This window comes from Esox lucius, chromosome 16 (assembly GCF_011004845.1).
Source record: "Esox lucius isolate fEsoLuc1 chromosome 16, fEsoLuc1.pri, whole genome shotgun sequence".
Classification (NCBI taxonomy): domain Eukaryota; kingdom Metazoa; phylum Chordata; class Actinopteri; order Esociformes; family Esocidae; genus Esox; species Esox lucius.
This window is the reverse complement of record NC_047584.1, coordinates 17,075,745-17,218,840: the sequence shown is the minus strand read 5'-3', so window position 1 is coordinate 17,218,840 and position 143,096 is coordinate 17,075,745. Positions and strand designations below refer to the sequence as shown.

General features: G+C 42.0%; 6 protein-coding genes across 20 annotated transcripts; 5 read left to right on the top strand and 1 right to left on the bottom strand.

Moving 5' to 3' along the window:
- Positions 1-14,755: 14,755 nt before the first annotated feature.
- itga6a (integrin, alpha 6a) lies at positions 14,756-30,292 on the top strand. Of its 4 annotated transcripts, none has more exons than XM_020054519.2 (26): positions 14,756-15,129; positions 21,943-22,070; positions 22,202-22,281; positions 22,490-22,751; positions 23,245-23,361; positions 23,662-23,875; positions 24,365-24,558; positions 24,685-24,779; positions 24,892-25,019; positions 25,105-25,194; positions 25,312-25,373; positions 25,476-25,645; positions 25,745-25,888; positions 26,048-26,163; positions 26,289-26,448; positions 26,536-26,622; positions 26,720-26,799; positions 26,892-26,969; positions 27,098-27,200; positions 27,423-27,599; positions 27,693-27,788; positions 27,877-27,993; positions 28,097-28,195; positions 28,301-28,426; positions 28,611-28,750; positions 29,079-29,166. In XM_020054519.2, the coding sequence occupies exons 1-25, from the start codon at positions 14,948-14,950 to the stop codon at positions 28,716-28,718; spliced, it is 3,213 nt and encodes a 1,070-aa protein (XP_019910078.2). In that variant the 5' UTR covers positions 14,756-14,947; the 3' UTR covers positions 28,719-28,750; positions 29,079-29,166. The 4 variants fall into 4 exon arrangements, with proteins under 4 accessions (XP_019910078.2, XP_019910077.1, XP_010878170.1 ...); XM_020054518.3 differs by lacking the exon at positions 23,245-23,361 and adding an exon at positions 23,059-23,190 and having other exon boundaries at positions 14,758-15,129; positions 28,611-28,727; positions 29,079-29,170; XM_010879868.3 differs by lacking the exon at positions 23,245-23,361 and adding an exon at positions 23,059-23,190 and having other exon boundaries at positions 14,758-15,129.
- Positions 30,293-31,506: 1,214 nt separating this feature from the next.
- pdk1 (pyruvate dehydrogenase kinase, isozyme 1) lies at positions 31,507-37,900 on the top strand. Its single transcript, XM_010879874.4, has 11 exons — positions 31,507-32,280; positions 32,420-32,564; positions 33,611-33,682; positions 33,790-33,974; positions 34,219-34,314; positions 35,114-35,191; positions 35,320-35,396; positions 35,489-35,587; positions 35,678-35,785; positions 35,877-35,990; positions 36,111-37,900. Exons 1-11 carry the CDS (start codon positions 32,169-32,171, stop codon positions 36,249-36,251), a joined length of 1,227 nt encoding a protein of 408 aa, XP_010878176.1. The 5' UTR covers positions 31,507-32,168; the 3' UTR covers positions 36,252-37,900.
- Positions 37,901-37,963: 63 nt separating this feature from the next.
- ppp1r9ala (protein phosphatase 1 regulatory subunit 9A-like A) lies at positions 37,964-68,675 on the bottom strand. 4 transcript variants are annotated; one of them, XM_020054856.3, is made up of 20 exons: positions 68,529-68,675; positions 64,646-66,618; positions 50,735-50,867; positions 50,480-50,600; positions 49,938-50,042; positions 49,358-49,490; positions 48,220-48,378; positions 48,077-48,130; positions 47,659-47,888; positions 47,327-47,423; positions 47,086-47,230; positions 46,536-46,675; positions 46,064-46,358; positions 44,244-44,295; positions 44,086-44,157; positions 43,105-43,300; positions 41,984-42,028; positions 41,181-41,297; positions 40,275-40,463; positions 37,964-39,393 (listed from the first exon to the last, which is right to left on the bottom strand). In XM_020054856.3, the coding sequence occupies exons 2-20, from the start codon at positions 66,464-66,466 to the stop codon at positions 39,235-39,237; spliced, it is 4,263 nt and encodes a 1,420-aa protein (XP_019910415.1). In that variant the 5' UTR covers positions 66,467-66,618; positions 68,529-68,675; the 3' UTR covers positions 37,964-39,234. The 4 variants fall into 4 exon arrangements, with proteins under 4 accessions (XP_019910415.1, XP_019910414.1, XP_010878171.1 ...); XM_020054855.3 differs by lacking the exon at positions 68,529-68,675 and adding an exon at positions 67,157-67,348; XM_010879869.5 differs by lacking the exons at positions 41,984-42,028; positions 68,529-68,675 and adding an exon at positions 67,157-67,348.
- Positions 68,676-74,268: 5,593 nt separating this feature from the next.
- Positions 74,269-111,113, top strand: rapgef4 (Rap guanine nucleotide exchange factor (GEF) 4). Of its 6 annotated transcripts, XM_010879875.4 has the most exons (31): positions 74,269-74,437; positions 78,715-78,857; positions 78,933-79,021; positions 80,219-80,365; positions 92,892-92,967; positions 93,434-93,498; positions 95,104-95,154; positions 95,237-95,343; positions 95,447-95,568; positions 96,153-96,336; positions 96,503-96,587; positions 96,678-96,738; positions 98,232-98,308; positions 99,324-99,470; positions 100,504-100,637; positions 102,365-102,450; positions 102,958-103,036; positions 103,586-103,736; positions 104,086-104,174; positions 105,630-105,660; positions 105,804-105,882; positions 106,284-106,430; positions 107,311-107,408; positions 107,779-107,904; positions 108,110-108,288; positions 108,992-109,082; positions 109,217-109,267; positions 109,499-109,586; positions 109,981-110,045; positions 110,136-110,190; positions 110,298-111,113. In XM_010879875.4, the coding sequence occupies exons 1-31, from the start codon at positions 74,355-74,357 to the stop codon at positions 110,423-110,425; spliced, it is 3,114 nt and encodes a 1,037-aa protein (XP_010878177.3). In that variant the 5' UTR covers positions 74,269-74,354; the 3' UTR covers positions 110,426-111,113. The 6 variants fall into 6 exon arrangements, with proteins under 6 accessions (XP_010878177.3, XP_010878178.3, XP_019910094.2 ...); XM_010879876.4 differs by lacking the exon at positions 80,219-80,365 and having other exon boundaries at positions 74,270-74,437; XM_020054535.3 differs by lacking the exon at positions 95,104-95,154 and having other exon boundaries at positions 74,270-74,437.
- Positions 111,114-111,411: 298 nt separating this feature from the next.
- On the top strand, positions 111,412-137,456 carry zak (sterile alpha motif and leucine zipper containing kinase AZK). Of its 3 annotated transcripts, none has more exons than XM_010879881.4 (20): positions 111,412-111,565; positions 114,796-115,000; positions 115,540-115,627; positions 118,847-118,948; positions 119,324-119,389; positions 119,533-119,561; positions 119,650-119,787; positions 121,220-121,306; positions 121,595-121,669; positions 121,850-121,956; positions 123,362-123,497; positions 128,830-128,874; positions 128,977-129,007; positions 129,094-129,233; positions 129,409-129,471; positions 129,739-129,834; positions 131,885-132,001; positions 132,589-132,663; positions 132,984-133,137; positions 133,279-137,456. In XM_010879881.4, exons 2-20 carry the CDS (start codon positions 114,842-114,844, stop codon positions 133,947-133,949), a joined length of 2,379 nt encoding a protein of 792 aa, XP_010878183.1. In that variant the 5' UTR covers positions 111,412-111,565; positions 114,796-114,841; the 3' UTR covers positions 133,950-137,456. The 3 variants fall into 3 exon arrangements, with proteins under 3 accessions (XP_010878183.1, XP_019910579.1, XP_019910580.2); XM_020055020.3 differs by lacking the exon at positions 111,412-111,565 and adding an exon at positions 114,327-114,599; XM_020055021.3 differs by lacking the exons at positions 111,412-111,565; positions 128,830-128,874; positions 128,977-129,007; ... (5 more) ...; positions 132,984-133,137; positions 133,279-137,456 and adding exons at positions 114,474-114,599; positions 124,811-126,609.
- A 139-nt stretch (positions 137,457-137,595) lies between these two features.
- Positions 137,596-140,815, top strand: cdca7a (cell division cycle associated 7a). Of its 2 annotated transcripts, none has more exons than XM_020054667.2 (10): positions 137,596-137,702; positions 138,206-138,349; positions 138,762-138,884; positions 138,983-139,216; positions 139,309-139,383; positions 139,490-139,681; positions 139,798-139,929; positions 140,030-140,179; positions 140,290-140,426; positions 140,509-140,815. In XM_020054667.2, the coding sequence occupies exons 1-10, from the start codon at positions 137,682-137,684 to the stop codon at positions 140,537-140,539; spliced, it is 1,239 nt and encodes a 412-aa protein (XP_019910226.2). In that variant the 5' UTR covers positions 137,596-137,681; the 3' UTR covers positions 140,540-140,815. The 2 variants fall into 2 exon arrangements, with proteins under 2 accessions (XP_019910226.2, XP_010878185.2); XM_010879883.4 differs by having other exon boundaries at positions 139,795-139,929.
- Positions 140,816-143,096: the final 2,281 nt, after the last annotated feature.

The window sequence follows — 143,096 nt, the reverse complement described above, 5'->3', positions numbered from 1 at the left end:
TTCATGCAAAGATTACCTCTGTGTTTCTCAGATTTTTCAAGAAATCTAAGTAATGCAAAAGGATGTCTTCTCTCCCGGAGAACATCTGATGAAATTAACGTTCATCTTGGTCCTCTATAAGGAGACACCTACTCAGTCCTCTGAACTTCCCAGAACTAGTTATCCCCTACCCTTGACGGACGTTGGACGGTGAGACAGTGTGACACGGTGCTAAGTGACATTCATTCACCTTTATCTTGGTATAGGAAGCAGAGCCTAAGGGTAACACCCCAGGGATGGAAGGAGTGGTTGGTACATTACAAATCAATAAAGTCTTGAGGGTACTGGAACCAGATCTTAGAAGATCCTAAGTTCTTTCAAAGACAACAACACCTGCCCCCCCCCCCCCCCAGGCGTTAACTCTTGCAGCAGTTACAGTAGCAAGCAACTCAAAATACTATATTAAACTTCTCCTATTTAGAATTAATGCATAAAGACATGATGGAATTTGTTGTATTTGAATTTAATTGTTCAAATTCAACCCAGTCATCAGCCCATTACATGTATTTTATTAAGCAATCTTTAGATACATCTCACAAAGTGCTGATACTTATACCCAGCCCAAAACCCTGCTGAGCAAGCAATGCTAGAAGCAACGAGCAAACCTAGAAGCAACGACTGCAAAGCAAGAAATAACACTGTCAGTAATTTCTCTCTGTATTTTTATGGTTGTTCAGAGTGGCTCGCGCATGCCCCCTAGAGGTCAGCATCCTCTCATTTATCAAACAGAAGAAACAATGTGTTCTTCTGTTTCACTGCAGCCAAGCAGAGATGCAAATTCCAGTGGGCCCTGTTAAAATGAATATTCCATCTTATAAAATGTAATTTGAATATAAGACAGCAATTGCATATCATCGTAACAGAAAGCCTATGGCTATGCATGGTATAAGTTTTGAGGTTCTAAACTATTGCCACTCCTCTACAATATTCCTCCTGATATGCAGACCCAGAGAGATGTGGTTATGGAGAATACTGTAAACAACAGTTGTCGGCACACACATACCCTTTGTCACTCATGCTTTTTGTCAGATCTTGCCCGATTGGCAGCTGGTTTGGGCTACACCTGTACCAACAGCTCCCCGACACGAAACACAATGCATTTGTCTACAATCCTAGGTATGTTGGAAGAGCATGACACCTGCCAGGCCTGGGGGTGGGATGGATTCCCACAGGTGGGCTGGTCTGAAAACCTATTTAAAAAGGCTAGAATACCTAAAAATTCATTTCAGGAAGCACTTTACATTGAAAATAGCCACATGTATGATATAGCGTTTGCACTGTAAATAAGAGAATCTGTTGATTTTATTAAACAGAAGAAAAGTTGCTGAGATCATAATAAAACATGCATACCGTTCCTATAACCATTACTAATAATGACAATAATGATTCTAAAGCCATACATATACATGGCCTTCTATTGCCAGGTTATCTCTGACCTGGCCATCTGTTGTGGTCGACAGGGTCAGTTGGAGTTTTCCTGGTCTAGTAGAGCCAGGCTGGTCTAGTAGAGCCAGGCTGGTCTAGTAGAGCCAGGCTGCTTGGAATCCCTCTTCCACACATAATGAGTGGGATATATCTACCCATTGTTTCTAGGGACCCGGCGCTCAGTTCCCAGGCTGGACCGCTGGGGACTGCCTGTCACAGCCCATTAAGGATGGCCACAGTCTTACTGTGCTCAGCCAGCGACAACCTCATAGTCCAACCACGGCCAAAATAATCTGCTCCCATGCAGTTAACGAAGGAGCACTGACCTTGATCCGTTTCTGTATCACTTGTTATCTTTGGGATACGCTCTGAGCTTGTAAAATAAGCAGATATCTACAAACAAACTATTAAGACCTTTAAACCACGGTTAGGAGTAGTTTTCTTGAGTTTCTTTGAGATCCATTCCATTCGGTTGTTGATATGCTAGTGGTTGAGGCTTGACAAACAGCCAGAGGCAGACAATTTGTTTTGTAGCCAGGACATTCATCGTACAGTCTTTCAGAGTAACAGTGAAAGATCGCAGTGATCACTGCTCTACTGATTGGCTCTGTGCGGAGGTGCGAGCCATGCTTGTGTGCCACCAGAGTGCCCCCTGGAGTAGATTGGCCCACTGGCCCAACATCGGTTTGGCTCAGGAGGCTGGTTAACAAGGACAAGTGCCCAAATACTTGGCATGGGAAATGTGAGTACTGTCAGAAACAGTTTACAGGCAGATAACCACTGGGAATGCATGAGTCATTGTTTTCAGTCTTTGGAATGGTGGTATTTCACACTGATGTGACACTCTCTCAGTGAGGTTTTACCCGGTGGGTCTCAGATGGATGACAACACTGTTAGTATTCTCACTTGTACATTAAAGAGGTGGGGAGGTGGGGAACCAACTCTACGGATAATGTTTTGCTCAACATTTAGCACCCAGATTGGTGATGCACATAGTTTATTGCACATCAATAGTTCTGCACTGTAATGTCCTGGCTGTATTGAGTTCATTGATTTTGCTGTTGGTCTGTGTTCTTTCGTTCATTGGCGATGTTCTCCGGGCATAGTGCGTTATCGTAGATCTGCGCAGGGTTTACTGAAATTAGGATGATGTCGGAAGACGAAAAGCAGGTGCCGGGGGCTTTTAGTGCAAATGTGACTCAGCACTCCCTGACCCCAGCAGGAGACCGCAGTCTGTTCTGAACGTCTGTTATCTGGCGTCTTGGTCATAACTGCAGGAGTTCCGGTGGTTGAAGTGGATGCAGTCTGTGGTCAGGGTCCTTCTTGCTACGGACTCTCCAGTCTGCTGTGGCAAACGGTGTTATAATTTGTCGACATAACGAGACTATTAAGAGGAATGTGTGAAAATCTGCTGCTGGTCATTAGAACCACTGATACCTGCACACAGCTTTCAACTGACAGGGGTTTTCCAGTGGTTTCTTTTTTGAATGAGGGAGGATTCTCTTGACTGGGTGTTTTTTTTGTGTGCGGCCGGTTCCCACACTGTACTGACATCCTGCTGAATATGTTGCTACATTAGAAATGATTTAATGCTTATTGAAATGCTCATCAATTATGCATTATCGTGGACAATCATAGGGAATGTTAACAAAATGATATTTAAACGTTTTGTACTCAATGTCTTGTATTAGATGTGCTTGGTATTTTACATTTAGAAATGTATTTGTTTGGAACAGGTGTGTGCCATTATTTTGTCATACAGTATTTATTTTGACTTGGTTCTTCTTTCCTCAGTCCTGCCAAAGACATAACAAGTCCAAACAAGATTGCTGTGCCCTGTTATTGTCTATTTTCATGGCTAGATTGATAACATGGTGGCATTACTGTGCTTCTCTATCTCTCTGTATGTCCTTTATATTAATACACCCTGCACACAATCTTTATCAACAAGGTAAAATCAAGGTTTCACATGCTTCCCTACAAGTGGATATATTTAATCCCCATAGAGTTAGTCTATTTGTTAGCTCAATGCCAACCCGCTCATATCCTCCTTCTCTGGCTTCACATAGCTCTTACTGGCCACAGAAAAAAGATTCCAAACCTATATTCAATCAGCTACTTAGCCATTGAGTCTTATTAAAAAGCCAAGCGCATCTTGCCATTTCTGGTTTTTATCTTATGCAAAATTGTCTCAGACATGTTTCAGTAAAGGTTCAATATCAGCTGCCATGGATACGACAGCTGGATATCAGGGGGACCGATAACCATTCTGATGAGTTGGTCTGTGTATTCTGCTTGACTGTTCATATCCCATGTTACTATGCCTCAAGTGGAGATGCAGCAACTTGTTTTAAACCAGCTCCACCTGAGAAACATTGGCTTGGCATGATTTTACAGCATCCCACTTGGCCCAGGGTTGATTTGAGCACTGCAAGCTGTGAGCACTGCACATGTGATCACACCTTAGACAGCAGACGGAATTCATTCTCCTGAGGGCTAATTGTACTGCAGGGGAATGCAGTTCTTTATGCTAACGCGTAGCCACAAATCCATCATGATAACACCTAGCCACAAATCGATCTCAGCTGTCCTTCATCCCGTTCTAGCAAGCTAGTGCTAACATGAGACCTGAGACTATAATGTGAGGATGTATAGCAGAGTAACAGCATCTCAGAATAATGTGCCCTTTTTTCAGCCCCTCACTTTAATGCTATATTTGACCTGAAGCCAGATGCCACTTCTGGAATAATAAAGATATACTTAAGCTCCATCTATTGGAATGGCCGTTAAGGAGCTCATGTCTGTTTCATAAAACAGGCAAAGGAAGCTCAGGTCTGTTTCATAAAATGTTGTCTGGCAGAAGGAGAACACAATGGTTCAGGATTCATCTGGAAACGTCTTCATGTTTTGCCGTGTTGAAACTGACCAGAAGGATGAACGCTGGTGTTCCAGTGGAAATATGTAGTATTGTGAAAACATACACAATGTTTTTCTTGGATGACTGGATCGAAGGCAGTGTGTAGATTTGAGCAAATGAAGTAAAGTAGAAGAAGAGACACCACATATGTCTCACCTGTGATCATTTTGCATGGTTGAGTGGTTTCAAATTATTGATTGAATCCAAGCAGCAGGCTCAGCAGTCGGGAGGGGGAAGGGTGACCGTCCAACCGCTCATTAAAGCAGCAAAGTGCAGAGAGGCTTAAACATGGGCAATCAGTCACCAACACTGAATCGTGACACACAATTAATGAGGTTTCTGACGAACGGAGAAGGTCAAATGATGCAACAGTGCTCGTCGGTGATCCAGATTTGATCAGGGGGATAACTGAAAATCCCAATGTCTTAACGGACCAGGACAACGGTCACACGGTCGTACATCAGAATATCTCTCTTGGGATTGTATTAATGTACTACTATAGTTAATAAACCGTGGGACTCAGGGCCTTGGACACCTGTTGTCATCCACCCTGTTCCCTGTTTGGAATTCCAGGTATCCAGGGTGACAAATACTGTTTGCTCTTCTAACATCCTTCACAAAAGTAACCATTCCTCTCTTCATGCAGAGGTTGGCTATGGGGGAGGGGGGGGGGGCTCCAAAAACCTGCTGGGTTAGGGTTACTTGTCGTTGTCCTTTGAATTCTTGTGAAGTTGGGCAGCACAACTGCTAATGACTTTTGCCTAGAGGTCAGGGTTATTCCGCTAAAGAGAAATCTGTTACTGTTCACACTTTCAACATGGGCGAGCGTCCACACTACACATGGTGGCATTGGGAGTACTTCAGCGGCTAAGATCTCTCCATGTACCTCATAATATTACAGGAGAAAGTGGAGGATGTGACTTCCATTGTGGTACATTGTGAGGCTAATCGTGTGTGGGCAGGGTGTTAGCGGCTCTGAACACACCCTCACGGTCCTAAGACGTTTAAATCGACCCAGCCGGCTCGATGCTGCAAGACTCTCTCGTATTTGGATGCAACAATCTACCACAGACTGAAGCATTCTGTATAAGAAATGAAGTACATTCACATCCATAAGGGCATTCAGTTTAGGTTGAGTGAACTCAAGGGACTTCACTTACTGAAAGACAGGCAGCTGGCCAATTCCAGCAACAGTGCCTTAGTTAACCCTTAGTTCAGTTTAAACATTGTTGTTTACCTGGTGAATGTCTAGTAGTGACTTATTTTTGCTGTTGTTATAAGACACAAAATTAATTACCCGAAACATCACGTATTGATTTACTTGATTGTCAACATTAATGTATGCCAAGACAGAGGTATTATCCTTAATGTACCTGATATACTTCTTATATAATGTCCTCAACTGAACTCCGTAAGTTTATTTCCCGGGGCCATTAAAGTAGCTCTTTCGCTGATGCCAGAATGCACAGAAGTTTATACTGGCCATGTTCTTATGACTGAGTGTGTTTACGCTGAATTAATCATGCTGGCTTTTTCCAGATGACAATGTATTTTTAACCACAATAGCCTCAATGGGCAAATGGCAGTATACAATAAACTACGGGAAGGAAGTGTTCACTTTGAAACTATTCATTTGATTAAAATCGGATGAGAAAAAGACACGCTCGGCTTCATCAGAAGACACTGTCACAAAATAAAAAAATATTTTTCTCGTTTATTTAATTTCAAATTAGATGTATTTACATGTTGCACTCATTTACATTTCAATATTAAACTAAACTTTGCCATAGACAGCATATCCTTATGTTATACACTGTGGGACAATTAGCACTTATGACCATCAGCACTTTTTTGTGATATGAATAAACCAACTTACCTATTAAAAGGGTTAAGATGCCAGAACAACCTGAGAGGCATATTGTATCAAGGGGAACTCAACCCTGCAGTTTGCAGACAGACAATTCAGGGGAGTCTACCAGAATTCCCAGTGTCATCTGCTGGACCTGCTTGAGAAAGAATGCAGAGAGGTCTGTGAGGTCCCACTCCCCTTATTGTTTATTCAGAGGCAACCCCCCCCAACCAGGAGTCATAAATGGAGGCAGTCCTTTGTGAGGGGGGCTGGAGCAGATTTACTGCCAGGGGTTTCTCCACAAAGGGCTGTGCCACTGTCACAACAGGAGCAGATCAGGGGCTCTCCCTTTCACGCAGTGGGATTTAACAGCACATATCACACAGCCACTGCTACAGACAAAACATTCAGTGACCATAGCCATTTCATTTAAGCTTTCAGCATCTCCCTCACTCAACTTACCAGGCATTCACGCACTTTCAGTGTAAACCAGAACAAGCTCTGTGCGCTCCAGTTTTAATAGTCGTGACTGCTTGTGTTTTTCCTACTACCTTTGCTAAAATGGATAACTGAGAAAGCAAGTTAATTTAAAGTTTTCTCTGGATATTTGCATACATTTTATTAGATGTGAAAACTGATTGTTTTGAAGTGTTGCAGCGAGATCTGAGCTGTACAGTCATTTGGTCTTAGATGAGCCTTGATTTCCCTCATTGGATATATTACGGTGAATTTAAATGCATATACAAACAGAAGCATAATACGTCTGTCCGGAGTGGTAATGACAAAATGCAAAACAATCTAATATGCACATGCCCCAAATATCTCTCCAAACAAAGATGTAACAAAACCCTGTGTGAAATCCTTCTGACATGAAATCATGTGACCGTATATTGCAATGGGCGGAGGGCGATTTAACAGAGCTACTCGAGGTGCATTATAAAAGCATCCAAGTTAAAATTGATTCCTTTTACATTGTACGTTCTAGTCATTTAGCAGACACTCTTTCCATTCTTAAAATGTATACTAGTCCTGTGTGGGCATCTAACCAACAACCAAGCCATTGAAAGCAACTTGCTCTGCCAACTGAAGGCAAACAGGTCATGAATGACAATACATCAAAATCTCTTTGTGTTACACCACATTCCCACTTCCTTAATGTTGAGAACTGAATTACAGTATGACAATAGGCTAGTGTGTAATAAATGAGAGGGACAGATGGAGTGGTAATGACTAAGCAGTTCTGTACTCCCTAATGGCCTAACGGTGCATCTGTCACTGCATTGCATTGCAGTGACCAGTCTGGGATTGTCAGATGGGGTGTAACAGCAGTTGTCTACATGCCTTGATGAGTGCTGTGCCCGCTGTGCTCTTCGGACACAGTCGGATAACTTGTGAGTTTGGTTTCTTCAGCCGGCCAGCTTTGATTTCACCTCAGTGTAACTTTAGCAGCCAACCCTCCAATCTGAACAGCAGCATAGATTACAGGTCAGCCAAGACCAAACGGCAGTGTTATAATGGTGTCCTGACAAAGTTATAAAGTCCAGTCACAGAACTTCAAACTTACATTTAAAGTTATAAATCATTGTCATTTAAATAATAAAAAAAGAATATGTAGATGGATCTCAGTGAATATCACATGTCTTTAATGAACATTATGGAAAACAAATGACAATGACATTCTCACATGTCAGTCCTTTTGGCCATTTACGTCAAATGGGCCCTTATCAGTCTAAGATGTCCTTCCTCTCTTCAGCATTGGGAAAAAAATGAAAAACATTGCCTCTGAATGATAGCAACAGTTGAGGCTCGGCATGCATTCTTGCATTAATATGCCATTGAGATGTACCAGCCATACTGATACCAATGTAACGTCAGTTTATGTGCAAAGTTTACACCTATGGTTTCAGAACCAATAGTTTTAACATACAGAGTTAACAAACCACCAATAAAGCAAACACTTCAGTCCTGCTTAGCATGGGATTTTATGGTATCTACCTTGTTTTTCCTTTACTCATTTTACTCAAAATTCCACTCAGTGAATCAAATGGAAAAAGTCAATCACAGAAGAAAGACTCTCTCACTTGTGGAGAACCACCTGGGTCTGTCCTCAATATGGAACGTCTCTCAGGTTACCTGTGCCACTGGCCTGAGACAATCTGGCATAGCAAACTGACCTCTTCTAAGAGGTTGTATTACACAACCACCCAGGGCTATGGTGGACATGAAAGCTCTGGATGGCCCAGGATTTTCTGTGCACCCAGTTATATGGGAACTTTTCTACAATGCAGGAATTGCAAAACATTTGAATTTAATTATGTTTAAAAAGGCTTTTGAAATATGTGATTTCAAATTCGATATTTCAAATGTGATTTTCCTTTACAAAAAACATTGCAACTAAATTATATTAATAATCCACATAATAATTTCCTGTTTCTGTAGTTTTTTTCCCCACTGTAGTAAACTGACTCATATTAAGATCCTACATCTGTATTTAGCTTCTTTTAGTTTTCCATACTCGTTTCATAATGGCAAGATACACTTCACACCATGTGATGCTGACTTCATGACCCTTCTTTAAACATTAATTTAACCAATCAAAATGCTGGACACTGACACAGAAGAACAAGCTGAATTGTTCTTAATAATTTCCCCAGGAATGCTATGTGACTGCCATACTAACTGTCAGACAGCTGTTAAAGCTGCAAAAGCACAATTTATATCAAACCTTGTTTTCAACAATAATCATAGGCCTCAGGTTCTCTTCAACTCTTTTACTCTCTGATAAACCCCAGTGGCGTGGCTTGTATTGTTCCATCAGCCAAACTGTGTGAGTATTTTAAAACCTTTTTTATTGGAAAGACTGCTGCTCTAAAAAAAGTACTGACTTCCTCCGTCCTAAATCCTTCTGCTCCCTACTGAACCCTGGATACCATTCCCTCTCGTCTTTTAAAATATGTTTTTGATACGGTTGAGCCCAGTATTCTTATTCTGATTAATACTTGCCTTATTTCTGGGTGTGTTCCAGCTGCTTTCAAACATGCTGTAGTACAGCCTCTTATTAGAAGAAATAAATCTGGATCCAAATGTTCTTTCAAATTTTAGGCCCATCTCTAAGCTATCTATTCTCTCTAAAGTACTAGAGAGAGTAGTTCTTAACCAATTGACAATGTTTTTAGAAAATCATGATATCCAGGAAAGGTTTCAGTCTGGCTTCAAGCCAAGTCATAGTACTGAAACGGCACTCTTAAGAGTTTTTAATGATCTCCTTGAAACTGTTGGCTTGTGCTTCTGGACCTGTCTGCTGCCTTTGACACAGTGGATCATAGGATTCTCTTGAAACGCCTTGAACAGTCCATTGGCATCAAAGGAACTGTCCTGAAATGGTTCGAGTCATACCTGACTGATAGGAGTTTTTCGGTCCACCTAGCCGAATTTTCATCAACCACGGCACCTCTCACTTGTGGCGTCCCCCAAAGCTCCATTTTAAGCCCCATCATTTTTTCACTATATATGTTGCCCTTGGGGTCCATTTTTGAGAAACACCTTTCCATTTTTTAAATATCTCCTTTCATTGGTTTGCCGACAATGTACAAATTTACTTGCCGATAAAAAAAAACATCTAAAGACTGTACAGCCTATCATAGACTGCTTAAAGGACATCAAAATCTGGTTGGCGCTAAACATTCTTACTTTAAATGAAAGTAAGACAGAGATTCTTATGTGTGGACGAGGTATCTTGCTGGATGATCCTCTTGGTACCCTAGGCCAGTGGTTCCCAACTACAGTCCTCAAGTACCCCCAACAGTACACATTTTCATTGTAGCCCAAGACAAGCACCGCTGATTCAACTTGTCAACTAATTATCAGGCTCTCATTGAGTTGAATTGGGTGTGCTTGTCCAGGGCTACAACAAAAATGTGTGCTGTTGGGGGTACTCGAGGATCGGAGTTGGGAACCACTGCCCAAGGCCCTCTAGCCTCTTATAGTAGACCGTTTGTTAAGAGTCTTGGTTTAATCTTTGATAGCTCCTTCAAACTCGATAAGCAAATTAGTCTATTAGGGAAATCTAGCTTCTTTCAGCTAAGACTTTTGGCAAAGGTTAAGGTCTACTTTCCTCTGAGGGATTTTGAGAAAGTTGTTCATGCATTTATTACGTCTGGATTACTGTAATTCCTTGTACCTGGGGGTAGATCAGAAAACACTAAATCGGCTCCAGTTAGTACAAAATGCAGTGGCTCGAATTTTAACCGGTATAAGAAAACAGGGGCACGTAATACCAATTTTGGCATCCCTCCACTGGCTTCCTGTTCATATCAGGATTGATTTTAAGATTTGAATGATTGTCTTTAAGGTTTTAAATGGATTGGCCCCTTAATATCTGTCTGAAGTAAAAGACACAATTTTAAGTCAGTGCTAAAGACGCGCCTTTTTACTCTGGCTTTCAATCTTAGCCGAGCTGGCATTACATGTCTGTGCTGCTATTTTGTCTGTGTCTTGTTATGTGTATCTATGTAATTTCTTACCTGTAAATTTCATATATGTTTTTATATTTTTATATTCTGTCCTGTATAGGCACTTTGGTCAACGACAGTTGTTTTAAATGTGCTTTATAAATAAAGTTGACACTGACATTCATAATAATACAAACATTCAACACCATCACTCACCTTGATTTCCAACATGTTAAAAAGATATTCTGGGGTATGTTGATGCCCCTCTCCGACCGCACCTCCCTATGGGAAGCCTGGGACGATAGGACTAAATGCAGTCCTCTAGACAGATGACGTACTGAGACTCCTTCTCCTTATGAATGCCTCCTCAACCTTAACGGATACGACAGGGGAAATAGTGGAGACACGCCTACCTGTGTTTACCGGGCTGGTCCAGTAGAAGCGTCTGCTACCCTTTGAGACTACTAAATATGAATCGGCTAACCGCAGAATATTATCACCACTAAGTTGTCTTAAAGTTTTCCATCGTAATAAATCCTAATGCTTTGCCGGCTGTGACAAAGTCACCAAGTGTAGGGAGCTTGAATAAATAAACAACGAGAAGCCATTCTCGTGACAATACATTCATTTGTCTTCACAGAATTTGAGTTTTAATTCTTCTGAGAATTTGAGTTTTAACTTGCATTTTTGTATGCGGCGACGTACCGTGTTCACAAATAATGGCTTTCGGAAGTGTTTCCACAACAGAATCTTGTCTGTTTTTAATGCAGTGCCACCTGAGGGCCCGCAGATCATTGCCATCCAATACTGGTTTTCGGCCTTGTCCCTTGCGTACAGAGATTTTTATAGATCCTCTGAATCTTTTAATGATACTATGTACCGTAAATTACGAGATCTCCAAACCCTTTGCAAATTTACGTTGAGAAACATTATTCTAAAATTATTTGCCTACACAATGAACCCCTCCCCAGCTTTTCTTCTGAAAGACTCATCCTCTCTGGAATGTTCTTTTTACACCCAATCATGTTACTGACATGAATATCAGATGATTGGTTGATAGATGTGTTATATAAATGCCACAGGTATGTCAGTACATCATTTTTTACTGATCAAAATATGTTGGTAACACATTTATAATAACAATATGGCACCTTGGGGTTTGTACAATCAAAGAACAGCCCTTTCAGAACTGTTAGTAATGGTACTGGTTTCACACTAATATTCTTATCTGGGATCACAGCAGTTTCCTGTATGTTTTTTAAACCATGTCTCAGTTAAACTAGCTTTTACCGCAAGTTGCTTTTATTTAAAGAAGCCATGTTTTCTTTTTTGTTGGGAAATGGGGACATTCTCTATTGATTGGATTTTTTGGGTTTTGTACCACCAAAACCCTACAAGAGAAGAGAGAAGGGGGACATTGGGAGAATAGAATAACATCACGAAGCTCACTAAGTTAAATATTAGTCTTAACCTAGAAGTTTACAGAATGCTGCACACCATTAGTAATATTAAGAGTGTCACTTTAATGTCCGTCACATACCTGTACGTTTGAAAGGAGTTAGGATAACATGACTCAGTTGCCATTTTTGTGTTTGTCAAGATTGTCGTTATAGAACTTAACATCCATCATACATTGACTTTAATTGACTTTTAGAACTAAACAATTATATATCATGCATTGACTTTTAATCGTTTGCTTGAGTAAATTGTGAGCATAATGCTACCAACAAACATGAACTGTACTTTTCTTTCATCCTAATGACATAACTGGATTACATTTAGAGACCTCCTCCTTGTCCTATGCCTTTGGTCTTGTGATCTCCATAACCCCAAACCTTGTGTTCTCACACATCTTTACTGAAGCCAGTAATGCTGCCATTAAAATGACCTGGCATTGGCACCTAGTAACCTTTTGGTCGTATGCAGAAAGCAGGGAGAAAATAAATCCATTAGCCTCTCTCTTTCTGTTCCTCCCTCGCTCTTTCTCTCCTTCTTCTATAATCTTTGAACAGTTAAAATGGGGGCAGACTTATCTTTGAGGTCTCTACAATGCCCACATTGTCTTATTTCTGCAATGAGAATAAGGCTCAGGCCAGTTTAAGCTGTAAAACGTCTTAAAGGCATGATGAAAATAAAATATTTTGTGAATGAGAAATACCATTGCATTTCAGCATGTAATAACCATTTGTTTTCATAAGTGAGTTTTAAAGAGTAGAGTAGGTTTAAAGACCATTGCAATGCGTTCTCAACAACCTGTTTGTGTGATAAATGTGATAGACTTGTTAATATCATGTGTGGAAATGCAATTTACAATGTGTTCAAACCAAGTGTGTTAAATATGGTATCTGAAGATAAATTTCAAATAAGTATTCCGTGTAAAATATACTCATAAATACTCTTTTGTTGTGTGGCATGCCCACAAATTGTAGTCATGCCTTTGAAATCCCCCATTTTGAATCAGCAGTGACCTAACAAGAGTGTTATTCACAGTTTTGCCCTCCAGTTTATCAGCCAAGGCCGTGGGCAGCATGCCCCTTTGGATGCCCTCAGTGAGTCAGTCACTTTCTACTGCTCTGTCCCCACAGTGGCTCTGACTCATTCAATTGTTTTATGTTCCCAATGTGTCTTGGGGAAGATAGCAGGGTATAGCTGTCTCCGTTTGGTTCTGCTTGTTAGAAAAGAGATGGGTGTCATTTGTTCAATCCCTTGCCCACATTTGAGACATGCTGTGAATGTAGAGACCTTTTCATTTAAGAGTCATTAGTGATTTATGAACATTGCATCCACCAGGTGTTGTCAGGCTGAATGGTCATTCATATTTCAGAAGCCACATTTTACGTATGAACGGTCAGGAGCCTATCCTATTGATCATTGTCTATCAAAAACATTAATTTTTTCAAAGAAGCTTTTCAAATGAAAGAAAACGTGGCAAACTCTTGTGACACAACTCATTCTCTGACCCTGTTTTTTCAGGAGAAGCTCCATTCCTTGCAGCTTAATGAACACAAAAGGCTTGAGGCAGAGACGGGATGAGTCTGAGTGCCAAAATCCTACCTACGTCTTCGTCTGCCCGGATTTGGGAGGTTCATAATGTCCAACTGATTAACCCCTTAGCAGTTATTACGTTTAAACCAGTTCTCATTGCAGTATTTGGAAATAAGCTTGGGTGAGCTGAAGATTGGGACCTGCATCCTACTATACTCATCCCAGTAAGCCATGCTGCTTCCAATCACACTGCTTGCTTGACCAAGAAGTTATCAGAATCAGTGTTGTGCGAGGAGTCGCTAACAAGCATGATGAGTCAAGGAAATCCCTGCATGTGATGCCTCTCCTACCAGGGCAGTGCTGGCTGAATATGCACCGCCCTTATGGGACTCCCAGCCTACTGCAGTTACTGCACAACCAAGGCTTAAATGTAGACTAGTGAATGCATTAACCGCTGTGTCATTCCCCATATAGCAATTCCAGGTCAGTATTGGCTGCACTGTGTGGATACATTGAGTGTATAAGCTGTCAAACTGTTGTGAGCATTGAAGCAAAATGTTGAATGTCTGTAGCATAAGCAGAAACAGAAAGTTGCAAGTAGAAAACAGGAAATCTTATTTAGGCTGTTGCTGGGGAGAGAGAGCAGAATTGAGCTTGTGTGTCAGATTATGAATAGACAAGACAGAAACAACAAAGGGCAAGATGACTTGTACTGCATTTACACATATAAGGTATAGAGCATAAACTGGACCAATGGCACACATGCTTGGCTACCTCAACCCCCCACTTTTAGGCGTGTTTGAAGTATAAATAATGCTGATGTGACTGCTGAATTTCAGACATTTTCAGACATTTTCAGACTCTTGTCTCCAAAAGCTTTTGTAATAAACGGAATATACGGTATGGTAATTGACCTTACTCCTGGTGTGTTATTCTCCTTTCCAACAAACCAACTCGGGGAAGTGTTAGACTTCAATAACTGTATTTTGAATAAAATGTAATCACACTACGCATATTTTATGGAGAGAAAATAATAGAAACAATAAAAATGGCCTCTAATGGAAACTGGAATGAACGACGACCCCTGAATGGGAATTGCACGTCAACGCAAGCGTATGGTGACGTTTCAGAGACGAGGAGGGGCGTGGAGAGGCGCTATAGTAATCCGTAACCCCGGGAAACAACAGCAGCAGTCAGCCGAGAATTTTGAGATAGGGGCTGTGGAACGTACAGCCACCCGCACAACTTTGGAATATAGTGATACCATTACATCTTATCACAATGGTGCTTCGGTGTAGATATTTGCTAATTCGTGTGGCCCTTATTTGTTTGCTAGAATGGACCCATATATATGCCTTCAACTTGGATACCATAAATGTTCTGAGGAAAGACGGAGAACCGGGCAGTTTATTTGGATTTTCTATAGCCATGCATCGGCAACTTAATCCTTCAGATAAGCGAATGTAAGTTTTTTGTTTCATTTTGTCGAAATTGTAGATTCAGTAGTTTAACATGTACTACACTGTTTTGAGTCGTTTGCATTTACATTGTTGGAGCGTGCATCACTTGACACATGTTAGCAGGTTCTTTGCCCAAATTCCTATGGGACAGTTTTCTTGACTCCAGAGAGAATGTTGTACCATTAAAAGGAGCGCGTTTTATTGAAGATGTTTCCGTACAACAATCTACTTTTTCCGATCATTTCATTATTGTGATGTATTATACTTTTGCTGATCACTCTTGGGAACTTTGAAGGGATTCGATGTCCGTTCGCTTTTCTGACAACGTTTTCTAGATCTACGTGTTAAATGCTTGTTGAAGGCGCACAATAAGAATTGATATTCAGTAGTGCGTGGGGCCAGTCATTGTTTGTTTCAGAATGCCCTTTGACAGGAACTTACTACAAGTTAACAATGGCAAACCAGAGGTAACAAGCTTTGTCCCTGGAGAAATCATGCATGTTAATTGAATTTGTTCAAAAGAAAGTAAATCTATCCCCCAGTGAGAGGTTTAGTTGGGGGCCTCAGAATATGAATAGGAAAATTGTAATGACAGTAACAAGTGAAAACACTAGGGTTATAATAAGCATTTATCCTGATAGTAGACCTATTTGACCCTTTAATTCAAACCTTTATGTAATTTAGAAGGTTTAATAATACTTTTATCTTCTGTTGTCGCCTTTTGTCAGTGCCAAGTTTTCTTTTTTTCCATTTTAGTCATTTAGCTGAAAATCCTTTCCAGAGCAATGAACATATATATAGTACATATTATACTTTTAGTATAATATAATAAAATGTTTTTTAATTGAGGGAGACAAAAATAATGAGCGAACTTGATGATTAGGTGGCCATGATAATATTTTGGAAATGTTTGACTCTTACATTAAATGGCATGGGATCTTTAGAGATACTCCTACTGGCCCCTTAACACCACTTTCAACAGCATCTGGTATCCCATCCAGGGACCGATCAGGACTGACCCTTCTAAGCTTGCTGTGCTCCTGATCTTAAAATGTTTCTAGCCAAACATGCCAAACTTTTTTTCTCTTAAACTACATTGACTTATTATCATTGCCCGCAGAATTCGGTTGCAACGTCTCAAGTCACTATTTATTGAAAACAACTACTGACTTTTCCTCAAAAGAATATCACCTTATGTGGCAACGCTGCTACATCTCCAAATACTCATTCTCCAATCAAATCACACATTCAACAGACAAGGTTTTGTCGAGCAATCAAATTGTATAGGTCATCAAAGGTGGATGTGTCGAGTTCAGTCCCCCAAAAAATTTTGTATTCAATATACGTCTTTATTCACTGTATGAATTGTAGCACATGCCTGAACGACCACAGTTGGAACATAAATATATACATTTAAGCAATTTCAGATTTGAGTGTATCATATGATGGTGAATTAATGCTGTTGGTAGCAAATCTCAAACAAGCAGAGCTGCTTAGCTTGCAACACTGTGGGCATGATTTTATGTACAGCTATAATGTAATCCATTCTCTGATAGTTGAGATTAGTTCAGGTGAAAAGAAGAATGATCTGTGACCTGATGTTTTCCCAACAACAGTGAGAGGAGATGAATGTGACGTGAGTTGAGGTGAATCATTGTTTTAGCCTGGGAGTGCTGAGGGCAGTGGTCCAAACAGAACATTTCAAGATTCATATACTGTCACACAGCACTATGGGTAATTTAAACAGATTGCAGCCACAAGACATATAGTTAAGGGACAAACTATAAAGTCTGATTAAATCAAATGCAATCTGCGTTCAGCGTTTTTTGTATTAATGTTTAGGAATTAAATGAATGACTAACAGATGATAGATTGGATGGGCACTATCCATTCACAGCCTGTGTTTCGTTTCTAACCCTGAGGTGCCAGAAAGGTTATAGGGGTTAGGATGAACAGGTGGACCAAACCACGCCTCACAGGTGTGTGTTCCAGATACCTGCCAGGGTTCAGCATGGGGATTTGTCTCTGCTGCATGTCAAAGCCCAGTCCCATCCACAGTCACCTCAAAGCCAGGCTGAGATCCCATAATGAAGCCCGAATGTAATGGCAGCCAGAGGGCACTGGACACTTGCTGCAGCACGTTGAAGATACAAAGGCTGAGTCTGAAGTGCCCTGATGCCAACATTTAGGACAGGGTTCATTAAATCACTCAGGCTATCCCTTCTTTCACTGAGGATTCTCAATTAGGTCCTTTGTGGAACTTAATGTGGACTTTTTTGTTATTGGTGTTGATATTAACACCTTTAAGAAATGTGTGTCACCTTCAACTCCATTGATTTGTAGGTGGAGCAATATCGACTGACTCAAATATGAATGATAATGGCGTGTACAGTATTTACGAGATGTGAGAAGATTATGCTTAACAATGGTTGCAATTTAGAGAACAGGCTTAACGTACTTAGATTTTTGGTAGGAATGTGTATCAGTGAAAAAATTACGTATTTGTAAAATGGATATGTAGTGGAATTTGTGGATATGTAGCTAAAGATCTCTCTCTCTCTCTCTCTCTCTCTCTCTCTCTCTCTCTCTCCCTCTCTCTCTCTCTCTCTCTCTCTCTCTCTCTCTATATATATATATATATATATATATATATATATATATATAAATAAATGTGTATTTTACTAAAATGTGTCTATCTCTACTTGATTGACAAAAGAAGCATAAGAGAACATTGCTGATGTTTGTCTTTGAAATAAATAGTTGTTTTCATTATGTATGTAGGACAAACAATAGCTTCGTATTTCTCAGGGGTCTGACAGTTGGCTGTCCCAGTAAAGCTCAAATGGAGATTAGAAATCCTTGGTTGGGAAGAGAAACGCTGATTTATTAGCAGTGATAGAGGAGCTCCAACCCTGCTGTTTTTAGGCCACACACTTTGAGATCAGCTTTACTTAGTAAAGTTAACACCTGTTAACACTTTAACATCAGACTTACTGAGTAAAGATACCAAATGTTCACACTTTAACATCAGATTTACTAAGTCAAGTTAACACCTGTTAGTTTCAGAAGAGTAACAACATTTTACATTTGGTAATTTAGCTGATGCCCTTATCCAGGGTGACTTAATGTAGTGAGTGCATACATCTGGAACCCCGTGTGAACAATAAAATAAGTAGAACAATTTGGACGATTACTAAACAGCAGTTTAGTAAACCTGGCCATAATTCTCTGACGCCTAACAAGACCTTAAGATGACCTCAATTAGAATCTGAATAACCTGTTACGTGTTTGGTTCTTCTCCTTAGTTTGTTTGTAAAAAATGCTTTCATTAAAACATTGTATCCTTTTCATTGCCTTTAAGCGTAGCAGGGAAACAAAGTGTCTCGTAAACACTAACTGTAATTTCCAAAATAAATAATCCTGTGACCTTAGATAATGAGAAAACTAAGTGAAAGCTGAGCTGAGCACACATATAGTTAATGTGCAGCCCTGGCTAACATTAAGCTGTGGCGCTGATTAACCAGCTAGCTCATTACAGGAAACAAAATGTGTCAGTCCGAATATTTGTTAAACAAATTAACATGTCACTATTTATGGCACCGCAAATCTGCCATGATTATACTTATTTGGCTACTTTCTTGGACAGAGTGACCACATACTTTATATAACATTGTGACCTGGAACCTCTGTTCTTTATAGATGATAGTACATTTTTAGGATAAGCTGGACAAATAGCTGCTTATAGGAAAAGCAAGTATGGCTATATTAAAAACTAATATACTCACTATCAGATCTTAACTCAAGTCAAAGTCATTACTTTCTTCCCCCTTCCCCCCCTAGTTAGTTAAATATCTGAAACCTATTTTACCTCAGACAAATACCAAACAATTTGGTGTTATTGCCAATTATCTTACATGGATGTTACGATTTGGGTGTTAACTTAAGCCCATCTAACTTGAAAAAGGTGAACAACAGTTGTGTAAACTGCATCTTTGCAACTCCCAAATGGATGCATTGTAAGCACAATTTAGTTTTGAGTCAGGCACACTGCAGTCCTTTCCTTCCTACTATTGACATAGTTTCCTGTGTAGTGGAAGGGATAATCAGAGATCCACCTTTTTCCATGTGAGATGTTGAACATCTTAATGCATTCTCTTGAAAACAATGAATTGGACACCTCCTTGAATAGCTCTGCAGGTCGATGATGTGGTTAGGATATCCCCACAGTGAAACCAGAGAAAAGGCCATTTTATTGTACATGTCAGCCCCATCTGGGCCAACGTAACATGATATATCCCTTGCAGCATTTCTGCCTCAGCCTAGACCCAACTAGAAATCTGTTTTTTTCTAGTGTCAAACATTACTATTTGAACCATACATAACAAGGGCTTTGTTCCTATCTGAGCTTTCAGCAGAGCAGGATCTATGAGTAAATCCAGCCTGTCTAAATCTTATAGGCAGCGGCTGCCGATCAGCCCACTGATTCTCGTAAAGGCTTGGCTGCTATAGCAGGCCAACTCCAGGCCGGTGTCCAGTGTTGGTGTGGGTAAACTGACCCAGTTGGAACAGCTGCAGGTAGTTCGGGGACTCTCAGTGTACAGCTGTGGGGGGGGGGGGGGGGGGGGGGGCAGGGGGGGGCAGCATCACACAACATCTGTGGCCAAAGGTCAGCGGGGCGGCAGGATGCTCCAGCATTTACGCCGCTTCTGCATTCAGTCTTCACATTTAGTCTTTAAACCAATATGGTGTTGTTTGATCTGCCTTGCATTTACACAGTCTCCGTTTTGTCTTTTGTTGCTGTTCCTTTAGTCTTCTAGACTTGCTGACAGTGACAGGAATATGTTGTCCTTTTATGAACCCCACACTTAATATTACAGCTGCCTTCATGGTACACAGGTGGGTTTCTGTTTTATAGGTGGTGTGTTTGTTTTTTTAGGATGTGTCCTAAAAAGTGTATTCTCCTGCCAGTTTGGTCAAAGTTCTTATTGACTGATAGTGGTTTTACTTTTACCTCGTGGGCTCCAAGCGAAAAAGTTACCGCAGTGTCTAATTGTTTAGTTCCATATTAATGTGTATAGATAAGAATCTGCGTGGTAATCAGTACTGCAGGAGAATAGGTGCTTATCCATAACCCAAAAGATAATGTGTTTCCTACTTTAGAAATGAGCAGCTTGTTTTCATGTGTGCACCAGACTTCGAACATAAAGCCCGGAGTGTTGCGTGTAAATGTCAATGTTAACCTTCAGTGACTTGTCAAATTTTACAACTATATGTGTCCTGCTGAAAAACCCTTACTGCAGATACAGATTCTCCTCTTGGTGTATCTATGCAGATATGTTGCTATTTTCTTCAGAGTTAAGCGAGAGTGTAGTGTAACACTGAATGATTAGAGATTTGTTTTTTACATTGTATCTTAAACTGTGCTTTGAAGTCACTGAGCCACACTGTGAGAGAACAGTTTGTATTGACTGAGGCTGAACTCCTATTTGCATTTGACTGGCTACCGATAATGTGGGTGGGACAGAATTTGGGCTTCGATCTTCCTTTATCCTATCAAACTTCCTCAGGATGTCCTTGTTTGAAAAAGGAAGGTCTGTGACACTCCAAGGAATCAGTAGGCTTAAGGAAGAGCTTGTGGAATCATGTAGAATGGAGTAAGAGGTTGGAGAGGATTCCCTTTGTGGAAATTCCTACAAAGATTCCAAAGTGTTCACACTGGAGTTCACTATTACCCATAAACAGTACATATCTGTTCTCCACTGGCTCCCTGGGCGTTTAAACATAGCACTTTGAACTGGATAGACAATCATCACATACATTTTCCAGATATATTTCCCTAATAGAATTACTTAATCTATATAACATAAGAAACGTGCTGTTTCTTATGTTATATAAGTACGCCTTATTGTCACCCAGAATAAGCCATTCTCAGACTGATACATCTTATCCTGTTTTTCTGTGTTCCTTTGCCTAGGCCGTGGCTCTGAAGGTCCAGGCTGGAAAGTTTGACCCAGAGATGTCCTGCTTTAGCGTTTCTCTCACTGTGGTAGTTCAACTGGGCATGTCTGTTCCCTTCTATATTGTAGTCTAACAGGAACACATTTCCATTTACTGAAGGCCAGCCCATTACAGAAAGCCCTCCTAAGATATTACTTTCAATATTTCATTTCAATATAAGTCAATCTTGTGTATTGTAGTGCATAAATATCAACCGAGAAGATGTGCAAATTATTTCAACGCTGTAAAATATTCCCAACACGTCTCTAAGCGCCAGAGTGATATAGATTTGTTTGTCAGTTGGCTGATGTGGTACAGCTGCATTACAATATTAAATATAATTCTAATTAGATTGTCCGCTCTACTGTTTCTGTGCCTACTGCTCAGTGTACTGCACTACCAAAACCTATAATCAAATGTTCTGGTTCTCTCTAAGCACCCCAAAATATTTTATTTAGAGCACAAGTACTGGCAGCCATTTTAAATACTAAACATGCTTTCTTCTAGTAAACCATAAATGTTATGTTTAGAGTTTCTTAAAGAATCTGAAACAATGGTGTGATTTCTTGCAGGCTGAGGAATAAATGCCAAGTAATGGACAGTTTGCCATGGTCTCTGTTATTCAGTGCAGTCCTGGTTACTAACCTACTGCATGAAATCCCATGTCTGAAATGTTCAGTATGAATTATTAAATATGACAGCTGCAGTAGCCTATATGATTACAAGCTACTTCTGACATCTGCTACGGTAACGGTACATTCATCTATAGACAGTAAATATCTGTAAAGATGATCATTGGATTATTATAATTTTTTTAAGACTGTTGATTGGAGCACCGAGGGCCAGAGCGCTGGCCAATCAGAGGGCCAACATAACCGGAGGCCTGTACAGTTGTGACATCACCACTGAATCTGATGACTGTGAACGCGTTGAGTTTGACAATGAAGGTGAGGTGTTACCCACGCCCGTTCCATTTCTCTCCCCTCGTGAGTTATCCTTTGTCTATAAACCGCCATTGTTGGGATTCACTCCGAAGGAGGAATGAACGTAACGTCCTGATCTTGATGACTTTCCACAGAGGATGTGAGAGTTGAAAACAAGGAGAATCAGTGGATGGGTGTGACCGTTAACAGCCAGGGACCCGGAGGGAAGATTGTGGTAAGATGGCGTCGGAGGACGTACTCTATGGATGTGCTACTGGCCAGGTTCATTGTGATTCATCATGTACCCGGCATGTGAAGCTTTACAACAGTTCTACAGAATGCAGTTGTTGAAGAGGAACAGAGTTTGACCTCATTGATACAACCTATTCTGTCTGCTTTGTTTGGCGGATTAAGTCCTGATTCCCCCTGGCTTGTCATTGCAGACGTGTGCTCATCGCTACCAGAGACGTTTGTTTGTGGACACTGCTCAGGAGTCCCGTGACATCACAGGCCGCTGCTATGTCCTGAGTCAGGACCTGACTATCGATACATCGTCTGATGAAGACGGCGGGAACTGGAAGTTCTGTGAGGGCAGAGCCAGAGGCCATGAGAGGTTTGGCTCCTGCCAGCAGGGTCTGTCTGCCACATTTACCAAGGACTACCATTATGTGGTGTTTGGAGCGCCTGGCGCATACAACTGGAAAGGTAGCTTCACGTTAAGAGATTCAATTAAGTTGCTTGTTATCAAAAACAAATTACATATTTTTTTCAATTGTGGTACAATATGCACGGTACATAGATTTAATATCTGAAAAACGACCATATTGTAAATCCAATTCTAAAGTAAAGAAATGGTTTGGGAACTGCTTCATGCTTACAGTATAATTAATTGACTTTTCTTCATTTAGCTTGTGTCATCTTTGTTAAAGGTTTAATGTTGTAATGTTCGGGTTATTTTTAAAGCAGCCCCATTTCATTTCACACATTCATCTCTCCCTCTCCACCCCACTAGGCATTGTACGTGTAGAGCAAAAGAACAACACTTTGCTGGAAAAGGGATTTTATGATGACGGGCCTTATGAAGTTGGTGATGAGAACCGACTGGATCCGGATCTGGTGCCTGTACCTGCTAACAGCTACTTAGGTGGGCACAGTAGGTCTGAACCTTGACTGTGGGAACTGTCTTTTGTGTGCTCAGGTATCCTGTTTATGACCGGCTGGTCGGCAGCCAACCCTGATCAGTTTGTGTATAAGTCCCCTCCTCTGCAGGCCACTCTTGACAGAACTCTTGATGTGACCACCAATAGTTACTTAGGTTTGTGACCTCCGAGGTGCCTGAAACGTCTTAACCATTCCATCTCCATGGTGGCTAACTTGTGAATGGTTTGGCATGTCTTTATTTCTACATAATGCTTGAAAAGCACTTTAATAAATATTGGTATCATTATATCTGCCTCAACATGATTTACTTTGTTTGTTTGAGATGACATGAATTCCATGTTGCACAGCTTATTTTCTTTACATTGCAAATTTGCTCATTCATTCATAAAAAATGTAAATGTAAAATGGTAATAAAATGAAGATATACCTTTAATCTTCTTGTTTCATCTTGTAGGATTTTCCCTTGATTCTGGCCACAGTATCACCAAGGGGCGTGGCCTGACTATTGTGTCCGGTGCACCGCGAGCCAATCATTGTGGTGCTGTGGTCCTACTGAGAAAAGAGAATGACGCATCGGCAAGACTCTCCCCAGAGTACATTCTGGAAGGCCCTGGACTGGCGTCTTCTTTTGGATATGATGTAGCTGTGGTTGATCTGAATGGAGATGGGTATGTGACACCACTCCTACTCTTCCAGTTTGGGCTTATCCATACCAAACCTAAACGGATATTTCAAAGAAAATTCCCAAAACAAAATTGACATCAGACTGGCAAATAAATCTATCTGAAAAACAATCTTCTGATTTAAATGACAAAATAAACAGATTTGTCCCTTTGCTGATTTACAATGTTTTTGAGGAATATTTTCAATGAATTTTTTTTAAAACCAGTACCTGACTGTACATGCAATGTAACAAGATTTGTATATATAATTTATCTATTTAACAAAAATATGCAATACTCAATGCCATCGTTATATCTGGTTGACTGCAACCAAATAGCCTCTCACATTGCTGTAGAATTGTGTTGTCCCACTATTCCATGACAAAATGGTTTTTGAGCATTAATCTCAAATAAGTAGACAATTTCACTTGTATTGAATGTGTAATTTTTTTGTCATTCCGATGTAAACCTGTGTTTTATCATTTTGTATTGTAGGTGGCAGGATATTGTTGTAGGAGCCCCTCAATTCTTCATGAAAGAGGGAGATGTTGGAGGAGCTGTTTATATCTACATCAACCAAGCTGGAAAGTGGGACAAGATCAACCCAATCCGCCTTAATGGAACCAAAGATTCCATGTTTGGCCTGGCAGTGGAGAACATTGGAGACATCAATCAAGACTCTTATCAAGGTGCTAACCTGGTCTCTGCACTGGTTTCTGCCTTATATGCCAATTTGTTTCTGCCCATAAACATTTCTGCATTCATTTCTGTTGTTATATTAAGAAGGCTAACTGAAATATTATTTTCCATCACAGACATTGCTGTTGGAGCTCCTTATGATGACTCTGGAGCAGGAAAGGTATACATTTATCACGGTTCTGCTGATGGAATCAACACCAAGCCTGCACAGGTTAGTTTCAGAGTGTTTTATTGGAGTATCATTCCAGTTTATTATTCCAGTAACAAACTGGAATGAAATCAGTGCTGTTTACACCTGGATATATATTTTCTTGTAATTCCAGATCCTTGAAGGAAAGCCCAACAACATCAGATTATTTGGATATTCTCTAGCTGGGAACATGGATTTAGATAAGAATTCATACCCAGATATAGCCATTGGTTCCCTCTCAGATGTAGTTCTTGTTTACAGGTAGTGATCTTGTCAATAGATACACTTATGACATTATGTATTCATTTCAAAATAATCCATAACAACTCACCTGACTCTTTTTTAGGGCAAAGCCAATTATTAGCATAAAAAAGGATGTCAAAATTACTCCAAAGGAAATTGACTTGACAAAGAAAACCTGTGGCAACAATATCTGGTAAGATGTTAATGGGAACACCTTTAAATGTGACTGATATATTTGTACTCCTGTAAATGTATTTCTCAATTGCAATAGAATAATAGCCATTTAATAATAACCATTTGTGCTCTACAGCTTGACCGTGGAAGCATGCTTCACCTATAAAGCAAACCCTGCTTCATACAGCCCAAAACTAAGTATGTGATATCCTCTCATGCCACGTGACATAGTGACTAAGTCCTGAATCCCTTTGTCCTCATGTAATACATTATCTGGTTCTTCATAATGTTTCCCTACAGCTATCAGCTATACATTTGAGTCTGAGGCAGAACGCAGGAAGCAAGGTCTGCCCTCTCGGGTTATTTTCCTAAATAAGTCTCACACTGACCAGGACTTCCAGTCCTCTGGAACTCTGGACCTCCGAGGACAAAACAAAAGAATGTGCACCAAAACCAAAATCAGACTGCAGGTGCAATATATGGTCTTTGTCAAATTTAGGATTTTAGAAAAATACCTAGAATGTTGGAGGTAGATGGTAGTGGATGATGGTTTTTCCCTCTGTCTGTAGGATAACATTAGGGATAAGCTGCGTGCCATTCCCATTGAGGTGACAGTGGGAATCCAGGGTACAAAGCGTCAGAAAAGGCAGAATGGTCTCCCCCAGCTTGTGCCTGTTCTTGACAACTCCCAGCCAAGCAAGGTTGTCACTGAGGTAACGATGCTTCTTTAGAGCTGAAAGAGGATCTCCATTTCCTCACTATTTCTCATGTTTCATGATGCCATTTAATGATATTGAAATTCAGTATGTTTAGAATGGATGGTGAGATCCATTGAAAATAAGCTTGATTGTATGTATTGTGATTTATTACAGGTGAATTTCTTGAAAGAGGGATGTGGAAATGATAACATTTGCCAGAGTAATGTACAACTGGAGTACAGGTTCTGCTCTAAAGAGTCCAACCAAGACATATTCCTACCACTACCTATGTGAGTGTGAGAAAACCATTTGAGTATACATGCATGTACATTCTTTGGTTTTTGTGATAATATTTTGAAAAAGAAAACCATGAATCTGAGGAAGAGGTTAAAGTCAATGTTTTGTTTTTCTCCAGGGAGAATGGGCTACCAGTGATCTCCCTCAGCGATCAGAAGGACATAGCTCTGGAGGTCCTGGTGAGGAACAGGAACGGTGATGACGCCCATGAGGCTAAGCTGGTGGGGACGTTCCCCAATGCACTCTCATACTCCGGCTTCCGCTCTCAGAAAACCACGGCAAGTCAAGTGTCTTAAATCTGTTTCAGCAAATGAAGGTTTACTGTCTGTTAAGTAATAACATTGTTGTAATGGACGGCTCAACAGAGGGATAAACCTGTGCTATGTTTAGCCAATCAGAATGGCTCCCAAACAGAGTGTGAACTGGGAAATCCATTCAAAAGAGATTCAGAGGTATATTAAAGAACTGGTTTTCTTTACATATTTTTCATTAATCTGTCATTCATTCATGGTGAATTATCTTTAATATTTGCATGCAATGTGTCTCCAGGTTACTTTCTACATAATCCTGAGCACTGCTGGTATCTCTCTCAATACCACAGAAATCCATATTGATCTGGAGCTTCAAACGTAACTAGTCCTTCTGTTTTTCCACAAACATGACTGTCAACTGACTTGGTGGCTTTATACACCAGTGTTATACATTATTTTCTTCTTTTCAGGACCAGTACACAGGACAAAATGGGAAGAGTGAAAGCAAAGGCCAAAGTAGTGATAGAACTGTTACTTTCTGTTGCAGGGTAAATTAGGTTTTTCTAACATTTCCTATTTTATACCACTGCATCTATTAGATTTTCTACAGTGTTTGATGTGATTATTTAAAAGCTGTGGTGTGTATTATTGTAATGTGTGTTTTGTTTGTCATTAGAGTTGCCAGACCATCCCAAGTGTATTTTGGGGGCGATGTAAAAGGAGAGAGTGCAATTAAGACGGAAGAGGAGATTGGCAGTTTGATTGATTATGAATTTAAGGTAATTATCATTGTATGCTTTTAACAATAATACTACTCATAATATATTTGTTTCATTAAAAAGGTGATTTTCATTCAACAGGAATAATCTCAAAGTGCATAACAAAATGATATAATTTACTGTACTTAACATTAATTGCTTCTGTAAATTGGTCTGGATAAGAGATTCTGCTAAATGACTAAAATGTCAGTGTGATATGCAATGTTGATATTATACCTCCAGATAATCAATTTGGGTAAGCCATTGAAATCCTTTGGCACAGCCTCGTTGAACATCCATTGGCCCAAAGAGAATGTGGATGGGAAATGGCTTTTATATCTGGTTAGGATCAGCACAACTGGCCTGGAAGAGATCCCCTGCTCTCCTGAGACTGAGATCAACTCCCTTAAGCACATTCAGGTAACACTTTCTGGCTGTAGTTTAATTTTACTTTAAAGATTTGTGGGCCAAAGAGGATGTGTTAAGACACAACTTGTGTTAATATTCTTTTAGGAGTCCAGCACATCTAGGACAAAGCGTGAACTTGGAGGCCAAAAATCTGCAGGAAAAATCTATTTGTTATCAGATCAAAGAAAGCACAAGATTTTGGTGAACACCCTTTAATTTGCTTAGAAGAAAATGAAGATCAATAATAATGAAAGCTAGGTTTTCTGACTAAAGGTTATTTTCCTCTCAGACCTGTGGCAGTGGCTACGACGCTAGATGTGTGATAGTCAAGTGCCCTCTACAGGGTTTGGACAGTAATGCAGTGATTGTTCTAAGATCCCGTCTGTGGAACGCTACCTTCCTTGAGGTGAGAAACAAAACGTCTGTTGCTGTTTGTTTTCATTGAATTTAAATTAATTAAGAATTATTTCTGATTTTCTCTAACATTGAAAACTATTGTTTTGAAACAGAATTACGCGTCTTTGAACTACCTTGAAATAATTGTGAAAGCTTCCATCAGCCTTGATACTCCTGCAAAGAATATGGTTCTCAGGAATGCTGAGACCCAGGTGGGTAGGGCAGAACCCTTTATACGCTCACACACAATGACTCCCTCAAAATGAATAATTTAGTTATACAAGTTTAACTATATTGTTCTTCCTCTGCCAATGCAGGTGAGACTCACAGTGTTTCCGGAGAAGGCTGTTGCGCAGTATGGTGGAGTTCCCTGGTGGATCATTCTTGTGGCTGTCCTGGCTGGGATACTGATGTTGGCGTTGCTAGTGTTTCTTCTCTGGAAGGTGGGCTTAGTGTTAAGCTCCTGAACATTTACCCAAATATTCATTTTATTATACTGTGAGCATTATCAGACAAGTAACATTGAATCAGAAAGGAATATACTTGATTCTATTCACACGCACAAAAGAGAAATATTTCCATTCTCATACTGTTCCCCAATGAATCATCCCCCTTGCTCCTCTTTAGTGTGGTTTCTTCAAGAGAGCCCCACAGGACCAGTATAATGCAGCGTATCACAAGGCTCAAATCCATGTTCAGCCCTCAGACAAAGAAAAGCTCACTACTGAGGCCTAGTGCCCTACTGTACGTCTGCAGTCAGGCCTGGGGTAAAATGGACATTGGAGTCAGCATGGACTGTGGGCTTAACAAAGACTAATAACTCACTCTTGCTTTGAAAGAACTACATCCTTCCAAATCTAGATCTGTATGTTACCATTATTGTGCTTGAAGTGTTTCTAGTAAAATAAATTGCCAGCTTGGCTGTTTGATTTTTTTTTTTTTAAACACAGCTGTTACCATGCAAGGCATGCGCTCTAACCATACACTATCTTTACATTGCCTTCATCTGCTTGAGTATTATCTTTGTGTGTTGTGTTTGTAAAGTTAGAGGAAAGTCTAATTTAGAATTATGTATATTTGCTTTTCTCTTGCCAGTGTGGATTTTTCCAGCGCTCAAAACATGATGACAGCGTTCCAAGATACCATGCTGTACGGATAAGTAAAGAGGCTCGTCAGTTTAAAGATGGAAAAGCTAAACTGGATTCCTTTGAGAAAAAGCAATGGATGACAAGTTGGAATGAGAATGAGAGCTACTCATAAGACACTTGACTGTTGGAATGCTGCCATGATCAGGATTCTTTTTTAAACACTGAAAGTGACAAATCCGTTTATCTTGTTTCTTGATTTTACACAGTCTAATGCCAATGACTGCATTTGGAAAGAGTCCATTTCTATTCTTTCCATGGATTCCCAGGTGAAAAATGTATTCCTATCTGAGCAAATAGCAAGCATCACATCTTAATTTAAGAAGAAAGCAAAAAAGTACTATATTTTTTTCTAAATCAGGACTTTTTAAATTAACTGCGTTTTAATCTGTAATGTTTAGTTGTTGATAATCTTTTGTTGTTTCTTTGAAATAATTGTCATCCAATCTCTATTGTACAAATTACAATGTTTAGATTGAGACAATTTGTATGTTTTGTATATATTTAAATACTTTAGCACACTGTATATTTATTTGTGTCATCAACTGTAAAAAAAGTGAAATGCATTGACCAAATACTTTTTTATAGTTTACGTCAATACAATAAGTCAGGAAAAGGGTACTACTGATGAAGTACATTCTCAAAAGTATTACTTTATGTGAATAATATTGTTAATGGGACTCACTTTATTCAAGTTATGAATATAAAAAAGGTATTTAATTTCCACAAGTCATAGTTTGTGCAATGTTTTTTTATATTATTCAAAACAATTCAACAAAACTGCACTGTTAAGCATGTTTTACACCAACAACCAAGAGAGCTTATCAGTTATGAGTTGTAACAATTCAAACCAAAGCATTTTGCCCTTATCAAAGTCTTCCTATTATGTCTGAATTCAATCTGGGAGATATTTAAATTTGCAGTCTGGGACTTAGCGAATAATAAACAATTATTTTTAAACCTCCCATTTTGGGCAGGATCTGTAATGTTTTTTAAATGTGCATAATCTATACTGTACGTAGAATCACTGTCATACCTCAGTTAGTAAAGACATTTGAAGTGTGAAACCAGTGTTTTTGATTATATGCATTGTGTCCAATATCACATGATGTTCACTCAATCAGAAATAACCTTTCAATATTAAAAACTCTACGAGCACCTGAAGGGCGCATGCAGCGTGAATCCCTGCCTCGCAGTCAGACGCGTCATTATGGAGCTGGGATTCGAATCCTGCTCAAGCATTAGCTCAGAGGTCCTATGGGGGGCAGTTCAGTTATGCGCCATCATCCGGATTTGGGGTGTAAGAGAGACTCTTTGTGCTCTACCAACTCCTTTTGGCGGGCGGCATTGATGCCTCATAGCTCAATCGATGTACAGAAGAGTGCCTTCCTACAACTATTCCGATCTAAACTTCCCGGTTGAGCCAGAACACTTGATGTGGTTTGGAAGACACATCTTTGACAGACACACATCGTCTGTCCTGAGTCCGCATGAAGTTGCTGCGATGGAGCACGGTTTTAAACACAAATTATCTAAAGAAATTAAAGAGAAATGGGATACAAGTAAAAATACATAAAATGTATAGCCCTATAACTCGTTAATGCTACGGATTGAATGGAGCCCTTGTGCAGTTTGAAGAACTGAAGCCGAGAAGCCAAAAACTTTGACTGCAGATTATATACACACGATTAAAGTTTATTTCAGCCTAGACTTTGGACATTCATAATGTCTCTTACGTTTTGAAACACTTCAATAAAAAGTACACCTTCAATTATCGCGTTTCCATAATCTTGATTTCTAAAACACGGATACATTCTGGGTTTTTTCTTCTCCGGAAGTGTGCGGTAGGGACCGGTAGGGAAACGTAACTGGGGTAAGCAACAGACTATCTAATCAGAGAAATAGGAGGGAGATCCGCATGCCCACTGTCATTTAACGACAGAAGTTATAACATTTCCGCCAAGTAGATGTTCGACCAATCACTTTCAGGTTGTCCCCCTGCGTCACGCGGTTGCTAAACTAATCGTCACAAAATCCGTTGTAGTAGGGTCAAGAAACTGCAGATTTTCTATAAAGATACATATATCATAATTTATATTTATAAATTATATTACAAATTAAAATTAAAATATCTCTGAATGTGAAAAATATGTATAATTGTGAACTAGTAATTAACGTAATTTTGACAAAGCGTTGGGTTTTTTCGTTTATGACCTAGCTCCCAATAGACTTACATTCACGCCTTGAATAAGGCACTCATTGTCTCAATATTACCTACAATGCAATGCGCGGCCAATTGACAACGTAACGTAGCCAATAGAAGATCACAGTAATGTTTCCAATCTACTGAAATCTATCTCTGACCAAATTGACAGGCACCTCTCGCGGTCATGGACCATGGACCAATGAGGACGCTATTGCTGCGTCTTGTGTCTCCGGTTTGTTTTGACTGCTAGCATCTTTGCTAGAAGCATGCAAGCTAACACGTTTTGTACAATTTATTATCTCTATATTATGGTTTAATATTAAAGTTGACCATGGTCAGCCAAACTGACAAAAATTGAAAAAACATTAGCCTTAAATTATTTTACATTTAGGCTAGCTTAGACGTAAATATGCGACCGATAGCTTAGGTCTATGACTGCAACGAACCTTTTCCAGTCGACCGTGGAATTGTCTTGATTTACATGCTACTTCATGCTAATAGTCTGTTAGCCGTCAAGTTTCGTCAGAGTATACCGCAGATATTTATTTCGAACTATTTTTACATCTCTTCACGTTACATAGGCTATTGATGACTGTTGGGGAAAAAATTATACATGACAGCTAGGTAAGCTAGCTAGCAACTATGTACTATACGGATACGTAAGCTGGTGATAACCTACTTGTACCCTACCTTGCTAGTAACGTTCAATTCAAAATTTCTTGGTTCAGAATGTCAGCAATAAAATGTCGCATGTTACGGGCAATAAACCTTTCAATACTGTTAACTGTATAATTTAATTCGACGTTAGTTATAAACTGAGCGAAACCGGTCAAAATGAGGATATTAAGGGCGTTGATGAGCAATGCCTCCTCTATCAGAAAGCATATAGATTACTACTCCAGATTCTCCCCTTCACCCCTTTCAATGAAACAGTTCTTGGACTTTGGTAAGTGGATTTGAATTTGTCATTAGTCAACAGTTTATTTCATTGAGACATTTGGCTCGTACAGGGGGCTATGTTTACTAGATCGCCTGCTTTATCTTTCATGTAACACTTAGTCATGTTTGTTCTTTTCCACATTAAGGGTCTGGAGAAAATGCATGCGAGAAAACATCGTTTACATTCCTCAGACAGGAGCTACCTGTGAGGTTGGCAAACATAATGAAGGAGATTAACTTGTTACCAGATAATCTGCTAAAGACTCCGTCTGTCCGTTTGGTCCAGAGCTGGTGAGTAGTGTCAGTAGTGACACAGATGCCATACCTATTGGGATGTTGGACAACTTGTTTTGGCACCAATATTTCAACTGTTAGTTTTTGAAAACAGGTGCTGGAAGAATATATTTTTAGGTTATTTTTTGGTGTATTGGTGTACATATTGGTTTTAGCATCAACACCTTGTACGTAGTCCTCCTATTTCAGGGCAACAAATGTTTTGGGACATTAATGCATGTCCAAATTAAGGGCATATGTTAAGTATTTGATCTGATATCCTTTGGATGAAATCACTGCCTGAAGTCTACAACCCATTGACCCAACCAGATAGGTTATTGTCACTGTTGATGCTTTGCAGGGCCTGTACTGCAGCAATCGTCTGTTAATTGTTTTTGCATAGTTTTTTTTTAAGTCTCATCTTCGGCCAATAAAAGTCATGATCAGTTTGTTTTAACTCTGGAGATGGCCTTCTTCAGTCAAAAATGTTGCACTATTTGGCCCAAAAGACATCCTACTGTTTTCTGGCCATCCTGTTTTGAAAGGATAATTAGTGGTTTCGGTGTAACCTCTGTAGTTCTGCTGTTGAACTATTATGCACACTATTGTAGCGGACACATGCCTACATCATTTTATATATTTTTTGCCTCATAATGGCTTTCTTGACCTATTGTCACCTTTTTGGTCCTGATATTGTCATTGAAAAATGACTCTGAAGGCAAACACATAGAATCAAGATTAGACATTGATACCTTTTATGTATGCGCAAATGACTTAGCAGAAACACCTGTCGAGCCGTTTATCCCAGGTGTTGTAATGTGTAAATGTAAAAACCAGCATGTACAAACATACCTTCCAAATGACAACATCGCAGCTGTCCCGATGATGACCAAGGGCCCTGTATTTTAGGCCAAATGCTGCCGCATCCCAGTTAAGGGAAACCGATCATCGCGTTTCTCACTTCAGTAAAGCACAGCAATCGGGCTGTTTCCACCAGGCTAACCCCTTTGTCCCGCACACCTATGGATAGCTTTACCAAAGTATTGGATCATTTTGTCTTTTAGGTACATGCAAAGTCTCCAAGACATAATCGAGTTCAGGGAGAAAGATGCTGATGATGAGAAAGTCACTTATGAGTAAGATGATAATCCCGTTTGATTATTCATGAGGAAATATCAACTAAATTACAGGGCCCATTCCTCCTCTGGATATTATAATTCCTTTGGTGTTTGTCTTCACACAGTTTCACTGATGCCGTTATAAAGATCCGAAATCGTCACAATGACGTCATCCCAACCATGGCCCAGGGGGTTGTGGAGTACAAGGAGACCTATGGCACTGATCCTGTTGTCAGCCAGAATGTTCAGTATTTCCTGGATCGCTTCTACATGAGCAGAATATCCATCAGGATGCTGCTCAACCAGCACAGTATGCATGTCACCTGTTACAGCAGTAACTCATACACTGGCCTCCAGAATCCACTGTCTTGCTCCGACATTTCTTTTTAAGTGGAACCTGTTTCTGACAGGCGGGAACATTGGAATACACTTTAAGGCAAAAACTATTTTAAATCCAGAAACCGGAAAGGCTGAAAGATATGTCAAACATTTTTATAAACTGTTAAATGTTTGTGGTAACATTTTCTATTTGTTTTTTATTTCTTGTATTCTAGCTCTGCTTTTTGGCGGGAAAGTCAGGGTAAACCCAGCACACCCTAAACAGATTGGTAGTATTGATCCCCACTGCAGGGTTACTGAGGTAGTTAGGGGTAAGTTCTGCACTGGTACTGCTATATACAATCAGTGGCCACTTTATTAGGTACGCCACCCCATTCATTAAATGGATCGCTCCCACAGACGGTGAGCGTCCAGGGCAGGGCTGTTGAAATCTGTATCATGAAGCCAGTTCCACTCCATTGTTTCATTGCAACCCGTTCGTCAGTGACTTAGTTTTACCTGGGACACCAAGAGGGTGCGATGAATAATGAGGTAGAAGACAAAACCAGCAGGCTCCGGACCATAGATAATAGAACATCGAAAGATTTGAATACCCCTGGTCTAGGGTTTTAGTTAGAATGGTGCAACAAACAAAAAGCATCCAGTCAGCGGCAGCCCTGCAGGTGAAAACGACATGTTGACGATGGAGGTCTAAGGATAATGACAAACATAACGACGCGCTACAACTAGCATGCAGAATGGCATCTTGGATCACGTAAGTCATTGGACCTTGTCATGGATGGGTGACAGCAGCAGACAACCCCAACGCTCCCAGACCTCAACCCAATACAGCATCTTTGGGGTGAGATGGAATTGGCTGTTTGCAGCAGGAATGTATGGACCGGCCAATCTGCAGCCACTGTGTGATGTCATATACCATAGTACATGTGGAACGTTTCAGGCACCTTGTAGAATCCAAGACGTGAGAAATTCAGGCTGTTCTGGAGGCCAAGTGGTCTGAACAAGTACTAATTGAGTGTGTACCTAATAAACTGGCCACAGTGTGTCTTAACGATTGCAAGTTTTTGCAAGTGTGAATTTCCTAACCAAACTGTCTTTCCTTTCCTGAAGATGCCTATGAAAATGCAAGGAACCTGTGTGACCGGTATTACATGAACTCTCCAGAGTTAGTGCTGGAAGAATTCAACGGTAAAACAATTCTTAAAGATTTACACATGTTATTACATTCTGGGGAGATGTGATCATTTACAGCATTATTTAGTGTTGGCCAGAAACTGACCTATTACTTAGGTTTTGACATTTTCCACTTTCTGCAGTTAAAGATCACGGGAAGCCTGTGACTGTAGTGTATGTGCCGTCCCATCTCTACCACATGGTATTTGAACTTTTCAAGGTAAGACTTGTTTTAGACCTGGAACAAGTCACCCCTTGTGTGCTAGCGGTTAGAACAACAAGCTGATGTTGAGCGTTCGTTTGGTTTCTTAGAATGCCATGAGAGCCACCATGGAGTTGTATGGAGACGCTATGGACCATCCTCCTGTCCATGCCCAGGTTGCCCTAGGAACTGAAGATCTGACCGTGAAGGTACAGCTTCTTGGCCGTGGCGTTTCCCTCTGTACAACATGAAGGAGGCTTACCCGCCCATCACTTTCTGATCTGTACCATTGGCTCCAGGTGAGTGATCGAGGGGGAGGGGTCCCACTGAGGAAGATCGAAAGGCTGTTTACCTACACCTACTCAACCGCGCCCCCACCCAGCATGGACGGCCAACGCAGCCCTCTGGTGAGTCCTGTCACTTCAGGACAACAGGTCTGTACTTGCAATTGGTGTCTATTTGAATATCAGAAGCCTTCTCTCATCTCTTCTATTGTAGGCTGGCTATGGGTATGGTCTGCCTATTTCTCGGTTATATGCCAGATACTTCCAAGGTGATTTGAAGCTGTACTCTCTGGAGGGTTATGGTACTGATGCGGTGATATATATCCGGGTGAGTCATGAACAAGTCCACCAAAAACGACGTTAAAACATTTAGAAAGCTTTATTGAGATGTTTCCATAATAACCGATGAGGCTCATTCCTCCATTATGTCCTCTGTGACCGTGTGCAGGCGCTCTCCACGGAGTCCATCGAGAGGCTGCCTGTCTACAACAAGTCAGCTTGGAAGCACTACCAGACCATGCAGGAGGCCGACGACTGGTGTGTTCCCAGCAAGGAGCCCAAGGACATGACAACCTTCCGGAGTTTCTAGACCACCATTCCTCATGGTTAGACAGGTCTATCATTCGCTAGATCATTTATAGGATTTGGTTTTTTTGGGGGGGGGGGGGGGGGGGGGGCTTGTAATTTCAGAATTAATTACTTTGTGTGAATGATGTTAATAGCTGCTCCGCTGTGGGAACCAATAGATGAAAACCCTTTGCACTTTTACTAGTTGTATGTGTACATTATGAACTAAAGTTCTCGTGCCATACGTGTCATGTGAATAATAGGATTTGATGTTTTTATCAAGAGAATTTCTTGTACAGTATGTACAGGGTATGCAATGGTTTAAGAGTTAGTTACTTTCATGGTGGAATGTGTTTGATGTGAGTGCTGTATGATATGTTATACTTGCGTTTATGACATATCTTGTTTAAACCATGTGTATTGTATGAGGATTGCTTGGTTTGTAGTGTTTTGTTGAAAGGGAAAGCTGGAGTGAATGTTGCTTGTTACTTGGAATGTTTATCTACTGGGTATACAATGCAGTCAGAGAAGATGTTTGTGTTACAAAGTCGTGCAGCTACTACATTGTTTTCCAGGTCCTCTGATATCACTATTCTACTGTATACATTAAGGAATAGAAATATAGGATTTGTTCTCATAGATACATTTGACGTGCAGTGTGGTTTAAGTGATTAAATGGTGAGAATGTGTAGTCATGTGAGCGAAGTACACCCCCTGAAAAATATTTTGTTGACAAATTTGGATATTTGAGCTAACCACAAGCACAGTCATTGAAATAGGCACTTTAACATCTCATTAAAAAAAAACTAACTTTGAAATAATTTCAGAAATTTAAAATAAACAAATGCAGAAAATTATTTGAGATTAAATTGGGAGGGTCCAGCCTTCCATAAAGATATTCTATAACCCTACATGACAGGTCAAGAAGACGCTGCGGCTTTCAGAAAATAATATCAAGACACGACAATACTTGCGTAAAGACCAAAAAGTCTTGAGCAATGTGCTCTGGACAGGTGAGTCAAAGGTGGAGTCGTTTGGCTGCAATGCGAAAACAAATAAAACTGCCTTTAAACAGAAGAACCTCATACCAACCGTGACGCATGGAGGTGGTTGCATTATGGTTTGGAGCTGCTTTACTGCCATCATTGAGTCGACCATGAATTCAATATTGTAGCAGAGAATTCCTGAGAAGTGATGCGTTCTGTCAAAAAGCTGAAGGCGAAACTTGCAAAAGGATCATGATCCGAAACACGCAACAAGCAAAGCTAAAACAACATTGCTCAAAAGCAGTAATAAATGGTTATGGAATGACCGAGTCTAAGAGTGGGCAATAATTCCTCCCAGTCAATGTAAGTGACTGATTGATAGACAGCCACAGAAAACATCTGTTATTTCAGCCAAAGGGAAATTACCTGTAAACCAGCTATTTAAGCTAGTGGTGTACTAATTTTGTCTGCATTTTTTATGAATAAATGATTTCAAAGTTTAATCTTTCAGTGTAATTTGTTTACCAATTAGGTTACTTTTACCTGTCAATAGTGTGAAGATCACATCCAAGTCCAAATATGCAAACAAGAACATTTCAGGGGGTGCGCAAAATTTTCCACAGTGATGTTTTGTCTGCCATCCAAAGTATTGCTGTCTTCATTAAAATGTACATTACAGCTTTGACATTTCTTGAATGCAGAAACCATTATATTTACTGTTAAAGCACAAAATACATATACAATAGAATCTGATGTGAGAATTAGTTTATTTTATGCTGCTTTTACAATATGTACCAAGAATAGATGAACAGGGTTTAACTATTGGCAGTGGAACAAGTGGAGGGAATTTAACTACGTGTCTTTACTGTACAAAATAAACAAAACATGCTTAGAAAAAACGTTTGACAAACGCTTGGCTTTTGACAAGCTTAACATTCATCCAACATTAATGTTAAAACAAGACACAGCCAACAATTGCAATGATTTATTTTCGTAGACACACACCTTGTATCCAGACCCAGTCAGCATGGAGTGCATGCAGGATAAAATAATATTGCATGTCTTGGTACCATTTCAGCAACGCATAAACTGTTCAGCTCAATAGGAACATCAGTAAAAAAAAATCCCCTTTTCAAAACAGGCACATGGGATAAGCAGCATTATTTGTTTTCATTAATTAATAATTTTTTAGCGAATTTCATCCTAGTGGCTATTCTACTTAGTAGAAAAAGTATATATATATAAAATGGACCTTAATCATTATTTTGTTTTGTTTAAAGTTATGCAGTTAATAGGCATATGTATAAAACTCTATACACTTAAAACCTTGTCACCCTTTGAAGCTTAAAAGACAATATAGTGCTTTTATCTCAATAACTGTACAAAGTTCCTGCAAGAACAGATCTGTACATGGCTACAGGAAATGCTAGCAAAAATACAATAGAAAACACTTAAAAAAAGCTGTACTGCATTCATTCCACTTATTGTATAGGTAAAGGTGCACAAACGCTGCAACTACATATGGAAACTCACTTCTATAGGTTTATAGTGGTAAAAACATGTCAGGTTTTGGTCGTTTCCAACACTTGTCATTATAACAATATCACATTTACATGTCCCACTGTCTCCCCAGCCTATCGCCATGACGATGATGTGACATATCAGTGGAGACAGGAAAGTCAACTTGTTTTTGAGCTGATTAAAAAGCAGAGCCAGCTGTTGTGTCCTTTAAATGATCCACCGACAGAGCTTTGACAGGAAAACAACAGTCAACTAGATAAACAGGGCTACTCCCAATTGACATATTAAACCCCCCGCTGCAGCGCCAGTGTTGTCTTTACTGGTGTGCGTGACTGCATTGGTGCTGCCTTGTTAGTCGGTGTATACCGCAAATTGAGTGGCACCTACTTAGGCCTACATGTGAAACGGCATAGACACTGGTCTGCTTTCCTGGAGAAGGGGGGGGTGTGGGTGCGTTGGGTTGTTCAGAGCGGGAGAGCAGGTCACCACTGAGGCAGCTCAGCAGACCGAGTCGCTGTTCGGAGGCAGTCTCCCGCTGCGTCTTGCCTCTTTCTCTTTTTTCTCCCGCTGCTTTTCCAGCTTTTCCTGGGCCTTTTTCATGTCCTTCAGTTTCTTCTTGATGGTGGCCCGGTCACTCTGGCTGGACACGCCCAGGGCCTGAGGGGGCAGTCAGGACGGGTCAGATCTGGCAACGCTACCTTAGGAAATGCACACAGACTGACTATCCCGTTGATTTCCGGTTGATTTCTGCATGTGCTGTTTTACTGAAAGGTCTTGGCACAGGGAGCTGGTTTATGTTTGGCCATAAGGTGGCAGTCTAGGCTTACAAACCTGACTGATGTGCCAAGTGGAGGAGCTTAAATTTGGATGATGTGAAAATAATTGAACGTTAATTTCGACTGGCTTCATTCTGACTGCCTAGTCTTTTTGGCCCTGTGTGAACGCATCTCTGCTTTTGTACCAAAGCGGGAGAGAAATGGATTGTTATGATGAGGTCTCTCACCCAATTAGATAGAAGCTATTTGGATTTGAATTAACCAGCTTTGCTCATGTTACTGTGTCAAAATATGTTGGATTTACTGCTGTTACACACAGAAAATGTACAAGCTATATCTCAGAAAGAGAACAATCTAGGTATTTACTGAGGCAGGCGTAAAAGGAGCCTCATCTAAAACTCCAGTAGCTAGTCACTCCCACTGGCTGGTCAGAAGACCAGGTCAGAAGCCCTGTGCCTGGCAGCAATGTGTTACTGGAGTTGTAGAAGATGTTTCACTGACCCCCTAGACAAAAAATGTCTAGCTTTTTTGGTAGCCTGACCATTTTTCTTTAGTTCCTTTTTAAAAAGTACATTCGGTCTAGAGCAGCATTATATCCAATAGCTTCTCAGTGAAACTTAATTTATTGTGCCTGAAATATTTTGATATTACAATATTTGCAAAGAGGGCTAATGGAAGTATGAATGGCTCCTAAAAATCTTGTCCTCCACCACTCAACTCAACAAATGAGTTCTGAACTTTTGCCTTGTGAGGCCCTCTTACCTTCAACTTGTCACTGTCCAGGTGCATGAGCTGATGGCCATCCACACCTTTGGCTGTGAACTCAGGCGTGTATTGGTCCATGTTCATACCCATTAACCAGTGACAGACTTGCTGATTGGTCCATTCGGAGACTGGGCGGTTCTGCCATTGATACTCTTTCCCTGTGGGCACTGGCTCGTCATCCAGGGTCTACGGAACACCAAGGAACTCATGAAGAACTGAATTACAGTCACCCAAAGCGCTGCATAATGGATTTAACAGTGTTTCAATGTCAGTTATATGTTGCTCAAAACATCATACGGCATTCAGCCCATGCATTGCACGTCACACAGTCGAAGAAGTCAGGTCAAAAAGCTGTGTGCGTACTGGTCCATTCCGAGTTTGTCACAACGCTTGTGCTGTCAGAAGAGGCCACAACGCGCAGAGGGAGGCAACGTCCAGATCGGTGAGGAAAAGTGGTCAGGCTATTTTCATAGTTTTGCATGGCCTCAATCTGCTTGTTTCAGCATAGCAGGCAGAGTAAAACAAATCACTGTTTCAACGGAACGTCAAGAAAACATAAAACCATAGACGAACACAATCACACACCTAATTAACACAATAGGAAAATAAAGGCCAGACAAGTCGCCACTGACTTTGGGGCTGCACAGAATCTGTCCTGGTTCAGTTGGAAGACCCATAGCTAAGGACAGACACTAGTTCGAACAGCGCACATTCAACACCACAGGTGGCTTCAGAGCACACTCATGCAGCATTGCTCTTCGCTGCCCATTCATGAAGTTAGGAGCATAGTTGTAAAGGGGCACCGCGGAAGCATGCGTGAGACTGTCCTCGTTTAGAGCCGTCCGAGCAGAAGCATCCAACATAAGCTTTCGTGGACGTGGAACAAAGAGAGAGAGCACTCACCTCACTGGACGAGAAGATTAAAGTATGCGAGCGCCCAGACAGATTGGGCTCCGCAACTAGACCTGAGGTGTCTGACCTGGGGCTGCCAGGGTTTGAATCATCTATGACTGACAAACTCTGGAACAAGTGGAGACAAGGAGGAACGCATTAACTAGGCAAACACATGGAGGGATGAATGGGTCAAGGACAGTTCATTCCTCCGGGGCCTGGAGCTCTAGGGAGGTCGGACATTAGACTGGTAAACACGGACATGGAGGTTGAGAATTAAATGGGGGATTAAGGTTGAAATTTAGTTCTGTGGTGATTTCCACACGGGAATCCTTTGTAAATACATTACCATCAAGGGGTAAAGGTAGGCACCAGGTCTTTGATTACACATTCATAAACCAGAGCGGATTATTCGATGAGTTCAAACAACACGACTAGCCCGACACACACGCTATTTCTAACGTCGCAACACAAACACACAACTCAAAGACAATGCGTTATAGTGCAGAGTACGCCTGTCAATCACTTGATCTAATGTTAATATTAATCATAGGCGTGATAGAAAAAGGATGGCAAGGTAGCATTATGTGAACTGTTTGATTTAAATGACACACTACCCAGTACCACACAGCCACAACACAAAAGCACAAATCCAGTGTGGGGCTATTAGTAATTCTACTACCACAGCACACATCCAGGTGGGGGTTATTAGTAGGTTCTAGGTGTGAATGGAACAATCACAGCACTACCACTAGATGGTGGGTTAGTTCTACCGTCTCTAGCCGGACGGGAGTAAAAAGGAAATCATACTGTACCAAATCTAACGAGCGACTGAATAAGGAGGACCAGGAGAGATTTGTCTGTTTTGAAAGAAGGACTGTTAGTGACAGAATGTGCCAGGTTGTTCTCCATTGCTGTATAGTTGACTGACAGCTTCAGTGGGCCGTGGGACAGAGCCAGAGTCCCAGCCAGCAGAACCAGGTCCCACGCTCTACCCACTAACTCCCCATAGACCTGGTTGTGGTGGCATCCACCCACTCCCCTGCATTTCACAGGGATAACTGTCCTGTGGCAAAATGCCAGTGAATCCTCCTCCTCACTCTAATTAATGTTGAGTGTTCCAACTGGCATCCTATTTCCTGTATAGTGCACTAGTTTTGAACAGGGCCCCATAAGGAAAAGGACAGGATGCCAGTTAGTACGCCCACAGCCTTCAGCTGGCAGCAACAGAGCGATAGTCAGAGCTACAAAGGATACAGCTGTTGTCAAATTAATGGCAAACGTTGATATTAGTTGTATTTTAGCAAACCCTAAAACTCCTAACCTACTGCATAAATTCTACCTATCCTGCTACGTAAATTCTCCTTAACCAGCAACGTAAAGCTTTCCTTAACCTGCTAAATAAAACTCTAAAAAAGTCAAATCTGACCACAGCTGTATCCTTTCTAGTCCAAACCCTGAGTAACCCTGTTCGGGTTTCTTCCTGAATGGGAGGAGCTGGCAGGTAGAACCATCCACTCCATGGCAACATTATTGTTGCTCTCTGAGAAACAACACATCTCTTGACTGGATTTGGTTATTTCCCAGAGTTAAAACCTGCTTTAAAGTGTGGATTACTGACCAATGAGTCACTGGCTTATTACTGGCCAACTCAACATGAAACGCTCCAAGGAATGACAGAGTGGTTGTTTCAATGACACCGACATTCCACTCAGTAGTGTCTACCTAAGCACACGTAACAATAAGTCTGAGGTGGATTTGGCATGCCAGTAAAATGTCCGTAATACAATTATCCCTTTGTCTTTCTCCTGTTTGATACGTGTGATTCTGAAATGACTAAACATCAGTACATCTAAGTTTAATAGTATGCCTTGTATATAGATTGGCGCCATTTGCCGGTCAGTTCTGATGTAGTGTGTAATATCGGTGTGCTCACCTTGTTCTTGCGGTCCTGGCTCTGTTCGCTGCTGGTCTCGTTGGCCGTGTACGGCAGGCTGCTGCTAGAGGACGAAGGCTCCCTGTCCCGGTCTCTGTCCCCAAACCAAGAGAAGGGCATACAGGTGGGTACAGAGGTCATGGACTCAGAGGGGGACAGGTTTCCCCCAGACTCCTCCAACAGCTCGGCAGAACCCCTGGGCATTAGAAACATAAGAGAGACAAGCTGACACCTCAGGTCACATGCTGCCTTTTTAATACAGACGTGTCCATTGAGCGCATGTGTTTCTCTCTGACTTGATTGGTGACTCGCAGCAATAATCGGAAAGAATGCAGCATCCCAGGTGGTCGTAGGTGTCCTAATGTGAGAAACCTTATTAGCTGCAGAGCGGTAAAAGTGGTTTTTAAAGCTTCTGGCTCATCTTGAAGTCATTTTCCTCCCACGAATTTGTCTTGAGATTTTCAACAGTTGAAGCTATAACCATCTATGACCCCATCACTGAAAGGTAATACCACAGAGGAGTTAAAACCCAGACAGTAGCTTAATATGAATCTACTACAACTACTACTACAAAAAAACACTGGTAAACTGTAACAGTAGACAAACCTTTTGAATATATTTACAAATCAGGTGTTCCTTGCTGACATAGGTCTGCTGCTTTTTTGGTGTCCCCTAGTTTAGCCTACTAAATGCCAATTAGCAAACGAAGGGACCAGTCACATTTTTTATTGAATTGGCTTAAGTACATGTGGTCACATGGAACATTCTGCAATAGTAACAGGAGTAACAGGTAAAACATTTGATCATGTCATTGAAGCTTACATTAAAAAAGCACTACACATTTTACTGTTTTATGAACTCTGTGGATAGAGGACAATGTCGTTCTCTGCTCTATTCAGCTGCTTCTACTCCAGCCTATTTTTAAGAGGTGTTTAGTGCAAATGTTAGCCCGTTTATAGGATGTGGTGAAACATGACATACCTGCTGTCCAGAGAGGCTCGCATCGCTTCCTTGTCATGTTTTTTCCCTTTGCCACCAGACTTCCGGAGGCCACTGTTTGTTTTAGAGTAAATATTGAAGAGCTTCAGAATAAATATCGGAACAGGACTGAAATCCATATCATCATCTCAGACACTTACCCAAAAATGTTCTTTTTGGGTTTTCCAGCTGAAGAACTTTCAATTGGCTCATCTGTAACAATGAAACTATAACAATTAAAAGAAGGTTCCATGTCATCTATTTTCCTTGGTTGTGATGTGCGTGTTTTATATTATGGTTTTCTTGTGTGCTATGAAGAGAAGCAGTGTGTAAACTTCTTTAAGGTGCAGTCTGAGACGTGAACAACAAATAACAAATCTTTTTTTAAACCTCCCATTTTGAGCTGGATGTGTAATATGTTGTTAATATCTACATAGTCTCCAAGTAGAATCACTATTAGGTTAGCCATGATGGTTTTGATGACATGGGGCACATACACCATCAGCCATAACATTATGACCACCTACCTAATATTGTGTAGGTCCACCTTTTGCAACCAAAACAGCCCTGACCCCACTAGCCCTGACTCCACTAGACCTCTAAAGGTGTGCTGTGGTATCTGGCACCAAGATGTTAGCAGCAGATCCTTCTAGTCCTGTAAGTTGCGAGGTGTGGCCTCCATGGATCAGACTTGTTTGTCCAGCACATCCCACAGATGGTCAATTGGATTGAGATCTGGGGAATTTGGAGGCCAAGTCAACACCAACTCGTTGTTGTGTTCCTCAAACCATTCCTGAACCATTTTTGCTCTGTGGCAGGGCGCATCATCCTGCTGAAAGAGGCCAATGCCGTCAGGGAATACTGTTGCCATGAAAGGGTGCACATGAAAGGGTCTGCAACAATGCTTAGGTAGGTGGTACGTGTCAAAGTAACATCCACATGAATGGCAGGACCCAAGGTATCCCAGCAGAACATTGCCCAAAGCATCACACTGCCTCCACTGGCTTGCCTCCTTCCCATAGTGCATCCTGGTGCCATGTGTTCTCCAGGTAAGCGACGCACACGCACCCGGGCATCCATGTTATGTAAAAGGAAACATGATTCATCAGACCAGGCCACCTTCTTCCATTGCTCTGTGGTCCAGTTCTGATGCTCACGTGCCCATTGCAGGTGCTTTCAGCTGTGGAAAGGGGTCAGCATGGGCACCCTGACTGGTCTGCGGCTACACAGCCCCATACGCAACAAACTGCGATGCACTAGGTGTTCTGACACCTTTCTATCAGTACCAGCATTAACCTTTTCAGCAATTTGAGCTACAGTAGCTCATCTGTTGGATTGGACCACACGGGCCAGCCTTCGCTCCCCACATGCATCAATGAACCTTGGCCCAGTCGCTGGTTCGCCACTTTTCTTTCCTTCAACCACTTTTGATAGGTACTGACCACTGCAGACTGGGAACACCCCACAAGGGCTGCCGTTTTGGAGATGCTCTGACCCAGTCGTATAGCCATCACAATTTGTCCCTTGTTAAAGTCACTCAGATCCTTACGGTTGCCCATTTGTCCTGCTTCTAACACACCAACTTTGAGGACAGAATGTTCACTTGCTGCCTAATATATCCCACCCACTGACAGGTGCCATGATAACCAGATTATCAGTGTTATTCACTTCACCTGTCAGTGGTCATAATGTTATGGCTGATCGGTGCATCTGCACATTTATCACATAAAACACAATTTTGGGGACCTTTTTTGGCTCAACTTTTACAATCGGTGGCCATATATCCCCAAACGCATCTTTAATAAAACACATTGTTTACCTATAACAATGAAATAAACAAGTAGACAATGCCTAACAGTAAGGGCCACTTACATATGTTGACAGTCAGTGGTGGTAGCAGCAATAACTGATGTTCTATGTGTACTTGGTTAAGGCTGTGTTGTGATAGCAGATTCCCCTCTGGAGGAGGGCCAGGCATTACCTTTGAGCTCCTTGACCTTTCCCTTGGAGTCCCTCTTCTTCACGTTGTGCAAAACCCCTGATGGGGAGTGTGGTGAGGGCAAAGAGGTGTCTTTGGGCTGGGACAGGGAGGAACTACCACCACTCTCGCCACTGTCTCTCTGGGACAGGGGCAGCCTGGATCTCTCCCCAGCCTCTGGGGGGTCATCCTTCTGGCCATTCCCAGAGGAGATAGGCACGGGCACAGACAGGCTCTCCTGGAAGGATCTTCTCCTCCTGGACATGTCCTCTTCCTCCTCCTCATCCTCCTCATTCGCCTGGAGGGACACCCAGTCAGTAGTGAATGAGGACAGATGAACAGTGGCTCAGCGCAGAAACACGTTAACATTTGTATCGGTCAAGCATTCACTATAAGGGAGGGCAGTCACAGAGGAGCTGCATTAGCTGGCACTATTGAACTTGTTTCTTAATCAAACAGAATATTCTGAGCCAACCTGTGAGTGGCACGGCGACACCCCAAGGTTCTCCTTCAGCTTGGTGCGAGACGGACGACTCCTCTTTGGGGCCAGTAGGACCTTGGCCTTGTGTGCGCTGGTGTCCAGGCGCTCCGTCTCAGGGACCACCTCACTCCAGTCTGTTGGAGGGGAAGATGAAAAAACACAGCTCAGTACAGACAACACAACATCCCAGTGTTCACTCCTCTCAAACACATACTTGGCACATAGTTCTACAACCACATTAGTAAATGAAGGGTGGCTCCAAGCAGTGTTGATTTCGTCGCATATTTTTGTCTTACTTAGTTTGAGTTTATTGGTATACTACAACTCTGTACAACAGCTCTAATGTAGTCTGACAAGACATTTTGATTATTCCCATGAATGGAGTTAAGGCAGGCTTAATATGCATTGTTTCATAGAAAGATTCCAACTACCCTAGACCTGTTGTCCAGGGCTATAGTAGACTGATAAAAACGAAAACGACAAAAAAGCTATTAACATGACCACAGCTCCAAGCTCTGTTTGCCAAGCAGATGTTCAGCCCCACCTAACGGGAGAGAGTCCACAGACTGGGTTTTTGTGAGGGGGCCTTCGCTGCCCTGACTGGACCTTCTCTTCTCTTCAGCAGAGCTCAGACCCGACTGGATCTCGCCCTTGTCAGCAGGTGGGCCGCTGCCCTCCAGAGCCACTATCTGAGGGGGGAACCAGAGAATGGACGATCAACCTCGGGTCTTCCACAACAGGCTGTTTCTGAAGCTCCATTCTGTTTCTCCAGAGGCTGCTCTTACCCTGTCCTGTAGACTGTCAAGCTGCTCCTTGTACAAGCGATCCTTCTCATCTAGTAATTTCTTCAGCTCCTCCTCCTTCTTCACAAAGTCAATCTCCCTGGAAAGGAATTTGACCATCAGACTAGTTCATGGAGAATTTTATTTAGGTTGACACATTGCCTGCATTTAACACAACATGACTCAGCATGGAGGCAGTGGAAGCCTTCAGCGTGTTCAGAATTGAGACTAACTCAGGTCAACACAGAAACTCACTCAGCGGAATTCAAGAGTTCTGAATAATACAAAACATCGGTGAGCAAACACGTCTAACTTGGCCCCAGAACTGAACTCACTTCTGCTGGTAGTCTTTGAGCAATTTCTTGGCCTTGTTGTACTTTTTGTCCAAGGCTTCGTACTGGTTCTGGGTCTCTGAAAGATGCTCATTGACTGTTTTACACAAAGCTTGGGCCTCCAGCCAGTACTTCTCCAGCTTCAACATCTTCTCATTATTCTCCTCAATCTTCTGCTCCAGCTCTGCCTCTCTCACCTCCCTGGACCCTTTGTCTTCCTCGGATGCCCTTAGCTGGAGAGGAATAGAGAAATGTCTTTAAATACCTATATGTAAGGGTTTCTAAGCCACTACAATTAGCATATGCAAATGTTGACAGACAGACAACATTATGGTTGGTCTCTGAGCTGGCTACTGCTTGCGCTTATTGCATTGATCTACATTTACTGAAAAACAGTCATAAGTTCCTTAGATTTACATACCTTCTCCTTCAGTTGTTTTATTTCAGCTGTCGCTATGCTGTGTTTCAACTGAAGCTAGGGTAAACAAAGAAACAGTTTAAGAAGCCGAAAACACGAACGGCGACCAATGCCCCTCACTGGGCTACGACTGCGTTGTGTAATACCTCTTTGAACTTGAAGCTCATCTGTGTCGAGTCCATGTTGGAGGGCATGAACATGGCCTCGGTCTCCGGCAGGTCGAACACCTCTGCCGTCCTTCCGCTGGAGAAACTAGACCTTAGTATTCCTTGCTCCCGGTCATCATCCTCCTCGTAGTGGTCCTCCTAAAACAAAACCAAACACATGATAGAATCATGCAGCCAATCACCAGCCCATGTCCATGTGGTGCTCAGCAGCCGGGAGCCCAGGAGGGAGGTTTAGGTAATCCCTACATGGTATCCCAGGGTTAGGGTGGCGGCCTGTGGAGTGCCCAGCAGGAGGCCTGTATCGGCAGTCAACTCATTTCTGCTGCCCATCATCACAACCACAGGACCCACCCCCTGACACAGGACCCAGGGAGGAATGCACCGCACTAAGCCCACACAACTCCTTCAATTTGCATACCTCCACTGAAACGGTCAAATATCAGGCCTGGTTTGTCAGCGCTAACAGCGGTTCATTGTACATGAGTCGCGGCGTATTCAAATGAACATACCCATAAAATACGCTCCACCTTCGGATATGAATATATATAAATCAACTTTTATCAGACGCAGTAGGTTTAAGCTTTGCCCTACCTTTCTGTGCTTGTTTCCTCTATAAATTATGGCCTGTCATTGCTAGTGCTTCTTGAAAAGCAAACATTGCATAATTTCAGCAGCTCGATCTCCCCACCCTAACTACACAGTGCCAGGTGAGTTAGCCAGCACTCTCCTCCAGGCTGAGGTTCTGAGGGTGACTGGACAGGGCCAATCACAGCTGACTAACCTCCTCAGTGGTGGGTTCGTAGGGGTCGTCCAGGTAACTAAGCTCCTCAGTGGAGTGTTCGTAGTAGTCGTCTAGGTAACTAACCTCCTCAGTGGAGTGTTCTTAGTAGTCGTCCAGGTAACTAACCTCCTCAGTGGAGTGTTCGTAGTAGTCGTCCAGGTAACTAACCTCCTCAGTGGACTGTTCGTAGTAGTCGTCCAGGTAACTAACCTCCTCAGTGGAGTGTTCGTAGTAGTCGTCCAGGTAACTAACCTCCTCAGTGGAGTGTTTGTAGTGGTCGTCCAGGTAACTAACCTCCTCAGTGGAGTGTTTGTAGTGGTCGTCCAGGTAACTAACCTCCTCAGTGGAGTGTTCGTAGGGGTCGTCCAGGTGCTGTTGCTGTTTCTGGTTCTTCTCCTGTTCCAGTGTCTCACTGATGAGGCGCGCCACCTCGCTTTGGGTGCCTGGCTTCTCCCGGCCAATCAGAAAGCTGTTGGAATAAGAGGGTGGTGGGTCAGCGTGGAGAGTGGTAGAATGATTCTTCCCTCTAAACCTGGGAACACCGGAGAAGTTTCAGTCTCAGTGGCTGACTCCACACTACCGCAGTGACGTGAGGAAACACAGACGAAGCCTATGTACTTCCACTTTTCCGTGTATGAGTGAGTGCTTCATTTGCCTACAGTGAATCATTAACATAGTCACCCACAGCTCACATGGGATTCTCTTTTTATGGACACCTGAGACAAACATAGTAGAGGAAAACAAAGTGATTTTCCCGACATTTCTGCATTTCTAAAATATATTTATTTCACTTGTGGTCTCCCTGACTGGCACACTTTCCTCTAACGCTGCCAGATAACCTAGAACCCTGGGGAGTTTAGACACGCTTGTGATGAATACCACTTATTTCCCAAGGCCCATCAGAGCTGGAGCTCACCTGACTGTTCCTTTGGTGTTCTTCAGGACTGTAGCAGCAAACAGCTGGGTCACTCCAACCAGACTGATGCCATCCACCTCTACTATCTGGTCATTTACCTGGATCCTACAAGAACAGCCATGCGATTAACAAGGCAAGATATTTGACACATTTTGTATGTTGGAAAGAGGACATGCTTTTATCTGGAGAGAATATTTGGCGATATGTTTAGTAACTGTTCTTTTCTCTGAAAACAAGGTAGTTCAAATGCATATATTAGCTAGCAGCTAACAGAACTGGATTCCATGGGAAGCAGAAGGAGCTATTTTCTTTTGCCGCCTCACAGATTTATAAATACAGTCAGTTGTTTAGATATGGTGCTTGAAATCCCCTGAGTTGAGACATGCATATCCTTTGACATTCAGACAGTGTTGTGGGTCATCCAGATGGACCTATGAGGCTCCAGTAGTGCGCAGCACCGTTTAACTGCCAGTTCAAACACATTTAAACGTGCATTGCATGAGTTAAGGCCAGCAGTGTTCCCAGAGGGTGGGGCCTCTCACCTCCCATCCCGCTCAGCCGCTCCACCCTCAGTAATGGTCTTCACAAAGATCCCCAGTTTCTCCAGGCCCTGGTCGGCCCCCACTCCCATTCCTATGATACTGATGCCCAGGCCGTTGTCTCCTGTGGACAGAGGAGGGTGGCAGGTTTATGACTGTTCTCTGGGCCGGTGAAGCAGAGATGTTTCTAGGCCAGTGCTTGCCCGTCCTCAACGGGCCTAATGAATTAATAAAGTAATAAAGAATGAGAAGACTGACCCTTTTCAATTTCCACGGGGAACACATCCATCTTCTCCACCCTTTTCTCCAGCTCATACTCCGCTGACGCTGCAACAGGGTCCACCTCATCGTTACGCCGGTCGTAGTCCTCATTGGAGTAGGTGGCGAAAACCTGCAGCGTGGAAACACAGCCACAATGGGCTTACAACCAGGCTTTCCACAACCACCACACGTTCCAACAACGATCTGTGGACTTAAAGAGCAACTTGAACGCCCTGGATCTGCGTGTGCTTTTCTTTTGCTCTCGCCATATGAAGTCAATATCACATCCTCAAAGTAAACAGAACGAATCAAAAACATCTCAGGAAACCTGCAGTATATTTTTTCTGAGGATTTAGATGCATCATTTCGCATCTGACTAAGGCTTTTGGTGCAGTATTTTTCAAGTAAAACAATTAGCTAAATTGGAAAAGTTGCAATCTTATGTAAACCGTCTGAGGACTTGGGCAAGTCTCTTGTGGTTTTTCTGTCCCGTTGGATGTTATTTTGGCCCTGTTTTGTTAGCTTGTCTGTGCATCTCAAATTCATTTGTTTGTTGTGGTAACCATTGGAGACACATAGATCCAGTAGCATCATGACTACTGTCCAGGTTGGAGAAGAACCACTGCTAGCTATAGAAGCAGGTTCATAGAAAGGGACAGGAGGAAACTAGCAAGGCACAGTAGTGCAACTAGGCAAAGGCCTAAGAGGCAATGGCTTCCAGACAAACTCCAAGCCCCATAATTTAGCCAGCTAGCTAGCTAGCCCTGGCCCCCCCATCCCCCAGGGCCTCTTTCTTTCATCATTAAATATTTATTTTGGTTTATTGATTTAGCCTTCCTTAACTACATTACCACTTTCATTAACCTCAATTTAATTATAGACACATTATATTCAATTATTTCCCAAGGTATCTAGTAGGAGTTTGTGATGCCATTGACCTTAACAGAGCTTCTGGACCAGTGGAAGCAAAACAGACCCATAACATCAAAGATCACCCATCCTGAATTTTACAGGGGGTATGAGCTACTTTCTTGCATACGGATCCTTGTTTCAATGCCAAAACTCAGAACTATTAATTTATTTAGTCTCTACTTGGATTTAAATTTCAATAAATACTTTATCAGACTAGCCCTTAATGTCTCTTACTATAACCCTTATTCATTAGTTAGTAAAAAAAGCTCTCCCTGTACCATCAACTCTTGTTCCCCCTTTGTATTGCCAGTGAAAGGGGCCTCTGTCTCTGTTAGTTTTCATACAGTGAGGTAACTTGGTGTCTCACCGGTTTACAGCAAACAGAAGCGCTGAGGCATACAAATGACAATATGCACAAAAGACACACTGTTCAGGGGACTTTGTAATTTCGACGGCCATAACAGAGCAATCTAGTCCAGTCTCCGTTCAGCTCTGAGACGACACGGCTGTTTCCTAGTCAGGATCCCAGTCGCACACACTGTGAGGCAGGCAGATCACGCCCCAAGAGAAACTAGGCCACAGCTGGGAGGAAAAGAGGAGTGGATGTGGCAAAAGATCACTGCTTTGTGGTGACAGGTGGTAATCCTCGATGCTAAAATGAGGAGATAACATGAACATCACACAAAGCCATTGTTCAGTCCCCAATCTTCTGCCTCAGCATTCACTACAGGTGGATGTTTATCCCAGCTACTGCAGGGATTTAATCAAACATCACAGTTTATTTACGCACGGCGTGCTGCATACTAGTCGTCCGACGTGGCCACCTTCCATGACACTTTCCGTGAAACACTCCTAGTGTCACATTAAGGTGAACTTTCATCGCTTCTCCCTTCACTGTGGAGATAACCATCTGCTGGGAGTGCCTTTGTAGCCAGGATGTAGTATAATGGTGTCTCCGATCTAGTTAAAGCTGCCAGGCTCTGTGGCATGTCCTCTCATTAAAGTCACAATGTGACATCCAGCCAGAGAGACAGAGGACCAGAGCAAGCCGCACAGCCAGCTGGGATATCAAAGCTGCTTTTCACAGATGATCACAGCTCTAGTTCGCGACAAGAGAGATCATCAGCAGTCAGTAACACAGTGAACTCCACTGAACTCCTGATACCATCTGAACTGCTTCTACTCCCAGACTGTCCAGCCTTTTGCTGCCAAATGACTTGTATTTTTTGAGTTTTATTAAATATTTTTATGATATTTTGTATGTATAGATTTCAGTTGGTACTTAACCATGGGAGTGATGGAAAAGACTACCAAAGTCTTCAGCTGAGATATTGTTTGGACTTCCTGTCAAGAGCTGCAGAAAACTTGCTCAAAAGGAAATGTGTCCCTCCAGGAAATGGGCAGATGATATGTTTGGGTTGAAAAGGGGAGGAATGCTGATGACTTAACAACTGTCTAAGCCAAGGGAATTAATTCATAGTCTTGAGTTGATTTAGTTGTCCCTAATTTCTAAGGCATGGCTTCAGCTTCAACTCAAGTGTAACTTTGCTAGAACAACAGTGCTTTCCATGCATGGGCAGAGTACTTGTTACCTCAAGGATCCTCTGTGTCCTGGACCTGACCCAATGCCCTTTTTACTGTTATTGTTACATGTCAATGTAAAGCTCAGATAAGAGTTACACTGTTATAGTCCGAGCACTTTAATCCGGTTAAAAGCACCAGACACCAATACAAACTGGCTTAGCGGATAGAGCCCAGCCTGCCATCGACCAACACTCCCTATGGTTTTGGGAAGTTAGATGTCTAAGTGCTGTGGTAGACACTAATTCTCTCTCCATGGCGGTTCATGTCTGTTGTGAACTCCAAGTGTTCTCCAGATGTTACGAGTGAGGCCAGCGTATGGTCTGGGTGATTACAGCGAACGTTTGCGTCCGCCGGGGCCAACAGGGAGTGACTGAGCCCGTCTATACGATTAGAGATGGATTCATTTGGAAGCTTGGACGTAGTGTGGAGGCGGCATGACGTAATCCATGAAACATTTGCACTCCGGGCAGCTCGGTCTGAGGTCTGGATCCTACAGCATGTCACGACCTGAGGACCCTGGCAGGCTAGGCAGTCGTTTGACTCCTGCTCTCCACTGTCTCTGGGATGCTATGCTATGGGTTCATACAAGCACATTCCCATCAAAACGGGGAGAAACCAAAGGCACACTACTGTCATTTTGTGGTTGGGAGGAAGAATGCTATTCGTGAAGCCTCAGCCCCTATAAGGACAGCTCTATTCTTCTCATCATTTTCCAAAAGAGGTGGATGCAGCCTGTGTCCGTAGGTATAATCTACTCAAAGTTTAACGCTAACCCCTGAATCCCCTGCTTTGGATTTACTCCCCTAGCTAGGCTGCCATTTCTTAAGCTTGGACACAAAGGCAAGGCCATCTCACGAAGTACGCAGATTAGAGTGGATCTACCAATTAATACAGACTGTTCAAATGCTCTCTGGTATTTTGAAGGAGAACATTTCAAACAGACAGTCCTTGTTTTACCTGGCACACACACATGCGCACGATGGTTAAAGACAGTCCTCTCTCAAGACAGAATTTACATTACCAACCAGGCTGATAAGATTGGGATTTAACAGCAATTTAAAATCCAAAAGATACAATAAAAACTAAGCAGACAGAAATGTCATTAAGGATGGAAAATGCTTGGTTTTAGGGGTTTACAGTAATTAAATGGAGAAAATGGAACAGTGAATGTAACAGTAGAATGGAGGGAACACACTGATGCGTCCCAGGCCTCGGTTGGACTCTGCAGCGGTTTGGCTTCTCTCACACTTTTTTCTGTCCGACTTTCCTGTTGCCATGGAATACTGCAGCTATTCAGAACAATGTCCCTTTCTCTGCTGCTGAAACCTAATTACTCAAGCACTGTCTCTCACACAGCAAGGAGACTTCGGAATGAATATCTTTATTAGACACAAAAAAACTAGAAAAGATACACAGATCACTGTTATTAGAGATCTTCAGTTGCAGTGTGAAACACCCGTTATCCCCATCACTGTGTGCAGGCCTGCTGGATGGACAGGTATCTAGTGTGATCATGTAGCCTACACTGACCAAGACAAGCATATTCGGATCAGGCCGGTCAAGCGCACATTACTTAATTAGACAACCCAGGCTCAAAGCGTCGTAATTAAAGTAGCATAGCACTGTCTTTGTTGTAATATTGCGCCCCTAAATCTTTAATTGGGTGACAGAAGCTGTGATGTGGCTCGCTAAACCGTAGTGCCATCTGCTTCATATTTTCGGCTTCTTCGCGACTTGTGACAGCCTGTCTCCCAGCACGCATGGCTTGACAATTACACTTACAACCTACCTACCAAAAGAGAGGACTGTCGGCCTGTCTACCCAAACACAAACACACACACACAATATTTTCCCCTGTCCCGTTATCCCTTCCCCCAAAAGAATACCACTGTGGGAAATGAGTCAGCAGCTGGGACGGAGCTAACTAGAGAAGGCTGCGACGCGCCAAGGCAGCAAAGCGAGCACAGAGTGACGCGCCAGGGCAGCAAAGCAAGCACAGAGTGACGCGCCAGGGCAGCAAAGCGAGCACAGAGTCCCGGATCAGGGAGAGCGCAGAATGTAAGCAGCTCCACAAAGACAACAAATGAAAACACGCTGTGGGAGCGGGGCAGGGGCCTGGCTCAGATCCCACAGTAATTAGGAAAGAAAGCTTGCTGCCAGGTTATTCAGCGCTGAATAAACAAAGCAGAGAAAAGGTCCCAATGCTTCCCACTAGATGCACTGCAAAAAAAAAAGATAGGACCAGAAAGAAACATTAACAAACAAAATAGTCATTAAAACAGAATCTTCTCAGCTCTACCGTTAAAGCAATAAAGAAATGAACGGATCACTCTGGAAATGCAGAGAGACTGCCAGAAGCAGAATGGGAATGAGGCCACATGCTAACCCTGTGTTTGGGGCAGCAGTGTCTGAGGGCTCGGAGTGTGCGTTGAAAACAGGTTAAACAGGCTTGGTCGCCAACGGCCCACAGACTCAGATAAACAGGCGTCTCTAATGCACTGCTGGAGAGGCTGTTCAAAACTCTCCCATGAAACTATCTTCTGTAACACTGTCAACAAGCTAGGTGAAAACACACAACTGTTAGCGATTTTCTTATTCGGAGTCAACCATTGAAATGCAATACGAGGTAATGGCAGTCAGCCTCAGATCAGTCGAAGTCCTGCCGTGCCAAACAGTTAAAAGGCAGCACTGAAGAAGCTGTATTAGCATTCAAGGCCATCCGCACCAGTCTCCAGCCCAGTGCTAGTCCAGGTGTCTGGAAGGAGCCCAGATCCTGGCAGGCCTTCCTCCACTCCCCAACTAGTGGCTACGCTAGGCTGACTTCTCTGCTAGCTTGATCAGGAGCTGTATCTCACACATTAATCTGGCCATCAGTAGACTGACATAAAGATAGAGGGTGAAATGCATAACACTTTGCAGAGGTGGGGACAGGAGCAACCCTTCCCAGAGTATGGTATTGGGCATGGTATTGGGTATGGTATTGGGCATGGTATTGGGCATGGTATTGGGTATGGTATTGGGCATGGTATTGGGCATGGTATTGGGCATGGTATTGGGCATGGTATTGGGCATGGTATTGGGCATGGTATTGGGTATGGTATTGGGCATGGTATTGGGCATGGTATTGGGCATGGTATTGGGTATGGTATTGGGCATGGTATTGGGCATGGTATTGGGCATGGTATTGGGCATGGTATTGGGTATGGTATTGGGCATGGTATTGGGCATGGTATTGGGTATGGTATTGGGCATGGTATTGGGCATGGTATTGGGCATGGTATTGGGCATGGTATTGGGCATGGTATTGGGGCCCGACGGTTTCTACTATCACTCCCTCTCTACCTCCTAGGATTCACCCACAGGAAACCAAGTGGGTATAAGAGGACAGACACAGCCCACTTCTATGAACATAGGTTCCCTCCCAATTTTACTAGAAATGCACATCAGTAATCATCCAGCCTCTGGTATTCTTTTTGAGCAAGGGGACAGTCTGTCACCAGTGGCAGACCTTTTGTCCGCTATGCAGTCGAAATGATTGTTGCTAACGCCTACAACAAGTGCCATGAATTAAGACTGTCTGGCAAGGTTAGCGGCTTTGAAATCAAAACATTGGTGATGCAATATGTGAGCACCTCAGACTTCCCTATACAATGACATGCTATAAAAGTACAACAAAGATTTAGAGTTTAGCACAGAGAATAAGGAGCTGTTCTGTGATCATTTAGCTTTAGCACACCGGGAAGCTGATTTGGTGGAGGCAAATGTTAATACGGCATTACAACGAAAATCGGCCAACAAAGCCACTGGCCCAGATATCATCAGCAACCATGTTCTGAAATCCTGCCACTAGGAATTATCAGGTGGGTTCTGTGGTCTGTTTAATCACTCATGGAGGGAGCACATAAAACCAGTGCTGTGGGAACCAACCGTACGCTCAGTGGACATTTATCTGCTGTCCGAAATAACCAGCAGGCCGTTCCGTTAACACCAGTCATAATAAAATGTTTTAAACTCTATGTTCTCTTCCAAAAACCAACACATCGTAGAGACCCTTCCATTTGCCTATAAGCAAAAGAGATGTTTGCTCTCGAAGCACACTGAGTGTCTACAATTGGACCAAATACCTAATCATAGACCTTAGAAGGACACCATCAGCTCCAAAGATCATCACCATCAGTGGCCAGAGAATAGAACAGCTGGAAGCGTGGAAGCAGAAATCACACAGGTTAGTAATAAGCTGAAGCCAACAGTTCACGTGTTATCAGCATGTCAACCCAGAATGTACTTCCTGCATTCACTTAGAAGACTGAGTGTTAATCATTCTGATTTAATACTTCCACAGATGATTTGAGTATAACATTAAGTGTAGCCAGGTTTGGCTCCATTGTATGCCAATCAGAATATCCTAGAGTTGTTTAGGTCACTAAGATTGTTTGGAGAAAGCAAAGGGCCTTCTGAGACCTTTACATGAAACAGAAGAAAACAAATCTCATCAGATCTTATACGCCTGCTGAACAATATACACTCACCTAAAGGATTATTAGGAACACCATACTAATACTGTGTTTGAGCCCCTTTCGCCTTCAAAACTGCCTTAATTCTACGTGGCATTGATTCAACACGGTGCTGAAAGCATTCTTTAGAAATGTTGGCCCATATTGATAGGATAGCATCTTGCAGTTGATGGAGACTTGTGGGATGCACATCCAGGGCATGAAGCTCCCGTTCCACCACATCCCAAAGATGCTCTATTGAGTTGAGATCTGGTGACTGTGGGGGGAATTTCAGTACAGTGAACTCATTGTCATGTTCAAGAAACCAATTTGAAATGATTCGAGCTTTGTGACATGGTGCATTATCCTGCTGGAAGTAGCAATCAGAGGATGGGTACATGGTGGTCATAAAGGGATGTACATGGTCAGAAACAATGCTCAGGTAGGCCGTGGCATTTAAACGATGCCCAATTGGCACTAAGGGGCCTAAAGTGTGCCAAGAAAACATCCCCCACACCATTACACCACCACCAGCAGCCTGCACAGTGGTAACAAGGCATGATGGATCCATGTTCTCATTCTGTTTACACCAAATTCTGACTCTACTATCTGAATGTCTCAACAGAAATCGAGACTCATCAGACCAGGCAACATTCTTCCAGTCTTCAACTGTCCAATTTGGGTGAGCTCGTGCAAATTGTAGCCTCTTTTTACTATTTGTAGGGGAGATGAGTGGTACCCGGTAGGGTCTTCTGCTGTTGTAGCCCATCCGCCTCAAGGTTGTGCGCGTTGTGGCTTCACAAATGCTTTGCTGCATACCTCGGTTGTAACGAGTGGTTATTTCAGTCAAAGTTGCTCTTCTATCAGCTTGAATCAGTCGGCCCATTCTCCTCTGACCTCTAGCATCAACAAGGCATTTTCGCCCACAGGACTGCTGCATACTGGACGTTTTTCCCTTTTCACACCATTCTTTGTAAACCCTAGAAATGGTTGTGCGTGAAAATCCCAGTAACTGAGCAGATTGTGAAATACTCAGACCATCTGATCCCACCTGCTTTCCTGGAAAATTAGGTAATTCAATTAAATATGATAACATGGAAGTATCCACAGGATTGAACAATCAGATATACCCAGCAGAACCCAGAAGAATGAATTATCAACTTCTATGGAGCTGTGTTAATTTTGGCAGCTTTTTTGATGTTTTCACTTGAATCAGTCTACTATATCTCTGGACATCAGGTCTACTGTAGTTGGACAAAATTATCTAATTCTGCACATGGCAGAAGTAAGTGGTAGTCAAAATATTATAAAATTTTCTTATTTAATAGAAAAGAGCAATTACTAAAATAAGACTTCAGATTACAGATTTTTTGTCACATTTTAGTAAATAAATTTTTGCTATGAAATCATGCATATTTAGCCCCCATCATATGCAAAATCAAAATGTATGGTCCAACTACATTTGGGCTGTTTAGAGGTTTAAAACACTGATAAAATCGAAGTAAGACTAAAGCAGGTGACAAAATAAACACTGTTGAGGAGGGGAACCATTACAGACAGCATTGGCCAAACACTCTATATACACTGCATAAACAGTGTATGACTCTTCCTGCAACACGACAGAAGAAGGCTGATGACTTTCTAAGCAAACAACAGTACACCCTTGGCTAACAGTATGGAAAGTCGACTACAGTTAAACCAATGACGACGACGTTTTTGAGACATAACTGCTGTGCATTGAGGGCGGTTTGAAGTACATAGTCAGATAACATGAGCTACTTTCTAACTAAGTTACAAAGCCCTTTGAAAAGTATTATCCACCACGCCAAGGGCGTGTGCGTGTGCGTGTGTATCCAAGAGAAAGGACAATGTCTATGTTTACTTGACCAATTCGTTGTATGCTACTTCCTGTGACAGCGTGGTGGCGGTGAGGGCGGGGCAGTGAGCGCAGCAGGTACACATCCTGGTTCCCGTGGCCCTTTACTTGTTTGATGATGTTTCAACTACAAACGTCCACCGGGAGATGGGAAAATGGCGAGCAGCGCAGAACAAATAGTCGCCACCAGCCCGCCCGGACAGTGAACTAAGCCCCCAAAGTACAGTATATAAACCTCAGTACTGAGCACATAGTCTAGAACAGTCTAAACACACCTGACGCTGGGGAGTCTCAGTGCTCTACACTAGAATTGTCCGACCTGTGGTCAGACCGTTGGCTATAAGGTGAATGTGAATTCCAGCCCACTCAGACTGCTAAAACCTGTGGTTTACAGACCGTACATAGTTCTGCAAGTCACACCACTCAATGATTTACCACAGATTAGGACACACCTAGGAAAACAATTCTGACTGGAGTGAGAGACAGGGAGATGAAGGGGTTAACTCTTTCCTTACCTTGGGACTATGGCGCAACCAATTGTTTCAAAAGCTCTTTAAAGCCTTAATAAACACAACGCAACACTACATAAAATGCTAGATTGTGCAACAGATATCTCTGAGAGAAAGTGCATGTGTTGTAAGGACTGTTAGGGCCGGAGCCCTGTGTATTTATCATGAAGCCTGTACTAGAGGGTTAGGAATAGAGTTGAGTCAAACATCCCTGGTTTAAATGCCAGCCAATAAATAAAACCTACCCTTTAAATCATCAATAAGAGCAACCCCTCTGTGACACAGAGCATGTTCACACTACGTTAGTTTTATCTACATGAACGAGGCCTGCTGCCATATTTGCGTCAAATATGCTTCTTTTTTTTTTATGGAAATGGATGAAGAAGTCAATTGTCGCATTTTACCTTCCACGGTAACACTTTTCCGACAGATACTTCCTGTTGCTATGGAGGTCAAAAGACAATGTCTCTCTTAATGTGTAGTGGTTGGTATTGTCCTCCCAGGTGTATAAATACATTATCTGTGGAATCCGTTTTTTATTTACTCATTGAGAAACAACTGAAAACCTCCGGCACCGAAACAACTCTCCTGTCACCCGACACAGCACTTGTTTGACAGGGGGCATCGCGTTAGTCACCAGGCAGACAACAGTGTGTTTATATGCCTTCCAGGTTAGGGTTCTGGCCAAAGTGCAGCTCTCGCATGTGATATGCCTTAACATGTAGTGATTGGTTGCTTAATGTGTATAGAAACCAAATTGTTAGTAGTCTAAACAGACTCAGACTCACTCAGAAAAACAATGCTTTCAAAGGACTACATTTAGCAATTTCTTCAGACAAAGATAAATACAAACATCCACTGACTTCAAAAACCGTGCAGATACAATGTTTGGTGACAGAATGAAGGCATAAACAGACCATCTTTGCACCTACACAATTTAAATGTTTTTTTTCCTGTGTCTGTTTTTGTAAGATGTGTCCGTCTCAGAATTGTGTATCACTACCATGACATTGTCCCTGTGTCTCTTTAGGGGGGACAACCCAGCTTCTTATGGGTACAGGACAGAAGCATTGAACAAAGTTAGCACTCCCTCAGAAAGACATATGACAACCACAATGTTTTAAAGAAAGTCAAGCAGAACAAGCCCATTTGGTTCAGTGCTAATAAGACACAAGTACAGTTGTCTGTCTTAATGAATACACAACCCAATCAGCTGAGAAAGTCTTTCTCCATACATGCTACTGCATAACACCTATCCTCCCATGGTCAAGGGTTGGAATGAAAGTGTCTTGGAGAAACATGACAAAGAGGACCTTTCTTCTTAACGGGACAGCTCCACTGAACAGACTCAGGTTACACACAGGGACATAATCCTGCTGCAATCTAGCACACAAAAGACTTCCTCTCTCCTCTGATAGTGGGCCAGGGCTCTGGAGTGGGCTGTAAGGCCGGGCCGGGCCTGTTCAGACCAGTACACTGACAGAGGAGAAAGGATGGGCCACGACTGGTGGGGGCTCGAGCCTTTGGGATGAAAATACATTTCAAACGGTCAAAATGCTAATGTCTACGCTTTCCAGTGACACTAAAAGACAGCAGTTGTCACTTGCTTTTCAAATGAAATCCAAACACCTTCAGCAAGAGCCCACCTGTCACAGGCAATACACCTACTGCCAAAGGAAAAAGCGTCTTGTCTCCAGAGGAGCCCCGTTTTGGGAAAGCAAACAGATTACTCAACTCTCTAGGCAAGTGAGGCTACACCTATGGAAACAAATGGAGAAGCACCGAAAGAGAAGTCATTCCTGCTTGCAAGTGAAATGTTGATGCTCCAGATTTTTCCATACAGTGTAGGAGAGACCAGAGGAAGCGTTGCCGTTCTGAGTCAACACACAGCAGGAGACTAGAGATACTCCAGGGTGGAGTGTTTCCAGGAAGTCCTGGCCCGAGGAAGACATCGTTTAACACTATGCCCACTTCAAACAGTCTGACAGCAGTTAAGTCATGACTAATCCAAAATAGGACACCTACCACGTTTCAGACGCTCCCCTGAACCAATATGGATCAAATTAAAAACGGGTGAGGTGAAATGTATTTCTAACCAGTAAACCCTAAACACCTGCACCCTTTTGGAGACACCACAGCCATCCACCTTCAGCCTATTAGAAGTGAGCAACAGGGAGGAATGAATTGTGAGCAGCACATGCCAGGGCAAGACCCGGCCGTTTACAACAATCCAGCATTACTATTTCACAACCAGAGGAAGAACACTGTCAACCAGCAGATGTGTCACATCGCACTAGCAGTCAGGCCCTAACATGAAGACACCCTGTAATCTCTATTATCGGGACAACAACACCGCTAATCATCCATCCATCTTTACTACAGAAAACCACGACAGGCGGTCTTTACCGAAAACATGCCTGATTACGGAGTTCGCCGTTGCTCGAATCCCCCCCCCAAAACATTCGTGCACTTCGCTTTCACCGTGACCGTGCTCTGTCAACACAGAGCCCGCAGCTGGGCTGTTTTCTGCTCTGTCACACTTTCGGACAGACATACAGTTGTTTGTGTTTTGTCCGCCGGGTCAGCTACCGGTCCCCTCTCCCTGGACCCGACCCCCTCCCTAGGGCACCCTGCCTGGCAGGCAGATGGGCATCCACACCCTGAGATAACGACACACATTTGAGGGCCTGCATAAACACTGAACAGTTCACAGTGTACGGAATGACTCAGCGTGATTGGTTGTCCCCTGTTCTGCTAAAATGCTGATGGACTGTGGTGATAATGGGAGCAAGCCCCTCCTACTTTGATGATGTTTACACGTGTTTCAGTGGAAATTGAGAAATTGGGGTTGGGGGGGGTGGGGGGTGGGTGGGAATGCCATACAAAGGCCCAGACAGAAATGTATTTTGATGAGATAAGAATAGCCTATAGCTTAGCATCTTTTAAATCACTCAGCAACTGCCAAGAGTGCACATAGTCCAGGCTGATCATTAACATAATAGAGGGGCCTTCTGAGAGCAGGAATGGGTTGTTGTTTCCCAAACTGATTTAATTGACCGTAAATGCAAACAATAAATAGCAAAACCAGGAATTCCACCCCCTCATCGCTATCAGTGAATGATTTGGCACCGGTCTGTAAACGAGATCATACAAGTGAAAGAACATCTACACTTGTGAGTGTAGAGTACAGTGGAGTTCAATGGAGTACAGTAGATTACAGTGGGGTAGAGTCAGGGTTCCATTACAGCAGTTCCATGCCGGCTGTCCTCATTTAGCTGGGGCTCATACAGAGCCCTTATGTAATGTCAACAATGTTTCCAAAAATACCCCCTGCAGCATTCCAGACTAACATCCACAAATATGTCCTCACAACTACTAAGTAGTGCTTTAGAAGACCTCAGACCTTTTAAGCCAGACAAAAGTAAGCCAGTGAATATCCCCATGAAACCCTATTATGAGATTTGAATTGGTAAGGGACAAATTCGCTATTTTGCAACATTGCGTGAAATCCTCACCCTGAAAAATGCCTGTGGGCAAGGAAAAACTGTCATCTCTGGTTCGATGTTGTTCAAACCGACATAACAAACATCAGGGGAAAGGTGTGACCATAGTTTGTGTTCTCATCCTTGAAACGGTCCCTCTGTTGATTCAACCATAGCTGCAACATCACGCGGAACAAAGATACCTTCTGAGGAATCAAAGAACGCCTCCTAAAAATATGTCTACACAACTAAGCAATGGCAGACATCCTTCGTTAATAGCTGTTTTACACTACAATACATTTCGAATACTTGAGCTAATATATTATTTCGTATTATAAAGTCACTAGTTCAAATCCTGAATCGTGATTGTCAAAAAGCTGTGGTATATGAGACAGTATACCGCGGGTAAGTCATCACATGACAATCTCGGTTTTATTTGCTTGGGGTAACTGGTTTATAATAGCAATAAGGAAACTTTGAGGATTGTGGTATATCGCCAATATACCACGGCTTCGTGCTGTATCCAGGCACTCCACGTCACGCCTAACAACAGCTCTAAGCCACGGTGTATTGACTGTTCAAAATAATTATGAAGTACCAAGAAGTTACTTAAGACATGACATAGACTATGCTTATCGCCAGAAAGATGACAAGAATTGGCTAGGAAGAGGCAGAGTAACCTGTTCTTTCTACAGGGAGCTGGAGGGGTTTTTAGCTCATGAAACGCCTCCATGCCTGCATGTGATAAGAGGGTGATTGAGGCGAAGGAATTAGCCATAACATCAAAGGAATTGCAATTTTTTGGGTTTGTGTAGCTAATATTAACTACATACAGTTTCTGTATGAAAAGACCTCTGGACAGTGATAAGGGGCTGGTCATGTTGCTGCGTGGCATATCCCTTGTTCCAAGCACCAACCATCTGTCTGGCCTGTCTCCGGGTACGTAACACCACTATGGGACCCTACTGTAATGTCTGCATTCTTGAAGGTTTGTAAACTTCAGATTAACAATCTAAAAAATAGCCTGTGTCAATCACCGAACACATGCTTACCCGTATAGGCGATGTTGAGAACTTGATCTTTCTCCTTGGTTGTGATTCCTCCTCATCGGAAAGGCCAGGGACCTCCTCAAAGTCCTCCTCCTCACAATATTCCTCCTCTGGCTCTTTTTCCTCTTCATCCTCCTCCTTGATGATCTGGTGGGAGTCTCTATCATCCACAAATGCCGCGTTCTCAATGCCGTATACCACTGGGGAAACCTTGCAGGGTTCCACCTGTTCCTCCTGCTCACTCTCCTCCTCCGGAACCTCCTCTTCAAGCTCTTTTTCGGCGTAATCCTCCGCTCGATCCACAAGACTCGTCTCTTCCTTGTTCTCCTCTTTTGGTTCATGCTGTGACTCCACTCCACTCACTTCCTTTCCCTTATCCAATATAATCACTGTCCCCTCGCCTTCTCTGTCTGCAATCCACTTAAGGCCCTCATCATTCACACTGACCACCTTCGGTGGTGATTCTTCTAGCTCAACGTTGATCTCTTTTGGGGGTTGCACATTCAGCTCATCAAAGACATTGTCATCGACATTCTCATCTTCAGTCTCCTCGCTTTCTGATGACTCATTTTGGACCACTACAAGCTCAGCACGGACCATGCCAGGCAGAGATGAGGCCTGGCTCGGGGGCTTTTCCCTGGTGGGACTCTGTGCCAACTGCCCATCACTCTTGGCACTGTCTGAAGTTTTGGCCTTGTTGCCACTGTTAAAGCTATTGCCAAATGTGCTAGACTGTTTTTGTTCCCTGGGGGACGGACTGGAGGGGTTTACTCCATTGCTTCCCGCTGATGGTCTGCTGAAACCATCGCTGGTTGAGGGAGAGCGCTTGTAAGAGCTATGACCACCTGGGGATATGGGCTCTGGGGATATGGGCTTTGGAGTGGCATTGGCTGTTTGGTTAATTTGTTTGGGGGTGGTGTTTGTGACTGGGGAGGTTGGTTTGAGGATGACACTACTAACTATGGACGTGGCTTTGTTAGTGGAATCATCAGTTGAAGAAGTGGACTTGTAAAAACTGTCCCTTGTCGGAGATATTGGCAATGAGCGATCTGTGGGACTGCATACTTTAGGTGACATTTCTGTGGCTTGCATCTCATTGTCACTGTCTGCAATAAAGTTGTCGAGCCGTCTGGAAATGGGTCCGGCATTGAGTGACCTGGGCATGTGTTTTGTCTCCTCAGTATCGCTCCTCTCATCAGGCCGGCTTCTCGTGACTGGTGTGGGGCCAGGCTCGGTTTTAATGTTGCTAGTCTCAGTGGACCCTGACAATCTCCTGGTGCTTTTCACCCCATCAGACACACTTCCCAGAGATACACGGGTTACAACCCTGCTGGCAGACTTCTCAGCTGCAGGTTGTTCTTTTATGCTCCTCTCAAAGAGTTTTCTAGTTGATGAAAACTTCTCTGCTAAAGCTGCTTTGTCAATTTCGACATCTTCACCCTTGGCGGTTTTCTCTAAACTTGGAGATTCTGGACTGGTGGCACTGTTCAAGTTAGATTTATGTGTGGGGACTACAAATGGCACCTTTGGTGAGGAGACTGGGGACAAGTCGACTTTCAAAACAGTTTTTACCTCTTGAATCTCTTGCTGCTGACCATCCATCTGCAAGAAAATATTCTTTATCTTGTTCACCCGATTACCAAAAGGCCTCCCCCTCGTGTCCTCCCGGGTGTCGCTAGACCCGTTTGCATATGACTTTGCTGCTCCGTCGGATTTCGTCCCATCAAAGGTGCACTTTATAGCATGGAAGTCCGACTTGTATGCATTTCTATGCGGCGACGCACTCCTCAGTGTCCTTTCCGCTTTGTTTTCGGCTTTTAACATTTTCGAAGCGTACTTGTTGTCAATCTTGGAAAGAGATTTTAGAAGTTTAACTTAATTCTACTGGGTATTTCCTTGTTTCTTGTTTTTCTACTGTGCCATGGGTCCCTCTGAGATTCTCCGGCTCCTCAAATCATGCGTAAAGTGGTGGTCATCTACAAAGAAAAGAGCAGATTACACGTAGCTGTTAGTAGTGGGCTACCAAACCTATCCAGTAATTTGAATTCCATAGACATCGAAGGCTACTTCGGGCTGCTTCAAAGCGTATCGCTTTTTTTCTCTCACCACTACATTGTTGTAGACTCTTACAAAGGATAGCCAACAAATGATAACTAATAGCCTATGGTCAAACGGAATTCTGAACGATTTTCTTTTTAACACTGTAACACAGACCGTTATAAACACATTATATAGCAACGTGTTCACTTCACTACCGTAGACTATTGCGAAAAGGTTACATTAGGTCACAATGAAGTAAATTATCGAAACTAAATGTTTTTTTAGTATAACAATTCGTAACCACTTCAAAAAGTCGGTCAAAGATGGTCAGAAACTCAAACACAGAAACACGTTCTAACTGAGAGATACGTTCGATACAAAGTGGTGATCGGTTTCATTGTAACAATTCCAAGTAAATCGTGATCCAAATGTTTCAGCTTAACCGCACGAAAATTCATTAACTTTGTATTTTACCTCCTAAGGTACTTGTTTCATCGTCCCAGGCGCTGAAGGCTCCTCATCAGGTAACTCTTGTGTAATTTATATTCCCAAACTTGTCATTTCTTCACCGCCATCAATCCCCTTTCCATAGTTTCCCTCCACCCTCCTTGTACTCCAGACACAGACCTGTCGCGCTACCGCGCGTACCCTCGCCCTCTGGCGCGCCATACGATCAGACAAGAGCGGGGGCGCGCACAGGCACATTCCAGGACTGAAAACCAATGCTTGCAGAACCAAACCCCCACCCCTTTTTGAGTGCAGGTTTCCTCATACAGACATGAGATTTGGGTTAATGGCGTGGGAAAGAGTATTACTGTAGTTAATATAAAATGTAATATTAAATATATGGAGAAACGCACCTACCGTATGGCGGCAGCAAAGAATAACGAGCTAGAGAAAAAATATGCTTACCCAATGCCACACCTATCTCATTAGGTAGCTATGTAGTTGATTTCCAGCTGCTCTTCATGATAGTCAGTATTGTTTTATGAATGTTTCTGGATAGCAATGTGGATGTTCTGAATGTTTCAAACAAGTGGCTGTGATTTTGAAAATCAATCTGTAGGCTTTATTTTATGCAACTTTAGAACAGGGAACAATATCTGCAAAATCTTGCCCTAGCCCTCCCTTTCTAATGGTCACCTGAATGATTCAAATGTCAGGTAAATGACACTCAACCAAGATAAAATGAAACATGATCCTATTGTTTCATAACTGTCAATTGTCTAATAACATTGCTCCAGAAAAGGTGACCTGTAAAGAAAACCAAAGGTTCCTTAAAGACACTATTACCTAACTGAGGATCCGTGCTGCATTGCAAAGCCAAACTACTCTCCCTCACTAAGCAAATAGGTCACCATCACAGTTTTCTCTTTCTCTTCTTTTCTCCCTCTCTGTTTTCCTGTCTCTCTCTTTCTCCCCCTGTCTCTCTCCAGCAGCCTATGCAGCCAGTCTCATAGAAAACATGACTGTTTTTTTTTTTCTGTGCTTGTTTTAAATGGATCAAAAAGTACACTGAAACTGATGAGTGAAATTCATCAGAAAGACATCAGAAATGGTGGTGTTTGCACAAGCAAGGAGAGACAGTCTTCTTCATGAAGAACACCATTACACATAGTAAATAGAGAAGATTACGTCAAAGAGTTGATATAAATATTTATTCAGTAAAATAAATTCAATCAACCTATCACAGTCAAATGTTTGCACACATTCCCCCCTAAAAACAATTTAGCAAATTAATGAATTACTTCAAACTAAACATGCAATACAATGCAGCTATTGTATAATTTTACAGGCAAAAGAGTGAAAACAGTTCTTTCATATGTAAAACTGAGCATCTACTTACCATGCAGCCCTTGAAAACTGGTTGCCACCCTGAGAATTGTAGTCGTGAACCAAATAGTGCCAAAGTTTACATTCATCTCCCCACCCTATGTCCATATACTTGACACCTATATAACATATAATTCAAAAACACCAAGGATTTGTTGATGTTCTTGAGATCAGCCACAGGCTCACTGTAAAATAATTTTGTGACACCTCCCAGGTGGCACGAAGACCTAGTTTTCAAAAATACCAACCAATCAAATAGAAAGGGGAATAGAAAAGGCAAATGAAGTTGAAGAAGAAAGAGCTTTGAACTCCACCCTCCCAGATGTCAATATAACTTAACTGGATATTGTCCAACATGTCAAAACCAATAAAGAACCAGACATGATCGAATGTGCACAGGCTGTGATCACTTTAAAAGTCAATGTTCAAGACTAACAAATGTTTTAAAAATGGATATGTGGCTGACATCTGAATTGCCTATAAAATGTTTTTGTTAAAGCCCACAGGCGTTTATTGTACTAAACTAAGATCTCTTCAACAGTAGTTACTTTCAAGAGTATAAACTCCTGCCGGCCCAATGGCCATTCGTAGTCTGTAGTTATCAGTACACCTAAATTATAAAATTTCAAGGATACAACATTTTATGGGTGTATGCTTCATTATATCATTATTCTCAAACCATTATGTACTGCATATCAAAACAAACCCAGGGTAGATGTGATATACTTAATTAAATATGAAATACAATTGGCTACTAATACATACACAGATGGGGCTCTATAATATTTAACAGGACCATGTTTTGAGCTTTGTAATCTTCTCAATCGCCCCAGGAGGGAACTCATACACATTTAACTGTGTGGGACATGAAAAATGACACCAGAAATTCTACGGGAGAACAGTACCAACCATGTGCCCCCCTCCCAACATGTGCTCTTTTACCCAATTGCTCACTGTAGTGCAAAGTAGGCATATTCAACCAGTTAGGCCTACCTGACAAGTTGAATCAAGCATATCAAAGTTGTAAAATGTTTTACAACATGTTGCTGTAGCGGTATACATTTTAGAGAAGTGATCTGTGTAGTTGGACTGGAGAAGTTTAGTTCCTCAGGAATTTCCTGGGGAGTTATCTGCTCTCACATTCCATTTGTGACATAGTTATCTGATGTATGAGGTTTTATATACTTTAGTTTCTCACAGAAACACACACATTCTTCTGCTATAATAATAACTTGTTTTCTATGTATACAATACAGTTTGGTTACTTATGAGAATTTCTTTTGGATTCAACAAGGTGAAGGGTGAAAGGTCAATGAGCTGAATTAAGAAGTACATTGTACTTACAATTAGTATTTTGGAGGGTGTCTGTATATATGTTTGATAACTTTTACTTCACTACATTCTTAAAGCAAATGTCAACTTTTTACTTCCCTGACACACAAAATACTGTTTACTTTTTATCGGTCCTCACGACTGGATCATGGTATAATTCCTACATTTATTAAAGATGCATTCCTGCAATTTATTGGCCACTAGTTGTAAAAGTGGTACTGTCGAGCCATAACAAGTCCCTGGAAAATTCCATAGTATGCCGTGCATGTGCAGATGAATGCCGCATGTCATGAAGACCACTTGCTCTAAAACTTGGAATTTCATGACTAAATGAGGTATGATGGTGATTCCATCCCCCTACTGTCTCTGGTCTGGAAAACTCTCTAAACACTTTTTCCTTCACCGTAAAATTCCTCCTGAATATTTGTCCGCTTCTGAAATGATGGCGCGTGTGTGCATGACGTCTGCGTGTGTGTGTTTACTATTACACGCTCGCCGGATTATCTCCTAGCAACGATGGGTCACTGGGCTCTGGAAAGCACACAGACAGTCAGTGGGCCAGCCTCCCTCCCAGGGGTATCACGGCAGCAGGCCATTGTCAAGCCCACAGTCCCCATGGCAACCCCTCAAACAATGTCCAAGCACCGTGTCTTCAAATCAAGACAGGGCAAAGCCAGAGCTGCCATCACCCCACAAGGTGGGGGGTTCACATATAGCATGAACATGTTCAGCCCTCTGAAGGGTCATAAATCACAACAGAAAGCGTATGTTTAAATCATGGCACAGCTATAACAATCTCTATAATGTAACATGTGGATCCTGGCATTATGGCTCCCTATGCTGCCAACCCATGAAATACAGCCATGAAATGTGAACCAAAGGTCAGTTGCGTTACTTCTTAGACAAACAGACTTCCGCTTGGTTGTAAATCTCAGGTGAACTGATAAGTTATTTCTATTAATAAATGATTTATAAGTAATTGGCTGCCTTTTTGTAAAAAAGGAATGCCTAAACAGAGGGCCTTTAGAGTGAATTAATATTTTATCTCTCTAACTTCGCAGATTACTCTTAGCTCCTTGAGGAGAAATGTGTACAGTATGTAACATAGTCATACAAACCTTGTATTTATTAAATTCTAAACATGTCATCATTTCCCTGTGGGTTTCCTTTTCACTGTTTTTATATGTTGTTGATGGTCCTTAGAGGTTTACCAAACTTATAATAGCAAAATAATTGCATACTATGGAAGAATATGTATGACTGTTTCATTGGAAATAACCCTTTGGCAAAATGGTATTTATTCTAGCCTATAGCTTGGAATAGTTTTGATTGGCAGAGTGTCTTTGTCATGGGTTGGCATGTTGCAGCTGGCAGTGTGAAGAATGCAGTATTATTGGAATGTGTGCTGTGTCCACACATTACATTCTCAAGTTGGGGCAGGAGAGGCTCATATGATCTCGTTCTCCTGACCAATTCCAAGTTCCACCTTAGAAGAGAAGGAGTTACTATGGGAACGGCAGAACTTCCCTCAGACGATGGCAATTACAGTTGAATTACACAATCTGTGGTTTGTCAACATTGCAGAATCACAAAACCAGATCCGACATGACAGTGTTCTGTGACCATTTGGATAAGTATACAGTTATCAGAACAAGGAAAATGAAACATATCGTGACGTTACTGAAGAGAATATACCCATTTGCGGTTTTCTAAAGGGATCAACAGTAAATGCTGCCATCTACTGACAGGAAATGAAATTGCTGGGAGGAAAATATTACTGAATAAAATCAGCACTCAGCCAACAGGGCCGATAACAATGACACTAATAATGTCATGTCAAAAAAGTTGTTTCAAAAACATGACAAATATTTACTATGTAAGTGTACTTGTTATTAATATTATATTACACACTGATTTAATTCCCAAATCTAATCAACTAAGGCACTTTCATACAATTAGACCTATTACCACCTGTACATAATAAACAATGATGCTTCTAAAAATACTGCCTGCTAATGAGGGCAACAAGACAACCATTCATTTTATATTGCTAGTTTCAGTTTGTTACCAAGGCAACTGTAAAGAAAATGACAAAAAGAATTACACTGTAATAAATGTGATACTGTTAGTGAACTCTATTTTAGATGTTCTTCTCCATTATCTCAGGAGTGCAGTAGCCACACCAACAATAAAACCAACACCAATAAGAAGAAAGAGGTGGTTAATATGTTCTGTTCTTTCCTCCTGCTACATGACTATTGGACCATTCTTGTATGGATCTTTAAATGTCACACTGTATGCCTGCCCGCATGGCATAGCTGACTAATATCTTGAGGCACAGAATTCCCCATATGTGCTGAATGTCCGTTTTATAACATGCTGTTCAGCACATCTCTTCAGCAGGTGCAGCCCTTTAACTGGATATATCACACGCACACACACACACGCACACAAACACACACACACACGACTGGACCTGAGACATATGATACACGATAAATCTGCAAGAGTGAGGAATGCTCCCCTCCGATCAATTTAAATATGCCCCATTGGGCTCATGTTGCTTTTTGCCGTGGTGACAATACGTGTGTTGCAGTGGAATGACAGAGTCTGCACTGCAGATACCTCAACATCCTTATGGCTCCTGTTTCTTTTCACCTAAATGTCTAAAAGAGATGCATGGACTCCACGTGAAGGATTTGATTTCCTAAAATACAAGATGTGCATCTCTATCAGGGAGCCAATTGAATAGCAGGCATTAGCCTACCTATATAATGTGACATGTGATACACAAGTCCACCTGTTATTCCAGTATGGACTATTCCACTCCCATGGGCATATTGCAGGTGTTTTCATAAAGTGGGAATAAAAGCAGTGTCTATGTTTCCTCCTACTGGCTTTGCTGCAGTGCTGTAACTGTGGTGATTGGATACAACTCCTGTGCATTATTTCTTGTCTGCATTGCTTTGTCAGTCCCACAGATGGATCTCTCTGAAGGTCTTGTATTTACTGTGGTTATATAATCCAGTGTTATCGAAGCACCCTGGTCACGATTCTGCTTTTTATCCCATCCTGCTCCTCCACACATTAAGTCACGTGAGTTAATGTGTGATGCACACTCACCTAACGACTTTAGTTAGCTTTGCAAGCGTCTGAGGGATTTGATAGTCTGCAATGAGACCAGAAATTCCCTGCTGAAGATTTCTCCCCACTCCCTGGGCAATGACGGCTAATATCCATTTAGCCAGTCACTCATCAGCTAGCAACACAGTCAATGCCTTGACTCATCTTTGTAGTATGAAAGAAAATCACAGTCTTTTTAAAATTGTATTCAAATGTTTCTTCTGTTCCAATTTTGTAACGTTCAATTTGCAAGCAGGAAATCACAACTCCACACAAGGTTCAAGAGTCAAAGACTGAGATCTTTTCTCGGTTACATATCTCACCAAGCCATTCTGTTTCTCATCACAATGTGTGTTAAACTAGAACTTTATTCCTGGCACACACGCTGGAGGTGAAGTTATTCCTTGGCCAACAACTACAATTGAGTCACTGGAATGTAACAAACAAGGCTGGCCTGTTCAAAATGGAGGAACAAGGAAACAACAACTTAACTGGACTTAATTGGACATCACGAAATTAGGAGGGGCGGAAAATGTAATAAAAAACAACACTGTTGATATGTATTATCTACAGCACATATCACAACACTGGATGTCCATAAACACCTGAGGAACTAATGTACTTATGTATCATTAAAGGGGGTTAAGCTTATTTAGCAATCTGCTAAGATACCATAATTGCCACAATTTATTGATAATGAACGTGCGTTCCTATTTTGATAAATGTTCCTGGAAGCATTCCTCACCTTTTCAATTTCTCTACAGAATCAGAGTAGATCAATGTTTCGCACCAAAATAATTTCGCTAGTACAGCTCTGTTTTGAGAAAATGTTATTTAGCGTTATAAACTGTTATAAACTATACTGTGTTTTTTTAATCAGGTGGCAGAGGCGATTGTTTTTGTGTACCTACGGTGGCATCAGTTGAACTGTTAAAAGAAGCAATAAAGCTGAAAAATAATCTTCATTTTCCTAATGTTATTGGCAGTTACATGGGTTCATATCTTGATCTGTGATTGAGATTATGCTTAACAAATATTTCAGCATGACTAAGATTTCATACTATTTGTGTGCTAAATTTGGCAAAGATCCCAGATGTGTAGGTTAAGAGACCGCCAAATGCACAGTTGTAACTCATCGCGTCAGGAGTTATATAAATGCTTTATTTTCACAACAACCAACCCTTGATTTTAATGTACTTTTTTTTTCTTTCTCAAATGCGTATTAATTGTCTGCTCAAGTGAAAAGCCTTGCAAAAACGCCGCGGCCGTTTGAGACTGCGGGAGAGAACGGGGATGGTCCGATTCAACGTTATTGAAGTCCAGCAACGAAGAGGATGATAGACCAATAACTCCATCTGCTGCAAGTCTTCTGTCCGCCGGGTCTATGATCTCGCCGAAAATGGTAGCAGCGCACACCCCTGGCCATTCCTCTGCGTCTGCAGAATGGATTATTTGCCTTGATAAAAGGTAAATCCAGGTTTATTAAAAAATATTATAGAAACCAACAACGTAGGGTTTTCACACTATTATACATTCATTCATATATATATATATATATATATTTGATATATCTACATAAGGACTTAATTTAGGGTATTTCCACTGGAACCAGTTTGTTCGCTTGCCTCACAGGTTATTCTCTGTTATGTCTACTTTTTAGGCTACCATATGTTGTCTAAAGTGTGAATTTGACGTTGTGAATATCTATGGATTTATGGTTTTATACACTGTCTTTAGACATTTCTCTGAAATATTGCTCTAGGCAACATCATTTTATTATGTCAAGACCATTTATTCCAATTCTAAAATATAGGGTGTTTTTTCTTTTTGTGTTGAGATGCGTAACCTACTACCGACTGTAGTATTCAGAAACAGGAATGCTAAGAGTACTGCTAAGCTCTCCCAATGTGGGTGTCCCTCATCAAGTCCTTTGTGAGTTTGAGGGCACCACTAGATATATAAAGTATCAGTTGTTGAGCATTGACTGTTCATCATATTTATTTATAATATTTACAGATTCAACAAAACTCTGATGAATAGGATGATCCTTCCATGAATGTTCTTACCATTGCTACGCTTCATGTAGAATATAACCAGCTTAAGTCAGCAATACATTCATTCATGTGATTATTATTACATGAATACTTTCATGACTGTGCGCTTTGTAATGCCAGTCTAAAGGTGAAGAAACTGTCCGGAGAAATATAACGGTCATGTATTGAATCTCCAACTTAGTGTTTTAGATAATGCAGGGGGAGGTTGTGACTGCCTTCCCCCATTGATTACTCACTTTAAACGTACCATTCTAGCCTTGCCTCAGATTGGCAAGATGCAAGGCTACCTGTCTCAAATGTCAGTTCTTACCCAGGGAGATAAGGCGGGGGTGGACATGGTTTGTGCCTTGGGTTCTCCAGGCCCTCTGCTGGCTGCTCTGAATGAGCTGTGGATGGAAGGGTTTTGGAAAGAAGCAGGGGAGAGACCCCAGTACTCATAACCATTACCACCACAACAGAGAAAAAGAGAAATACACCACCATTCAAAGGCAGGTCCAAAGTGCATTAGCCACTCAGCCATGTGACATTGCTTGCCAGATGTGTTTACACAGTAAATGTTCCTTTGTCACTGTAGAGAATACTCATCTGTCCCTATAGGCCATGCGGCTTAAAAGAAGTTGCATCATCACCTGCAGGCAACCATGACTCACCTCATAATGCAGACATTTGCCCTTTATGGTGTACCGTATATATAGACCTAGGATTCGATTTTGGTTGGTTGAATATTTTTTCATTTGTTCCCCAACTCGTTGTCCGTACAAATGCAATGTTAATGGCTAAATATAGTATTTAGTACAACCCTCTTTCCCAAAAAGTTGGGACGCTGTGTAAAATGTAAAGAAAAACTGAATGCAATGATGTACCAATCATTTAAACTCTGTATTTAATGGAAAATAGTACAAAGTCGACACATCATATGTTGAAATTGAGAAATGTAGTTGTAGTCTTGAAAAATATATGGCCACTTTAAATTAATGCCAGCAACCCATTTCAAAAAAGTTGAGATGGGCAACAAAAGACAGGAACAGTTGTGTAATGCTAAAAGAAAACCTGGTGGAATATTACACAAATGATTAGGTCAATTGGCAACAGGTCAGTTACATGATTGGGTATTAAAAGGATGGGCCTCTCAGAAGTGTGGATGGGGATGGGGTTCACCACTCTGTTAAAGACTGCAAGGGCAAAAATAACAATCTAAGAATAATGTTTCTCAATGTAAAATTGCAAAGAGTTTGGGGATCTCATCATATATGGTACATAAGATCATTAAGAGATGGAAAGAATCTGGAGAAATCTCTGTATATAAGAGACAAGGCTGAAAACCAATATTGGATGGCCGTGATCTTCGGGCCCTCAGGCGGCACTGCATTAAAAACAATCACGATTCTGTAGTTGACATCAATGCATGGACTCAGGAAAACTTCCGGAAACCAGTGTCTGTGAACACAATACAGTAGTCGCTGCATCCAAAGTTGCAAGTTAGAACTCTACCTTGCAAAGAAGGAAACATATATAAACAAGATCCAGAACTGCCGCCACCTTCTTTGGGCCCGAGCTCATTTAAGATGGACTGAGACGAAGTGGAAAAGTGTCCTGTGGTCAAAATCTGAAATGATTTTTGGGAATCATGGATGCCGCATCCTCCAGACTAAAGAGGAAAGGGACGATCCGGCTTGTTATCAGTGCACAGTTCAAAAGCCAGTATCCGTGATGGTATGGGGGTGCATTAGTGCACATGGGATGGGTGACTTGCACATCTGTGAAGGCACCATTAATGCTGAATAATATAAACAGGTTTTGGAGCAACATATGCTGCTATCCAGACAAAGTCTTTTTCAGGGAAAGCCTTGCTTATTCCAGCAAGACAATGCCAAACCACATTCTGCATGTATGTATCCGTTTTAAGAGTCTGGGTGCTAAACTGACCTGCCTGCAGTCCAGACCTGTCACCCATTGAAAACATTTGGCACATTATGAAACAAAAAATACTACAAACTGTTCAGTAACTGATATCCTATATCAAGTAAGAATGGGACAACTACAGCAATTCTGCACATCATTGCATTCTGTATTTATTTGCATTTTACACAGTGGATCAACTTTTTTGGAAACAGGGTTGAACATGATAGCATGACCTGTTATGGTACCAACTACTAAAACACTCTGTAGTTGAATATTCATCATCCCATTGTCTGCTTGTACGGAAAGAATTCACACCTACTACACCAGTCAAAATTATAACATTGACATCTTCAAAGACAATTTCTAGTGATTTTTGTTTGGCAGACTTTTGAAAGGGAATGTCTGGAGACAGCCAGGAGACAACCAGGAAGTAATATCTACAAGCGTGACAGAAATGTTTTATACCTCATCCACAGACTATACGTTCATTCAAACACTGAAAAGGGACTCCACAATAAATTGTGATAGTACGATGGTGGACCATACACAGTGTTGTCAGGGTCTTTGAGGTATCATGAGTCAGGCCAAATCAAGTATCTAATAGTAGTCTTGATTTACAGGTGCAAAAGCTGAGCTCAAGCTATGAATATTTACACAACTTTGATGAACACTGGCATATCAACACAGACTTTTAAAATAGCCACTAATTCATTGGTTTGGGATTTAATTGGTGTGGGCAGTCATAGCCTTCTCCTGGCTGTCTTTCTCTTCTGGCTCTCATGTTGCTGGGGCCACGTCTCTGCCGAATCTGCTCTACTGAGGCCTTTATGTCTCCCCTGACAAGGTCTCGTGGGAGGTAGCGGTGCAGTATTCGCGCTGGCCCTGCTGGCTGCCTCCAGAATTGTGGTGCCTCCCAATTTGCACCACAACCCTTGGACAACATTACACTCAGCCCTGACTTCAAATAATCCTGAGACAAGATTACACTCAGCCTTGACTTCAAATAACCCTGAGACAACAGTATACTAAGCCCTGACTTCAAATAACCCTGAGACAACATTACACTCAGCCCTGACTTCAAATAACCTTTGGACAACATTACACTCAACCTTGACTTCAAATTACCCTGAAACAACATTACACACAGCCCTGATTTCAAATAACCCTGAGGCAACATTATACTCAGCCCTGACTTTAAATAACCCTGAGACAACATTATACTCAGCCCTGACTTCAAATAACCCTGAGACAACATTACACTCAGCCCTGACTTCAAATAACCCTGAGACAACATTACACTCAACCTTGACTTCAAATAACTCTGATGCAACATTATACTTAGCCCTGATTTCAAATAATCCTGAGACAACATTATACTCAGCCCTGACTTCAAATAACCCTTAGACAACATTACACTCAGCCCTGACTTCAAATAACCCTGAGGCAACATTATACTCGCCCTGACTTCAAATAACCCTGAGACAACATTATACTCAGCCCTGATTTCAAATAACCCTGAGACAACATTATACTCAGCCCTGACTTCAAATAACCCTGAGACAACATTACACTCAGATATGACTTCCCTGATTTAGTCAATTAACCAAGGTCTCCTCTATAGAGAAGCCTTTTCACTAGTTTCAATAATCAATACATAATATATTCGAACATATAAGAATGTAAAAACACATCATGCATATTTATCAAATAAAGAATATATATATATATATTCCACATCTCTAATGTTTGTACTCAACAACAGGCTGTGAGAATGTCTTCTCTTTGTAGACCAGCTGAGCGCTCTGGGGAAGACGTGGATATCATCCTGTCCAGGCTAAAGCGTGTGAAGGCCTTCGAGCGGTTTCACCCTAGTCTCCTACAGCAGATCTGCCTATGTGGATTCTACGAATGTCTGGAGAAAGGCATCACATGTAAGTCTTGTAAGATGACTATGACACAATACATTTCTGAAAATATGTTGTCACCTGGTGTATTTTCTGCTTTAGTATACCGCCAAGGAGATACTGGCACCAGCTGGTATGCTGTCCTCTCTGGCTCGCTGGACGTCAAAGTGTCAGAGACAGCAAATCATCAGGTAAGAAAGATTGAGTTTCACTAGACGTAGATGAAAAGTGATATGCATTGAGTAAATGCCAACAACTATGGATTGCAAATTAACAAGATTGCGTAATGAAAATGGCTGCTTGAAACGACCATGTCACAATGCGGAGTAGGCAGGACACAAGGCGCAGAACGATGATGCAACAACATTCCTTTTATTAGGCTCAGCGGCACAAAACAAAAGTGACAGCAGCCAATGACTAAAATGCACAGGGCATGAACAATAACCCACACCAAGTGTAGAAATGGCTGAACTTAAATAGGATTCCCAGTTAAAGGCAACACAGGGCAGCTACCTCTAATTGGGGACAACAGAAGCTAAAGAGCGGAGATGCCTACAGGCCTCCCGGCTGTTAGACCCTGACTATCCCCACCATACACCCATAGAGATGCCTAGAGGCCTCCCAGCTGTCAGACCCTGACTATCCCCACCAGACACCCATAGAGATGCCTAGAGGCATCCCGGCTGTCAGGCCCTGACAGACCTCCATCAGTAAATACATTTTCTGTACAATATACTTAAATCCTGTGCCCTTTATTCAGTTGATTGGTCCAAAAATATACTGTACTATAGCTACAGCTGATATAGCTACAGTAACTTTTTTGATACATTTCAATACTAATTTAGAAATTTCAGAAACTAGTCCTTTTTCCAAAAGTCTTGCATTCCTCGTGTGTTGCCTGACATGAAAGACAAGCTTTTTAATACCCTTGATTATATTAGTTTGTTGACTTTGTTAATCATCTAAAAGGATGATTGGCACCGAAGTGCATTAGCAGATCAACAAGCACATTTAACCTGCAAATTATCTGAAGAACTAACTAGAAAGGCAATTGGAAAGACAACTTCAAAGAAGCACATTTAGAGACTGATAACCACTAGTACATCAGGAGCCTTTTTTTCCTGTCATTACCAGCACTCCATGTGCTCCAGCCAGCCAAGCCCTAAGATGATTGGAGTGATTTTTTTTAAGTCTTCAGAGCTACTAGATTTTGTCCTACCTTTGGAAATAATCTGATCGCTGATGAAGGCAGCATTTTCACTCCCTCTCAAGGGCCATTTTAAAGGGAGTACGCATTTGATTAGCGTAGTCCTCACTCATCTCTGGCTCCTCCTTCATGACGAACATCGTGGGTCCAACCAAGCAGAGGTCTTTGCTGTCTCTTGTAGGACGCTGTCATAATCTGCACTCTGGGGATTGGGACAGCATTTGGGGAGTCCGTCCTAGATAACACTCCCCGGCATGCCACCATTGTCACCAGGGAATTCAGTGAACTCCTCCGCATCGATCAGAGGGAGTTCAAGTCCCTGTGGGAGGTAAGCACCTGGGCACTACTCTTTGGTGGATTGATGCTTTTCATACGCCATCCAGTATGTCTCACTTTTGGTAACCATCCAGTATGTCTCACCCCAGTCAGTGACTTTTGGTAACCATCCAGTATGTCTCACCTCAGTCAGTGACTTTTGGTAACCATCCAGTATGTCTCACCTCAGTCAGTGACTTTTGGTAACCATCCTGTATGTCTCACCTCAGACAGTGACTTTTGGTAACCATCCTGTATGTCTCACCTCAGTCAGTGACTTTTGGTAACCATCCAGTATGTCTCACCTCAGACAGTGTCTTTTGATAACTATCCAGTATGTCTCACCTCAGACAGTGACTTTTGGTAACCATCCAGTATGTCTCACCTCAGACAGTGTCTTTTGGTAACTATCCAGTATGTCTCACCTCAGACAGTGACTTTAAGGTAACTGGCCAGTATGTCTCACTTCAGACAGATACTTTAGATAACTGGCCAGTATGCCCACTATAGTGACTGTAGTTAGGTATCTGTGTCAGTGCACTGGTGACTGGATATAATGAGGCTTTGTAGGGGTTGGTTATTCTTGTCTTTTCTTTGATCTCTCCCAAAGGAGTGTGCAGGCCAGTTGATATAATGTGTTTACTCTTCTTTGAGGTGTCAGTAGATTATTTAAAAAATATAAACGTTGTATATATTGCATGAGCAACACATGAAAGCATAACATGTATTATATATGCCACAAGAAACATCCCTTTTTTTTATAATAATTGGGCTAGTACTGTATTTGTGTTCTTGAAAGATCTGTTTGATGTTGCATTGAGGCAGTTTCCTTTATACTTTATGACCACTAGGGGGAAGTCGTGTAGTGCAGTATTACAGTGAATCTGTGCGCTTGAACAACATTGTGTGGCTCACTGATCTCTCCACGTAGATGTACAGTTGTGGTTATACCACTGGCATTATCATTAACTTTAAGTCATTTAGCAGACTCTCTTATCCAGGATGACTTACAGTACTGAGTGCATACATTGTCATACTAGATCCTCTGGGAATCAAACCCACAAACCTAAATAATCCTTTAGAGACCTACTTTTCTGAGATGAGTCTAGGAAAAATAGAAATATACTGTATGTTTCTTCTCATACAGTGCATAAGTAATCCATGGGAAATTGCTTTGGAAGATCACTAACAATATCTGAATGCCCTGTGCTGAAGTGGCCTGAGCAGTAGAGTAAGGGTTAACTGGTTTTACGAAGCAAGTTCCATGTCTTGCCACCGTGTTCCTTCCTGTTGCCCTGAGGAGCTGCTCTCGCCCTGCACACTCCGACCTCCAGCCGTACAGGAAGGAACTTGTTGGCTGGGGTAAGAGTTGTCCCACTGTCCCCTGTCTGTCCTGGTGGAGCCACTACAACTGGCTTCCTGACCGAGAAAGCTGGTTTCCTCTGAGAGTGGAGGACAGGCAGGGGGCTGGTAACGGTTAAACCTGTGGACTGTGTCACTCACTGGTCCTCCTCACTTCACCTGGGATCTGAGCCCTGTCTGGGTGAACTCCACAACCACGTGGAAATACTACGTCTTCTCTATCCAGGGGATACACTCTTCTGAAAGGTTGGTCTGAGGTGAGCCTGAAACAGGCTTCAACTGCCAGGCAGGAACGCCATCATTGTATGTTTGCTATCCTTCACTGATAGAATATGTAGTCATTTCTGCATGCATCTTTTTCCATCCTTTGGTGTCATGGTGTTTAGAGCAGAGATAACAGCAGTGCTGGGTGATATAATGGCCTTCTATATAGTTGCTATCAATATGATTTGTTGGTGGTTTCAGCTCAGAACTTTTGAGGATTAGCTATATTCCAGCTAATTAAGTCTTTCAGCATATGTAAGCAATTATATCTACAGGTAAATTCATATTAAAGAAGCTTGTGATGCAAGTGACAGCACACATCATTACTGTTTAAATGTACTGCACGAACTGAAGGGGCTGATTCTTTCTCACGAGTATGATGTTTCTTGATTCAGTGACTTAATGTTACCGTTTGTTCACAAATACGGTTAAGTCCACGGAGGCAGCAGGTCAGTGCTCAGTGCTTAAATGCTGTAGGTAGTGTCCCGTGAAATCTCCTTTGGTCCAGCCACTCCAAACAAAGCCCATGACAGTTGTTTGGTTCGGCACAGCATCATGGCTTTGTTTCCTGACATGCTGAGTTAGCTGTTCCCCACCAGCACTGACTGGACCGCTGTCAACAGGGAACACTATGAACTCGGCTGTTGACAAGCTGTAAGATTTATGTTGTCAACATGACTCATTGCAAACGTATGAAAATGACACATATGGGGAGCTGTGGGAGAGTGTCAAGCTGTTGAATACTTTTAGGTCTCACAAGATGTTTCGAGACGGTTGTTCCATTTAACTGAGTGCCTGTTTTATCGCTTTGATTTGGAAGTAGATATTTAATTTTCAAGTGCCCTTTAATGTAATCGTCATGAACAACGATTTCCTAAAGTGCCAAAACACAGTTGACATGTCCCCCTCCACACGTTGAGATCTAGAAAGGTTTTAACCCTCTTGGCCACATTTCTCCGGGATTTAGCCTTCCTTGGAAATTGTTCATTTGACAAATCCATCTGAAGATTGCTCATTATTTCATGCATTTGTGATCAGTGATCCATTTCCTGTAGGTCTGTCCGTCATTTTAACATCAACCCTAATAAACATATTTAATTATTGGCTTAGAATAGCTTAAGAATAGCTCCTTCCTGTGGGAGGACAAACAGAAAACCTGAGTCTATGCTCCACCCTCTGAGTAACAAGATATTTAGGGTGAGGGACACACGCAAACATCAACATACACGCACACACACACACACACACATACACACACACACACACACATACACACGCACATTCAAACACATACGTTTTCAGTTTACTATCCTTCTGGTGACCCAAAATGTTCATTCCAATTAAAATCCTATTTTCCCCAGAACTGCAGATTTCGTGTAAAAGTAAAAACACCTTTTCTAAGTGTTACACTAAATCTAACCCCTAAATCGGGAATAGCCTTTTTACCTCATGAAAGCTAGTGAAATGTTTCTGGTTTCAGTATTGCAGGGATTTTTGCTTAACCAGGTGAGTAAAACCTGTGCACTGCATAGACTTTCACCTCCACAGATGAGAGCTCTGTCACTGCGGAAAGCAGAAAGCCTAAGGCTCAGTACTATTACAGAACGGTGGCCAGCTGAGAGCAGCACGGCCTGAATGAAGTGTTATTATTCTTTATTCATGGCCACCATGTAAAGTATTCAGCGCACAAATTTCTCGTGTCAACCTTCTCACTTCGAAACACAATGGAACAAAACACATCCAATTCTCACGTAAAATATTTTAAAATGTGCAGTACATTTTTGACATCTTGTTTCTTGTCTCTAACTAAAAGCATGGCGCTTGTAGTCCCAAGTTTATGTTTTCTCATAGGAGTCCAGTATTAGAAAAAAGTATGAAGATGTATTCATTCATTACTGTTAGTCAGTCTAGATGAGAGAGTTTGCCTAAGCTAAATAACTCAAATGGAAAATCCATTCTGAAGTGAAAGGAGAACACCAGTCATTTGTGATTCTTATTAAATATACTGCCACATATATATACTGCCACACCATTGATGCTGTAAAACAAACGTAAATAATGTATAATATATGTTATAATATTTATATATATATATATATATATATATATATATATAATTTTTTTATTTTCTTCTGACTTCAACTGTCATGAAAACCTCTACTCTCATGACTATCAGGCATTGCTCCTGTTCAACACAAGAGTCTGGCTTATGTTATTGGGAGAGGCAGGCGGGTGTTGTTTGTTTAACAGAGTAGACACAGGAACCCTGGTCGAGGGTCGACTGACCTGATCATCAATTCACCCTACACGTTGTTTCCTGCTTCAGCCCCCAGCCACTGAGACTGAAACAACACCATTGTGATTTCTAGTTTTCTTTCCACGGCTCTTCCTCATGACAGCAGATCAGATGTTGAGCCCATGTCCTTGGTGTCGAGTCCATATACACCATTTCCAGTTTTACAGTGGGAACCAGATCGGATTTTCCCAATCGGATATGATTAAGTACAAAGAAACACAAATGACAATACCAGGTGACTGTTCTATCCATACACATCCTACACGCTTTAACCTATTTCATTGCCAATATGCAGTGTCTTTTCAATGACTGGGCACTGGTTTCTGCTTCAACCCACCTTTCTGATATTTCATCCACTGTGTCTGTGCCATTGGGCAATAGAAAGAGATTGTGTTGAAAGGCATGTCCATGATAGCGTGCGTGGGATGCTGGGCTGAGGCGAGGCTCAGTTGGAGGCAGGGGCTGGGTGGGGGCAACCAGTGTAACATCAGCTCATGAGGTCAACACAGAGATGTGGTTAACAGGAAGTGACAGAGACATAGCGTGCCTCCAGGGGTGAGGGTAGGGGGTCCGCAAGGCAGCCCTGCACCCGTGTGTGTGTGCACACTTACTACATCCACATGACAGAAACGCCAGGTCAACCAACCAGCAGATAACAGTGGATACACAATTAGGGAAGAGCACAGAGAGGATCGTGTCAACAGCACTTTGCCTATTTCCTCATCCGTTCTCACGGATTCGTTATATAATGCAACACTATTTTTCAACTGGTAGGGAATCTGAATTCATGTTTTTGGTTTGTACGGTCATTTTCTGTGTATTTCATCCTGTTCTTGGACTCATCAAAAAGTGCTGAGTCCCTAAAGATTTCTTTGAACGGTTTTCTGGGGATGCATTTAAAAGTCTTTAGATCTTAACTCGGATTTTCTAAGCTGATTGTTCAGTAAGATGGAATGATAAGAAATCTAAGGGATTACCCCACAATCAGGCATGCACACAAATTACATACAGATAAATACACACACACTCACAGAGAGAGAGATAGAGAGGGGGAGAGAGAGAGAGAGGGGGAGAGAGAAAGAGAGAGAGAGAAAGAGAGGGCGAGAGACATGCACTCACATAATTCCAGGTGGATTATTTTTAAGTAGAGGGGAGTTTTTAAAAGCTAAATCAACCAACTGATGTACAAACTAGAACCTCTTTCTGTTTTAATTATTGTATTTCATTGTTAGGCACTTTGAAGTGTTGTTGATGTTTGTGAATTGAATATACATCATAATGCTATTACAGACAATAAAATAGAATGAACTGAGAATAATACATTTTGCTTATTTAAAATGGTTCAAATGCTTATTGAATTGCAATGTTCAAAGTTTCACGTGCAAGCATACAGTATCTAATCAATCAGTCCATCAAAAGCAAAGTTTTAATGTTGAGTTCCCTGTCAAATCATATTGCTAACCATTTGCTAAAACTATAACCCTCATGGTGTTTTTGTCCAAAGCCGACTGAAAGTGTAGAAAATCAGGCAGACCAGGTATGGGGTCCCCCTTGAAAATGTGGATTCCGGGGAATTGTGAATATAACGTGGTCCTTGTCATCTTTGTTCATTCCTGTTGTCATTTCTTTGTCGTATATATCTAGGCAGGTGTAATGGATTGAAGGGCTCAGAGGCTACCTATGAGATTCACCAGACATTTACCAGAGTTTTTATCAAAACGTCTCCATTAAATGAATCTGCACCTGCTCCCCTCCTTTCCTCTCTCCCTGCTCTCTCTCTCTCTTGGTCTCACACCAAACTCTCCAGACACCTCCCTGGAATACGACTGTCTCTTTTTTTTTGCTTTATTCATTGCTAAGTTGGCTGCAGCAGAGCGCTTATGCAATAATGGCAATACTGTCCACACCCTGGGGCTCCGGTCTGTCCATCCTGTCACGGGAATCAATCAACGCTTGGAATTATTGCCCTGCTGCCGTAGTGAGGTCCTCTATGATACTGGCCACGTGGCCGACCCACATACACGCCTCTCCAAATAATACACACCGCGGTGAATCCTTGTGTAATAACCATGTGTGCAACCTAGCCATGTTGTCCAAAACATTCCTTCGACACCGCATCTCTGTTGTTTAAGGACAGAATAGAGGTATAAACTGCAGGACTGTGTGGCTCTAATCAGTTGGAAGTTCAAAGATAAGATTCTATCTACCCGCTGTCCTTGTAATGAGGAGATGCAAATAGGACACAGAGTGTACGAAACGTTCTAGGTTTGAAACTCACTGAATTAATCTAAAAAGGTTCCAGGGCCTCAAAGGATGCTTGTGCCTCAGTTGAATAAGAGAGCGAGAGCATTTCCAGAAAGCTATTACTGGTGTTCTTCTTGCTATGCTGTGGCTGTAATGTCACGTAATACCCTGCTTTAGGCCTATAGTGACTGGACAAAAGGAAACTGTCATATTCATTTAGTTTCCACTGCAGGTTTGAAAACGCAATTTAAAATATAAAATTTATTTCATAAATACCCCACGTGGGAGGTGGCAAGATGGGGAGTGTAAATGTAATTAGCCTATATTTTACATTGGTAAAAAATTATAATAATTAAAAGTCACTTTCAGCTAGAGAGATTCAGTCAAATGATATCCTCTAGTTTTGAGCATGCAAAGTGGACTGTTGAAGCACATCTGCATAGAAGATGAAGTTGTATCCTTGTTACGTAGAGGACCCAAACTATTGGTCCTGTTTCACCCATAAACAGCCCTTTGTACTGTAACAACTGTTTCTTTTCAAAGCTGGAGGGCACTTAAAGTACACATCTGTCTGTGCCATGTCAATAGCATTAAATCGTTTAAATAATTGAGCAAAGCTCCCCCATGTTCCTGCCTTTCGGTGCTGTGTGAGCAGGCTACTTGCATGTCTGCGCTGTGTTTGTACTGTGGCTGAGCGGCGCTGTGCTGCGATGGAGAGAGTGTGTACTCATGAGTGCATAATGATTGGAGGAATAGAGTAATCGCCTAGCAACTGCTGTATGGGGGAAGTCAGCTGGCTAGCGGGGAAGGAGGCAGGCAGGCAGGCAGGCAGCCACTCTGCTGGGCACAGGCTGGAAGGGCTCCACTCACTCTGCTCTGAGAGAGGGATGGAGGCTGGGGCACCAGGACTGGATCACACTAAAAACATAGAGATGAGGGCGAGGTCAGATCAGCTACTGACTCAGGGACTCTAAAAAGGGGATTCTAGCCGACTACTGGGACTGTAGAAGCAGGGAGTTGCATTGTATGTATAAGTAGGAACTAGCAGTGTCCTGCATGTGGAACGCTGAACCCTGTTACAGAAGGTGAGTGTTGCTTTATCAAACCTCTGTGTAATGCTTATGTGGAGCTCAGAAACGCGATGACCTTGGCAATGATACTTTTTAATGAATTTGATACAGGTGGAGTAATGTCTTGTACAGAAACATTTACATGGATGAATGTGTTATCTTAAACTATGTTGTCTAGGTTAGTTTACATGAAATGTTTCAGTTTGCTGAGAACCTGAGGGGTTCAGAACTGATTAGAAGCTCTAGGTAGGACCTTCCTTGAATTTCCTTCCTTGAATTTCGAAGAATTTCCAGATTAAAGTGTACTAGTCAGTGGAGGGTATGGACTAGTTTAGGAAATGTCTTGAGAGTGGGCAGCATTAAGTATGTTATGTAATCTGGGGTGAATTATTCAAAATGCAAGGGTCCATCCATGCACAATGAGGTTCAGAGTGCAGAATGTCTTCAAGCATTCAAGCTAGAAGAGGGGCATGAACATGAGATGGGGATTTAGTGATGTGACCTGTTATTATTGTATGTTTCAAGACTTAGATTTTTGTATTTGCATCCCAAAAAGATGAATCTCTATCATGCACAGACATCATATTTGCATGTCAACTTTTTTATATAAATATTCCATGGCAACATTATTGTAGAAATACTACATGTCTTCTTTATTGTTGAAATTCTGCATGGTAACATTATTGTAGAAATATTGCATTACTATTTTTATGATTAAGAGTGTTAAGAGTATTATGAATATTGAAAGTATTAAGCATGTTATGAGTATTATGTTTAAGAGTATTAAGTTTTAAAAAAAGTTTACAAGTACTAAGTAAGTTTTATGAGTATTAAGAGTAGTAAGTGTGTTATGAGTATTAGGAGTATTAAGCGTGTTATGGGTATTAGGAGTATTAAGCATGTTATGAGTATTAGGAGTTTTAAGAGTATTAAGGTGGTATGAGTACTAAGAGTGTTAAGTGTGTAATGGGTATTAGGAGTATTAAGTGTGTTATGAGTATTAAGAGTATTAAGTGCATTATGAGTATTAGGAGTTTTAAGAGTATTAAGGTGTTATGAGTATTAGGAGTTTTAAGAGTATTACAGTGTTATGAGTATTACGAGTATTAAGCGTGTTATGAGTGTTAGGAGTATTACCTGTGTTATGAGTATTAAGAGTATTAAGCATGTTATGAGTATTACAAATTTTAAGAGTATCAAGCATTTGTGCAATGTTTTTCACATGTACCTGTTTGAGTGTTCAGCTAAACATGCTGGGCCTGCAGCAGGAGTGACATAAAGCAGCCTTATAGGGTTGTAGAGGTGGACCCAGCATGTGTGTAGGTTTGGGAAGGACGGTGTGCTTCGTTGTGACCCCACACAGAAGAAAAGACTGATCGGTCATAGCAGACTCCACAGAGAAAGCCTATGTAAGATAAAATATGTGATTCTTAGGATGGGTCATGGAGGAATACTGCTAGTCCAATGATTAGGAGTGTTTTATAACACACACACTGATGTGGGCCTTAGGAGTGTTTTATAACACACACACTGTTGTGGGCCTTTACGTGTATGTGTTTATACTCTACTTGTCTTTCTTCGATTGCTTAGTAGACATGTCGGCGCTATCTGATACAGTAGCAGTTTTATATTTGTAATCTGGGGCTTATGGGGGGGATTATCTCTTTTGCAGTCTTCATGTTACTTTCTTTCAGACCCAAATCCCAGGTAACATTCTGATCTGGTCTGGTCATGTCCTCCAGTTCCAAGAAGAGCTACAAAAACCTTCCATTAACCCATTCCCAAATCCTCTCAAACAATGCTTCTAATCATAACCTCCTAAAGCTGATGCTATGATAGGATGATGAACTGCTTTATTATCTGGAGGAGGACCAGGATTAGTTTATTAGAGTTACATCAGACAGAGTATACAGTTTGTGTCCAAGCCATTGTTGGCGTAGCTGTAAAACTGCCTTTAATGATGTCTTGACACAGATTACCTTCATGGACATTTTACATACTTGGTGGAAGCTCCTGTACACAGCAACTACTAGTAAAGTGTCAACAAGTTCTCACTTAACCTTGGTGGGAATTTAAACCAGCACCTTAACATTACAAGCACCGTGTTAAATCAGCTGAATAATGCAGGAGTGTTTCAGAAGACTGCCTTTACTTTACACGGTGACCCATCCTGTTCACACTACTCTGCTCAGGTCATGGTGGCATCAGTGAATGTATGTGTGTGTGTGTTACATTTGGCAAATGTATCATTCAAAGGAATTAGCCTTTAACAGGAAAATGGTTGATGACCTTCCGATATGCTGAAGCTTGCAGCACTTGTACAAACCATTGCCCCTCGAATTTCCTCAATCAGATCTTAGGCTAATTGTTGGTCCTTTTGGATCTCTCAGTGAAGTGCTATACATTTGGGCTGGCCAGGTTATCTGACAGGATAACGAGAACCCTTCGATGAGCTCTCTGGACCTTTTGTATCCTTTTGCATTACATCTCTGCACACACAAAAGCAGACAGTTGTCTTCCACCAAGGATGGAACTGTTCAGATGTTATGACATATATGATATTAATCAGCCAAACCTTTTGTGACCGTTTCACCTGCAACAGATGCCGCAGAGCTTTGACCATTACATTCGTTTTCCCAACCCTAATTGCTCCCAAGTAGCTGGGGTGTGTAAACATGAACTGATACCATGAATGTAATCCCTTGAGAGTTGAAATTATGGAGGCTAATGTGATGTGATGGATCTCTCTGATGGATTGTGCATTTGTGAAGAGCTCATTGTAATTACAGAGCCGGATCATCGCTAATGGAATTTATCAGAATGAAGGGGTTAGAGTGACAAGAAAATGTGGAAATGGAGGAGTGGTCAGTGTTCAGTTGTCCCGCGACTGCTAGACTATTGACAAAGCTGCAGAGCCTCTCAGTCAGTTTATGAACCAGTTTTTCCCCCCACTGTTTGACTGATGAAAAGCAATCAAATATACATTCCATAGAATGTAATATTATATATTTTGTCAGGAGGCTGTAATAATAAGGGTTTCCTGACAAAAGAGACCATGGATAATGTACGTGATTGTCCCCCAACTAGATGGAGGCTGTGCGCAGTTCTGTAAGTCACAGAGTTACAGTAGGATGTTGGTTTGCAAATACTGAGTGTTTTCTGACACATCCGCCATCAGCGCTAACTCCCATCTATAACAGCACCACCAACTCTCCTGCCAATCACCTTGTCCCTCAGGGAAGAGACTTAATGGTCCTGTTGGGTCATTTAATTGTTGTGCGCTGAATACTAATTTGCATCTGAATAGAAGTGTTCCTCTCAAGACCAAGCCGTTTAATTGTCAACAAATGAAAGCATGTTTACAGTAACTGATAGTAGAGTTTTTTTTTTCAGTGACACTAATATTAATATAGTTATATTGAATAATGTAATGAAAGGCATTGTGTTATTTACAGATACATTTTGTGATTAAGGCCACATCCAAGACTACATGTTAATGTACAATGTTAGCCTCAAGACTTAAGCTAAACATTTCTTCTTATATTTCTGTAACCAAGTCAATTAGTGTTTTGGGCCACATGGGTAAATGCTTTTAAGATCTGAGGTCATTGAGAGATTTTCAAAATGCTTCTTAATTGGGGGGGAAAGCAGTTTGCCTCCAAGGGGATCTTAAAGTGATTAGCTGTGGGTAGAATTGAATTTAGAATTTGACCTCTGGGAACAAACTGCCATCTGGTAACAAATTACTCAATCAGTTTGGCTTTCGGTAGGTGTGTAGTGACCAACAAGATAAAAAAAGATACCAGCATTAATAGTTTTCAAAAAACTACTTAACCAACTGCTAAATACTACTCAACCAACTGCTAAATACTACCCAACCAACTGCTAAATACTACTCAACCAACTGCTAAATACTACTTAAACAAGGCTCTTAGCTTTTTATTATGCTTGTGTTAATTGACCTACTGTTGGAAGACCCTTACCAGTTGTTGTTATAGGGTATTGACTTGGCATTAATCCAGCCCTGTGATGAGCTAAACACAGTGGTAAAAATGGCGTGGGTATAATGTTATGTAATATTTACGCTCCAAGGCCTTGCTACATTATACACTACTCATAGTCTTATTGTCATGCTCTGATTCCTCTGAGCATGTCTAGGGTGAGTGTACTAATGCTCACTAACGGATATGGGTTGAGACTAAAGCCAAGGAGTATGACTCTCTGAAGCATACATGCTGTAGCAGCTACAGTATAACATGGCACCACCAGAACCACCAGAACCCTGTGGGAAGCCTGTGTTCTGGATTGGGAGACTACACACCTGAATGTCAATGCTTGAAAAGTGGTCCAGACTTATGTCCAGAAGTTGTGTTGATTCACTTTTGTGTGTGTTTGTGTGTGTGTGTGTGTATGTTCAAGTTGTACTAACCTGGTGGGGACCGCACATCTTTTGCATGACCCCATTAGGATAACGGCTTTTTCTGGCTCCAGGGTTAAGTTTATGTTTAAAGTTTGGATATGGTATTTAGGGTTATCTTAACATTAAGGTTATAGAAGATAGGAATTTAAATGTGAATACTTTGTGGCCTGACAGAGATTTGTAAAACGTGTGTTTGTATGTGTGTGTGTGTGTGTGTGTGTGTGTGTGTGTGTGTTTGTGTGTGTGTGTGTGTATGTCTGTTTTGTGCGCTAGCCATGTTGATTCTTGGTGTAATCTGGTTTAGTTACTCTTTATGTGTACACAACAGATCAACAAGAACTCCTCGCCACAATATGACTCAATCTGGATCAAAGCAAACATAGATAGTTGAACACTGGCCCATTTCTCACATCAACTGCGTATTGTTGTTTTGGAAGCATGTTGTCCTGTACACACGTCTGCAACTGTGGCCTACAGTAAAAGGCTTTCACTTCAAATGCGGAACATGAAACGTGTACTTACTCCCTTGTCCTTTGAAATTCACTGGGGCTGGTTGGGAGATGAAGGGTCATTAAAATGAGAGGCTTCCACAGTTGCAAAGCTACTGAGTCTCAGCTGTGTATTTCCATACTCCTGTATGGCCTTGTTGATGAAGAGGAAGGAGCACCCTGGCGAAGGGGTCAAACACAGACACGTATATAAACCCCTCCACTCCCAAGTCACCGGGTTGTCACCTGACATCAGCAGGTGACAGCAGTCGATGACGAATCGCTCATTTATTTCAGATTGAATCTGAGTGCACGTGTACAATGAACGGTGTAGTGTTGAGGTATGGCTTGCGGTGTGTACCGCTGTGTCTTATCGTCTGCCTTCTGATTCCTAGAAATACCGTCGGTGCATGGCTGGACTGCTAGCCCCACCCTATGGCGTTATGGAGAGCGGTGGACCCAGCACTGACAGTGAGTACAGCTACAGTCATACCAGTGATGTCCACTGTAAATGCTCTTTACTAGCAAGCATATCTCTTTAACTATGAAAGTGTTGATATCAGCTGTGTGAAGTCTAAGAATAGCTGGGTATTTTCTCCTCAGATAAGGCTGTGAAGTGAAATGACTAATGATGTTTTTCCTGAAGGGTGAAAGCTTCCACTCACTTTCCTGCTGTATAAATCGCCCTCTTTTGGAGTCAGATGACATTATGTAACTCACTACTCACTGAGATTCTTGAGATATCTGTCCATCGTTGCTTCAAGATTTTTGTATTGACATCTTTCTGAGTATGTTTGTGAAAATGCACCAGTTGTTGCAGACGAACAAGGGCTAATCATGTTCCAGGAATAGAAATTACGATAGGATTTATTTTGCTTTACTTTGGCTTTAAACTCTTCAAACTCTTTTTTTTTTTTTTTTTTACATTTCCCGTTAGGAATGCCTGACAAAGAGAACATAAGCAACAACTCCTGTGTATCCATCTCTAAGCATCTTAATAAGGTACGGTTTTCTGAACACCCAAACTAGATGTCGTTGTTAGCACTGTGAAACTGTGGAATGAACCATGTCATCTGTGCAACCAAAAAACAAAACTTGGCCTAAATGGCCGGCTACTTGTCTGTGTGTGAGAGATAAGTAACCCCTTCAGGTGAAGTGAATAATATCCTGAGTGAGCACTGTTGTGCTCAATCAGAGTGACCAGGGATGGTTATTTATGCCACGCCACTGTCGGCTTGCGTACGTCCTGGTCTAAAAACTTCCTCGGTAGTTACCAGGAGCTCAGAATAAGTCCGGAATTTGCAGTTTATTTAAAGTTTGACCAAATATAAACAAGGAGGCTGTTATGACCTTGCTTCCGTTGGCGTGCATCATGTCCTTATTAGTTCCCAGCTCCCCCTCAACCCCATTGTGACTTCCTGTCGTCCATGCAGACAACAACTCCAAAGAGGTTAACAATTTATTGTGGTTTTGGCTTTGTTCCTGAACAATGTTTTCTGTCTGATTCATCCAGAGCCATAACATGTCCAATCAAAACAAGTGCAATGGAAATAACTTCCGGCAAGATATCACATCAAATAGGTTTTTGCATGCTGTTGTCTTATCCGCAATTTCACGCTAAATATTTGCTTGGCTTGATTACTCAAAAATTGAAAAACAACTTTTCTGTTAAAGAAACGCAGCTGTATATTTTAATTGTGAGTACCCATACCTATATAAATAATTTACGCAGCCGCATAAGCAAGGAATGGATCAACATTCACAGTAATTAATTAACTATGGGAATTCTGTGCACTCCATGTATTATAATTGCACATGCTGTAGCCTCTGCATTCTTAATGAGACCAAATGATTTCTTACGTATGTAGGATGTCACTTTAAATGTCCCCATTATGTGACCAGGGATGGAAACAACATCAGTGTGTTTAGCGTCTTATGTCACTGCATGACCATCAGTAGTGAGACAATTTGAAGTAGGAGGTCAAATAGGGAGGTTCAACTGGACTTTGGTGATAGCGCATGTCGCCATCATCATTGAGCTTTAAACGGTTGATAAGGTCTGAGGAATATAGATGGCCAGCATCTGGGTAAGCGCTGTGTTGGTCATGGATGTGAGAGATATGGAGTAACTGGAAGAGATTTCTTGTGTTTGAACAGCAGCCATTATATCTGCTCCACGGTGCTTGGCAGGATTCCCTATGGTTTCTTATTCTTGGTTCTGGTGCTCTAGATGCTTCTATCGCTTAAATACCACTTACATTTGTGACTCTGTCGTGGTTTCTGTGCCGTTGGTCCAACTGTTGCGATCCAACAGCAGATCCCTAGTGACTGCTAGTGAATCCAGTAAATAACTGGCCATTTAAGGGGCCCCCGGGTGACAGTGGAGGTAGTTAACGGATAGACGACCTCGAGACAAGGGCCTAATCTCTGTCATCGGTGAAAAACATAGGGAGGTAGAGTTGTTCCCTTTTACTTTAGTCTGTTTCATGTCACACCATTCCTCATTTTCTTATCAACCCTGTCCTTCATTTTGTGGTTTGCTTTGGAGTCCATGTTGCTCAGTGTATCTTTATCTTCCTGTCATTGTCATGTCATTTTATTTTTCAGAAATCATTAATTGAAAGCCCAGAAAAAGCCCATCCTAAATCCATTCCTCAGGTAGGACAGATCGTGATGTCAGGAGAGGCCTTAAAAGGTCTATGATCTGCCTCCTTTCCATCCTTGTATTCCCTCTCCGCAGGTCCCCTCTGAGAAGATCCTGCGAGCGGGGAAGGTTTTACGTGATGCCATCCTCTCCAGAGCTCCGCACATGATACGAGACAGGAAGTACCACCTGAAGACATACAGGTGGGTCCGAGTTTCCCTGGTGGCGCTTCGCAGCACACCCACCTGATCGTGGGCCTCCGGGTCTGTGTTCGTGTGCGTGCTGATACGCGCCTGTCTCCTGCAGGCAGTGCTGTGTGGGGACGGAGCTGGTCGATTGGCAGATGCAGCACAGCTCCTGTGTTCACTCACGCAATCAGGCGGTGGGAATGTGGCAGGTGCTCCTGGAGGAAGGTGTCCTGAACCATGGTGAGTGCGTGTGTTTATGGTTATGAGTGCGTGTGTTTATGGTTATGAGTGTGTGTGTTTATTGTTGTGAGTGCGTGTGTTTATGGTTGCGAGTGCGTGTGTTTATGGTTGTGAGTGCGTGTGTTTATCGTTGCAAGTGCGTGTGTTTATGGTTGCGAGTGCGTGTGTTTATGGTTGTGAGTGCGTGTGTTTATGGTTGCGAGTGCGTGTGGTTATGGTTGCGAGTGCGTGAGTTTATGGTTGCGAGTGCGTGTGTTTATGGTTGCGAGTGTGTGTATTTATGGTTGTGAGTGTGTGTTTATGGTTGCGAGTGGGTGTGTTTATGGTTGCGAGTGTGTGTATTTATGGTTATGAGTGGGTGTGTTTATGGTTGCGAGTGCGTGTGTTTATGGTTGCGAGTGCGTGTGTTTATGGTTGTGAGTGCGTGTGTATTTATGGTTGTGAGTGCGTGTGTATTTATGGTTGTGAGTGCGTGTGTATTTATGGTTGTGAGTGCGTGTGTTTATGGTTGTGAGTGCGTGTGTTTATTTGTAGTCCGGTTCTAAACCCTCGGTGAGTTCCGTGTGCGCGTTTGTCCCCCACAGTGGACCAGGAGCCAACTTTCCAGGACAAGTATCTGTTCTACCGCTTCCTGGATGACGAGAAGGAGGACGCTCCCCTGCCCACTGAGGAGGAGACCAGGGAGAACCAGGAAGAACTACAGGACACACTCCTCCTCCTCTCTCAGATCGGCCCTGATGCCCACATGCGCATGATCCTGAGGAAACAGTAAGGACCAGTCATAGAGACTGCCACCTGCTGGTAGGATATATCAACAGGTTTGGTTCAGGAAAGATAATGAATGTTAGTTCTGCTAGTTGCTTAGCTGTTTTGAGTGAATCGAAAAGATTGTAATCAAAGTAAAATGGTTTTGTAATAGTTTTTCCTTCCACAGGCCAGGCCAGAGGACAGCTGATGATTTAGAGATCATCTATGAGGAGTTGCTCCATATAAAGGCCTTATCGCACCTCTCCACCTCTGTGAGTGTAGATTTTGTTACATGAATGGCCCAGTGTTAGCCTGTGTATGACATCACCCCTGTAATCTAATGGTTCCCCCTGCTTCTGAAGGTGAAGAGGGAGCTGGCTGGTGTCCTGATCTTTGAGTCCCATGCCAAAGCCGGAACAGTGTGTAAGTAGTGCGACAGGGACATTTACGGTACTAAAATGTGTCCACTACTCATTGTTTTATGTACAGTGTCTTCAGAAAGTATTCAGACCCCTTCATTTTCTACACATTTGTGTTATAGACTCAGCTTTATTTTTACACACAAACCTCAGACTCTTCATTCAGTATGTCTCTACCAGATTTGCACACTGGAATTGGACTGTTTCCCCCATTCTTCCTTACAGATCCTCTCAAGTTCTGTCAAATTGAGTGGGGAGCTTTAGTGAACAGATGTTTAATGGGTTTCAAGTTGGGGCCACTCAAGGACAATCACAGACTTGTCCCAAAGCCGTTCCAGCTTGGTTTTGGCTGTGTGCTGCGGGACATTGTCATGCTGAAAGATTCATCTTTGGCCTAGTCTATTTGGCTCTGTTCATCCTATCCTCAATCCTGACCAGTCTCAGAGTACCTGCTGCTGACAAGCACCCCCATAGCATGATGCTCTCACCACCATGCTTCACCGTATGGTATTAGCCAGGTGATGAGCGGTACCTTGTTTTCAGAAGACCTAGTGCTTAAAGGCTGATTGATGGTTGTCCATCTGGCAGGTTCTCCCATCTCTGCAGAGAAACTATAGCTCTGCCAGAGTGACCATTAGGTTCTTGGTCACCTCCCTGACCAAAGCACATCTTTCCCAATTACTTAGTTTGGCTGGCTGGCCAGCTCAAAGAGGAGACTTGATAGTTCCAAACTTATTTCATTTCACAATGGAGCCCACTGTGGGAACCTGAAATGGTTTAGTAATGTTAATAAAACCTACCCCCGATATATGCCTCAACATAATTCTGTCTCGGCGGTCTACAGAGGCTTTCTTGGTCTTATAGAGTACCTTATAGAAACAGGTGTGTGCCTTTCAAAATTGTTTAGTTTAGAGTCCAATTATTCTAGAGACATCTCAAGGGGTGATCAAAGAATGAATTGAGATATTTGTTTTTTTTCATTTTCAATGAATTGGCACAGATTAAAATTCAACCCCAGGTCACCCATGTGAAAGGGTGTGTTGTTAACAAATCCTCTTTTGCCACTGGCTGTTTTAATAGTTCATTGGCCATTTGTGAATGACATTGATACAGTTAAAGTTTTACCTCCACCACAAATAGCGTCTATGTATTGCGTTTGCCACTGGCCGTTTTAACAGCTTATTAGCCAGTAATAAGCTTTACCGCTATCTACTAACTTACTGGAATAGTCATAAGAATTGAGCAATTGCTTGCAAGTCTGCCAAAGCTTTAATTTCATGGCATAAGAACGTATTTCTTTCTTTCATGGCAAAACAACATACTTTTTTCTTTTATTTGTGAATTACATTTATGCAGTAACTATCAATAAAGGCAACAATAACTAACTTTTTCCTCAAGTGAAAAGATTAGAGAATAACTTATTGAGTTGAGATTTTGGTGAAGATTTGATGTAAAATAGAGGTAATTTTTTTCCCTGTGGTCATCCTTCTCTTATAGTGTTCAATCAAGGGGAGGAAGGAACATCTTGGTACATCATTCTGAAGGGCTCTGTAAATGTGGTCATCTATGGAAAGGTAAACCTTTTTCCTCTTCATTCAGACATGAAATTATTACTCACATGTTACTCACCATGACCATCCGAGTTTCTTCAACTTGCTCAATGATCCCAGGTTTTAGGTACAACTCCAGGTAAGGACTTAGAGAATGTTTTGAACAAATACTGTGCTTTTAGTTCAAGGTGTATGGGGATAGTAGTTGAATTTGGCTGCCATGCCTTGTCGTGGTCTAGTGACTCCTTGTAGCAGCTTAGGCACCTGTGAGCTCAAAGAGATTATGTTCCTTTCAGCGTGTAACTATTCCGGTCTAGACTTCCTGGTTGAGTGGGCAGCATGATAAGAAATAAAACGCCATTGGACGGGTTTTAGAGGATACGTATCTTACTATTGACTGTTCAGTGTCCACTGGGTGTTTCTGCGATGAACCAGGGCCTTAATCAGAACTTGGATATATCTAAATTGGGGAGAAAAAAAATGATTTAATGTGACAAAAAAAGCCATTTTCAATAATAGAGAACATTTATGGTCCAAGACATCTTGTCTGAGGGCAGACCCTGCTGTACATATTTCATGTTAGAGAAACTTCCATTGAAATGTTTGGAGAGATTATTATTCAAAAGATCTTGTAATGTGTTATTAATGGCAGATGATGTAAAGTCCTAACAAGTTTGTTTTTCCAATAACAATTTATATCAGTAACATCAAAGTCTGGTTTGAAGCTCCAAATACATCTCATCATCCTCTTATTTTAGCCAATCATCTGTTGTCTGAGTCAATAAAAGATAAGTGCCCTTTCCTAATAATGCTCATAGTCAGTTTTAAAGTTGTTCTTTGAAAAAATAAATAAATCATATTTCAAAAGCTGGAATATCTTTACATTCCTCCCCAACATCAGACACTCACCCACTACCATTGCCAATTATAGAAAATATGAGTGGATGCATTAGAGTAGCTGTGAAGGTAATGAATGCCATCCTAATTTGCCTTTCATCACCGCCACAGTCTTTGCTTATTCCTGTCCTGTTTTCCGCAGGGGGTTGTTTGCACACTGCATGAGGGAGACGACTTTGGGAAGCTTGCCCTGGTCAATGACGCCCCCCGCTCCGCCTCCATTGTCCTACGGGAGGATAACTGCCACTTCCTACGCGTGGACAAGGAGGACTTCAACAGAATCCTCAGAGTGAGTGAGACGCAGTCCTGCAGTCCTGCAGTCCTGTAGGCAGTCCTGAAGATTACGTTCCCCCCTCCAACTCTAGACACTTGACTGTTAAATTGTACGGTCTCCCTCTGTTGGTTGTGCTTTGACATTGCAGCTCCTAAATAATTGATCTACCACCTCACGCCTCAACAGGGCTGTGAACTTTCATTCGAACAAGGCCTGCGTTTCATAATGGATAGCGTTTATCAACGCTGTGGATCAACTGAGACAGATGTCCACTGAGTAGGTACAGAACATCCCTAAAGGCCAAACTGTCAGCTGATAGACGGGGGTGCCCAAACAAAACCTTTTAGTTGTACAGTGTTTTGCCAGAATTTCCATTGGAGAGTGAAGTTTGGGCTCGTTTAGTTCCTCCTGTGTAGCGTTCAGCCCGGTCCACGTGCGCTCCACATTCTGCTTGAAGGGACGTCCCTGCGTGCACTGACAGGGCGGATGGCGGTTATCTGTCTGATCAGCCCTCTGCAGGAGGCTCATTGAGTTCTCCTCATCCTCTGTAAATCTCCTGTTGGCTCTGGCCCCATGGGCTGCGGGGCCAGACACCGGCTGGATTCAAAATGGCGCCCTAATCACAATGGGCCCGGGTCAAATGTAGGGCACCATCTAGGGAATGAGATGTCATGCGGGCTGGAGCCTGTGAAACTGCTGACCTCCCGGTCTCTCTGTCAGTTGTGCCAGCAGACTAACCCACCATATTTACAGTACCACGGCCCCCTGGGGGGATGTTGCCGTGCCACCTCTGCATGTCTGCCAACCATGTCAGCGTACGAAACAAATCCTCGCCGCTACTTTGGAGGATGGCTGCGTTGTGCATGTACTGCAGGCCTGTTCTGTAATCACACATTGGTTTATTCATTTATTCAAAATATCGTAATGCTGTTAACAGACACCTTTATTCAGTTGGCACGATAAGGGTGTTGAAACATGAAGTGCTGGTTTATTTTGGATGGATTTGTGTGGGTTTTATTGGTGCTGGTTTTTCTGTGTTTGTGCTAAGGATGTGGAGGCCAACACGGTTCGTCTGAAAGAGCACGACCAAGATGTGCTGGTCCTGGAGAAGAGTCCCAGCAGCAGCAGTCGGACCTCCACGCATGGCACTGCCACCACCACTGCCACCTCCACCCACTACAAGTACTGAGCTAACTCTACCTGTTTCACCTTCTCATCTGCCCACTACAACACTTTAACCAGCTATCGTAGTGGCCCTGTTCTATAGAGGTCCAGTTGTATATGAGACTGGGAGTGTGTGAGATATTCCTTTAGGGAGTAAGTCTGTCAAATAATTTGTCCCTAAATTAATCTATTGCTATATTCCAAACTCTGTACACTTGGTCCTTTGCCCTCCATTTTTGTTATAAGTGTCCCAAAGCTGAGGTAGTGATAATGAATACAGGGTGTAGGGGCTGAAAATAACTTTCAGTGGCCCTTTCAGCAAAATTGCAAATATGCAGCCCCCATGAGCAAAGGGGAATCCCATAAGGCACTGTGTTAGATATTAGCCATTTCAGTCAAAGATAATGGATAGGCATGTCTAAGTACATAGTACATAGTTTAATACCTTCTACTTTATTTTAAACTGTTACTGAGGTTTACATGAAGGATTTATTCAATTGAATTTCATGTTCGTTTTTGTTAGAAGGTGAACATGAATTGCATCATTCAGTTCACCAGTTTACAAGTGTGTCTCCTTTATTGATCCTTTACCACTCTCTGGAAGTCTCTTAGAATTTCATCAGTAAGATGTGACAATGGAGGACATTCAATTAAAAGAGCATAGGAGCAAGGGGCTGGTTTGGGATTTACAGTCTCTTGACTGTATGTACAGGAATGTGGGATTAGTGGGTGTACAACTGTTTCCTGTAGATCCATTTATAAAGTGGAGGAAGGTTAGGGAGATACTGTTTGTTGTTGGTCCAGATACTAGTCTTAATGATGTATGTCAGCTACTAGTTTGTTAGAAGCTGCAGACATAGATACTGGTTAGTCTTAATAAAGGCTGTGGACATATTTTAGGGTCTAGCTAGACTTAATAGAGGCTGTAGATGTATGTTAGCATCTAGCTAGTCTGAATAGGGGTTGTAGACGTATATTAGCTACTAGCTAGTCTAAGTAGAGGTTGCAGGCGTGTATCAGCTATTACTTTAATAAAGGCTGTAGACAGCTACTGGCTAGTCTCCTTAGAAGCAGTAGACATATGTCCGCTACTAGCTAGTCTTAATAGTGGCTGTAAATGTGCATTAGCTACTAGCAGGTGTTAATAGGGCTGCAGAAGTATGTTAGCTAATAGAGGTTGCTATCAGTAATGGACAGCGACACAGTTTAAAAAAAAAAAATGTCACCTATGTTTAACCAGGTAAGCCAATTGAGAACAAAAGCTACTTTACAATGACAACCTGGCCAAAAGGTATAACAATTTCAAGAAAAACTGTTACACTTCAGAACAGTGAGTTACACATTGTTATGAAAAAAGGTTAAACCAAATCATTGTGAACAATGGAGTAAGCAAGAGGTCAATAAGTCACACCGAATTACATATTTACAGATGAGTAAGGAGAAGAGCTCCCAGGGAGAAGGACTGTCCCACAGGTCAATGTTTCTTCACCAGGTTCACCAGGCACCTATGAAGAACACAAAGGTGTCAAGAGCCTGTCCTTCTTATTATGGAGTGCCTGGCTCAAACTGTCTATTTCCTAACTAGTTCTCAATTCCCACTTTATATTACCATCTAATGGGTATTCAGAGGAACCAGCGTCGTGAATTAATGCATATGAACAGTAGTGCGAGCTTGCAAGGGGACATTACTTGATTGATGAAGGATGTGATTGGTTGATGGATTGATTGATGCTCTGTCATTTTAGATACACAGTGATGTCAGGGACACCAGAGAAAATTTTGGAACATTTCCTGGAAATGATGCGCCTGGACTCTGACCTCAATGAAGCAGGTACTCTAGGTCACTCTTCTCCAAAGCCATCTCGTTCTTCTGTGGACTGTTGTACTTTAATTCAGGGATAACATGATTTCAACCGAAAGGTTGTATTGACTGTAATGCAGATGGATGTGTTTTGTATTCACAGTCTTGTTTTGAGCAAAGCATCCTTGCTTTGCGCTGACCTGTTCATGTTAGCAGAGCAGTACAGGGCTGAGATAATTATGCTTTGTTGCTTGGACTCTCCTGGCTGCTTTCATGTCCCAGCCGTCTGTGATGACAGAGCCAGGAGTCCTGTGTGGTCAGGCCTATGGCACTCCTGACAGCCTGCTGGCCTGGCTCAGTTGGTCTGGCACTTTTCATCTGACATCACAGGTTCATCTTTCTTTTTTCCTTTCTTTTCTTCTCTCTCTGTCTCTCTGCGTGTCTCTTGGTCTCTGTCTCTCTCTGATTCTCTCTCCCCCTGTCTCTCTGTCTCTCTCTGTCTTTTCCTATTTCCTATGTCTCCATCTGCTTCCACAGACCCTGCTCTGGATGACTTTGTGCTCATGCACTGTGTCTTCATCCCCAACAGTCAGCTTTGTCCAGTTCTCATGGCCCAATATCCTTTTAGACGCTGATGAGAAAAGTAGGGCACAAGTTTTGCTGCGGAGTACCTGCTTCCTAGTATTACTGGCAAAATGCTCCTTAACCAGAGGTGCAAAAAGTACAAAGTGAAAGTACTCAACTGGGTTCGGCAGTGTTCACCACTTTTGGGAAGTATCTAATTAAGATCTAAATAACCAGGTAAAGGGAGTTCAAAACTAACTAGTGATCAATTAAATAAAAAGGAAGAGTGTAAATTATCAATTAAGGACACTGATGAGTTATGAACTCTGTTTACATGGTTATTTAACCCTTCTTTAGGAACTTCCCAAAATTGGTGAACACAACCGAGTACTTCTACTTTGTACTTTTTACACCCCTGTCCTTAACCCATATGAATCAAGTGCCTCAAGGTACAACTGCTGTTCTAGGAACAGGTCTCATATGTGCATCTGATGTAATTCGGGATCTGACAAAAGGCTAAACTGATACTAAATGAGTCCTCTTAATCTGAGTCACCTGATGCCGTAGCGCCTACCTGTTTCTGACCTTAACTGCGTTGCACCTATCATGCCGAGGCATCCCAGGGCTCGGAACAGGAACGTCTGGACTACGCCCTGAACAACAAGAGGAGGGTGATCAGGATGGTTCTGCGGTGGGCCGGAGTACATGGAGATCAATTGCAGGAGGAGGATGTCTCACTTGCCTTTCTAGAGGTCAGTGGACGCGTCTCCAATTGTCGAAAGTAGTGCCATTTGAGGGGAATAAGGTGCAATTTTTGCCACTTAAACTGAATGTGTGTGTATTCTTTCGGCTTGTGCCTTTCTGTCTTTGTACCATTTCTGTTGAGTAAGCTGTTTAACTGTCATCACTGGTTTGTTAACGACGCGTGTGGCAAATATAATTTGACTGAGACGCGGATGGTGTCGTCTTCCACAAACATTTTTAATAGCTTATTTTGTACTTGAATTCAGCATATTTGCTTTAAATGTTCCGCTGTAAAATGTTGCAAGTTGTGTTATTTTGTGGTAAATTGCTCTCCTCAATGTGACCTGTATATTTCAGGAGTTCTTTGAGTCTGTATGTGATGATGCAAGTGTGATTCCTGCACTGAAAGATCAACTCCCAGAGTTAGAGAATATTGTGAAGAAACAGTAAGTGTTTATTGTAGCTTTTTGATATTGACTTACTTTTTTTTTCTTTTTTATTTAGATATTACAACCAAAATTGCTTAATGTGGTTAAAATAATCCAGATTAAAACATAACACAAAATTAACTTAAATATAAATAAACAGAAATGCAATTTCCTTATGAGAAAGAAGTTAGTACACTCCTATCTTTACCATCACCTAACATGGTTACAAGTGAAATCAACAAAGCAGGGAGAAATGATCAGAAAATTATTTTATAACGTGGATGATTGGTCTTTACATTCTGGATGTGTGGTATCAAAAGACCTATCTGAGGCCCTAAAAAAGATTATTGATTAATCTGGGAAGAGTTAAAAAACGATTTCCAAACAATTTGAAGTACATAATTTCACTCTGTGACGGATCATCAACAAAATGGCAAAAATTCAAGACCACTGGCAAACTACATAGGGCAGATTGTCACACCAATTTCTGACCCAGAGCTGACCAAAATACGCTCATTGAAGTCTCTAAAAGCCCCAGGGTAACATCAAGGGATCTACAAGTCTCTCTTGCCAAAATCAATGTCGAAGTGCATGAGTCAACTGTCAGAATGAGACTGCACAAACTTGGCCTACATGGTAGGTTAGGAAGGAAGAAGAAAGATAATAATATACTGACACAATGGATGTTTGCCAGACAATACTTGGGTAAAGGCCAAAAATACTGGAACAATGTGCTCTAAATATGAGTCAAAGGTGGGGTTGTTTGGCTGCATTGCTAGTTGCCAGGTTTGGGCATAAACACAACACTGCCTTTGAATAGGTTTGACCAACCTTAATGTATGGGGGTGGCGGCATTATGGTTTGGGGCCGCTTTGCTGCCTAAGGGCCAACTGGCCATCATTGAATCAACCATAAATTACCAGAGAATTCTGGAGTAGAATGTGTGGACATCTGTCAAAAAGCTGATGCTGAACTGATCTTGCAACAGGAGTCAAAGCCCAGATGTCAATTATATCGAAATGCTGTGGGGGGACTTAAAGCAGCCTGTGCATACAAGAAAGACCTCAAACATGACACAACTGTAGCAGTACTGTAAAGAAAAGTGAGCAGCAATTCCTCCAAGTCGATATAAAAAACAAGAAGCCATTAAATTGAGTTATTTCAGCCAGTTATAAAAGCTAAGGGTGTACTTATTTTTTCAGCACTATGAAATTGCATTTCTCAAGATTTCTGATAAATAAATTATTGTGTGTCATTTGTTAAATTAAGTTACCTTCATCTGTCAATAGTGTTGAAGTGAAGAATACAATTCCAGGGGGTATATTTATTTTTTTTAATTTTTGTTCCCGGCTTTAACAGTAAGCTGTGCTCAAAAGTATGGCTATTTCTTTTGTTGCTGTCGGTTACTTGTATTGGGTTAATTCTGTCAAAGTGCTCCTTGACAGTGTAATTTGACTCTGTTGACCTTTTCAGCTCCGACTACGCCAGATCCTCACTAAAAAAGGTACGTGAACCAGCCATGAACTGGGCAGTGCGGTTGTGTTCTGTGATCTTTTTTTCATTGTCTACCCGAGCTCCATTTCCCCTCCCCACGGTTTCATTGTAACACTGTCGAGAAAACACATTTGTCTGGCTGTCCTGTTCCAGCACAAAGTCCTGCTGCGGCAGTTCAGCATGGGGGACGAGAAGCTACAGAAACGCGTGCCCATAAAAAGTCATGATGAGAGTAAGTATGGATGGCAGAGAGTGTGTGAAAAGATGTAGAATCCTGCATGCTGACTGGTTGAAAACTGTGGCAAAGGAGACCGTATACCCGCAGGTATGACAACACATTGCGTGTCCTAATTGCATTGGCTACTGGTTTACAATAGCTGTAAGGCATCTTGGGGGGGTCTGTGGTATGTATACCGTGGCCAAATGCTGTTTGGAGGCACTAACAACATTTCTGAGCAGCGATAAATTGGCCATATATCGCTCCCCCTTGTGGCTCATTGCTAAAGTAAAGCACGGTGTAGCGGGCCGTCTGTGACAGACCATCCTGCCGTACCCGGCCTTTAGCCTGTCTGCCCGCCTCTCATTCCTCCATGCTAATGCCCCCCTTGCGCTGTGTGCTGTGTCTCCACAAAGTCCTGTTCAAAGTGCACTGCAGCGACCACACCTACACCACCATCCGTGTCCCCGTGGCCGCCTCAGTCAGGGAGGTCGTCAGCGCTGTGGCCGACAAGCTGGGGTCAGCGGAGGACCTCCTCCTGGTCAACCTCAGTTCGGCCGGAGGTGAGAAGGGCAACAGCCACACGCTAATCAAACGTCGGCAAACGCCGCGCAGTCTTTCCACACAGGGCCTGCTATTTGCAGATGCTGTGATGCTCATTAATCAGGGGCTGATTTATTGAGAATTGATTTGCTTTTGGTGCTGGATCGCTCTCTTTTAATTACCCAGTGTGTGCCCAAGATAGAGACTATAGGGTTGTGGCCTGCAGGAGACCAGGGCAGGAAAAGCCTTGTGGCAATATTGCTGTTCTTTCTTCAACTCATAAGATTCAACACTCGCCTGTTGCCACCATTGGCTGCTACTTGCTGCAAGGATATTCTAGTGTCTCTGGTGGAGTGTGTTAATTCACCCCCTTCTGGCTATGGATTGACCTGCTCTTTCACTAGACAAGTAAATAATGCCAGACGCCCTGCTGCTCCTTTGTCACAGAAATCCTAATAATATTAGCCATAAATCTAGCTATTTACTGTCATTTGTTTTTCAGCTAGGAACATGGACTCCATTCTCAGGGGACTTTGGATGCCCCATCTGTCATATTTCATATAAGGTCGCCGGTTCTAATTCTAATATAAAGTAGCCTCTTCAGAGTCTTCTTGGCTGCATTTATTTGATGATGAAGTTAAAGCCCGACTCTGGGTTATTTCAGATGACACGGCCGACTGCTGTGGTGAACTCTATAAAAGTAACTGAATCAGCGGCTGAGATGTAGGTGTAACTGAAGGCCGTCCCAGGCTATGTTCAAGAACTCTTAGGGAACTGGAGTACAGGATGGCCTCTTTTAAGCACTTAATCCATATTAGGTGATTTTAGAACAATCCATAAATAATATGCTAATATGTTGGATCATGACTTTGACATCTCTCCTGTGTTGTTTCCCTTCAGATAAAGTGGTGCTGAAGCCCAATGATATTTCAGTCTTCTCCACACTCAGCATCAACGGCCGTCTGTTTGTCTGCCCCAGGGATCAACTCGACTCATTGGTGCGTAAATGCCCCCCCGAAAAATGCATCAGCCGACAAATTCACACTGCAGGAAAGCAAGCATTCAGACCTTTACTCCCCCAAGGCTCTTCTGCAATCTGCACATCTTTGACAGCTGTTAAAATGAAGCATGTTGCTCCATATGTTGTATCTGTCACAACTAATCACAATGTTCCCAACCTAAGGACGTATGTTGGCTGGCCTGCGGCCACTTTTGCATTCTGACATGTTATAGCTGTATACATATACTGTATGTCATTGTAGCCATCAAAATGGTCCTGTATTTCATACCAGTGTTAATTGTATAATGAAGAATGATATACTGACAACTGTAAATTATAGCGTGTATTAAGTATGCGCTATATTTCAGACTCCCCTGCCAGAGCAGGAAGGGCCCACCGCCGGCTCCATGGCCAGCTTTGAGTTGATGAGCTCTAAAGACCTGGCCTATCAGATGACTGTTTATGACTGGGAGCTCTTCCACTGTGTCCATGAGGTGCGTCAGACCGCTGAGGGAACCAAATAGAACATTAGTCCCAAACAGAACCCCATTCACTTTAAGGTGTTACTGCAATGGGGAATAGCGTTCATCCTATTGTTGCTCCTCTTAACCAGTGCGTTGATATATCCATGGTGGTATAATGGACATTAGAAATCAGTGAGGTCAAGTCAGGTTATTTACTTGTCCTCATCCTCCGCAGCATGAGCTGATCTACCACACGTTTGGGAGGCAGAACTTCCAGAAGACCACAGCCAACATGGACCTGTTTCTCAGGAGGTTCAACGAGATCCAGCTCTGGGTGATCACAGAGATCTGTCTGTGTGCTCAGCTCAGCAAGCGTGTTCAGCTGGTCAAGAAGTTCATTAAGATTGCTGCCCAGTGAGTGTCCTTTCCTGTCTTTAACCCTCTTTATGTCACACACACACACACATGCATACATACACATGTTAACTGTAGAGCGAGGGTAGTACCCTTAGTAACTGCCTGTCTGGCTCATATAGTCCCAGAGTAGTGATAATGAGTGACTCCTTTCTGATCCTTTGTGGTGACCTTTATAAGTCGTCACATGATCCTGACAAATGAGCCTCTATAACAGCTGTGACAAGTATAAGAACCTGAACATCTGTCTCTATAACAGCTGTAATTAGTATAAGAACCTGAAAATCTGTCTCTGTAGCAGCTGTAAGGAGTATAAGAACCTGAACTCCTTCTATCTGTATAACAGCTGTAACTAGTATAAGAACCTGAGCGTCTATTTCTATAACAGCTGTAAGGAGTATAAGAACCTGAACTCGTTCCACCTCTATAACAGTTGTAAGGAGTATAAGAACCTGAACTCCTTCTATTTCTATAACAGCTGTAAGAAGTATAAGAACCTGAACTCCTTCTATTTCTATAACAGCTGTAAGGAGTATAAGAACCTGAACTCCTTCCACCTCTATAACAGCTGTAAGGAGTATAAGAACCTGAACTCCTTCCACCTCTATAACAGCTGTAAGGAGTATAAGAACCTGAACTCCTTCTATTTCTATAACAGCTGTAAGGAGTATAAGAACCTGAACTCCTTCTATTTCTATAACAGCTGTAAGGAGTATAAGAACCTGAACTCCTTCTTTGCTATCATCATGGGCATGAGCAATCCAGCCGTAAGCAGACTGAGTCAGACCTGGGAGGTGGGTGTCTGACTGTTTTCCTGTCTGTCTGTCTGTCTGACTGTCTGTGTCTTTCTGTCTCTCTGTTTAACACCTGGTGAAGAAATTTGATATTTCAACTATATGTTAACCATAGATGTTATTTATGTTGACAGAAACTACCAAGCAAATTCAGGAAGTTTTACAGTGAATTTGAAAGCTTAATGGTGAGCACCATGCAATCATTTTAGTTTCATACCTACCATTCATCCTCATATAGTCTCTAGCCTTATTTTATATAGCTTTTATTCATTCAAATATTGAATAGAAACGCAACATTCTTGCCTGGTCATTAATCACTGAGCAATGTATAGATTGAAAAACACCACCCAGAGCTGTGACTGTGATCACTTAACATGGCCATGGCAGATCTCAGATCAGTGTGAGTGTTTCCACAGGACCCGTCCAGGAACCATCGGGTGTACCGGCTCACTGTGGCCAAGCTTGACCCGCCCATCATTCCCTTCATGCCGCTGCTGATCAAAGGTCAGAGCAACACGGCGCTCCCACAGTCTGTATCAACGGTTCCCAAACAGGGGGACTAGGACCACTGGGGGTACTTTGCCTGTCCACCAGGGGTACTCATGACTCATTTGACTACAGGCTTACTGCTATAATGCCCACGAGGAGGTACTTCAGGGGTACCTCGGGCAGAATTAGAATATATTCAATTGGCAGCACCATAACCCAACCACTGGCCTAGACGAGCATCCATGTTTTGTATCCCATGTTCTTAACAACTGATTGAGTTATTACTGTTGCTGTCTGTTTTTGGAGTGTTGACCTGAGACAATCGCTGGCTTTTAAATTGTTTGATTCTGACTATTCCAGACCTTATATTAGTTCTGTGTATGCGAACTTATTGCTTTTATCTTTCCAGACATGACTTTCACTCATGATGGCAACAAGACGTTTACTGACAGTTTGGTGAATTTTGAGAAGATGGTAAGGCTATACCTAGAAGTTGAGATGATACTACAGTGGAAGACAACTTTATTCATGATGATAACACCTACTTGTGTGTTGTCATTTCAGAGGATGATTGCAAATACTGTGAGAATAGTGCGATACTGCAGAAGTCTGCCATTCAGTAAGTCAACATACTGTTCTTTTGTGTAGTCTTCACTTACTTGGGAAGGTTTCTTAAGACTTAGGCTCATAGGACATTGTTTCAGTAAATGTGGGATTCCCACTCAGGTGCAGAGCCATCTCAGACCAGTAAGAATCATCCGGATGTGCGGAGCTATGTGCGCCAGCTGGCTGTGATTGACAACCAGAGAACCCTGTCTCAGCTCTCCCAAAGACTGGAGCCTCGCAGAACCTGAAGCCTCCCCTGGATACTGGACAAACAAATATGCTGCTGCTCTACTGCCAAAAATAAGCTTGCTTTAACGTACATGTTATACCAATATAAACACATGGAACTCCTCATTATTATACATTAAGTATAGTCAAGTATCTTTTAGATACAACCAGCTTTGACCTATAACTTCAACTGTATTCCAAATGTCAGTATCATTTATTTTTGTTTTGTTTGTTATATTGTTCTAATTTTTGTAAATAATAGGCAACTGTCACTGTCATTTCACCTGAATTATTTTCAGATCAGTGTCATTCACAAAGGTCTGTTTGATACTTTGAAGTCACCTGCCTATTGACAAAGACAAAATCTATAAACCAATTATCTTTTGGAACCACCATTTGATTGTTGGAGAGTAATCTATGGAATAATGTAAACCATATAACGTTTCCATATGAAAACTTTGTTATTCATCTCTGACCGCCTAAATTCCAAATCCTGATATTTACTTGTGGTTTTGTATGTTTTTTTGTAAATCAGATTATATTTATACATATTTTAGTTTCTGGATTTTATTATACATGTTGTACTTTGTATTCATATATTTATTTTGACCTCAGCATGCAAAGACCTGGGCTGGATATATGTGAACACATTCCTCTTTGAAAATATGTGATTTTTACTATGTTTATTCTGTAATATTAAAAACAGATGTACGCTAACAATTCTGTCCAATTTATTGCCCATTAATTACTTTTGATAACTATTTTATTTAACGTGCGAACTTATTTTAAGAAAATGTTTATTTAAAATTGGATTTATGCTGATTTATATATCTTTTTTTTTATGATAAAGCAGCTAATTGAATTCCTCTGACCTCAAGTACTGGCATCATATAGCTCTGTAATGGTATTTTTAGAAGTAATTTACCGATTTTGTCCATTGAGTGGAGCTGTTGTCATCAACTTTTTTGTGAAAATACTCAAAGATGATCGGAATGTGTCTCTATGCAAGCTGGCTGCCTGGGTCAAAGAAGTAGGGCAACGTCGGAAATCACTGCGGGAGAAATCACGAACGTCACCCCTGCGTTCCCGGAACCAGGGTTCTTTACAGTCGTTGTATGTTTACCGGCAGAGGTTAAGCTTCCCATTGGGTCGGTCAAACTGTGAGTGTTGTTTTATTTATTTGGAAATGTCCGGATATTTCGGCTGCTTTCAGAATTCCAGTTGATTCAATACGCGCCATGACATGTTTTGAAAGTTGTGAATTACAAATGACACGGAGAATCATTTATATACGATTTAAATATCATATCCCAGACAAATTCTGTTTTTTTTAAATATTATTTTACAGTTGTGTGTGTTAGGCAAATTGCTCTCATGCGTTAAAGTGCTTTCATTTTCAGCAGGTGTTGTACTGTTTTAAATTGACCTTATATGTCTCATATTGTTACAATATTAAACAGAAAATGTAGAGTGCAGTGTAAAAGCTCGTGGCGATCTTAAGCCGTTGAAGTTGATGTCTTGCTCAATAATGCGTAACTTACAACACTATATTTGGGTGTGGTGCGTCACCCGCAATAAAATTGACCATTCCCATACTGTATCTCATCTCTCCAAACCAAACGATTTGTCATCCTAAATATTTTTTTTTACTGTTCTAATTGCCTTAAAGAAATAAATCCACCTCAGAAACGTTGGTGTGTAGCAGACCCCCATAATTTTTTATATACACAATTTTTATATGTTCCATAACTTTCTGTTTAAGCACCTTAATGTTCAACTAGTGCTGAAACCAATACAGTAGCTACTGTACATAGCTTAGTGTACTGCATCATTATGCTAGATGTCAAGGAAAGAAAACATATTCCAAGTATACTAGTTGGTGTAATGAAACATAAATTGTTATACATTGATCATGTCTTTGGAAATAATACTTTTATTTGAGATGGGCACAAAGGGTACACTTGCATATAAACAACCTCCCAGGTGGGAGGGGAGCAAGTGTAAATGTAAATAAACAAATCATTTTCATCATGATCAATATAGAGTTGCATGGTTTTAAAGTTTCCAGTGTATATTTCCCTCCAATACATTTTATTTTAAAATATCTCAGTTGAAGAATTAGATGTTTAGTCTTTTTTAATATAAATCACAGCTAAGAAGCTGTTTGGTTATTTTGTATTGAAAGAGATGGCATTGTTTATTTTATTTAGCTTACACAGTTAGGCCTACATTATATTATAATGACATCAAATGTTTTCTTTTTGCATGTGATTACAAAAAATACAGTTTGTGGTACTGGTGCAACAACGAATTGATCGCTCTAATAATAAAATAAAATAAATGAATTATCCATTAATTATCAGAAAACATATGTAAGAATGGCTGAAGCTACAACGGTGGAAAGTTGTGTGTGACACCGGTCATTTAAAGTCTAGGAAAAAAGTACATGAAGAAGTAAAAAGTAAATAAGACCATAAATGCCGACGTGTGTTGCACAGGAGCATTACTGTGATGCATGAGCAACTGAAGAGAAAACACATTTGACCCATTATTACAAAGGAGGAGGGGTCAGGACGATAAGGTCAATCTAAAAGCGTGTCATTGTCTGCTTTTTAGAAAGCAAGTTTTCTGGAATAAGTTGTGTTTTTCAAGTGAGAAATCATTCATGTCAAATGCAATCTGCTGGGCTACTTATGAGCATGGAGTTTCTTTACAGCTGAGCAGCGACTATTAGCTAAGCATTCACTACATTACAGATGGATTAAGCCTTTAGTGTCATAGTTAACAAATACAGATGATGACCACTAAAATGGGCAAATGTCAATGATCAGTTGCTCTAATTCGAAATTTAGGAGGTTTCCATTTTAAATGTATATTTACGTGTAATATAATTTCATTTCTGACACAACTTTTTGAGATTATTTATGTTATTTGGAGAACCCATGTGCTTATATTGTGCACTTGGTATCCATTAAGCCCAGCCCAGACTTTTCATATATTTTATAAAATATATTAATATATATTACAAATGTCTAAACTTAGATTTTGGTGGGCTTAATAGGTACACTTGTGTTATACAATATAGCCTTACGTGTAAAAGTGTCCTGGGAAAATAAATCATAATATTTCATTAAGACCTGGACACAGGGGTCTTAGGTGAGCAGTTGTTCCAGTGAGTTCACAGTGAAACAAGTCTTGGAGTAGAGCATTCTAAGACCCCATGTAACCCTGGCATCTAGAGCGGCCACAGAAAAGGTCGGAGCTACTCATGACAGAGCAGTATTGGCGTGAGGCTAAGTATAGCTTAAATAGACATAAATCAAAGGGCATTGGCTCCCCGTCTGTGACAATGGAGACATTTCCTGCTGAGTTGGATAGCAAGATGATTTCAGCCGATACAAAAAAAGACTGACGTTTTGAAACTCCCGTAAAAGTGAAGTAACTGTAGTCAGTTGTGACGTAGTAATACAGAATAATTGCAGTGTACTTTAGTTGTACTGCTGTTACAAATAAAAATAACTGTTACTTGGACACAGTGTTTGCAAGTTACTGCAGTTACATTGCCTTCTAACTGCCCTTGGCCATCTTTCTGTGGGGGAGTTCCAGTGACATCTTCTTAGAAGACATAATTGCAGAACAGTAAATGGAAAACTTCTGAACCATTACCAAGCTGCAATTTCCTGTAATTGAAGAACTGTCTCTTTCCACGTTGCGTTTCGTTTCATACCAGATTAATTGTTGTTTGGAAATGCCACCTTGATGGGTTGGAGTTCCTTAAATGTAGCACCTTGTTTGGACTTATTTTGAAAATATGTGTGGTGATAGTGTCATAGCATTTAATTTAAAGTTTCAAATGATCCACTAGAGGAGGTTCCCATGTATTCAGCTCAGTATCCTTACACGTACAGAACGTTCTAGAGTTTCCTGGGGCTGCCATGAGTCTTTGGCGGTGAGTATTTTGTGTAAAGTGAGCACTGTGGAGGGAAATTGCATGCCGCTCATGCCACAGGCCTTATACAAGCTGACAGGGGATCCTGGGCCAGTCACTGTGCTTACTGGTACTGTTGCCTGTGTAGGTCTGGGCCAGGAAGGCATGCAGGCGTGTGTAATGTCCCATAAATCACTGGCTGACATCAGGGATATCACGGTGCCACTCCAGACAGACATAGCCAATGACACAGAGACCTCCCTGAGGTACTGTTTGCAGCACTCCCAGCCTCCCAGTCACACCCTCTCTAACTGCGTGCTCAGGGGTACTGCTGCTCCCATGCTAGTTTATCACCGAAGCAGGACTTCTGCTTTGAGCGATCAATCCGGAAACAAGCCTCTGTGAGACTTGAGCATTGGTTCTGAACTGCTCTGTGGTCTCTGTCCCTGTCTCCTTTCGCAGTGGTCCTTCAGACAAACGTAGACTCGGGCCTGAGTGTCATTATGAGATGTCGTCTCTCAGTGCCTCCTTCGTGCAAATCAAGTTTGATGACATCCACTTCTACGAGAACTGCGGCGGCGGCAGCTTTGGCAGCGTGTACCGAGCCAGGTGGATCTCTCAGGACAAAGAGGTGGCAGTGAAAAAGCTGCTCAAGATCGAAAATGAGGTAGGAGTCCTAATTGCAGAGGCTTTTCATATACTTTTTAATTGTCGGTATAGTAATCATTTTAATTGCTCCCCCATTTAGTGGGTTGTGGTGACTTTTGGAACCCATCAGTCATAGTCATTATACTCCCCCTCGCTTTGTGCACAGAATTGCATATACTGTATGCTTTAAAAGAAACATTATTGCCAAATGAGAGATCATATTAGGCCCAATTATATGTGGCATGGTTTTCTGAGTCTGGGGTTTTCTTGTGAGTAATGGCTTTATTGTCTTGAAACAAAAAAGACAGCTGATATACCTTTTCATACATGTTATATTTAATCTGTGGAACTATGTTGAGGTGTGCCGAACATGATTATTTCAAAATATAGCTCATTGATATCCATTGAACTTTAATAGCTGAACATCATGTACAGAAGTTTTGTGAGAGAAAAAAAAAAGAAATCTTCAATACAAATTCCTACTCAGTTTATATTATGTCAGCTACATATTCAGTATATTAGGTTTGTGAATTCTTTGTATGTGTGTGTCCTCTTCAGGCCGAAATTCTCAGTGTTCTCAGCCATCGGAACATCATTCAGTTCTACGGGGCAATCCTTGAAGCGCCGAACTATGGAATCGTTACTGGTACGTCAATGAAATACTAATCATGCTAGTTTGTCATCCAGCAGTCGGTTACCACAGCTATTATCTCCTCAGCATCTTGAGACAATGTTTATAATTAGTTGTGTAAATGGAAAACCAAGAATCACCATATGGTCATGCTTGTTTCACATTATTCTGTTTGCATAGAACTGTTTGTTGCTGGGGGCTATATTAACAACAATAGTAGATGGCTTTATGTTTCAGGAAGATTGGATGTTGCAAGTTTATGTTAATGGTAGTGACTGAAATGTTTTTAGAGTCCCTAACATGTGACAGTCCTCTCTGTGGTAGGAAGAACCCCTCCCACAGCTTGTTCTAAATGTCACATCACATGGCATTCATTGGCAGACTCAGTGCTCCCATGATTAGGATATTAGCTGTAAACTTCTCAGGCAGCGAGTGGTGAATGTTACTAATGTTGATGTGAGTAAAAGGAAGAGAGACGGAGAGAGAGAGAGAATGATTTAGCTGTTTTTCAACAACATTGCCCAATGTATTAATACAATCCACAAAATATAATTCCAAAACACTTAACAAAAGATTCAGGTAAAAGCAATTAATGAAATAAGTTTACTGTACTGTACTGATTCATACTTTGGATTTTCACCTTCTCCCTAGGTATTTTAGTAGTAATTGTACGCCTGCTTCATTTCCTCCCTTATCCTCCTCTGTTCTTTCTTGTTGAGCCGGCAGCTAATCTACTATTTGTACGGTGAACTCTGACAAGATCCAGTCTTTCTGCTTTTTTGGGCAAGTTAAAATGTCCTTTTGTACATCCTCAGTGTGGCCTTACAGTGACTTGAGCAGTCAGTCATCAGTGTAGGTGCCAATCCATTAGCGTCAGGAAAATATCCAGGAATCACATTTATCTACAAGACATGCAAGTTCAGCCCACCCACATTCACGTATTCTGCCCGCTCCACCTCTGGTATGAGGCTTTTGACCTGATCTCGTAAAAAGACTAAATCACGTGTCTTAAGGATTTCATGCAGATTCATGGATTGAGGAGTTGGAAAATATCTAATATCAAGCATTGCGCAGATAAATGAATTGCCCTTCGATGTTCCTACTTGGCATCCTCTGTTTATGCATTATAATGTTCTGAAATAGAGGAATTCATTACAACGCAGTAATGTTCGCAGCGTTCAGAGTTCTTAGACTTCACATTTCACTAATTTGTCCTGTTTTAAATACTGTGAGTGCAAGAGATGGAGTTGGCTGGTTGTCAAGGAGCTGCTGTCTCTATTTATCAAAGCAGAATCTAATTAGCACCAGATAAAGGAAAGGTTTTTCAGACCATTCTGACTTTGCCATTTCCACATTTGTCAGCCCTGTTACAAATGTCACTGTTTGTTTATGCAGTATATCAGAAGATTTTGTGCTAGCAAGCTGTAGGAAGAAATGTGTCTCTGACCTGCAAGATACAGTCAATGACCACCTATCTTTATTGAGGAAAGGCAAACATTAACTCCTTTTTGACTGAACACCTTCATGCAGAATATTGTTGTATATTTTATTAATTGTAATTTTCAAAGGGCAATTATGTTTCACACTATGAGAAGGCTTTAAATAACCGGCAGTAAAATGTGGCATGATAAAAGCAGTGTGACAGGTTGTATCATGTATGGAATTTGTGAGTCTTGTAAAAAGGTACAAAGTACAAAATGAAAGAAGAATTTCCTCTTCGTAGATTTAGTAATCTGGCATATTTTGTGCATTTTCCAACACACCGGTAACATTCCTGAAACAGTAGCTTATATTCCCACTACCTTTTTGGTCAGGTTTTAATTTAACATTAGAATGACAACATCCCTGAAACATTCACAGATTACATGCCTCATTATTCTTCAGAATTCTTCTGATTTTGAAATGAAATCTCATGACAATGTTTAACTAACATTCACTAAAATGCTTTGCAAATCATCTGTAACGATCACCCTAGGAACGCTCTCATTAGGTTTCCAGATAAAGAACAAATTAACATGTGTTCTGGGAACATTTTTACAAAGTCAGACGAATGTTGAAAACAAACATTGAATAGTTATCGGCAACACTGATTGGACAGTGTCTGTTAGGAGACACAACCTAATGAATTGTTGCAACTTTCACTGAACCAAGTTCTGTTGACTTGGATTATAATGGCAGAATTCTGTATTTGTTTCCCAGGGGGCAGACCTAATCAGTTAACTCATTACAATTAAAAAATGTTACAGAAATGATTGGCAGCTACAGCCTTCTTAGCTCATGACTCATTTTTTAGGACCCAAATGAAATCTGTCCTGTAGTGAATTACATCAATAACCTGCCTTCCTGGATTTATAACAGGGCATGATATGGTCAAGGTAATTTATATTGTCAGTTAGAAGTATAGGCCTGTTTCCTTCCCTTGAGGTAGTTGTTGTTTGCTCTACTCTCCAGACTCCCATTAGTATGGCTGGTATGTTATCAGACAACATCAGGCCTGGTTCTTCTGTAGTTCATGGAGCAACTGGACTGCATCCTGTCTCTCTGTCTCCCCATAACGAAGAGTCTCAGTGAATTAACAGTGTTTATTGGTAGTGTTTGTGTCATTTTTATAAGGTCATGTTGCCAGGAGTATGAAAGCATCCCACGTGTTATATTGGTAGGCTCCCCTTCATTACTGTTCTGGGAAACTATTTCATTAGAATAATATCCTCCTTATTGATCTGTGTATCATTTTATTTGTTTTTCAGGGATAACATTTACCTGACAGTATTTATTTACAGTATTTGTGAACTTTGTGGGTGCATTTCCCCTTGACTTCATTGTAATACATCAAGGCACTGCGCCCGAAACTGCTTGAGTCCTAATGACTGACAGTGCACAAGAGCAAAGGCAAGCAGTGTTTGTACAAAGTGAGTTTGAGTGGCATTCATGCCGTCAATTTTGTGCGTTGTGGAGAGGTAGAGGAACAGAGAGAACCAGGATGCTAAGCCGTGTGAGTAGTGTTTCCTCAAGGAACTGTGACAAATGAGCTCATTTGATTTGACAGCTCGAAAAACAGGACAGAAACAATACCTCAGCTGCTCCCCTAACTGCTCTGTAACACCAAACGGCCTATTCATAAGTAGAGGACATCCATTAAGTTGTTATTACTGAAAGAGATATATTTTAAAGTATATAGCTATATTCGATGTTGCAGTGGATCGCTAATGGAGATTTTCATTTTACTCCTCACAGAGTATGCCAGTGGAGGGTCTCTGTATGACTATTTGTCCAGTGCGCTGAGTGAGGAGATGGACCTTGGACAGGTCATGACTTGGGCCATGGAGATTGCCAAAGGTACAGTCACAATTGTCTAAATTACTTTAAACTGGGCAATGATAAATGTTGTTTTGGATTTTCTTTTCATAGCCATTTAGCATCCACTAAAACACTACTGAGATTCCATATTTGATTAGTAACCGAAGCAGTAGACTATAAGTAGCTCATTAGTTACCCAGCAGGAGATTATATCTATTCCAATTCTTTTTTTATTCTACACAAATAGTTTTTCCTGAAACAGTGAAGTAAAAACATTTCAAAGTGTTTCACCTCAACAGTTACAACACAGATGGGCGTTTGTGAATGAGGATTCAGGGAAACAAACACATACATGTGTACATCAGCCTAGATGCCCCATAGATCATGGGAAATATGTGATTTATTCTCCATTAGGTATGCACTACTTACATTCAGAGGCCCCGGTCAAGGTTATTCACAGGGACCTGAAGTCCAGGAATGGTGAGTTTTCAGATAGATTTGCATGACTTATCTTCCTGCTATGTCTTTTTTAGCCTACGCAGCAGCGTACGCCTGTGCTGAAACTGTTAATTCTAGATGGAATATTACATATGACGACTTAAAAAGCCTGTTTTCTTTTGCAGTGGTGGTGACTGCAGACAAAGTTCTTAAGGTATATTTGTTTTTGCGTATTTTTTTATCCATGCTGGTTTCACCCAAAACCTCTGGCCCTGACAACTGCCTTTCCCCCAACTGTGTAGATCTGTGATTTTGGGGCCTCCAGGTTCCTGGCACACACCACTCATATGTCCTTGGTGGGAACATTCCCCTGGATGGCCCCAGAGGTGATCCAGAGCCTGCCTGTGTCTGAGACATGTGATACTTACTCCTATGGCGTGGTGAGTGACCCACCCATTAGAAAACGCACTGACCTCAGGATCTTCTCTGTTCTGTGTGTGAGGCTGTAGCATCGGTTAGATTCTGGTCTACTACTATTTCAGCAGACTCTATATCTCTCAATCCAAAGGGTATAATGTCCCCCAAAATGTTACAAAATCATCAGTGCATTTTAATAGACTGGGTAATTTTTTGTGGCCAGTGAATGCTAATTGGGCTGTTCGTGTGTAACGGCTCATACAGGGACTTTTATTTTGTATAATTTGTTCAAAATACCAAAACCATCAGAGGGAGAGATTTGAGATGGAAGAACCAGCTTGGAGTGTGCTTAGGAAATTGCTCTTATTTCACCGTTGCAACTGCATGGCCAAAAGAGTAAACTGCCGACCAAATAGCACCTAGTACATGATAGAACAGACATTTCAGAGATGACATTTTCATGCCTGCATTACTTCCACTCTAAAAGCAGTTGTGAACGACATTACTGACCTTTACAGAAGTGCATGCAGCCAATCCATACCAGTTCTTCCACATTTCTGTGATTGGGCTGAAGATGGAACCTGCCATCCGTTTGTGGAAAGGGAGCAACATCAGATACAGTGGGGAGAACAAGTATTTGATACACTGCCGATTTTGCAGGTTTTCCCACTTAAAAAGTCTGTAATTTCTGTATATTTTTGTTCATTATTTAAAAATCATACCATGTGATTTTCTGGATTTTTGTTTTAGATTCCGTCCCTCACAGTTGAAGTGTACCTATGATAAACATTACAAACCTCTACATGCTTTGTAAGTAGGAAAACCTGCAAAACCGGCAGTGTATCAAATACTTGTTCTCCCCACTGTAGCCTCGGCTTATTTATGTGTGCGTGCACGTTTTTGTTGTGTATGTATTTCTGTGTGTTTGTGAAACGCGTGTTGTGCGTGTTGTGCTTCTGCCTTCCACATTCCTGCGTGGTGACAGAGATGAGAAGTGTAGAGTGACAGGGCACTTGGGGCACGCTCAGGGTCAGCCTGCAAAGGGCCAGGCTACCGAGGGCCATAAACTGCCAGTGTAACTGGGTCAACACGCGGCCTTCAATTACAGCCCAGCTGGCGGCCACTTACACTGGCGTTGATTTACCACAGACACTCTGATTTACTGCATTCCTATAAATGCGGAGGACGCTGACTGATTAGGGATGTGTATGATTGGCTTTGTGCACTTTCATATCATTTGACTGCACATAATCCACATCTTTAACCATACAGTAAATCTCAGTGCGTTTTGTGAATAAGCCCTGGGGTCATATGATTAATGTTTGCTCTCATCATGCGTTTTCTAATGTACAGGATAGTACAGTCTGTATTTCAGTTGAGTGGGCCAGTCTGTCTGTGGGGTAGATCTGCTTGTTGACTGACTGACCATGAGCCCGGTCATGTCATTTGTGTTAGGTCCTCTGGGAGATGCTCACCCGGGAGATTCCTTTTAAAGGCCTGGAAGGCTTACAGGTAGCCTGGCTGGTAGTGGAGAAGAGTGAGGTATGCATTGTATTCTTATTTTCATTTTTAATTTCTTCAGTTCAGTTATCACACATCAATATAGTAAATGGCCGGATTGTCACAAAAAACAGGTGTGATGAATTGACTGTCTAGATACCTCTATCATGCATCACTCTGGGTTTTCAGTCACATATAAGTCCTGGGCATATCTGAACTGCCTCCTGACATGCTCTATTCTTAATGTATCTGAATAATGAGAACGATGCATTGTCTTTTTTTGTGCGTTCTGAATGTGTGTCTGTGACCCTGTCCGCTGGTCTGTTCCAGAGGTTAACCATCCCCAGTAGCTGCCCTGACAGTTTCGCTGAGCTAATGAGAAAGTGCTGGCTGACTGAGCCTAAGGTAATGCTATACTATCTCCACACATAGCCCCTGGGCACAAAAGACTCAGGACTGATCTGTACTTTAAAGGATAATACTTGTGGTTCTGTTTATGGACCGGTCCAGCTGTCTCCAATTGACATACTGCAGACATGCTTATGAACGTCAAAATGCTGTTTTTCTTTCTCCATTTTCATCTAGGAAAGACCAATGTTCAAACAGATCATTGCAACACTGGAGTCTATGGCCAACGATAGCAAGCTCCCTGAACAGTGCAACTCCTTCCTCCACAACAAAGCTGAATGGAGGTAGGGGGATCCCCTCGGTGTCCTGTATGTACAGGCTCATCGTCGTGCAAACGTTGCCTTTGTGGGCAGCTCGACATCTGACATTTGTACATCAAGCACAGTAGTGGCTACAGTTCCCAGCGCTGTCTTGTCCTCGCTCCGAGTGGCGCGTCACGGACCCGAGCTCCTGTCAGCGGCGACGACAGGTGTTGCAGGAGCGTGGCGTCTTGCTTTCTCATTAACCCTGGTCAGTCGGGAGTCCCCGAGCGGACAGACGCCTCTGCTAAATGACTCAAATCCGAATGCAGTCGCTGTGGGCCGGCTCTGGTTTAGTTACACACAGATACACCGCCATGGTTCCAACGATCCGCCAGCCACTGTTCTCCTCTTCAAGGTTCTGCTAGGTAGAAAGTGCCCCGCATGTGAAGAGCTTAAGGGTGTTTTTCCATTGGCAACTTAGGTTACTAGAAGTGTTACAGTAAAACTGTCTGTGGGTCTATATTCACATGAACCCTGGTGTAAGCCCTATTAGAGCTGGCATCATGGTAGGTCTCTACTCTTGTCGGACTGTTAGTCCGGGAGAACAGAGGCTGCCTGTGTCCTCGACCATCAATGCGGTCATTTGTGTAATAGTGGCTGTCAGAAGCTGCTCGCTGCCCTATATGATGTCTCAGTGGGCTCTTGTTGCAGCAGTCCATATTAAGACAGTTTGGACACAGTCCAGGAGAGCATGAAGAGACTCTTTACCCTGTTTGTCTGGATCAGAGCGGAGAAGCAGAAACCGGGAGCTAGGCTGGAGGGAGAAAACGATGGGCGTGTCAGAGTCCGGGGAGGTGTGAGCTGTATTAAAAAAAATTGTATAATAGCAGGGTAGGAGGGCGAGAAATACTGAGAGTCTTTGTCAGGAAAGCGACAAGCAAGAGAATCAATTATAAGGGAAGTTTCGAGCGTGAGTGGGAAGTCTCTGAGGCGAGGGGGGGGGGGGGGGCAGGAGCATTGCAGGAAGGGCGGTGTGTGTTCTGGTCTGCGTCACTTGACCATATTTGAATAGTTACTGTTGCAGCCGATTGCCTGGGCCTCTTTTACTCAGCATGGCCAGCCACGATGAACCACACAGCTCCACCTGCTGGCCAAAGCAGACCAGGCCATTCTCAGAGTGTGAACCATTAGCACTGTTCCTCTAGCGTCGGTGACCTTAGGGCGGTCACATAAAGGACAGAACCCAAACTTGATGTACACATTCATAACTCAGGGCTTCCGCATTTCTACCGCGTTGATGTCAAAGTGAGAAGTATTTTCGTTTGGCGCATGTAGGCCCATGTCAGCGGTTTGACGCCTTCAGAAGTTCAGAGACGTGTGTGTGATGATGATGATGATGATGATGATGTTGGATTCTGAACACACCGCAACGCTTCCTGTGCCTCAGGTGTGAGATTGAAGCCACGCTGGAGAGACTGAAGAAGTTGGAGAGGGATCTGAGCACCAAAGAGCAGGAACTGAAGGAGAGAGAACGTCGCTTGAAGATGTGGGAGCGTAAGCTCATTGAGCAGTCCAACACCCCAGTAAGTTCGTCCGTAGCCTACACCCGCTACACTGCAGCACCACCTCAGCACAGCTTCAGCCGCTGGACGGTTCAGTCACCGAACACGGAACAACGCCCCAGCTTAGCACCCCCTTTAACACGTTATTCTGCAATGTCACATGCTGAGGGACAAAAATCAGACCGGGGTCTTTCTGGAGTGGAGGAAACTGAATGGAATTCAATGTGATGGAGGGGAAATCTGAATCTAAATGATAAAAGAGCACTTCGATCACGTGATCACCCCATTGCAATTGCCAAGCTACTCCAAAAACACTGTTTTAATAAAGTGACTGTCTAAGATTGACATCATCTTGTCTAAAATGGACAGACATGTCCCCTCCAATCACAGTCATTTGGGAAGGGGGATGCACTGCTCTCTCTGTGTTTTAATGGGCTACAATCAGGGGTCACGCTTTTTTTGTCTTTTAAGCCAATGATTTGTCTGCACGGTGGGTCAGGGAAAGACATTTCAGATGACCATGTGACTGGAGTGCTCCTATAAATACTAGGTTCTGACTCACTGAGTCTCTCTGATGGCTGTTTCAGTTGTTAGCTCATGGTGCTGATTTTTATCTGATTGTGTCAGTAGAGCTTCCATTGGCTGTCAGTCATAATTAGAGGTCAGTGTAATCACAGGTTGTTGTCACGCTGAGACACTTTGCTTGTGTGTGTTTGTGTGTGTGTATGGGGCTTTTCTAAATAGACACCACACCAGGCCTTGACCTCTGGTTTCTGGTGTCGGTTTTGCATGTAATACATTTGTCCTAAAACATGAGATTTCCACTTAGTTTTGCTGGTTGGATTTGGTTTCCACTCAGGAGCACTAACACTGCACACTAATACCCTGTGGTACAACACACTGGTTTCCCTGTCCTGTAAATAGTGGTGTGTGCACGTGTACGCTACTTCCATGCATTGGGTACGCCACATTGTGGTATTCACTGATTGATATCGATACACCTTCCTGATAACGTAGGTTCAAATAATTAGTACCGTTATTTAGAGGTACAGTATCTTCTACATCTGTCAGGAAAGTCAATACCTCTTTATTCTTGGTTTTTCCCAATTTTCCTTACTTGAATCTGTCCTGCAGAATCCAATCGTTTTAGGCCAGCCTTCTCTTATACTCCAATTTACTGTATCTTTGGGCTCTTCTGGTTATCACAATCTCCAAAAAATTATTTCACATTTCGTGATTCCTCCTGGTGTATGTGCTCCAAGACTAATTTCCTGACTTCCTTTTCCTTCTTTTCTTCCTGTCTTTCTGTACTCTGTCCTATTCTTCCCTTTCAGCTCTTCTTACCTGTGGCGACAAAGATTAGCACTGAGTCTTTCTATGAGTCTAAGACGGAGGAGTCGAACAGTTCGGAGATGTCGTGTCAGATCACATCCTCCAGTAACGGGGAGGTGGACAGGATGAGTCTGCAGACCATGATGAGGGGCTTTGGGGACATATTCTCCTTGGACATGGGGGGGCCGGTCTTGCACTCTGGCATGCAGGTCAACATGCAGGCCAAGGAAAACTCTTCCAAGTCCAGGAGTGTCAGAGAGGGCCACAAAATCAACACGGCTTTGGGGATGTCGAACTTCAACTGGTCGGACGACAGCGACTAGGGCGAAACTGACTACGTACGGCTCGCTCAGTCGTCTATTAACCACCTTGGCCTGCGTCAAAACTCTGGTTCCTACAAGCTCCCACCCGTATTCCTTTTCACATCAGCGGCGCTATGGACGCAGGCTTTGTACATCAGATCATTCATTGCCTAACAGCTTATTGATTTCTTTCATGTTTTATTGGTAACAGTCCCTTTTCTTTTGCACTTCCAAAAAAAGACACAAGATCCAAAGATACAACACCCGTTCTAGTGCAGAGACGTTCTACCCCTCCGGATGAACGGAATATGTTGGAACCCTTCAACCCTCACGGCCCGTATGGACGTCATTTATGCCTAATGTACTGGACGCACAGTGCCATGCTGTGAAGAAAAAAAAAGCCGTGTGAGCAAGTTGCATCGAGGAGGCAAAGCTTTTATGATGAAGTGACATTTCGCTGACGTTAAGATTGGCCAATTTGTTCCGTATGTGCCGGAGCGGCAGTCGCCGGGATTGAGTCTCTCACCGGGATGAGAAAGTACACGCCGTGTCCCTCGGCTGACCCCCCCCGTGTCAGCGGGAGCCAGAGAAAGTTTCCTGATAGCCCCTGTGAGACTACAGCCCGAGGTGGCTTCCACTGTACAGCGTGTGAGGGACTGTTTGGATTGAATGCCCCTGTACCCAGACTTAATGGAGCAAAGTGCACTGGAAATGTCCCTCCTATCTCTGAGGGTCCCAGTGGAGTCTTGGTTCATGTTCGGGCTGTCAGGCGGATGTTACAGATACATGTAATCAAGACGTTGGGGAGGAGTGCCACAGACCTTGGACAACCACGCCTTGACGGGAGCCCGTCGTCACTGACAACCGTATATGAGCGTGTGTTGTTCAGTGGTGGATTGCCGTAAGCGTTTAACGACTGATTTCTTAAGTAATGACGGTGTATCACGAAGAGAGGATATGTCTAATGGTCTGCAGAGGAATTCTTTAAGCTGAAGATGTTTGCATCCACACCCACAATTTTGAACACAGGCCAAAGTGTGATATTAAGCTCCAAGTGAGGCGATTGAAGTTCACCTCAGTGCCCTCACCAACTGCCCTGTGCCCCTGTAGCTGTTCGTGGACACATGGAGTCTCTTCTCTTTTAAACATACCCAATATCTTTCTGCCCAACTCCAAAGAGCTTAGGGCCCAGGCCCTGCAGGTTTCACCTGTTTCAATTTGATGTATGTTTTATATACTTTTGTGTAGTTATTGACCTTCCATTAACATAGTGTGAACTATGTAACACGTTGTGAACGTCAACCACTTAGTGAGGTGTTTTGCTGAATACCTATAGAGTTGCAATAGGATCTCTTTTATTAGTACCCTTTCTTGGTCGAGTAGTGTCTCTTTGATGGTGTGTCATGACTATTTAGACCAACAGCTTTTTGATGTGAACCTAATTTTTCTGCATATTTCTTTACTGTTCCTTGTTTTTCAATAAACATTTTCTCATTGAACTACCTGCTTTGTTCTTTGCTCACATTTACATATTTGGTTTCCCGCCACAAACCATTGTTCAATACATCTCTCTCTGTCCCCACCCTTCACCTCTGTCTCCACCCTTCACCTCTCTGTCTCCACCCTTCACCTCTCTGTCTCCACCCTTCACCTCTCTGTCTCCACCCTTCACCTCTCTGTCTCCACCCTTCACCTCTCTGTCTCCGCCCTCCACATCTCTCTGTCTCCACCCTTCACCTCTCTGTCTCCACCCTTCACCTCTCTGTCTCCACCCTTCACCTTTCTATCTCCACCCTTCACCTCTCTGTCTCCGCCCTCCACATCTCTCTGTCTCTACCCTTCACCTCTCACTATCTCCATCTTCACCTCTCTGTCTCCACCCTTCACCTCTCACTATCTCCATCTTCACCTCTCTGTCTCCACCCTTCACCTCTCTGTCTCCACCCTCCACGTCTCTGTGTCTCCGCCCTCCACGTCTCTGTGTCTCCGCCCTCCACCTCTCTGTCTCCGCCCTTCACCTCTCTGTCTCCGCCCTTCACCTCTCCGTCTCCACCCTTCACCTCTCCGTCTCCACCCTTCACCTCTCTGTCTCCACCCTTCATTGTCTCTGTCCCTACTCCTCCTGATTCCTATTATCAATAAAAGCATTGCAAAAAATACAAATTAAGATGTTTCCACTTCCACTTGCAATATTCACAAATCAAAAGTTTGTCAAGCACAATATTCTAAATGTATCTAAGAAAACAAGGGCAAAATAGTGTTTTCTAGTATAAGGCCATTGTCATTAAATAGTGTATGAACACATTCAATCTACACAGTTTGTGTAAATTACCCAACATGTTGGATGCTTTGAATTACCCAGACATTGGTTAGGTTTTTAACCAGCAGTTGGGTTATTTCATTTTTCACGTAATCTGTATGTTTTTTCCAGGGGGCCTATTAGGGGTGTAGCCTTTGGATTGATCCTATCGGCCACCCAGAAGATTAGATGTCATTCCTGTTCAAATGTAAATTTTCCTTAAATATTGTGTCATTGTCACACATTACATTTGCAAATACAATATCCATTATTGTCATCTCATATCTCAAACACCAAGCAGTTTTTAAAGGAAAGAACCCAACACTGTCCCATTTCCTGCCTTCCAGAAGTGTATTATGTACTGAGAATTCCTGTTAAATTTTCCCTTTGGCGATCTGTCTGGAATTCAGTTGACTTTGTGTTGTGGCCAACGGTTTCTGATGGCGGGCACCTCTGTTACCTGTAATCACCTTGCTACAGTATGCTACCGCTCCACAGGGAGGCACAGTTGTGTGAACTACTGAACTCCACTTCAAATGTCTGACATTCTGCTGACCCCCCCACCCACTCTCTTCAATTAAGATCTGTTTGCCTTTGTCAACACTACGCTTTGGATTTTAATAAAGGATGCAAGTCATTTGTGAAATACAATATGGCAGCTCGAAATGCGATATAATGTCACTTTAATTAGGCAATATCTGTAATGGAACTTTGACAGTGGGGGGTGTGTGTGTCTTTGAATGTGTTTACTTCCGAACCATACCACTGGAGTAGGCGGGACATGCAGCTGGGGGTGAGGCGGTTTACAAGGACGCTCCAAAGGAGTGTATTGCGCTGATTCTGAAATGGTCCTCTTTGAATGCGATCTAGTGAGATTATTGCCATTCAGCTCAGGGTCTGGGCTGTTATCAGATGCCGTGGGAAGCAAATAGAGAATGATCAGATTAGTCATTCATTTAGCCATCTTCCCCTCGATTCCCTCATTGCCTCGTTCCCACATAGCAGCCATGTGGTCATAATGATGAAATCTTTATTTTTGGCTGGCTTGGTTCAGCTTGATTACACTTAATGAACGGTAAATTATTTATCATTTAAATTCATCATTAATGACTAGTCAGAAGGACATTGGACAATTTACATTGATATAGACTATTAAGACCCACTCATGTTGATTGCAGAACATAATTGATGTAAGAAGTCATTGCTTTAAGATATGATGTGTCTTAAAATGAAGTAGGCATCTAAGAAATGTGTTCTGTGGTATATTGAATACAGTATGTTATGCACTGATCTTTGTATTTGTTTACATCCACACATGAGTGCTAAAATGTATTTGTTGGCTGAGCTGAACATGTTTGTATTAAATGACCATTAAAGCAGTGTAATCTGGTTGGATATCCTTTTGTCTTTTTTCACACAGCTTCTACCCAATCTTCAAATTCATTCCTGGACCGAGGAGCATGTGGTCAGTATCAGTCAACTACTTCCTGTTTCTAAAAGGGTCATTAACAACTATCATGGCTCCACCGCTAATTAATATAAATGTTTTTCCAATCCAAACCCACAGTACTTTTGGATGCAGCAGATATTTGGGGAAGGTAATATATATATATAGTCACTGATTTCTCATACTGGACAATTGATTAAATAAATGAACCCAACATCATACATCATCTGGTCTCAGGAGAGGGGACATGGGGGATGCAGCTATATGGCGACTTGTTTAAGGAAAATCACATCACTGGCAAAAGGCTGCTGTTACTCACCGAAACAGACATGCGAGACCTGGGGGTCAAGTCCAAAGGTCACATCATCCACCTCAAGGTACTGTAACACCTATCAAACCACCGAAAACATGCCAGTCATTTGAGCTTTATTAAACAAATGACTGAAAAAATGTCAGTCATTTGAGCTTTATTAAAATTAAACATGTCAGTCATTTGCATTATTTAATTTAAGCAATACGCTCATATGGAGTGTAATATGCTTTCTCCAACAGAGTGAAATTGAGAAGCTTACCAATGATTACCTTGGTCTTTTCCACTTTCCCCCACTGATAAAGGTATTTTAAACGTAATTTCTCTTTAATGTTATGATGGTATTGTATATTATGATGGTATTTCATGTAATTTCTCTTTAATGTTATGATGGTGTTGTAAATGTATATGTCATTTCTCTTTAATGTTATGATGATTTTGTAAATGTATATGTAATTACTCTTTACTTATATAATGGTATTGTACAGTGTATGCAATTTCCCTTTAATGTTAAGAAATGCTTTGTATTGTGTTCTGCTGTAAAATCCAGCTTTAAGATCTATTTTCTGTAGGATGAGTGGGCCGAGGAGGAGGAGGAGGAGCGGAGGAAGATGGTTCATCTAGAGCTGGTGTTTGGATACCACTGGAAAGCAGGAGCAGATCACTCGGTAGGTTTTCAGTGGACACTTCTATGGGGATGGTACATCCAAAACAACCAATATGTATTGGAGGGAATAATAGTGTACTGTCATCCAAGTAGAGTAATTAATTTAAATATTGTCACCCCGAATTAAAATAATCTCTCGTCTCTCATTGCAAATGGACGTCTAAGCTCTGGTTCAAATGCATATACTCTAGTATGTAACTTGTTGTAGTCAGACGAGATTGAAAGTCAAACGTCAAGCTGGAAATGCCCCCTCTGTATAATGATGCTTATAATGGTCCCCATCAAACTCAAGCAAACACTGACCACTGGGCACGCTTTGCCTTCACAAGACATGTCCATGCAAGGGAAACAGATGAAGAAATATTTCATCTAAAGCCATTGCATCGCATCCACCCCCACTTGCTCACCGTCCTTTGTTAGGGTCTCAAATGGTGGAAAAGGGCTGCTTCTCCACTTGCTGTTTGAATTTAATCAAAAATAGCCCATTTAGCCAGAAGTCATTTTCTTTTTAAAAGGCAAATGTTATTTAATCTTTCAGCTGTTCATTGTCCCATCATAAATAGTCCCCTTTCAGTGCGTTCGGCGGGGCTGAAACGAGCCTGCTAATTGCCTCCCATTTCTTCTGACATGTGGTGGTTTAGTGGGTAGAAAACACAGCAGGGAGAAGGAAACAGGAGGCTGAGAAAATGAGAGCTAATTATTTTCCCCTGCCTGGTGTCAGGTTCCGTGTCAGGCTTGTTTTTACAAACTGGAAGGTTTTTTGCACTAAATAAAACAAACCCGCACTGCGTTTTTTTTTTTTTCTCGCCCCTCTTTGCTGGCGGTATCATGGAAGCAGCTGCACTTCTCAAAGACAAAATGAGGGCCTGCGATTGTGCGGCCACCATCTGACAACCACTGAGGGTCCCCTTCTAATGAGGATATCACCACGCAGCCAAGTGAAAGGTGCTGAATTATGTATGAGTTGTCATTAGACCACACTCCGGTCCTGGGCATCATTACCAGACATTGTTTCTGCAGGAGTGATTAGACCAGCGCGGACCTAGGGGCCCTGGTGAGACTGGCCAGGGCCGACGCAGGGCTGCTGCCTGGTGTGTCTGGGAGCCGGAGCCTTCCTTACGCTAGCTCCCCCTTTGAGACCCGGCCAGCCCCTGGGGACTGTGTAGGAGTGGGCTGAGACTCCTCAGACAAGTGTGTTAGTGCCACTCCTCTGATGTCTTCCTCTGTGATCCACACACAATAGATTGGCCCACACTGTGAACTCCGTGTGGCTGAGCAGTGACCTGTAGCTTCGCGGCTGGCTTTTTGGGGACGGCAAAATCATTACTGCTTTGTCAGCATGCAATATTCAGCGGGAGTGTGGGCTTGGGGTTCGCCAAAATGCGGATGCCGTCGTGAGGATTTGATCCGTGTCCCTTCTGCAGAAACCAAATACTTGGTTTATTTTCAACTAACTGGAATAATATTAGCATTACTCAAATGTGTTATTCACCAACAATAGCACCTTGTGTCAAGACACTACAACCCCTACCTCCCACAGACCATTATGTTTCTTATTTGTTTACCAAGTCAAATAAATATATTTGCTTAGATTCATAGGTCGCTAATATTGTCATGTACCACATTTCGTCATTCATGCTATGATATTTCAAGGGACATGTCATTCTCTGTGTGATTCAAACAACCCATCAAAAATCAAACAAGGTCAAAGCTAAATTATACATTTGTCTACATTGATGGCTAGTCAGACAGTAGATGCTAGGTATTAGCACTATCAAACTGCTATTTAGTACTAAATGACCATTAAACACTACATAACTTGTTTACCGGGCTCCCATTTGAACAGGATTTCATATAATTCTCAGTACCAACAGAAAACTGATCATTTCAATATACTACCTCTAGGCTGTGCTGTTGGTTTAGGTGAAAAAAATTGTTCTCAAATGACTGCAGTTATATTTCTTTTTGTGGGGGGGGGGGGGGCACAACGTAGTTTTGGGTGAAGGCAGGACTAAATAAATATACTGCAAGCCTACAATCTGTTTTTTTAGGACTGCAAATGGAAAATGTACATGGAACTTGATGGAGATGAGGTTGCAATAACCTACATCAAAGATGTCACCTTTAATGCCAACCGACAGGATGTGGAACTCCTAAAGATGACCAAGGTGGGATCAGATGAATTACTTAGGGCCAATTTGCTGAAAAAGCATATTGGCCCTTTCATCCCTTTCTATCTCCAGATACATTTCATAACTCCTTGAATTAATGTTGTTCTATTGTTAAAGATGCACAGAGGTAGCTATAGTGCCATCAGAAAGTATTCAGACCCCTTCACTTTCTCTACATTTTATTCTATACATTAATTAGTAATTGGTTAAATATTTTTTTGCCATCAATCTTGGTCAAGGGGGGTGACCAAGAACCCAATGGCCACTCTAACAGAGCTTCAGAGTTTCTCTTCAGTGATTGGAGAACCTGCCAGAAAGACAACCATCTCTGCAGCACTGAATCAGGCCTTTATGGTAGACAGAGGCCACTCCTTAGTAAAAGCCATATGACATGTTGCCTGAAGGATTCTGAGAGCATGAGGAAAAAATATTTTCTGGTCTGATGAGACCAAAGACCAAATCAACTACACACACTATGACACACACAAAAATGTGGAGAAAGAAGGGGTGTGAATACTTTCCAAATTCAATATGTGTGTGTGATTATTAATAACAAATAGTAAACCACTGACATTTCCTTACAGCCCCCTTTTGTGATGGACAAATGGGTAGTTGGACTACGGACGAATCAGATTGTTGACTGCACTGTTAATTATGAGGTTAGTCCATCGAAAGATTTCCCTTCAATGACGGGAGCCTTACAGTCTTACACTGCACCGTCTTTATGTTTTTTATTATCATACGAATTCTGCAGATTAATGAATGTACACAGTGGACTGTAAAGTAATAAATAGTGAATCCTTTTTTATCTACTTTTTCCCTCAGTTTCCCTTCCCTAGTTTTGTAATATCTCATTGCTAAAACTCCCTATCAAATCGACAACCTTGTCAATCCAAGCGCAATGCTGCACCAACTGAGCTAAAAGGGAACATGTTTTGAGTCCTCTACTGTGAATGTTGTTTCCCTGTACCTGCCATAGAACGCTGTAAGAACCCCAAGGTGTACAAGACATAGCCATCCTGTTAGATGGAACACAACCAGTGGACAAGACGAGATCCTGACTGTGGAGCTGGTGATAGAAACAACCCAGTTAAACACAGACGGCCAATCTGGAAGCAGAACACACTTAAAAGGTGAACTTCCATTTGTGGTTTGGATGCCAATATAATTAACATACGGTTCATTTAAATCTATCCTAAAACACAAACCACAAATGTCAACACACATCTATATCGAGTATGTAGCCACCCCTTACAGGGATGTATTTATTCCAGATGTGGATAAGAGATGGATGTACAACCTGAGACAGAGGCAGCTGAAGAGCCAATCAGCAGCAGACCAGCACGGTGGCCGGCCCCCGACCCAAGGTTCTGAGACCCCTACCCTCTCTCAGTTCCTGTCTGTGTATGGAGACCAGGCCTCTTCCTACGCTGCAGCTGTGCGGAGGTCTCCCAACCGCGACACACAGTCTGCCTGGTGCTCCCGGAGCTCGTCTCCCTCTGCCAGCCTGTGTTCCATGCTCTCCCCCCTCTACCTGGGGTCAAAGGGCAGCAGCCCCTCCAGCACCACCTCAGAAAGTGCCTTGGAGCTTGATCGGCCACAAAGCGCCAGGGCAGTGCAAAATTACTGCAGGCACAACAGCAACTGGTCAACTGAAACGGGGGGACACAACAGAAACCCGTGGGCCAACACAAGGGTTAAATTCACACAGAATAGGTCTGGCCGGTCTTTACAGCAAACCGGGCGACCTCGGCCAAGTACTCAAAGTGCAGCAGCTCAAAACCGGTCCAGGGTGATACCTGGCATGTCTGAAAGTCCCAGTGCTGAGCAAAACGTGGCTAAAGTCAGTGAAGGAGGATGGATTAAAGTAGAGCGTCAGAAAAGGTTACCTCGACAGGACAATAAACCTGTCAGAGGAAGACCAAGGAGAGGGGGTCGAAGTTGAAAACCATCTGCTATTTGAAAGTAGACTGAACAGCAGGTTTACCTATAATCTACATTCCCTTTGGAAGGATCTTCCAATTGGTCATTTGAAATGGATGGGGCTACTTTACTACGTGTGTCTTTTTGTCAAGAGCAAGACTTTTTTATTTTCAATCAAAAATAATTGTTCTGAAAGCAAAATGAGGCTTCAAAGGCTGAACAGAGTTAGCTGTAGCCTAGCCTCTTAAACCAGACCTAGAATGTTGCTAAGCCTGGGGAATACCTATAGGATTTCTGTTGCAAAGGGGTGGGAAAAACGCTTTTGTCCGTAACGTCTCAAAACACGTTAATTCAAATTGATTGGGCTAAAGCCTCAAAACACATTAACCCAGTAAAATACATATGCAACAGTAGCTGGCAAAGTGAAGATGCCTACAATATTGCTAAATTAAAACCCATCGAAATCTGTGGATGTATGTGGTTAACCATATCAGTCTTTGGGAAAAAACATAACCTTTTCCTAGGTAAGTCGTCGTTATTGCGCACTCGCGTTAGATGATATAATAGGGGCAGTAACGCTGAATGATGGGTTTTCTAAAGTGATATATGGCTCCTCTCGCAATCTTCTGCTATAATATAAAATAAATGTAAATGAGTTAGAAAGAATCAGTGCTTTTGTGGGGGGAAAGGCTCGTTGTAAACTGAACTAAAAGTGGTGGTGCGGCAGTCTCAACCTCCAGATTTACCAAAAGACTTTCGCCTAATCCCCGTTCACACATAATCGGCATGCCGATGTGGAAAGCGGAAGCGCTTCATTGCTAGTCATTCAAAAAAGATTTCCCGCCCCACTCCTTGCAGCGGTACAGCAGCGCTGGCCATGGCGAAACGGCAGACATGAAAAAATAGAGCGGTGTTCTATTTCTTTTCCCTTCTCCGTCGCGGAAAGCCAAACAGAGCACAGTGGAAAACCAATAGGAAAGCTTGTAGGAGGTACTACAATACTGAATATTCCATAACCTAACAAACATGTCGGACGAACAGCTAATTTTACTAGTACGAGAACAGGAGGAAATATATAACGTCACACTCAAGGTCCATCGAGACAGTATAAGAAACAAGGGTGAAGGATTGCTTAGAGTCTCAGACCTACAGTTGCCCTCGATCTGATAATATGTAATATGTATGTCTATTTAGTAGCAGCGGCGTCGTTAGGCCTGGGCGTCCGGTGCTATAGCCGCGGTTCTCAAATTGACCACAAAAAAAGCCCCTGATCTATTTTTCTATAATTCCGATAGCGCATTATGACAATGTAGACGTGTATAGGCCGCTAGCATGTACATCGAAATGTTCCTCATGTACATTCAAATGTTCCCCAGTTAAAAGTAAATTATTGGCCAAAACAGCAAAGGTGGAACAATTTCAGCTGCCTATTGTTGTCACTTGCGTGACGGCAAGTGATTTGAATCGTACTCGATTCCTTTGACGTTCGGAACACAAACTTGATCCTCGAATATTGAATTCAAAGGAGTAACCACTAGTGTCAGTGACCTGTTTTCAGTTTCATTAAATCGCTGACTGTCTGTCATGCTTGATAAATTAAACTTTTACCATAGCCCGTAGGAAGGCACGGGCCTTCTATTTTTTATTTTTTTCAGAACACCATTTAAGCAGAGAAGTTGTAATGGGTTTATTGACTTATGAATCTTATGAATAAAGCACAGTTCTTCCAAAACAGAATAAGGTTTTCCTCCATTTTTGTTTCTTTTCTGATATGTTGCAACTTAGATAGGAACTAAAAAACGTTTAGGAAATGTGTACTATCCAGTTCGAAGAAATAGTGAAATCACACTAAGCCCGCCTTCATCAAGGTTTTGAGTGGAGGATTATTTTAAAACGAACATCCAATAGAAATCTTGCAGCTGAGACTCAAGTTTCCAGACTTCCAAGGGAGCCAGATGAGAGTGGAGGCGTGGCCTCGCGAGAGTTGTAGCCAAACTGACACACAAAAAAGGCTGACCAATGGAGACGCAACATCCACAGCCCCCACTAAAGCCCACCCACAGCTCTGGGAACAAAAGTGAAAATGAAGAACTAGTGTTTCAATCAAAAAAAGGTTTCAAAAGCAAAAGGGGGCAGTCTAGCCAAAATGGAGGGTGGTTTATAGTGAAATTAAAGTTTTGTTTTAGTTTTGTTTGCTCTCTATATACTCTATATGAGTATACTCTATACTCTGGGAATGAATTTTTAGCATGTTATTACACATTTTTTGATTGCTATCTTTTTTTACTTAGAAAGTTTTTGCTTTCAGAACAATTATTTTCGATTGAAAAGAAAAAGTTTTACTCTTGACAAAATTACACAAATGTAACTTCATACCGTTCTGCTGCAATCCAATATGTCATATTTTCTGAGCAATTTCTTTGGTAAATTGTAAAGCCTATTTTGTTTAAATTTGCAGTCTGGGATCTTTGGCCACTGGTTGTAAAAGTATTGCTATTGAGCCAAAATGGATCCCAGAGAACTGTGCCTTCGGGAAAGTATTCAGACCCCTTCACCTTCTTAAAATTTTGTTGTGTTATAGACTTCATTTAGAATTGATTAAATTGTTCTTGACATCAATCCATACGCAGTACCCAATAATGACAAAGCAAAAACACATGAGAAGCATCATCATAGCACGATGCTGCCACTATCACACTTCACTGTAGGGATGGTATTAGCCAGATGTAGCACTTGATATTCAGGTCAAACTCTTTGATTTTGGTCTCATCAGACAAGAGACAATTTTTAATCAGGCTGTCGGAGTCCTTCAGGCAGCATGTCATATGCCTTTTACTCAGGAATGGCCTCCATCTAGCCACTTGTACCAGAAAGACCTAATCGAGTTCTGCAATCGTTCTTGAGATATTTGTATACATCTAGGACACAGCATGTGTCTGAGATCAATTTGGAATGCCATGGCAAATAATCAATGAAGAGTATATTGAATTCAGTCTATAACACAACAAAATGTGGAGGAAATGTATGTGCAGGTATGTGCCCATTTCATACAAACTACTCAAATTAAATTGTCATGGTTAACTAAGGTATGGTCATTATTCTACCAATAGACTATTCAGTAATAAGTAATAACAACAACATATTACACAACCATGCCAAAATAGTTTGTTAGTCAGAGTCCCAGACTGGATTTTTAACTTTCATTTATGAGGTATTTAGCCTGGCAATTGCATATTTTATTACAATTTCTAAAACTTTTGGTATATGTGGATTGAAATTGTATATGAAAGCACATTGATAATATAAGAATACGTGGTGTAAAATAAAAGTTATAGCCAAATCCAAATGACCACACCTGGTGGAAAGAACGCGGGAGATTTTCAACAAACCCACCCCTTATGCAAATATTTAAGCTATGATTTCGCGCCACCGTGTAGGGCTTGAAAGGTTACAATTTCTGAATCTGTATATGTATAATCATTGTTTCACATTTGTACAAAAATAAAAGTATTCAGCAGGAATATTTAAATAATGCTCAAACTTTGTTGTGTCGTATATTTTTTTGTCTTATATTTTCACTTACGCTTGTCTTTCAAAATATAAGATTATACAGCTTTCAGGACACTTTCACGGCGCGGGAAATTTCTCAGTCCCATCTGCAAGTCTGGAGGTATTCCTGCATTCATAAAAGAACTGCAGGAACGTATACTCGAGTTTTTGCCGTTTTCTCTGAAGAAAACAATAAAAAACCAAAATGCGTCAAACTCGCACAAAGGTAAATTATTCTTCATTATTTGGTACATTTAGAGTAGTTTACTAATGTTTGTGAGACCTCGTATTACTCTTTTTAATCAACTACAGTAGTGGGTTAGCAATGTTCTTGCAGTCTACAATGTAAAATGTTGCAAAGCAACCATTCAAATCAGGTTCACCAACAATAGCTAAACTGTTTGCCATTGTTCATGCCTTATTCAAGCCTGTTAATAGCAATTACAGTTGCGTTTTGCTAATTACACCCCTTTGTTGAGGCTACAGATCTGTTACCTGGTGTTTTGCGATTTTAAAGTCGAAGTAGCTGCCGATTAACCACTTCTACTTTATGTATAGACCCCAGATTATTTTCCATTTGGTTTCCATTGTTGCGTTCATATTAAACTTTTACCCCCCGACCTCATTGTGTTCCTTGCTTCTCTCCTTTCCCATTATGGCGGTCGTGTAAGGCCTTAGTTTCCAGTCTTCATGTATTTACCCGCTAACTCTTATCTCGTGTTTCTCCAGCGCCAGCAGATCCCCCCGCCTCCATCCACCAGGATGAGTTTGAGGAGCTTCCGTAACGTACCTCTCGTACCCATGGAGACATCATCTTCATCCTCAGATGACAGTTGTGACAGTTTCGGTTCTGATGGCGGCTTTGCAGTTACGGTAAGGCAAATAGCACACATACACTACACACATACATCGAATTGTTAAAACTAGGCTAACTGAAAGTGGATAGAGAAACCTGCCACATTTCAAAAATGTAGTTTTTGCAAAAACTATGTAGCTTGACACTTCTATTACACCCCACTCTTTCAAAAAAAGAGCTGCAGTCTTATAATTACACCTGCTGAATCCACCAAACCTGGGTCCTGCTGTATTTAGTGTACTATAATGTTTGTCTGTTCCTTATATATAGTTTTTGTTCATTTGTGTTTTGATTTAAGTGTTTGTTGTTCTGTCTTGACTTGCAATTGAATGCCTATGACCGGGATGTCTTTAAAAAGGACAATTGTTGTTCAATTTCTCTGGTTAAATATATATCTATAAAACATTTTTTTAATTTTACTTCACACAGAAAAATAACTTCAGGAAAGCAAAGCGTGTGGCAGAGAGAGCCAAGGTGTTTGAGGCCAGCTCAGAGGAAGAATCACTCAGTGGGTTTGAGGAGAGCACATTTAACAAAGAAATGAGTCACATGGTGAGTTTTCTTCTCGATATTACCAACGTGATTTCATTACACTGCGATCGCTACTATACACGTTTTAGATGTGCTTTGATGTAAGGACTCTGTTTCAGAATGTGGGCTCTGACAGTGAGGAGTCTGTCGTGCCCCAGAAGAGGCACCGTCGGTCCCAGACCCTGAAGGTCGCAATGAAGTTCCCAACAAGGAGAGCCAGCCAGAAGACCACTGCTGAAGAACCTCCTAAACAGACCAAAGTCTCCACCAAAGAAACCAAAAAAGAGGCAGACTCTGATGCTGACAACTTCTTGGACAAGCGAGCGCTTAACATCAGGGAGAACAAAGCAATGGTACGGCAGTTTAATTCGTAGTAGTTTTCGATGTGGCTTTCGAGTAGACATCTGGGTGCTAATTGATTTCTTTTTCCAATTATTTTGGTTAGCTTGCAAAGCTGATGGCAGAACTCAACAAAATACCTGGCTTCTCAAGAACAACTTCCCTGCCCATGATGAACTCGGTTAGTGAAGCAAAGAGGCTTTTTATCCCCAAGGAGAAAAATACTGTGCTGAAAATATTCAGCTACCATGTTTGCACCTGAGCTAAATGTCTTGTTCCGTCTCCAGCCCCGTCGTGCCCCACGCAAGTCTCTGGGAACCCCAGGACACCAAAGGAGGAACCCCGAGCGTACCACTCGACCCCACACTCGGTCCCGTACCATGGTGGATGGACCCCCCAGCCCCCCTCCAGACACAGATGAGGATGATAAGTTCAGCCTGGTGCGCCGGAGCCGCTACTATGAGGAAGTCGATGAGGCGGTAAGTGGTGCACTGTGACCTCTGACCTCAGGGTCTGGTGGGTAACTTTGAGTGTCAAATAAAGTTGGATAATTATGAAGTCGTCAGTTTGTTTGACATGTTTGTTTTTCCAGAAGGAGCCTCGGCGGCGGAGCTACAACGGGGTGCTGGCCATTCCTCACGTGGTCCGGCCTGTGGAGGAAATCACCCAGGTAGAGCTGGATCTGATTGCCAGCAACGTGCGGGAGAAGGTCTACAACCGCTCCACGGTAAGCTCCCGTTCTCCAAAGGTGCTTTGGAAATAAACAAAAGGAGAGTTAACCGGCTGGCCGGCGATCCAGATTCACCCCTCCGGTTTGTTCCTTGTAGGGATCTACTTGCCATCAGTGCCGGCAGAAGACGATTGACACCAAGACCAACTGTCGTAACCCGGAGTGCGTAGGAGTGCGGGGTCAGTTTTGTGGCCCGTGTCTCCGTAACCGCTACGGAGAGGAGGTCCGAGATGCCCTGCTGGATCCTGTAAGTACCGCTCACCTCTCATCCATCATAAAAAGATCCCATCCACTTGATCCGTTCTACCTGTTGTGAGAGACCTCCGCCGGCGTTGACCTGGTCTCTGTTTCTTCCAGGAGTGGCAGTGCCCACCATGCAGAGGGATCTGCAACTGCAGCTTCTGTAGAGCACGGGAGGGTCGTTGCGCTACCGGAGTTCTGGTGTACCTGGCGAAATACCACGGCTATGACAACGTCCACGCCTATCTCAAGAGGTAACGGTCCTTCAGCTGGAACCCTTCAACCTTTGTGTTAATCGTTTCTACGGTTTTACTAACGAGGGATTTTTCTCCACAGCCTCAAGAAGGAAATGGAAGAGAGCCATTAAACCATTGAGGGTGTATTCTGATCCCAGACCTGACTGCCGAGGTTCTCATTTCAAAGGGCTTTTATATTCTATAAAACAGAACTGTTCTTTGTTCCGTTACAATTTTTGCATTGTTTTAAATGTATAAAGTTATCCAATGAATAGGCATAATTAAGGGTCTATATGGTTTATACTGCTGATGAATTTTAAAAAAAGCCTAAACGGTTATGATTGCTTGTGATATTCTCACTTTTTAACTTGTAAATTCTGAATACAAAAATGAAATCTGTTTGTTTACCAATTGTTTTTGGTACGATTTGTCAGTTTTTGTCTTCTCTTTCAATGAGTTTTATAGACAGTAGACTGTTATTGTTTCTGCTGTTAGTGTGTTCTGTCCAATGTCAGACGAGTACTCATGACACTGCTCAGTAGTCCACCAGTGTCCCATCATGCCCCTGAGGTGGTGAGGGTGGATAGGGCAGGGGAGGTGGCATTTCCCCCCTCCCAAGCAGAGGAACTGTGATATACTACAGCGCCTGGTTACATCCTTCATTAGATAACTGTCACTAATGGTGTGGAAACAATTAACAGTCTCTAATGGGAATCTCATACCTGTAAATCATTTCTCCTATTAAAGCACTTTCTCTGTTCATTTTCCAACTATGCTTTACAGTGCAAATAGTAATGTTCTCAGGTGTCAGTCAAGTGGCAATGGAGTTATTGGCTGTATTTTCTGTTCAGCAGTGTGGTGCTACACAGGAAATGTAAGGTGAACTGGGGGTTGTTATTGGGCCTTTGAAACTGTGATTTTGACCTGCACCACCATTTTTCATTGAGCACATGCCTTCATTAACACTGACACTCACTTTTAGAAATTAGTTCTATCTGATCTTAAGGCTAAACATAACTATTCAAACCTTTGACGGCTGAATCTGAGAGTTACTTCAGGGTGTATTATGCACCCAAAACGTGCATCTTTAAAATTAGCTAACGTGTGTCTGTAACAATGTGACCGTGTCTGTGGATTTGAACTTGAATTTAATTTAGCATCGGTGGGATTTCCGGCCATCCACAATACCCTAGCATACTAAATGTGCTCACCACTGCCCCTAGTGGCTGGGCTAAATGTAACATTACCATTCTCAGATATGTGAACTACCCTGTTTATATTGAGTTCAACTTGGTACAGTTTGTCAGACAAGCTATTCAAAGCTTGCTTTCGAGTAGCACTTTTATTATACTGAAAGCAGACTTTTTATCAGTTCTAATGCTTTTAACAGCTGTTCTCCACAAACCCATTATGCAGTGACTTCACCCTGTTCCAGCATTTCATAACACTCAAAAAAAAAAAAAATCCCAAGAATCGTTCCTTTTCTCCCCAGAAACTGAATGTTTTAAAATCTATTATTAGCATAATAAAGATGCACTTGAAAATACTGGTATTAAATACCAATGATCATCCACTTTGGGGTGATGAATATTTAGGGAAATAATTGTTTACGACGCTCAAGCATTGAGCTGATCTGGTAATCAGGCTATGAAATACAATATTTATTCATTAGAGCAGATTTAATGAGGCCTTGCGGCGCTAATTATGAAAACCAGTGTAGCAGTAAATGAGTAGCGCACGGTGGCGGGCTGTCGGGTACCTGTAAGGAGGGAATGGGGGTTGAAGTGCTCTGAGTGCCACGCCACACTGAGCAACACAGAACCCTTCCCCGGCCCTGCCTGTCTGTCCATCCCAAGCACTACATCACCGGACTAGGAGACAGCACACAGATGGGCCCCCAGCCCCACAAGGCCTTGTTCTGCCAGGCCCGGATGAATTAGAGCTGTAATGATGACAACCTTGTTACATTAATGATAGTGATATTGTGCTGGTTGAACTGCGGGCAGTGGTGCTGGAAGTAACTGTATAGTTATCACTATCATGCAGCTTTTCAGATTACATAGAAGGATTTCACATGCAGTGTTTTTTTTTTTTTTTTTGGTTGTTTGATTGATTGATATTTTCATTATGGCTGCATGGTGGTGATACTGCTGTTAATTTAATGTTAATTTTCTTGAGTGTCCTGCAGGTTTTGAGTGATTGTTGTGGAGCCAGAGGAATGGCTGAATAAATGGAACACACAAGGCACGATCACAATGGAATCTGTAGGTCGAAATCAACAGATTAATTACAATGTAGAATACAACTGTCAGGCCTCCGCAATAAACACCCTTTTCAGCTCGCTGACTAATAACTAGATTGGCATGTTGTTTCACGTTAGGAACGACAGTAGGGCCTGAATCAAACAAGCACAAAAAGAAAGCCAGAACAAGCTCTGAGGGCCGGCCACATCCCCAGTGCTGTTTCACTGCGTTTATGTCTTGTGGAAACAGGCAAAAGTTCTTAGACAAAAATATTCCTCTGCCATGACTTGAGTGTCCTGTGAAGTAGAGTGGAGGGAGAGAGATCTGCTGTTGTAGAGAGTGAGTCCATGTGGCAGAAGGCTTGTGACGTGTTCCTTACCTCTGACTCTAGGATGTGCGCCGATGGAAACAGCAGTTTGGTCCAGGTGTCAGGGACATTATCAGA

Excerpts from the sequence above, each read along its gene's own strand:
- itga6a (XM_020054517.2), top strand. The coding sequence starts at position 14,948 with ATGGTGCTTCGGTGTAGATATTTGCTAATTCGTGTGGCCCTTATTTGT. Across the intron at positions 15,130-21,942 it reads AATCCTTCAGATAAGCGAAT|ACTGTTGATTGGAGCACCGA; the intron begins GTAAGTTTTTTG and ends AATTTTTTTAAG. Across the intron at positions 25,020-25,104 it reads GATGTAGTTCTTGTTTACAG|GGCAAAGCCAATTATTAGCA; the intron begins GTAGTGATCTTG and ends ACTCTTTTTTAG.
- pdk1 (XM_010879874.4), top strand. The coding sequence starts at position 32,169 with ATGAGGATATTAAGGGCGTTGATGAGCAATGCCTCCTCTATCAGAAAG. Across the intron at positions 32,281-32,419 it reads GAAACAGTTCTTGGACTTTG|GGTCTGGAGAAAATGCATGC; the intron begins GTAAGTGGATTT and ends TTCCACATTAAG. Across the intron at positions 33,975-34,218 it reads GATGCTGCTCAACCAGCACA|CTCTGCTTTTTGGCGGGAAA; the intron begins GTATGCATGTCA and ends CTTGTATTCTAG.
- ppp1r9ala (XM_020054856.3), bottom strand. The coding sequence starts at position 66,466 with ATGTTAAAAGCCGAAAACAAAGCGGAAAGGACACTGAGGAGTGCGTCG. Across the intron at positions 47,424-47,658 it reads CTCAAAGACTACCAGCAGAA|GGAGATTGACTTTGTGAAGA; the intron begins GTGAGTTCAGTT and ends ATTCCTTTCCAG. Across the intron at positions 39,394-40,274 it reads TGGACAGTGACAAGTTGAAG|GCCCTGGGCGTGTCCAGCCA; the intron begins GTAAGAGGGCCT and ends CTGCCCCCTCAG.
- rapgef4 (XM_010879875.4), top strand. The coding sequence starts at position 74,355 with ATGATCTCGCCGAAAATGGTAGCAGCGCACACCCCTGGCCATTCCTCT. Across the intron at positions 109,268-109,498 it reads GTGAATTTGAAAGCTTAATG|GACCCGTCCAGGAACCATCG; the intron begins GTGAGCACCATG and ends GTGTTTCCACAG. Across the intron at positions 109,587-109,980 it reads CATGCCGCTGCTGATCAAAG|ACATGACTTTCACTCATGAT; the intron begins GTCAGAGCAACA and ends TTATCTTTCCAG.
- zak (XM_020055020.3), top strand. The coding sequence starts at position 114,397 with ATGCCGCTCATGCCACAGGCCTTATACAAGCTGACAGGGGATCCTGGG. Across the intron at positions 115,001-115,539 it reads TGCTCAAGATCGAAAATGAG|GCCGAAATTCTCAGTGTTCT; the intron begins GTAGGAGTCCTA and ends TGTCCTCTTCAG. Across the intron at positions 119,788-121,219 it reads ATACTTACTCCTATGGCGTG|GTCCTCTGGGAGATGCTCAC; the intron begins GTGAGTGACCCA and ends CATTTGTGTTAG.
- cdca7a (XM_010879883.4), top strand. The coding sequence starts at position 137,682 with ATGCGTCAAACTCGCACAAAG. Across the intron at positions 140,180-140,289 it reads GAGATGCCCTGCTGGATCCT|GAGTGGCAGTGCCCACCATG; the intron begins GTAAGTACCGCT and ends TGTTTCTTCCAG. Across the intron at positions 140,427-140,508 it reads GTCCACGCCTATCTCAAGAG|CCTCAAGAAGGAAATGGAAG; the intron begins GTAACGGTCCTT and ends TTTTCTCCACAG.